General features: G+C 38.8%; 3 protein-coding genes across 10 annotated transcripts; all 3 read left to right on the top strand.

Moving 5' to 3' along the window:
* Positions 1–1,760: 1,760 nt before the first annotated feature.
* Positions 1,761–35,792, top strand: mical2a (microtubule associated monooxygenase, calponin and LIM domain containing 2a). 2 transcript variants are annotated; one of them, XM_051944778.1, is made up of 22 exons: positions 1,761–2,298; positions 10,594–10,950; positions 16,411–16,618; positions 17,714–17,830; positions 19,527–19,628; positions 21,199–21,354; positions 21,931–22,031; positions 22,545–22,802; positions 23,669–23,784; positions 23,923–24,049; positions 24,149–24,239; positions 25,034–25,181; positions 26,513–26,712; positions 27,215–27,318; positions 27,485–27,553; positions 27,639–27,773; positions 28,196–28,300; positions 29,579–29,827; positions 31,885–31,992; positions 33,543–33,723; positions 33,804–33,880; positions 33,969–35,792. In XM_051944778.1, exons 2-22 carry the CDS (start codon positions 10,696–10,698, stop codon positions 34,359–34,361), a joined length of 3,300 nt encoding a protein of 1,099 aa, XP_051800738.1. In that variant the 5' UTR covers positions 1,761–2,298; positions 10,594–10,695; the 3' UTR covers positions 34,362–35,792. The 2 variants fall into 2 exon arrangements, with proteins under 2 accessions (XP_051800738.1, XP_022072185.1); XM_022216493.2 differs by lacking the exon at positions 31,885–31,992.
* A 28,480-nt stretch (positions 35,793–64,272) lies between these two features.
* tead1b (TEA domain family member 1b) lies at positions 64,273–114,079 on the top strand. Of its 7 annotated transcripts, XM_022216486.2 has the most exons (15): positions 64,274–64,556; positions 65,005–65,153; positions 78,294–78,546; positions 97,162–97,226; positions 99,020–99,082; positions 99,173–99,235; positions 101,723–101,734; positions 102,651–102,782; positions 103,072–103,118; positions 103,232–103,293; positions 104,123–104,247; positions 105,632–105,805; positions 107,908–108,048; positions 108,156–108,308; positions 110,707–114,079. In XM_022216486.2, the coding sequence occupies exons 3-15, from the start codon at positions 78,390–78,392 to the stop codon at positions 110,818–110,820; spliced, it is 1,308 nt and encodes a 435-aa protein (XP_022072178.1). In that variant the 5' UTR covers positions 64,274–64,556; positions 65,005–65,153; positions 78,294–78,389; the 3' UTR covers positions 110,821–114,079. The 7 variants fall into 7 exon arrangements, with proteins under 7 accessions (XP_051795920.1, XP_022072178.1, XP_022072176.1 ...); XM_051939960.1 differs by having other exon boundaries at positions 64,273–64,556; positions 65,005–65,157; positions 99,020–99,235; XM_022216484.2 differs by having other exon boundaries at positions 99,020–99,235.
* A 2,572-nt stretch (positions 114,080–116,651) lies between these two features.
* rassf10b (Ras association domain family member 10b) lies at positions 116,652–118,611 on the top strand. Its single transcript, XM_022216492.2, has one exon. It carries the CDS (start codon positions 117,042–117,044, stop codon positions 118,362–118,364), a length of 1,323 nt encoding a protein of 440 aa, XP_022072184.1. The 5' UTR covers positions 116,652–117,041; the 3' UTR covers positions 118,365–118,611.
* Positions 118,612–144,179: the final 25,568 nt, after the last annotated feature.

Raw genomic sequence — 144,179 nt, 5'->3', positions numbered from 1 at the left:
ACACAGTGTCCAATATGTGAAACCTTTATTCAAGCTAAATGCAAAAACCAGAAATGTTTCACTTTTTTTTCCACAAGTACATCACATTAAACCAGGTCCAGATCAAAAACCACTACTCAGATGGGTCAGAACATCTGGACTAGATTGTGCCTGACAAACTTAAGTGTCTTTAAAACATTGTTTCAGATTTGTAAAACCTTTGTTATGTTTGCAAGATATGTAGGCAACAGACAAAGAAATTATTTTTTGTATTATAACAAACAGAATAAAAGTTTCACTGTTTTATTTTTATTATATACTCTGTTTTAAAAATTGCTGAAAGAAGTATTAATTTACACGTTGACTGTGAAAATAAAAACAAGCAAAACAACAACAACAAAGAAACCCCAAACAAATGCACATGCCAAAACTGTAAATAATGTCCACATCAAAAACCTGAATTTTTAAAAATAGTAATTTTTCTTTTTACAATGTGTGACCATAAAATTACACCATTTTGCTATATTTAAATGTTATAAAAATCTAATTATTGTACAGATATTTGCTGTTTTGGAACTTTTTTCTTTGCAGTTTTTGTACGTTTCTGTTTTTTTTTTTTTTTTTTACTATTTTTAGCAGCATGGCTGCCAAATTTTCACAGTGTTTATGATTTTTGCATGGACAAAAATGGGTTTTCTTTACCATACAAAGGATTTTCAATAACAAAAATTATGCGTCTTAGTCAGCCAGGCCGTTTATGATTTATTATCTCTCATAATTCACTTGCATGGTCACTTCTTTTACTACTTTAAATGACAGCATTTCATGTGACATATATGCACGAATAAATGTCGAAATAACACACAGGAACCACTTGGATCAATGTGTAATTGCGGGACTTTTTGTAACATTGTTGACAGGTATCATAGTTGACATTTTTACTGTTTTCAGGCCTAAAGTCAACATGGCTGCCTATAACCAAACACTACGTGGCATTTTTACAGAAAGATTCTTCTAAATATTATATATACAACTGAGTGAAATTGAAATGAAAATTTATTTATAAAGATATTGTAGTAAACCTGTTGACAATCCACACTTGACTCACACACTACTTTATATTAAATAACTCAGAAAGCCTTGGAGTCTTGCCAGTCTTTTCTTCAGGAGGAAATGACATCATGGGGAGCAGGTCATTTGGAATTAACACACTTTCTTCAGTGTTGTTTATGTATCTTGGAACTTAGTTGAAAGTGATTTCTCAGACACAGATGCAATTTGTTATTTTCCATATAAAATTTGATATATTGCCAAAAAAGAAATATCTGTCATGACTATCTGAACTTAATAAAAAGAACACAAACAAAACAATTTTTAAATAAACTCATTTTATTGTTGTTTAGCTAATTAGAAAGTGGTTGTTATTAAATTTGGACAGTTATTTAGTTGACATTTTAGTGACATCCAATCCTTTTATTACATAAGTAATTGTCTCCATAATAAATCATTAAGCAATTTGTAAAGACATGATCATAATGAATATGAAAAACACTAGTTTTTTTTTACTTTTAATAGAAATGTATGCAAGATATATCCCATGGACCTCGAAAGTCCCTCAATTATATATTGACTCTCATACTTTGGGTGAATTGATCCTTTAAACTAGCCTTTCCAGTACCTGTAGTGTCATAAAGTGGCCACAAGATGGCAGAATGTGCTTTCGCAGTAAATGTGGCTCCACATTGTGCGCATATTTTTGCAGACTTTGTTCAATGGTTTTGTGCATGTGCTGCGTAGATTAGAGTGTCTGCTGACACACTGTGAAATGTGGCCTAAACTGACTGGGGTCTGGGGAGGTTTGGCGCCTGGTAGTCTCATCCAAAAAAGAGGAATCACACCTAAAAAGCCGCACTATTGTATCAGGATTAAGACCTGGGATTTAATCTTAAAATCCTACTTGTGCTCACTGCTGTTGGTAACTTTTTAAAAGTGACATTTATTGATTTAGATCTGCAGTCCGGTCTCGTCTAAGCCGGTGTAGTTAGTAAATTCCTCCGCGCAGCTGTCAGTTTGAGGCAGGTGGAGGGATAAGTGGAGAACTGCGTCTTTGTCACGGCAAAGTCTGGATCTCGTGGATTAAACAGCAGCGACGGTAGCTGCTATGGGTTTGTCCCACTTCGGAGCACCGCCCTCAAACACTGGACTCAGCTGCAGGAGAAACTGCTGCTGTCACACTGACTGAGGACTCACTTCACACCGCAGTCCTCGTTTGACCCGAACACACACACTGGAAGGAAGAAGTTCAGACCGAGATATGAGGTGAGTCCTTTTGTTTTCTTACTCTTTGTAGTTCTGTTTCCTGTTCTGATCGTGGGTGCTTTGACCCTGAGACACCTGACAGGAGTTTGACGTGTTCCTGTTAGTAGAAACAAACGTGTCTCCACTGTGTGTGACCAGATCAAACTATGTTTAAAGTTCTGACAATGAATGACAAATCTGCTGTGATTCCATTGCTTTGGTTGGGATTTTTGGGAGTCGTTGGTGATTATCTGTTCTGTAAGCAAGGTGCCTCTGATGGTGTTTTCTGAACATGTGCCAACATTCAGCTGTTATCGTGACCCCCCTGGTTGAGCGCTGTCTCTGAGGAGTCAGACATCTGGGCTTGCCTCTACTCCCTGATAACAAAAGGTTATCTTGACTCGTCCAGCCCACATTTTTTTGTCATGTCAATTCCATAAATCACTTTCTGAGTAGCTGCTTTTGCCTCAAAGCCCTCAGAACTGGAATGACAGCTTTTTTCTTTACATGCAAATTCAAAGACAGTAAAGCGGAGCAGAAACAGGTAAAGTTGGGTTAAAGTCATTCTCCCATGGAGGTGTAAATCCCACCAGGTAGCTCTTTCTCTGGCTGGCTCTACCTGTGCAACACCTTTACTGTAAATGGGTCGCTGTGACATTAAACTGCATTTTAAAGAAAGGTGCGGCTCAGTGAGTGACAGACGCTGCCTGTTAATGTTTTCTAGAGCCACTTCCAGTCAATATCCAGCTGTTGATCAGTTCGCCTTGTGATAAACAGGCCCTTCCTGATGAGGCAGGAAAAGGCAAACACATGTAGATTAGCAAGGGGAAAAAGTCCTTCACCAGGACTAATCTGTTTGTCTTTCCTCTTCTGCGTTTCAACATCTTTCACGAGCACCCAGTCTGCTGTGATTCATGTGCCTTGCAAGACGATGCGTGATTCATTCAGCACATTTTTGTTGGGGTGGTCAGAAGAGTCGTACAAACAGCGGTAGTCCTCCTTCCCACTGCTGTATTAGCAATCATTTCCTGTGTGTTTTATGAGATACAGTCAAGTCTTCTCCGTCAAACTGTAGGAATTCAACGTTATTATCAAGCAGCTCTGCCAGTGGAGTCCAGTCCAGACTGTAATTTATACTGAAGCACATTAGGAACCTCAACATTCATTCTGCCCCTGCTGGAATTTCCCTCACATTTCGTCCATGTGCTGTAATGTAAAATACATGCTAAATGGTCTGCACTTATGTACCACTTTTCTACCTTGGCGGTACAATATGGAAAACACCAGTAAACAACAAATTGCACAATAAGCCTTTTAGCTTAGCTTCAAGGCTTATGTTCTAAACATGCTGGGTGATTACAGGTTTAAGTCTGATTCTTGTCCTTCTTCTTTCAACGCTGAAGTCACTGTGGAGCTGTGAGAATATACAAACATCTGGGAGATAACAGGGCGGCATGCCGGATACGTATGAACAAATGTAACCGGCGTGCTGGACTTTGTAGCAGCACAAATTCATTCAGATGACATTTACACACAAACATCCACATTTTTAAACCCGACTGCTGCTGCCGAGATGTCTGGAGGAAAAAGTGGGAGTGCGATAGGCTTCGGTAGCTTACAACTGCAAATTCCACTGCCAGCCTTTCATTTTTAGTTTGTAATTACCAGCTTTACTGGAGTTTAACTTAACAACAGTGTGTGGAGATGCAAACAGTACAGAAAGCTGCACAGGCCCCCCTCCCATTATGGAGCCAAATGAAGGCCTGTGTTTTGAGGATCCTCATGGAGAATCTGAATAAAATGATGTTCATTACCTTAACTTTTTGATATCTGGACTAAAAATCACAGGCCGTTGTATTTCAGTTTTTCACTGCTGTAAATCAGAGCTGCATTCGATTCAAGCTGCTTTTACAAGTGTTTCACAGCTCACTGTTGCATAAACAGGAGATCTCACTACTGCAATGATTGCTTCAATGTTTAAGCTCTGTTGCTGTAAAATTATTAGTCAATGGTTACGGATTCATGCATACAGCTAAAGATATGATTAATACTAGCAGATGGGAGGTATTGCTAAACAGTTTCGGTTGAGAAATGACAAAGATATACAGGACTGATCAAATAATTCAACGATTTACTGTTCTTGTGAATGAATTAATGAATCAGTTAGAAATGTGAGGATGTCCTGCTGTGAATGAAAACAATCCAAATGCGTTTCGCTCGGCCCGATAAACCGACTGAGAATGGAAGCTTGTGCTCATTATTGCCAGAGAGGCGTTGTAAACTTTCTCCTTCCTCTGTGCAATATGTTTCCTTCCTTGTTCCACGGCATTAAAACGGACACATGTGTCCGAGCACTGGCAGCACAAAACAGATAGGAACTCTCAGAGATGGGTGGGGCATGTTGTTCCTGGTGGCCTTCTCTATCATCAACCCAAATGTGTGCTGTGATGTTAAAACCAAACAAAGAGACACAAATGTAGTCAATCAGCTAAACTTCCTATTTATCTGGCAAGACTCAGCCTCTCTGCCACTTCAGTCAAAACAGGAAGTTATATTTTATATTTCTGTTTTGTTTAAAGCTGTGACGACACTGCAACATGGGGACATTTCACATCTAAGCCAACAGTTACGATGGAGCCACTAAAGGAGCTACAAAGGAGGCACTGCTGTAGTAAACTCGCTCCTGCAGGATATCATTAACAGGTTCCCTCTGGCAGAGGCAGGGTCACATTGGAAAGGGTTTCAAACTTATCTTAGCCATGCTTCACAATCACACAGGAGGAATTTTACAGAGGCAGCCCTCCTCCGAGCTTTGATGTGGACAGGAAACCAGACATACTCCGCAGGAAAAGCCTGGATATGAGGCGTCTCAGGGAGCATTTTGTTGCAGCAGCGCATCACTGTGATTGAATTTACTGCCAACACAGTTCTGGTGTTGCAGCTCGTTTCCTACCAGTCATTTTTACCGTGTTGTTCTGTGAGACCACTTAGTCTTTGTTGTTTTTGAGTAAATTCAGTGCACTGTTATCGAACTGAACTTTGTCCATTTTTGTATTTATGTGGAGGTAGTCGTGTTTACATGGTCTCTTGTTTACTTGTTCTTGATATCTTTTCAGGTCATGTGCTGTTTTCTGCTGCAACATGACACTTGTCTATTCTGAGCCTGGCTTTACTGATTGTTGGCTCATAGTATCTGCTGTTCCTGCTAGGCATTCATAGTGCTGTCTGAACCTTTACTGTGCCCCTCTGTGATGTGCATGAATGAAAGACACCCTCTGATCTTTGACCCTCAGTGCCAGTCAGACTGTCTTTCGTCTTGTGGTTTGTATTTACTACATTTTTCACGCTGCTGAGGATCCATGTTTGTGTGGTTATGAGTGTGTTTTTAACACTCTCCATGGTGATAAAAAATCGGCAGATGGATTTATTTTCACACGTGCAGTTATCCTGAATGTGAAGTGTTGGTGTCAGTAGCTGTGCAGGTGTAGCTCTGTGCTCAGTGTGTCCAGATAACTCATTCTCTAAGGGAACCATGTGGTGAACACGCCTCGTGGGTCAGGTGGGGCTGCAGACGGCAGCTGTGAAGCTTCGCCAGCCTGCTCCTGTTCGTGAAAATTAACAGTCTTCTCCTCTGAAGTTGACTGACATTTACTGTCAGGGTTTCTACCTTGCTCATGAGATCTTCTTTGTTTTGGCAATGCTGCCCGAACACGCAGCCAGATTTCAGAGGGCTTAGATAATACTATGGAGCTCTGGGGCCTGGTGAAGGGCAGAGCCCACAAGCTGAAGTCCACATGAGTGCAATGTTTTGTGAAGCACACTGCCTGCTTATCAGGCCTACAGAGGGTTCCTTCCTGGTTTTCTTCAGTCCATGCTGTAATTACAGTTGCTGGCTGGCTATGCTGCGCTACAGTATGTGCCTTTCTCAGCATTCCCAATGTTTTCCTTGTGTTGTCAGCTTCCTTTTGTACTTTGATGGCCTGCAGCTATGTGCTGTGCAGAAACAAATGAAGACACTGCGTCATCGGTTTGAAGCTCATTTCAGTGTCTTTATGGTTTTGCCAGTGCCAGACATTAAGTTTTTTTTTTTTAAAATTACGACTGTTTAATGCAAGTTGCTTTTGGCAAACACGTGGTCACAGTTTAATGGTTTTATAATGTGCGTGTGTAAAAGGGAAAACAGCGACAATATTCTAAAGGTCTTTATGGGGAGCAACAAAACCAGCAATGAACTGATCTTACTAGAGTTTTTCTTTGCTCTGAATGGGCATTTTGGAGAGGGTTGACTACTTAGTATGCATGATTAGACTATATACAATAAGGACAATATGTCTATTCCCTCATTTGACAGAAATCTATACATTTTTCTGTCATTTCTGACCATCTGATAAACCGAAGTTTCTGCTCTGCATGAATAAATGAAACTCCAATTAACAGAAGTAGTTGAAAAATGGTCTTTTTCTTGTTTGTCTTTTTTGTTCTGAGTTCTTATTATTTCAGCTCTTGTTTAAGCCTTTTTGGAAGCACCAAAAATTCCTCTGCGGAAGAAAAACCTCACTTTCTATACATTTTTGTCTGTATAGCCAAATCCGGATTTAGCTAAGTCTTTGACCTCAGTCTGTGCTGTTGTACTGAGTGGCATGTTCCATTATTACAATAAGCACAGTTACTGTGGTTTATTTTGTCTCTCATACACACTGTACTGTATGTATATATATATATATATATATATATACGTAGCTATGTTTGTGATTCATTTTAAAGATTTCCGTCTTTAGTAGGAACAAATGGACTTGAGGCTGATGCTGCAGACAGGGAGGGGAACTCCAAAAATACTATTCAACAATGTAAAAATGAATCTATATGAATTTAACCTGCGTGGCACAGAGGAATGTCGCTTTTTACTTTTGCCATCCAGGTGTAACAGGTGCATTTTTCACATTCCTTACATTCCTCCTTTATCATACTGGAAACTGATAGCTGGCTATGTCTCTCAAACACACATCAGTGCCTTTATTTATTATTCAGTACAGCCAGTTTCACTGTCCTCCTGTGGATCTGCTTTACACAAAGGACAGACACTTCTGTTGGGGAATCTGCTGCACTTTACTGTAATAATTTCACAAATAATGGTAAAATACATAAAGTATCAGTTGTTAGTAGAGCTTAAATTGAAAAGTCCAACTTACAAACCACAGAAACCTCCTCACAAAAAAGCTCCTCACAGAGAAATTAGCCTCTGCTCATGACGTTCTTAACTTAATCAAGTTCCTTTTCTGAATGGACAGAAACGTAAATTTTAAAAAGGCATTATATGCTTCAGCTGTGATGTATGATGTGTGAGTATATGTGCATGTGTATTCTTTCCGCTTCATCTGCCATTGGTTACATTTTTACAGCCGCTCTGTGGGTTCACTCCGTCTGCCCACAAGTGACTTTCCATTCTGTCAGCCTGTGATGGTGAAGTCATAGGACTCCGTCAGAGACAACGTAGTTTGAGTGTTGAGCATCGACTCGCCTATGAAGACAGTAACTAGTACCTTTTCATTAGTCCTCACAGACTCGTACAACAGATGGTTCCAATAATTGGGCCTGTTTTACAGCTTTACTTGGACTGAAATGTGAAAGCATAAGTGCGGTCAACATGCCTTTATTTGAACTTTCCACTAAAAAGGCACAGGGGCGGATGGAACAATGGCCAGAGTTTAGGATAAAGATATATCAACAAAAAATTGATATTTTTTTTAGTTAAATTTCTATTAAAGTCAACTGTCAGCACAGAGGCTTTATGGGAGAAGTTGTGCGGGCCCCAAACACTGGAGAATACATAGCAATTTTCCAATCACAGTCTCCTGCCATGCACGAAAGATTAAAGCACCTGCATCGCATATAATCTATCCTGCCGCAGTCATCGCTCGTCACTCATTGATAGTCAGAGTAAATTCCTTAAAAATCGGTGGTGGTGGTCCTGTGACTGGCTGCATGGTGGAGCCAGCAAGAGGGTGAGTGTTGAACTCATGCTGATGGAGCAGTTTGGAGCTCTTCTAGCCACGTGGCAAAGGAATGTCAGCCCCCAGAGGGAGGCTGGATGTTTGCTGGGAAGGCCTCGGGGGTCCACAGGGTCTACTGACAGGACAGGAGCTTTTAGAAGCTACAAAGGTTTGTAAAATAGGCTTAGAGCCACCTGACTGTACTGGCTGGTTGATGTTCCTCTCCCTGGCGAAACCTTCCCCTGAGATGTAAAACAACACCAGCATCAAAACAGGATGCAAACATGAGTCCAAACAGGATCTTGTGCAAATTAATATGCTAATTTTAGTCCGAGGACAACCGTGGTTGCTGTAGGAGCAAGATTCAAAGTGACCCCATATTCAAAACACAATGAAAAATCTTGTGACCAAAGACTGAATGACCTATGAGTATAGGGGATATTTTTTGCATACATTAGTGTTTATTATGTCCTTAACCTCTCTGTAATGAAGCCACCTGGGTGTGACAGTAATAGTAGATTACTGCAGGGGGGGTGTTCAAGTCCTTCACAGCTTGCCTGACCTTTTCCCCTAACCGTGCCCATCCCGCTCCGTGGGACATTAAAATATCAAAGGCAGACTTCTCCCAAAACTCACAGAAGCTGTGGTCTCCACCCAAGTGAGCACACACATACTTAATGCAGAAAATGTCCACATTTTGCTTTGATGTCGAGTTCTGGCACCGATTTACTGGTATGATTTCCAACATGCTTGATGGTTGATTGGAGCAAAGAGAGAACTACGGTGTATTTTTTTATTCTCTCAGTTCAGCTCTATTCTGACACAAGAGTGCGTTTTAGTAACACGCTGCAGGCACGGTACGAGGTGTGCTATTAAACATGCATACTTAATCACATCTATCAGTCTGTGTTAGTGGAGTTTGTATTGCAATTAGATTCAAAGCCTGCTGAACCCATTGTCTGGATTTCTGCTGGAATGAAAAATACCACAAGACAAAAACTTCTCCTGTCCACTCTTCCATGGTTAGTGCTGCACACCAGGAATGAAATGTGCTCAACAGAAACGAACAGTGGTTCACTGGATTTCTGCAACAGAAAAGGACACATTTTACCGTGTTGAATACAATACATATGGCAGAAATGTCAGATACACTACCTTTCAAATCTTGGGATGAAAACTCACACTTTTATTCATGTGCTAACTTAATTGCACAAGGGTTTTCTAATCATCAATTAGCCTTTCAACACCATTAGCTAACACAATGTAGCATTAGAACACAGGAGTGATGGTTGCTGGAAATGTTCCTCTGTACCCCTATGGAGATATTCCAGTAAAAATCAGCCGTTTCCCGCCAGAATAGTCATTTACCAATGTCTAGACTGTATTTCTGATTAATGTAATGTTATTTTCATTGAAAAAAATGCTTTTCTGTCAAAAAATATGGACATTTCTAAGTGACCCCAAGCTTTTGAGCAGTAGTGTATATAGAACTGCAGTATGGAAACTCAACTGTTTATACATAAAGACTTCACAGTATTATATGTGTGTAGACTGTATGTACCATTTAGTTACTGTATAATGTATATTGCTGATTGTCTGGAGCATTACGTTCACTGTTATCAGTAGTAAGATGACCTATATGTGGACAGCTTCATGATTGATGAAAATGTAAGATTCTCACAAGTCCACATCATCAGTATTTGGCTGAAGTCCACCCAGTTTTAGATAAGACCCAATATCTTGTTGCAGGACAGAATAATATTTCTTAATTAAATTTAATCTGTTTTGCTCTCTGTAAGGCTATCGCTCAACCTCCAAGCTGTTGAAAAGTATTTCTTTTTCTTTTTTCAAACCAATAAGTGCCATGTAGAACCACAAACGGCTCCATTTATAGGCTCCCATGGTTCTGCCTCTATAAAGCACAAGTAGTAAATACGCTCAGCAGCTGCCTGACATTGACAGATGGCCTCCTTCTACTATTTGTGCATGATTTTCTCTGTAGTACGTAACTCACAGCCTTGTCTGTACTTGTAACGTTATCTCATTGATGTGGGTATGAGCTAACTCTGTTTCTGACTTAGTCTTAGTGAAGAGTGGTACTGATTGTCCTCTAATGTAAAGCAATAAGTTATGGTAAGCCTGGAGTTATGCAGCAGATAAAATGCAGATGTTTCGTCAGCTTACCTTAAATTCAACATTCTGACCTAATAACATGTACAGTTTTGTCAAGCTAATAATAGAATCTGGAAAACCATGACTTACATAAAGCCTGTGAGCGACTCTGCTGCCACGAGATGACATCAGACTTTGTGTCTTGCCTCCTCAGACTGGGCATGACGGTGCGAGCCAAGCTGAGGGTGTAGCCACATCTGGCAGAGAGAGTGCAGAAGCGAGCAGGAGCCCCAGACCGTCGACTGCAGCAGGGAAGATGGGAGAGACAGAGGAGGACAATGTGGGGAAGCTGTTTGAGAACTTTTTCCAGGCCTCGACCTGTAAAGGAACGCTTCAGGCCTTCAACGTGCTCTGCAGGCGTCTGGACCTTGACCCTGCCGATCACAGCACCTTCTACAGCAGCCTGAAGGCCAAGGTCACCTCCTGGAAGGCCAAAGCGCTGTGGAGCAAGCTGGACAAGAGGATGTCGCATAAGGAGTACAAGAAAGGCCAAGCCTGTGTGGGCACCAAGGTGAGTGAATTTAACAGAAGGTTTTCCTATCATAGTCAAGCGGACTATGGATTTAAGAGCAAAGCAGCACATAAATTAAAGTACCTAGAAGTGGATATATATGCTTTGCCCACTACATGCATGTTAAATATGCATATTTTTGTTACTGCTGGTTGATTTCCAAAGTATACCGTCAATTCTTAGATTTATTTCCTGAAATGACCCAATAGCTGAGCGTTTCGGGCGTATAACACGTGTGGAAAATGTCCTCAGCTGCTGAGACCCCAGCTCAACTTCTGGCTGACCGGATCTTTGCTTCATTTCAATCCTCTGCTCTCTTCCTCCACATTTCCTGTCTCTGTTTCTACTGCACCTTTCCAATAACGGCAAAAATGCAGAAAAACATAATCTGCTAGAAAAATGATGTATTTCTTACTTTACAGTCCGGCACTGGTGTCTTTTCAATTTGGTTTGAAAGTCAGTCGTTTTTACTGCGATTTAGACAAAGGTAGTTCCTTTCTGTTCTGAACTCTGGAGTCAACTGTGTGACAGCCGCCCTTTTTGTATGGAAATAATACATGTCATCTTTTTCACATCTTTTTTTATTTGCTTGACAATACGCTTCAGCAAGCAGTTCTTAAACTTTGACTACTGGATTATCTTTGAGCAGCTACAAAAGGAGAGTTTTTGAAATAAAAAAGAGACTATCCTACCCTGAACCTCCCCATCTCAAGCATGTTTTTTCAAGTTGATTATCATTGTACTAAAACCTAACATTGTTTAGAAATACAATCAACATACTTAAAATGTGTATGATACTTTAACCCTCTGAACGCCAAGTAATTTTTTTATTTGTTCCTTTTGTGTTTTTGCTCAATGTAGGCATTTTTTCCACTGCAATATAAAATTCTGAACCCCTATTTAAACAACACAACCACGGCTAATAGAAAGGGATCAAAAATGTATTTTTACAAAATAGTCATGAGCTATAAGAAAAAAAGCAAACTTGAATTTATATGATTACTTTTTATAACTGAAAGAAAAAAAACAAACAAACTTGGAATAAACATGTACAACATTTAAATGGACTGGAAAAACTAACTTTTTATGGCCCTACATACGAGACATTTCACTACTTAAATGCATTTTTCCCCATACTTCACTCTTATCTGTTCTGTGTAAACACAGCCTGTAGTTCATTCCACTTCAGTCAAAAAGTTTCTGAATTCTTGTCTGTGTGACTGTTGGTCTCAGCAGAGTCACTGAAAGCTTCATGGTTGTGCAGATAAGCACAGACGTTTTGGCTTTTCACAGAATCTTGTTCTAGAAAATGATTTATTTTGGGCAAGTCTTTACAAGAGACATAGAGTAAAATGATTTTGTTGAAATATCACAATTTTAAGCTTGAATTTGCTTAATATTCCTTACACAATGTCACATCACATCATTCATTGCTTTTGGAAAGTTGAAAAACCTCAAGATGATTTCTTTATTTTTTCCAGTTTCTCGTTTAATTTTGGTGGGGTTTTTTTTTATTTTATTTTTATTTTGTAAACATGCCTTTCAAACCCAGCAGAAAGTTTTGGGGTTTTGAAAGTTGAAGTCTGAAATCATGGATGTTGCCTGAAAAGGTCAAAAACATCACAAGGTTTGAGTCACACATTATCAAAGTTGATGTTACATGATTTAGGAAGTATGTTTGTTCCTTTACTTCCTATTGTTCCTTTTTTATTTCAACTAGCTGACACAGTGACAGCCTGTTAAATACACCACAGAGTGTTGTGCTGAAGCAGTGTCTTGGACGTCACTTTAACCTCTACTTAACCAGACAGTAACACTCACTCCTTCACTTCAGCACCTCTCAGCAGATGGGACAGGCGATGTTTTGCACTGATTCTGTCATTCTCAGATGGATGGTCTGTAATAAAACTACTGAAACACCAGCATCCTGTATAGAACTCATAGTCAGATGTGACACCAAACCAAAAAATCACAAGAATGAAGCATGCAGAGCAGCACATGCTCACATAATGACATGAAACAGAATCATATTTAATTCAATTTAAAGCCACAGAAAAATAGCATGGCAGTCGTCACAGAAGCAAGAATTACTTCAAATCCGTGTGTAATCTGCATGCCATGTGAACTTAAGGACCTTTCTTGAAGAGCATCATGAAGAGATGCAACAGGGATGAAAGAGGTGTAACAGAGAGTGGGTATGGTGTCCTGTGTGAGTGGGGGCAGCAAAGGTGATGAGGGAAAGCAGGAAAACCTGGAGGAGTGTGATTACCTTTCAGCCATCACCTGCACCCAACCCGAGAGAGTGTTTTTATTGCACCGAGAAACAGACAGCATCTCTCAGCAACTACGATTATTTGGCCCCAGTTATACTGAAAGTGTGCTCTGCGCTTTATTGGCTTTTCCTAAAAGGCTGGAGCCAGGCCCAGGTTATTATTAAAATGTGTTTTAAATGCTTCAGTGTGAGCCCAGATTTTATAGTCTGTCTGATTTAGACCAACACCTAAATAGGAAATAAGAAGGTAAAACATTCAGAACAAAGTGTGACACTCTGACACCTCTGAGCCAAAGCTTTTAGTTCAGATTTTGTAATTCTGACAATCCACAGGGTTGAGTTGTAAAATAGAAGCGGTCCCAGAATAGTAAGCCAGATGTACAAATAATGGATCATGTGTATTACTGAAACTTGCTGTGAATTTATGAGTTTGCCTTTTTTTCTTCTAAAAGCCTGAGACTTAATGAGCTGCTTTCATGTGTGCAGTGTTTTAATTACTCACAGTGGAGGCCGTCTGCTTTTACTTGATTAATAATGTCTCTCCCCTGGAGAATCACAAGGTGATGACTTGTTTTTGTAACAGCTCAGCTCTTGGACAAAGACAGATGTGAAGTCACTCAGCACCTCCTCTTCATATTCGTGCTGCGGCAGCAACTTTTCAAAGGAAGTGATGTCATCTGTGTTTAATGCCCTGACAGCTGGCAGCAGCAACACGTAACCACAGGGAGCGTCTTCCTCATAAAGTTTTACTGTGTTCAACAAAGTTTATCTTTTTATATAATCCCTGCTGTTATATGATTTTGCAAGTCATTCTCAGTGCATTTTGTCAGATCTCTGTGTTATATGGAATGCTTTTAATCCTCAGAGCACCTCTTGTTTCAGTATTAATCAGTATTTTAATGTGTATTTGAGTGTTTGTTGAAGATGCATTGGGTTCATCCTTGAGATCGTCTTCTTTCCTGACTTTTTTGGTAGATCTCTGCATGCCTTGGCACATTACTATCACCTGTAGATCAGAGGAAAAGTGAGAAACCATTTGGAGGAATATGTTTAGCATCAGCTTTGAGTGGATACAAAGAACAAACAAGAGGCAACTTCCATTGTATTGCCTCGTTTCTGATACAAGATGATATTGTGGATACGCCTTCTTATATTGATAATTATCAGATTAACTCGCACACTATATGTTGCGACACTTTCATAAACACGACACACAAGTTACATCACTAAAATCTACAGTATTTTTAGACCAAACTGTTGCTGAAACAACAATCAGTTGCAGTCTTGTCATTTTTGTGTTTTATTGTGCTATTGTGGGTTTTCTAAAGAGCAGAATTATGTCAGTTAACAAGCAATCTGTTGCCAGCAATCTTAATGATAGATTAATAAATAGATGTGAGTATTTGCTCATTTTCTTTGCCGAAAATGATAGTCAACTTAACATTTTGGCTGGTTTTAGAGGTTTGTTGAACCAAAAAAAGCATAATGAGGGCATCAAATTGTACTGAAGGGGGTTGTGAGTGACGTTTTTCACTGTTTAATGGCTTCAGTTGTCCTAGTTTTTAAACCAAGATGCTTCTCACAGTACTTATGGGTCGTGCTGTTGAGACAAATAGGTGAGTTTGATCACACTCTGACTGATGGGCTTCGTTCATAAGGCAGGAGACAAATGCCCGGGCGAGGCCGAGGTGGGATGAGAAAGAGGTCACAGGTGGGAAGCAGAAAGGAAATGTGTGTCCTGACTCAGCAGATGAGGAGCAAGACCCCAGGAAAAATCTGCAAAAATACATTAGCAAATGGAAAACGGCTAAAACCAACAACATGTCTCTGCTCACAGTTGATAGAGAGATCAAAACCGTTTGGAAAATGATGCTGACATTGTGAGCACAGATCTGAGTAAACTGAGTTAGTGCTGTGTGCCTTTCATCTCTGATCTAACTGTGTAAAAAGCTGCTGATGAAAAAAAAAAAAAAGAAAAAACTTGGCCAGAAGGCATGCTTGTCCAGGCAATGCTTCCACCACCTGTGTGTGTTTCACACCTGAGAATACCTCATTCTGATAACCTCAGGCGAATCATGATGAAGTATTGTCTTTCTCTTCACCCGCATGCCGAAGAAAAACATCCTGGAACTCAGCATCACACTTGGAGGATGAGGTAACCAAATCTCAACCCTTTTGTGCAGAAGAAGAAGATGCCACTCTGGGTTTAATGTGGGATTTTTGTTGCTCTGTAAACAGAAAACAGTCTGATTGTCTCATGTTTGGTGCCCTGTTGAATTTTCATGTTATCCTGTTGATGAACACGCAGGGTGGCAGCAAGTTCGAGCTCTGTCTAATGCACACTGTAGCCACTCAGAGGTTAGATAAAGTGCCAGCTCTTTGTGTTAGATGAAATGGACAGAACAGATATTTTCAGCACTAATTTGCCCGAGGTTATCGAGACAGGAGACGGTCCACTTTGTTGAGCACAGCAGGAGTGACCTTCAAAAGTGGCTCATTTCTGGATTAAATGTCAAAAGAGTCCACACACACACACACACACACACACACACATCTCCTCTCTGCACAAATTGGCCTCTTAATATGTTCAAAAGGGAAAGAAAACCCGAGCTTGCCAGCACACATGCGTCACTTCTTTCATCTATCATTCAAGAGTATGATGTCATGTTTGAACCACACATTCTCAGACAGACGCTGAAACCTCAGTGAACTGACTTCATGCATTTTTGGGCGATGCTGGTTCCGTGATTAACGCCGTAGATATGTAAAGGTTCTAGAGGTGGTTTAGGCTGGTGGAAGTTGTTCGCAAACATCCCTCAGGGCAGTTTTCTGATAAATGCACCACTTTGGGCATGTCTAAACTCCCTTCCTCATGTTTTGCTAACAATCCTCACCACACACAAGCTAGGTGGCCGAGACAAGTCATCCAAAGACTGAATCACTGTCTATTCTGCCAAGTGGAACACTCGCTCTCTAAATGCTTCAATGGGGCAGTAAAGTGCTGCTGCCTGTCATGATATATGGAGATGTTATAAAGCTCCTGGGCAAGTTATAAACAAAGCAGATATGAGCTATTTTTCCTCTGCGGGAACTTCTCAGCCTTCTGTTATTAATATGACAAAGATGTTACCGCGATGCTTGTGCCTCGTGTGCGTAATGAGGTTAATTTGTCATTCTCTGTTATGTAGTGCCTCATCATCGGAGGAGGTCCCTGCGGCTTGCGGACTGCCATTGAACTGGCCTTGATGGGTGCCAAAGTGGTGGTGATCGAGAAGAGGGACTCTTTCTCCAGGAACAATGTGCTCCATCTTTGGCCCTACACAATTCATGACCTGCGGAGCCTCGGAGCCAAAAAGTTTTACGGCAAATTCTGTGCTGGGGCCATAGACCACATCAGTGAGTGTCTGACTTTATATGAAACAAAGCAGGGCATCGGATTTTGCTTTTCATTGACCTGTCATCACATCTCCAAAGCAGGATCTCCTCCAGTGTACCGTGTTTACTGAACTGTGAAACTATCTATTCTAAAAGTTTGGTCCTCCAATATTTTACCAAGTTTTTAATGCTACATTTCAGATTTAGATCTATTTAACATTTTAGATTATTTTTCTTTTGCTGCGTTTATTTTTGTGAAATTTGGCTGCTCTATACTATGCTGTCTCTTTAGAACTGATAAAATCCATCCATCTGTAAAATCTAGAGAGAACTTAGTGTCAAAATTATCAACAATATAATAACCATAATAATACTTTTATATATATATATAGCACCCTGAAGAACAGCATTCACAAAATGCTTTGACAATTAAAACATGCAAACACAAAGATAATCAAGCAAGACATAAGGAGACAAGGCAGAGCAGTCGAATACAGTAAATGGTAAAATTGATAACATAAATGAATAATCAGCTAGATTAGCATGCATATCAAAGGAACTAGGCAGTTTAAAAATTGACGAATAAGATTGAAGGTTGAAAGTTTGAAATTGAAAATTAAAAAATTAGAGAATTGAAGAATTAAAGATGACATCACACCAAAGAACTAGGCAGCAAAAATTAAAATACAACAAGAGAGAACATATGAACAAGGCATAATACAAAATAGAACACTAAAACTAAACAATATGGCTAGCATGATGCTGTCTTTCACCTTTCAATGAACTTGCGCAATATATGACTTTTTTGCTGCATATTTGCATAAATATGTATCACTGTTTAAGCATTTGCTGCACCTAAATGAGTCATTCATGGTTTTATTAATAATAGGGAAAACAGTGCAGGAAAAATGCTTTTTTCAATTTTCTGGAAAATTACTTTAGACCAAAAATCTAAATTACATGGTATATAGAGCCAAATTACAAAATATGACTCTATAATCGTTCCACCAGTAAGCAGGTTCTGTCAGCGTTGTCAGGATGATATAGCACAAAGCACTACATTTGTCATGGTTTTTCTTCTGTGTACAAACACTTATGTGTGTCTGTGTTTAACAGGCATCCAGCAGCTGCAGCTCATCCTGCTGAAGGTCGCTCTGATTGTTGCTGTGGAGTTTCACATCAATGTGGAGTTCGTCAAGCTGCTGGAACCTCCAGAGGATCAGGAAAATGAAGGTCTTTATCCACACGTTCTCTGTCCTTACATGTCCAAACAATAAATTTATAGTGCTATTATTTTCATCCGCTGACTGTTGATTTATTTTGTGCAAGACTTGGGGAGATGGAGAGATACAAACAGCTGGAAACTGTAGAGACTTTGAATAGCATGAGGTTGAGACATTTTACAGAGTATGACGCTTATAAAGATCACTCTCCTACTCTTCAGCGTCAGCTTTAGTCTTGTCATCCTGCAGTATTTAATTTCCTTGACAGCCACCAATAAACAAGAGACAAACATTGGCACTGATCTTGTTTTTATCATACTTCAACATGGTTGCCGAGGTCGAGCATTTTGCCTGATTGCCTTGTTGGTTTGCTTTCTCAGATGGATACCAGCTTAATATAGCTTCTTCTTATTGTAGTAATACGAGCAACTACACTGGAAAAAATGCCCCTCTCAAAACAAAAAAAAAACTTATTTCAAGAAACTTTACCTTGAAATAAGTGAAAATATCAGCCAATAGAACAAGTGAAAATGGCTTGGTAAGATTTCTTGAAATAAGGTATGATATTGAGATCTTAAACTTAGCGGGGAGAACTTATTTTAAGCTGTATTTTACCAGGATTGTCAAGCTTAGGTGTCTTAAAATAAGCCAGCTATAAAATATAGTTTTTATAGTAGTTTTTCACTCAAAAATCGATTTTTGCTTTCATGTAACCTCCTAATTTGAGATGTTTTAAACTTGTTTTGAGTTTTCTTGTAAAATACAACTCAAAACAAGATAATTTCAAGATTGTTTGACTTAAGACATTTATTTATTTTATGTATTTATTTTAGATTCATTGTCTTAAAACAAGTCCCTCCATCTCACTGAAATGTCACTTGTCATGTGAATTTATCTTAAATCAAGCGGAATGAGACATTTTGGCTAAAAATAAGACAAATAGACTTGGTAAGATTTTGAGTTTTTGCAGTGTAAACATAGTTCCCTTTGTTTTGAAGCGAAATTAAATTTAGGGCTCAGATAAGCTTTGATCACATCTCAGCGCATACGCTGCGCTGTAGATGACTGAACCTCTCGTCCCACGGTGGTCTATAAGCTGTGAGGAAGAAAATAGCGAGCACCCTGTTGTGTGGTCCCCTCAGCTTGGACAGCAATGCGCCGATAACAGCAAGAGCCTTGCCTAAATTTAGACTCAGACTTATCCCTCCTGTTCTGACGGACTTAGCGGTGCCCTTGACATCATGGAATGCATTTTCCACATGATGATATTACACAGCGCACTTCCCAGCGGTTACTGTGCTGGTTTCACACCTCTGCAGCGCCAGCACTGCTTCGTACAACTGTGTTTCATTTTGCATTGTACATTGTCATCTGTATAAAAACACACACTGATGCTCTGCAGCTGCTGTCTAACTTTCCTCTTGCATCCATAATTTTTAATGAATAGCCACATTTGTGCTCAGTTGTTGGCATCATAAAAAAAAATTGTCTCGCAGCAACCCAAAACAGCAACAGAGCTAAAGTAAACTTATTCATTTTCATCATTTGCTGCCTCTGTACTGACAAATTTGGAACTGCATAAACACAGAAGGTGATAAAGTGGTCCAACAAGGAGAGATGGTTTGATGTAGGCTGCTGAAGGGGGAATATCCCCAGGACTTGAATTGTGTTTTTTCGCCTTTTTCAGTTTTTGTCTGTACTTTCAGGAGTTGGGTGGAGAGCTGCAATCCGACCTGCTGATCACCCTGTGGCAAACTTTGAGTTTGACGTGGTGGTGGGGGCTGATGGACGCAGAAATACTCTGGAAGGTGAGAAGACGGCGAACAAAACAGCCGAACTATAGAGGTGCCTCAAGCACGTACTGTACTTTTAAACCAGACAGCAGGGCCAGATATACAGGAACGGGCTGCGATCCAACTTTGCTTTCCCTTTACACAAACTTAGAACCTGCTGCCACTCCCAATTTGTTTTAATAGTAAGCAGCAACCAAAGAAATGAAAACAGTCATAAGTTTCCAATTAAAATCAGCACAGACACAAAGAAATGCAGATATTTCATGTCAAGCTTTGAGTCACAGCTTTTGATCAGTGTATAGCCGATGCGTCCACGGCATCCCACAGGAGTATTTCTGGACTCTTACTGTGAACAACTTGTCCTGTGTTATCTCTTTTTTAAAGCTATAAATGAACCTCACCTTTTGTAATCTTGAAGCCATCGATCTCTCCCAAAGGGAAATTCTACACGTGAAGCTGCCAAAGCACCGGACATAAATAGATCAGCGCTGAGGCTTGGGGCACCAGCTGATACATTCACACTGGACCGGCTCCATCTCTCAAACTGTTTCGGTCTCTCTCCTTAAAAATGCTGTCATCTAACAACCAATTCGCATCACATGCTTATTCCTAAAAAGGACATTTCGAGCCAGAACAAGACGTTTAGCTCATTTCCCAATTATGAAGGAGCCAGGGGGAAATGATTTTCCCTGCAGTCAGCCTGCTTTTGTGCTACTTTTGTGACCTGTAACAGAGTTAAACACAGTCAGATCTGCACTCCGTTGATTGTTGCTGCATTTGGAAAGGAGCAATTAGGTGACAGATGAGTTTAAACAGTGACAGTACGGAGATGCACAGACTCAGGCCTTTACTTCTCCACTGTCATTGTCTCATGCATCACTTTGCTGTAAGCCACCAGTTCATTTATTCTCTCAGCCTTCATGAATTTGCAGCCTTTGAATAAGTGACATTTTTTTGTAAGGCCTTCATTTGCGTATTTCTAAAATAGTTTTCTAATCTACTAGTAAAATGACGAACCTCCTTCTGAAGTCTGCCTTAGGATTTTGGTTTTGTTAAAAGTTAACAGTTAAAGAACCCTTGATTTTTTTGTTCCTTTGTCCCTGATTCCTGTAAAAATAGCTGCAATTGACAGACATGAAGAGAGTTATTGGGCTTCTTCAGTATTTTGAAGATTTAATTAGATTCCTTGAGCATAATAGAGAATCTATTTTGAAGATTTGTTTTTGTTCGTATCCCATGAATAAATTAATGACATGAAATACCGTTGTATGGTGTGAAAGTGTCACACAAGTGGCCCTTTACTGCTTTTGGTCCTGAGGTTAATTCAGCAAAAAGCATTTAAGTCTGATGATTGATTAAATGATTTAGCTTCTACTTCATCTCACAATACGTGACTTTTGTTCCCTTCGCTATATAAAGGCTCACCTTGGTAAGCTGCCTCTTATCCTAAAAAAACTGCCTTGTAATTATGGTTTAAGGCTAGATTTCCTTTGGTTTTACGCAACAAGCCGATAGGACGGGTTTGCTTGGGAAGATTAGCGTCTGCATTTCATTGTCTCTCCCTCTGTGTCTCTGTTTCTCCCAGGTTTTAAAAGAAAGGAGTTCAGGGGTAAACTGGCGATCGCCATCACGGCCAACTTCATCAACAGGAACACCACTGCAGAGGCCAAAGTGGAGGAGATCAGCGGAGTGGCCTTCATCTTCAACCAGAAGTTCTTTCTGGACCTCAAAGAAGAGACAGGTGGGACAGAGGGGCCATTGAAAAAACATGGGTGTATTCTGCACAATATCAGTAAAGTTGTATTTTTGTCATCTCTGTCCGTTAATGTAATGAATTGGTTGATTTTCTCAACCACCTGCAATACAAAATAAGAAATTGACAAACAGATGGATCATGCTAAATGTCCACAACAACTTCACAGAAATTAGAAGCATTCACCACTGTGGGATGTACCATTGGTTCTTTTGTAAAAATTGAGGCCATATTCAAACCAGTTGTCTAATTATTGGCCTGGTGTGTTTTCAGTCCTGACATTCAGTATTTGTCTGACTACAGGTAATATGATTTTTTGATAATTCTCAATGAAATAAATGAATTTAAAATGTGCTGATTAAGTTCTGATGCAGTCCTGCCTACAGCACTATCCTACCAACACTTGAGAATAAACATGGAAATCATCAATAAACAAAGACATTTCAACAAAGTCTTGGATTGGAGTTTGTCGAAATTTAATAGCAAGATTTCCTTTTTTTCCCCCACAAATGCTGAAAAAACATCTCCACTGTTTCCTAATTGAAACCGTATCATTTCATGCAGGTATCGATCTGGAGAACATTGTGTACTACAAGGACAACACACATTACTTTGTCATGACTGCCAAGAAACAAAGCCTGCTGGACAAAGGAGTTGTCATTAATGTAAGCTGAATGTTTCAGGTTCAAGGATCCTTTGTTCACACTGGCTTGGTTTCTACTTTTTGCTTTCAATTTGTTTTTAAAAGTAAACAGTTAATTTTCAGTTTAGTTTATTTCTTTGTATCTTGGTAAAAAAGAGCTAACGTTATAACTAAACAGAACAGCCCTTCAGCTTACACCAAATCCTCTGAGTGTTTCTAATTTTAAGATTGTGACATACAGGTGTTTATGATTTGATATGTTGAATTAAGTGTAAGAAAAGTGGCTGCCAATAACTACATTAGTTAAGCATGCTAGCATCATAGTCGGCCTGATTTTTAATCTTGTTTTTTCTTCTTCCCTATTGTATCGTCAGAGATGTAGGCTGTGCTTCAGATATCTAGAATTAAAATGCTTAAATCAACCAAATATACTGAATATTCACTACATCAAGGCTTTCATTTCAGATCATACATAAATTAATCTCTTTTGTTTTACCACTGCTTTAATCTTCTCCTGTCTGCTTCTGTCCAACAGGATTACATTGACACTCAGATGCTGCTGAGCAGTGAAAATGTCAACCAGGAAGCTCTTCTGTGCTACGCCCGAGAGGCTGCTGACTTTGGCACCAACTACCAGCTTCCCACGCTGGATTTTGCCATGAACCACCTTGGGCAGCCAGATGTAGCAATGTTTGACTTCACAAGCATGTACGCCTCTGAGAATGCCGCCCTGGTCAGGGAGAGATTTGGACACCAGCTCCTGGTGGCGCTGGTTGGTGACAGTCTGCTGGAGGTAAGGAAGGGCGAGACTGATTAAGTAAAGTCACGTGAGCTGAGCTCAGGCGCTGACTGCCTGGGAAAAGGAGCTGTTACACAATCTGGCAGGTCATGACTTTAAAGCTTAAATTCCACTGGCCAGATGATGTCGTGGGAAGAGTCTGGGAGACGGGAGATGGCGTTCCTTTGCGGTAGTGGCAACTGTGACTGATGTTCCTGCTCCAGTCTGTTGGTTGCTTCACCTCCTCTCTGTGAATGATGATGATGGTGGTCCTGATGTGTGCAGTCACACAGACAGGCATTATCAGAAATGTGTGTCAAAAAACATTAGAAATCTGACTGTCAGATCTTTGGTATGTGGCTTTACAAAGGAATCCTAACTAAAAACATGTTTTCACAGACAAGTCTTGTCTGTCCTTTTCTCTTATTGATCCACATTTTTTTCTCTTCTTTTTCTTCAGTCCCTTAAATTTTGGTTTCTTTAGTATGCTTTGATATTTTTTTTAAAAAGGATATCTACACTCACAAAAATCCCATCACCTCAAATATCAAGTCACTGATGCTAGACTGTACAACTCAAACATTGCTTTTTTAATTCACTTTCCTCGAATCTCTGTAACACGATGCTTGTCTCAGTGTATGTATATTATGTAGTGTGTAACTATATTAGACCACATTTAGTTTTTATCAAAATCAGGCCACCATATGTAGACTCATATTCAGTGCTACAAACCAGCTTTTAACCTCATCACAACTTATTTTAGATGTAATTTCGATACTTTGAAGTAATAAAGAGTTGTTTTGTCTCCTCATGGACAGAACACTGAATCACGGTTATATATACAATTATATCTCCATATATTTTCATGTGTTTGTGTGCAGCCCTTCTGGCCAATGGGAACAGGTTGTGCCAGAGGCTTCCTGGCTGCCTTTGACACGGCCTGGATGGTGAAGAGCTGGGCTCAGGGTCGGACGGTTCTGGAGGTGCTGGCAGAGAGGTACGCACACATTATGTTTCAGAAATGAACAAGTGTGTGTTTGTATATTCATGGCAGTGAACGTTGCTCAGCATTGTGAGTTTAAACAGTCAGACTGAAGTTGTGTTGTCAGTTAAGAAGCTATTTGCGTTTCTACAGGGAGAGTATTTACCGACTCCTGCCACAAACAACACCTGAAAACATTGCCAAAAACTTTGATCAGTACACCATAGACCCTGGGACCCGATACCCAAACCTCAACTCCTCATGTGTCAGACCTCATCAGGTGAGAGGGAGTGATGAGAATGGATTCATTTTTAACAAATATTCACAACTTCAAGTATATTTTGATTATAATCATTCCTCCTCTTCCTTTCTGCTTCAGGTGCGTCACTTGTACATCAGTGGGGAGCTTCATACCTGCTCTCTGGAGCGTGCTGCTACCATACGGCGGCCTGTCAATCTCTCCAGGCGAGGCAAGTGTTACTCAAAGCATAGCTACTGCTGACTTTATAGCGACTGTGATCTTTACAGCAGTGCTTTGACTGATAGGGTTTCCTGTCTTCTGAAAGGATTCTAGTATGAATATTGTGGCTTGCACCCGTCCTTTCCTTTCCCATGTGTCTACCAGAAACAGTAAGTTACCAGAATTAGCTTCAGTTTAGGGAGTAAGTCATGATCTGAGGTTTGTTTTCACATGTGGGTTCACTGAGAGGAGGAAGCTTTGAAAGAAGAGCTGCCAGGCAGTGAAAGGAACAGTCAAACACACATATCTCCCTCTCCAAGTTCAGCATTACTCTACGTTCCTGTCTTTAAAATGACCCCGTATTTCAGCTGAAAAAGAAAATAATCGCTCACATAGTTTTGAAACCTACGTACGTACAGTATAAAGATGGAGTGAATGTGGCAAAAAGTAAACATTTGTCCATATTTGGAGGGAAAAATGTGATTATAGTTTAAAGTCTGTTTAAAGTTGAACGATATCTGTGATGTGGAGCTACTTGTCCTTGAGCTGTGTGTTTATCTAACTTCAGTCATTCACCAAGGACAGTGAGTCGGTGCGTGTCCAGACAGAAACATGTACATACCTCAGCACCCACTCCCACCTTTTCTATCCTGACCTTATTTAACAGCTCACTGTTTGTTTGTGCATAATTGTGCCATCATATCGTCTTCGGTTAAAACTTCTTGAGGGCCTGCGTGGCAGATTTTCCAAGGAATTTGATTGTTTTGATTAAAAAAGTCTGCCTTTTTTGCGTTTCTTCTGTAGAGTCAGAGATCAGACCAGCGAGGCTTCTCACCTGGTGCCAGAAACAGACGGAGGGCTACAGGAATGTGACCATCACAGATCTGACCTCTTCGTGGAAAAGTGGCATCGCTCTCTGTGCCCTAATCCACAGGTTCAAACCCCAGCTGATGTACGTAACACACATCAGATAATATCAGCACCAGCCTTATTGTAGAGCTGCATTTTCCATTTAAAATCAGCACGTTTACCAGAATCTCATGCATTCTCATGAACATACCTCCGCCTTCTTTCTTCTCTAGTTGGGAGAAGATTCATTTCTCATGGGTGTGTTAAATATGCAGGGCACGAAAGCGTCTCTTTGATCTGTGTGTGTTTTCTGCTTTGCTCTTCACCTCCTCCTTAATACTTTTAAAACACTTGGCCCTTTATAGAGTGCTGATAGATGAGGAAAAGACTTCTTACACAGCTGCTTCATACACAAAACTAGTGAAGGGTGCGAACGGATGACTGCAGCTGCGTGCATTTCCCTTGTTTTTATGGAGAGCGTTTCGCCAATAAGTTTATTAACTCAACTCAGCTGAAATAAATACGATGGGGATCCAACAAAAATTATTACTAACTTGTATTTAATTCAAATTAATGGCCTTTTCTGTTTAATGATCTGAAACTGTGGAGAAAAACAACCCATGCAGGACAAAGAACAAAACCTTCGTTTCCACTCTCAGGCTCAAACTGCTTTCCACAGCATGAATTCAGTGAGTGCAACTGTAGATTAGTGCATTTACAAATCTAATTATATCCTCTCACACTTTAATTATTGCCTTCATACCCCAGCACATGCCACTACAATTTCATGTGGTCCTGCAAGTTTCCAGGAACCACTGGCATTTTTCCCCTTTCGCTTCTCCATATGCAGGCCTGTCATCAGAGCAGACGTCAGAGAGGGGAGCAGGTTCATAGAAAAGAAAGAAAGAAAAAGCACTAAGCACTCACTGAATAACGCCAGTGTTTGTGTGTGCTGCTGCTAGGTTACTGCTGTCATCTTTACATTTCTTCTAATGGGTGTCTGCACACCGTCAACGTAGGTAGAGAATTAAACGCTGTCTTTTTTTGAACCATTAGAAGTAATTTTCTGCCATTTTCTGCTGAAATATGAGAAACAAGTTCTCCTTCAGGGTTGACTGAGTAAGATATAGTTCAGTGCAAAGTCATTCCACTGAAATGAAAGTACCAAAGTCTCTGTCAGGATGTAATAACCTGAAAGAATCTGTTACAAAACTTAGTCACATTCTTCAGGGTATCTTATTTCAAAATATAGGAGACACATACATTTTTTACTGCAAATTCTGCCTTTTAGAAACAGTAATAGTAACAAAAATCTCATACCTGCATTGCCAAATGATGTAAATATAGACTATAAGACTGTGACAACTTAACACGTTTTTTCCTTACTCTTTTACCATGACATACTTAATCTTGGTCTTTTCTTGTTACCTTCAGAGATTTCGACTCATTAAATGATGAGGACTTTGCCGCAAACCTCCAGCTGGCGTTTGACATCAGTGAACGGGAATTTGGAATCCGACCGTTCACATCTGCGAAGGAGCTGAGCGACGACGAGGAGCTGGATAAGATGAGAATGATTGCCTACCTGTCCAAATTCTACGAGCTCTTCCGTGGAACACCTTTACCTGCAGCAGGTGCTCCACTCGACTTCCCTCTGCTCTGTTTCGTCACTGAAACCTCTTTTGTCTTCTTCTTTGTGCAAACAGCAAAAAAAAAAATCGGAAAGCCTCGAGACAGAGAAGGTTTTAATTTTTTATTTTCTGTAAAATGTCACGTGTTGTTCAGTCCTGTTAATCTAGTGTAGTGGCATGAGAGGAATGTGTACCAGAGCCAGTGACAGCAGCAGTCTGAGAGTCTTCCAACATACAGCTGCCAACAGAAGCGCTATTTCACTTCTACCTGTAGTATGTTGGATCATTTAACCTCTGCCAACTTCTGTCACGAAGCCGAGTGATTCAGCTTTATTGTAAAAGTGGAACATTCCTCCACACAAATACAGTAACTCTCCTTTTTCCAGACCGCTCATATACTTTTCCTCATCTATAAGGGGAATAACACACTGATGTTATGTGACTTTTATGGCTGTACACAGTGGAAAATATGAACATCCTTATGTGATCATGTGTTTTACTGCAGGTTCCAGAGGAGTGGATGAAAACAATGAAGATTATCCATCTAAGGAAGTCAGGAGCAATAATAATGTGCTCAATCTTGCACTGCCCAGGAAACGGGTGCCAAAGGTAACTCCAGCTTGAAGTGTTTATATCTGAGGCATTGAATAGGACAAGTTTGTTTGTTTCTGGGTTGTTATTGTATTTCGGGGTCTAAATAATTTAATTTGAGTTATAAACCTTTCTTCTTGTACTGGTGCAGCTTTATTCTCATGCTTTCACTCTGTGTTTTCAGGATGAGAAGAAGTCAGACGGTACAGATCCCATTTACAAAAGGAGGCGAAAGTTCTGTTATTTGGAGGAGGTCTGTGAATACTCTGTTTGTCCCTGCAAAGTTGATCATTATGCGGGTCTTTTTGATATCTTACTCAGTTTTTGTCTGTCTTTAGGCCACCAATCTGTCCAGTAATGGCTCTGCAGTACGAGACGGGCGAGATCCCAAAGAAAATAAAGTGCGCTCAATGGCTACTCAGCTACTGGCCAAATTTGAAAATACACCCAACTACACTGTCCGCAAAACACAGGTAGGAAACACAGAACCAGTGTGTTAAGTGTGGATCAGTAGATTTAGTTTTATTAAGTTTTATTTTGCTGTTATATGACGGATATTTTTGGATCTAAGTACATTTATATAATAATAAACATTTTTAGAAGGCTATTTTCATTTAAAATAAAAGGAAAAGATCCATTTATTTATCTCCTTTCAGACAAATATATTTTACATCTTTTCTGAGGACAGAAAGGAAAGTTATAATAAATGTTTGCCCTTTTTCACAGATCATAAATATGTTTTAAGTTTCCCCAGTTCAGACAGTGGTTTGTGGTTTTAATCTGACGAAACTTTCCTTTAACTAATTCTGCAGTCTTCTCCTGTCTGCTATTTCTAGCATCTTTTCATCCTTTTCTGTTTCTGTGCCTCTTTTCCTAACTCTCTGCAAAACCTCAGTCAGACTGTGAGAAGTCCTTGCTGCTCCACATTGTTGACCTGAATGAGAGTCTGCCGGTTAAACTCAGGCCTCCAGTCCCGCCTAAACCTCCTCCTCTATCACAGGTAGCCGCAGGCATAAGAAGGAGTCCTTAAAACTATACCCTTTAAAATTTCATTAATAATGGAAGGTTGTTTACATGCTTATTCATCGTTTCAATCAATTTATTATTTTACATTCACTGACTTTAGATTCAGGTGTTCATTGTTAGAATAAGTGAAATTTTACACTTTGAAGCTATTAGTTGTTGTTTTTTGTGTGTGGTTTTGGCGTCCATTCTAGGCTTGCATCTTAAATCCAACATAATAGTTTGTTTTGATTTTTGCACCCTTTATAATATACTGTATATGTCTAGTAACAAAAAGCTTATTAAGAATGTGTTAGCGTTAATTACAGCGGATAGCGTCCAAAACAACTTTGTATACAGTTTGCATTTAGAGCAAGAAAATGATAAACCTACACAACTGGTGTTACGTCTGGTGCAACGGCAGCATAAACTCACCTTTTTTTTTAATCACTTCTACAGACTATTTTGACCAATCGCAGCCATCTTTGCACCATTGTCGAAATCTATTGCAATGATTGGTCGCCCCAGTCCTACCATCATCACCTGCTGTTACTATCATGTTATTCAAAAGCTGATCATCCAAACGGTTGCATACTGGCCGGTGCACTTCCTAAAGCCTCCCAGCAATACAACTGTCAAGTGTGAAGTAGATCGGATGAACAGACACACACACATCTAAAAACTTCTCAGTTTAGTACGATAATCTTACAAGCGAGACAAAAACACCCCTTTGTAAATTATTGCATTGCGGAAGTCAAAACACTAAATTCATGAGCTAAGAAAACTAAACCCATGAGACAAACAAAATGCAAACATCAGTGTCAAAAAAAGATCATTATTGATTAATTTTGGAGTCACTTTCATTCAGATTGAGCTGTTAGCTGTCGTCAAATGTCAGACTTATTGACTGCTGCAAGAAGAAACATTGTAAAAAGTGTTCCTGCTCACAGCTGCATTACTATTAGATCATTACATAACTCTGAGAAAACATAAGGCAGACAGACCCTGTAAAGGATTACATATTCAGGTTGAGTTTCATGCAGCGCCTGCATGTCTATGTCTGCCAAGAGGGCAGGAGATCACCCTGAAAACTAGTTATACTTTGAAAATGGTTGCCAGCACTGTGAAGAATTTGTACTTTATAGTTAATAGACTGAAACACCACCTGCATGATTCTGTAAACTATTCACAGTGTTTAAATGACTGAACAGAACTTCATTGTTTTATTGCTCGATGAGGAGGTTATAAGAGCTCACATGTGTATTGTCCCTTCCAGTTTGAAGTGAGTATCAGAAAAGCAGCAGAGCAATTAGTCCGCCTGCCTCCAAAGCCTCTGCCCAAACCCCAGCTGCAGCCCCAGCATCCGTTTTCTGTAGTGAACCTCAGACATGTTGATCAAACTGAGACGAAGCCTCAGCCTGACAGTGCAGAGCCCCCTGCTCCTCCTCACTCCTGCCAGTCAGCAATCCATTTCATGTCAAGAATCCTCCATCGCCTCAAGGAGGTGGATGAACACATCTCTGAGGTGAACACGATCTCCTCCTTTCTGTCTCTAACTTCTGTCTGTTTTCCTCTTTCTAAGCTATTGTGGTTGTTGCATGTTCTGATCCTCCGAAAGGCCCCAGAGTGAATGTCGACTACATATTATGTCCTGATTATACATTTAGTGTTGTGTAATGTGCAGTCAGATGGTGAAGTCAGCCCCTAATTGCCCAGCCTGACAAAAATGGCAAGAGCAGGCCTACGGAGCTGGCACGAGCTGAGACAGACACACAGGCAGATTACTGGCCTGCCCGGGTCCTTGTGGGACAGGTTGGCCAGGGCCGGGCTGCAGGCTCAGGCTTACGTCTGCAAATAAGCTTTTTGCTTTATTCAGATTTGCCGAGTGCCTGCCTGCGTTGGTTCAGTTCAGTACTGCGAAACTGGTCACTTTATCAAATTATTTAGGTATTCTGAGTTCGTTTTCTGAAGTTTCTTGATGTGAATTTTCTAAAAAATGCAGAGGACAGACAAAATAATGTAAATAGGCAATCAAGATAACTGTCAAGTACATCAGTATTGCAAGCACTGCCAGAAAGAGATGTTATTTTATTGTTTATATTGCATCAATAACATGCCTTTTAAGTGCATGTTAGTTAGTTTTAAATCTGTTCTCTTTAAGTGCACTTTAAAAGTGTATTTCATAGCAGAGATCTCCTGCTATTAGTCTTGTGAACTTATTGATGTCTCAAATGCCCATAGAAATGGCCCGTTAGCTGTGGTAGTTAGTCAAACCGTAGACAGTGCGGATTGACCTGCAGCCTGTTAGTCAACGCTCTGGTAATCAGCCACTGTCGATCTGTCTGTCTATTGGGCGACACTTAGCAAATTTGAATTTTGATTATTCAGATTTAGTGCATTTCTGCTTTTGCTCACCGATTAAGGACTGCGAATAGTGGAATTATTTAGCGCAGAACTGAAATCTTTTTGGTAAGAAAAATGGTGACGAGTGAGACGTTTTGGTTTCAAATGCACCTGTTTTGAAAAATCTCTTAAATTCCAAAGGACAGACAAAATTACGTAAGTGGTTGTTAAATGTCAACTGTCACTATTGCAAGCGCTCAAGTAAAAATAAGCGATTTTACAGTTTCTGTAACATCAGTAATGTATCTTTTGGTGTAAATTTTAGTTAATTTAAAAATGTTCCTCTTTTTGTGCAATAAAAAACAATATTTATCAACAGACATCTCCTACTACTATTCTTGTAAACATATTAATGTCTCACATCTCCATGGAAAGGACCCGTTAGCTGTGGGAGCTAGCTATCCCCTTGTTGCCAGTGCAGACTGACCCAGCGTAGCCCCTGTTAGCCAACCCACTCAGACAGGGTTGATTATCTCAGAATTCTATTTGAGCAACCGATTAATCTGTCTATGACTATTTTGAGCAGATCTGGACTTCCTGATTTTTCCTCCTTCAGTCACCTTCTGACTCCATACTAGCATTTAGACATGTCAGTCACATAGTTTTAACTCTCAAATAAAAGCAGGGTCAATAAAATGCTCCTCTAAGGTTTTATGTAATACTCTGTAATACACCTGTATTATCGGCATTCAGATTATGCAACTTTGTGCGTAGCATTACTCTAAACTGATCCTAATTTTAGTGATTATCCTTTTCATTAAGTGCTTTAAAATCTGATTTTGGTTAAACCGACATACTTGCCTCAGATTTCTCTGCCAGGACTGCGTGGCTGTCTCAGTTTTTCGTTCCAGTTCGATATGATTAACCACATCAGTCGGGTGTGAAATTAATGTAATAAGGCAGCTTTCTTTCCACACAGTGACGTTATTGTTCTCCTTTCCACAATGCACACTTAGCTGTCAAATCAGGCTTCTTATTGAGAAAGTAGAACAGAAAAGCTCTTTCATCATTTAACAGTGCAGTGCTTATTAAGTGGTTATTAGTCGAGCTAATTATGTCTGGGCTGCACACACACACATGGACGTCCACGTTTGTTGGTGTGTGAATGCGTCTCACTGTACTGAGGAGGCGAGACTGACGATGTCTTCTTTTGTTCCTCTGCTCCGTGTCATCCTGCAGAAAAAAGCTCAGACACAACAGGTTAGAGAGTTTCATGCAAAGAGTATTAAGGAAAAAGCTGTTCACCTTAGTGGGTTGTTCGAGACAGATGGTTCTGCTCTTCTCAAGGTGACTATCTGAAGCTTGGTCTGTGACCCCACACTGTGTTTTGCACTACCTGCCTCACAGTGTGTTTATTGCATGTGGAAACACGTCGTGTTTGGGATGACCAGAGCTGCATGCAGCCACTTTTCTCCCTTGTTCAATATTTTTGGCTTGTGTTTAACACCTAAGAAAAAAGTGTGATGATCATCTTATCTTCTACATCCCAAAGCCAGCACTCAGAAATCCTCCTGACAGAAAAAGGAGTAACAAAGTTCAAAAAGAGGCACCTTATGCTGAGATTTATTACACTGTTGTCCTGTATCTTCTTAATTATCACTGACAGCATTGTGCTTTGCATGAGAGCTTTGCTTTAACTGCTGTTTCGAGCCTGTGTGCTTTTAATTAGCAGCAGTCCTCACAGAGGAGCAGTGGGTGTTCTTGTGGTGGCACTTTGTGGGTTTCTTTGCTCCACCCATCCTAAACAGGCTGCTGCAGCTCAACAGCCAGATGTTGCAGCAGGACTTACACTAGTTTAATATGAAGGAGCTACTGCTGGTATACAATTGTGATCCATGAATTAATATTTGGATCAAATTTGATTCCTGGAAAACAGGTAGAAATCGTTTTAAACTTTGGGACAATTAAATCCATCTATGGGTTGCATTGTCTATCTATACCCCTCTTGATTCTCACGAGCATTGAGAGGAGGGCTAGAGTCTATCCCAGCTGATTTAGGATGAAGGCAGGAGACACCCTGGACAGGTCACTAGTCTACTGACCTAACCTGTGCATGTTTTTTTGGCTGTGGAAGACATGAAAACTCCACACAGAAAGATCCCAAGCCCAGGCCAGGACGTGAACCGGGGATCTTCTAGCTGCAAGGCAACAGTGCCGACCACGTGCAGCCCATGGACAAAAAAATTAAAGATAAAAAGTTAAAAAGTCGAGAGAGAAGAAAAATCTCTCTATATAAATATTAAATATTTACAAAAACCTTCTTACAAATGAGGTTTTTGAAGAACATTTTTGTCAGACAAATACTAGAAATACTGTACCTTTTTTAAAAGCTACTTTTTTGGCTTTATTTGAAAGGTTAAGTTGAGAGGCAGACAGAAAAGTTGGTAAGGAGACCTGCAGCAAAGGGCGGTGAGCTGGAATCGATCCTAGTCCACTGTGTCAGAAACCTAGCCCCTGATTAAGGGTTGTCCGTTCAAACAGTTGAGCTATCTGGGCACCAACTTTAACTTTTGACATCCAGCAATAATTTAACCCATAAGAACCCATGGTGACACCAGTGTAACAAGCACTTTGAGTGCCCCAGTCTCTTCCTTGTAAAGCTTTATGTCTGACCTTAACTCATTAAGTCCTTTAAGGAAAAATGGGTCTGGGTTCTTATGGGTTAAATTGTTTAATGTGCTGTACAGCTGTTTCAGTGGCTTGGTGTTTCTGTTAACATTCAGTTACATGGATTAAGTTAATAGTAAATAATCACTGAAATGGAAGCTTGCAATCAGCGGTTATATTAAGGTGTCCAATATTAGTGCTTGTCTTCAACGTATTTTTCTTGTTTTCAGGGCAGCTCAGTACGGAGGGTGTTTCTCCAGTCAGGTGATAAGTGTCACAGGTGTGAGAAGCGAGTTTATATGGTGGAGAGGGTCTGTGCTGAAGGCCTCTACTTCCACAGGGAGTGTTTTCGCTGTTCCACCTGCAGCTCTGCACTGAGACAGGGAGCTCAGGCCTTCCACTCTGAAGAGGGTACGTGTCTTCAAACGGATGAGCCACATATCAGGTACACAGTGCAAACATCAGCATTAACATCCGCTGTAATCTTTCAGGGAAACTGTACTGCAAGCTTCATTTTGATCAACGCAACAATGGGACCAACCTACGGAGGAATTTATCTTTCCGCTCAGTGAGTACTGTGCAGGCTTTTTAACCCGTTCTAACAATGATTATTACAAATCCCTAATTTTCACCTCCTGTCTCATCTTCTGTCTCAGAATCGCTCTGGAGTTCAGGAACAAAGTGGTGCTGATGCAGAAAGCTCCCAGACCAGCTGTCCGACTGACCTGCATAGTGAAGCTGCTGCAGGTAGCTTCAGCTCGTTCATAAGGAAAAAGCTGAGTGGACCTCTGAGTGTGGCTCGTGCCGTTTGTAACGCTCCCAGTTATCTGTCCCAGCGTGTGCGCAGTGCAGCACAGGCCTTCGTCGGCCACCTGAGGGACAACGCCCAGGACTATACGTTTCTGTATGAGCTACTGAGCATGAGCTTGCCCCTGCTGTTTGTTTTACAAGAGGTACTGCTGCAGATGTCCACAGAGGCTGACGGACCGAGCTCTTTCCAGCCTTTACTGCTCTGGCTGCAGGAGCATATCGGACACAGACTCATCTAGACTCTCAGCAGACCCCAACTGTTAATATTTAACCTGAAAATGACTCCAAATGCCATTAAATCTGTGGCTAACATCTGCATTAGCTGGAGTGTTTTCATCCTATTACCATGAGTAAATGTGCACAAGCACCTTCTAAATGTTTACTTAACTTTTATGATGACACTGTAGGCAGATCTGCTAATGTGCAGGATGTGCTCATGCACAGGCCAAAGAAGAGACACTGTAAGTTGCTTATGCAACTTTATGCAGTCTACTTGTCTGCCGAATATTTGTGCAGTGGGTTTTATGTGGAAACTGCAGTACTTCTTGTTTAGAATGAATTAAGCAAACTGGTTGCAAGTGATTAAAATGCAAAATACTACAACAGGCCTCAGTCAGTGCATTAAAGACTTAAGACTGCTGGAATGTCTAATCATCGTTGCTGTAGAATTTAACTTTATACAAGCCGTTTTGGAAAACTGATCCTGCAGTTAAATTCCTTAACTTGGGTTATGACTGACGAACTTGATGCACTTTATCTTTGAGAACTGCCTCGTCAATGTAGCAGCAAACTGTCACATTAGACAAAAGCCTGGTCTCATGTCAGCAGTGACACCAGGCTCGTTTTCTATGCAGATGTGCTTCTACCAGATGTTTGCAGGCCTGTTTTTTTTTTTTTTTTTGGTCAGGCATGCCAACAATTTCTTTATCATGATCTCTGTTTACTCTCATGAACTGTTTGTACTGACTGTGTTTTTTTAAATGCGTAACACCAAAGAATCTCTGATACTGTGGACTGTCCTAGATACTGCCGAGTATTTAGTTTTATTTTGCTGCCATCTACTGTTGACTCAGATAAAAAGCACGAAGGGAAAATGAGACACCAACCCTTCAGTCCTAATCTCTCCCTGAATACTGTTACGGACAATTGCATTTTAGACAGCTGAAATATTTTCAGATTTGCTGTGGACAATAGAAGCGGTGAGCGTGCTGTAGCGTGTCTGAATGTGCTTGCCACTCTTGCCTTAATTTTAAAGCATGTTGTTGGATGATCAACTGCAAACCTCTTTGACTAGAAGCCACTTGGTTGCTTATTATTCTAATGATGCCAAAGAAGCACTTTAGAGTATTTGTTTAAAACATATTTGATAATGATGTTTGCAAAAAAATGTTGTTTACGGCATGATAACAGTGTTCGTGTTATCAGCTCCCTAGTATTTCGTGATAGAATCTGCTGCATGTGACATGAGCTAAATGTGCTGTTACGGTGCAGTGCAGGGGGAAAACATCAGTGTTTTAAAATACCAAAGAACTGCTTTTATGATCACTAACTGGACTTTTTACAACATGTAAGTTGTACATCTGTACTGTGTGCCAGCATCAAAATATTCTCTTCATCGTGAATGCCAGTATTTTGTTCTGTTCTCATAAACATTTTCTACTTTTTGTGCATCAAGCTGTTTTTATTTACCGTGTTTTAGGTCACGTTTCTCTTTTCCTCTCGTTCAGCTGAAGACTTTTATGAAGCGTGTGAGGAAACCGGATGGTTGGGAGAAATGACATTTTGAAGGTGATCACCTGCATGGCCCACGTGGTTGTGTGTGATAATAGTGAGGTGGCTGCAGATACTGATATTAAATAACTGATGTAGAGTGTCTGATGTGACTCAACAGCATTTTCAGGGATGAAATAATATCTATTTTTTTCTTTGAAGTGACACTCAGGCTAAACTAAGCTCATGACTAATGAACCGCTTCAGTGTTTGTCACTGATTTTCTGCTGTTTTGGGAATGAAGTTGGACTAACTTGTGTGGTTGTGAAACTTCTGCCCACACACAGTATGAATAATGAAATGAAATGGTTATTCAATTAGATTATCAGACTAGTAACTGCTAAATGGGGGGGGGGTGAGAATACGATTCAGGCTTTTTTTTGTACTCAAGTGAAAGTGTTCATCTCTAAATGACATCTTTGCTATTCAGAATCACTTTTGTGTTAACCAATAGCAAAAATAATCTCACCTCAAGGTCCAGGTCAGAAGCTAAACTGTTATGGAGCTTTATTATTAAATCACAGAACATCACTTAGCAGATGTCTATTTCTCCTGTTTGTGCTAAAGGGTCAAAATATTATGGAGGTCAAGAATGAACTTTAAATTCAAAGCCAACATGCATAAGCAGTCTTAAAGTTCTTAAATGAAAATAATGATTTGCTCTAAGAGCTCTCTACTTAAAGGACCTTGACTTGAGATTCCACAGTTTATCCATGTTGTGCTGAAATATCAGAGTCTCATTGAGTTGAGGATTCAATTTAGGACGGGGATCACGTGAAAGTCTGTTCACAGGTGTTAGGGAATGTGAAAAGGTTGTCTTTTGTGGCTCCAGGGGGGCGAAAAAAAATCCCTTGAACGGTGACACTCGACTGAGTCAGAAGAGTACGAATTACAAAATGAAGAACAGTGAGTGTCTCGGTGTGGCGTTACAGAAGAAATGAGTTCAGAAGACCTCTGCAGTCGGCTGCAGGCTACAGTTGTATAACGCAGCTCAAAGTAGTCGGGGGTCCTGTGGTTTGGTTCACTGTCAAACCCATCTGTGACTGTTGGCTTGCGATGTCTGGATAAGTACTGTTGATGGTGAAATCAGCAAGTTTTCTGTAGAAACACAGACACCCAAACCCCAGTGTTCATTCACAGGGTGGAGAAAAGGAAAACAACAGACTGCTGACCTGTTTATTGTTACAGTAGAAAAAGTCAGAAGTTGGACGTTGTACCTAAAGATTTTGGTAATGGAAGCATGAAATTTTAAGACGGGTATTCTCTGAGTGAGTACAGTAACAGAGCATCATCACTGTGGGGTTTTTAAACTTCCTGGTGTTCCGGGTGTGATGATGCTGAGCAGAACTTCATTCTCAGTCGCACTTAATGCTTCCAAACTAAGCTTTGTTATACAGCCTTTTAGAGAAGTTTCATTTGTGTGTAAACGTTTGTAAAATAGCAGGACTAATACCTGCTAAATAAAACACGGTTGTGGCATTTCTCTGCTTTCTTTTAAACCAACTAGTATTAAAAAGTGCATCTGCAACATGTTAGAAGCTATTGAGGAATGCACGTAGAGCTATGAGGACAATTTTAGTTCTTAAAATGTCCTTGAATCTACAGCAGACGAGATTCTTTTGAAATGCCTATACCTCAGTTGCTTTGGAGACGATTAATTAGACTCGGAAAAAATGTCTCCACTTTGCTTTTGACGAATACCACTTGGACTTCTGCAATGAAAACACGGTTTACGGACCGTGCACATTCTGCTTTGTGAGTTTGGCTTGAGGACGTGTGTGCATGTTTTGAGTCGTTTTGACCTGTAATGTTTTGTAGAGAACTAATTTCAGCACGCAACAAAAGCACTGAAAACAAACTGACAGGCACTGATGCCCCTCAAATCACCCCAACCAAATACAATCCTGCTTTTAAGTTCCTATCAGATCTTAAAGGCTTATTTTATAACAATAAATGTGACAGAGGCTTGTTTTCCTACCATTTAATACATCATATGTACCGTTATGTATATGACAATGTGTCTTATATATAAAGATGTTTAGTTAATTCGGTTAAATCTGAGGACTCAAAGATAAAACAGTACTCCCCTCACCATCAGTCCAGTTACAAGTAAAAAAAAAAAAGAGCACAAAACCGAGATATGTTCAAATTTCTCCTTTTTTGTTTTCCATTTAGAGGCTTCCAGAGAAGAGAGACGCCACACACTCAGGACTGAGAATTACAGCTTTAATGTTACACATTGTTAATAATATAAATATTTTATAAATATGTACTTAATGCTGTCTTTAATGAACGTGTTTCTTGTGCTCTAGAGCAATTCCTGATTACTGTTTGTGCTGCAGTGTTGCTTTTTAACCATTAATAGTGTGTTGTGTATTGCGATGTTTTCTGGGAGCAATGAGCTATAGTAAAGGTAAAAGATGATATAATTATGGCAAACGCTATTAAAACTCAAGAATAGAGTCGAGACGTGTCTGAACTACATAATAATGAAGGTTCTAGTAATCGCTGATGTTGTGATGACATTGTGTGTGTCTGTGGAAGACACACACTGCTGGAAGATCGCAAAGAAAACGTATTTTTGGTGTAAAGACAGATCACAAGCTTTTTAGAAAGTGATAGCAGTCAAAACATAATGGTGTATCAGTAAGATGTTATAACTTTTAAACTAAATCAGAAACATAACAATACATAAAGGTTTAATATGCATGAAATCTATCACAAAATAATAGCGGTAAAATGTGCAGGGGAGTTGAAGCAAAAGTTTGAACATGTCTGGACGTGTTCTCTGTAAAGCATGACCTAGTGATAACCTAATGTCCTAGGAGTGATCTAGGAGTGAAATATGATAACCTGGCATCATGATCTGACTGATAGATTTAGAAAAATATAACAATGTCAAAAGAGTCACAGTATGAAAGACGGTGCACAGCTCAGTATCTGTGCTTTTTCTTGGGGTGTTAATCACTGCTAAGAACTACTCCTGGATTTTAGTCGACAATAAATCCTGCTGCCTGTCAATGCTGACTTCTCTTGGTGATTTTTTTTTGAAGATCTTTAACATTTGAAAACGGACAAGTCTTAGACTATGGGGATTAGTTTACACTTTCTGGCACCAAATATCGATACTTAATTAATATAATACAGCGCTCTAAACCCTGCCAGATTCCCCTGCCAGCTGCCATTTCTCCAGCATCACTACTTGATGATTCCACACAGCAGCGTTAATACCATGAATGAGGGAGACTTTAGCAGAAATTAACCAAAGAGGAGTTTGTACAGGTAGAATGGCGGACAGAAATGCTACCCTAAGGGACACTCCACCCATATTTAAATCAAAGCTGTGGACTCATCAGCTTTTCAACATTGAGGGAACAAACAAGCTCGACAAAGACTATACGATATGCAAAAACTGCCTCAAAAACATAAAGTACACAGGCAACACCATGAACATGCAAACCCACCTGCAACGCCACCATCCTGAACTCCTCGCCGAGAAAGCAGCTGGTGTGGCTAACGTTTGAAGTCTGCCTGCAGCCGTGAATACAGCGTTTAACGCAGAGCTTCATTTCTACACACTGGAACCAAGGTATGAAATACCAAGCAGAAAATATTTCACCGAAAAGCAGTTCCAGCTCTTTGTGTGATGGTACATACGGACATTAGTCGTAAGTTGCAGTTAGTGTGTTTGTAAAAGAGGCCTATGACAAGACTGTAGGCAGTTTTTGTTAAGTGGTTCATCCAAATCTGTGTCAAATCCATAGAAAAGTAAATAAATATATACTGAACTTTTTGCAGGCATTTTGTTTTCAGTTACAGATATCATGATGTATTGTTGTGTGACTATCTTGAAATATAGTATCGCATTATCATGATAGTATTGGTATGGTGAGCCATGTATCGCCTATTGTATCCTGTCGTATCGTATCGTGAGGTACCCTGTGATTCCCACCCCTAATGCAAACTCCACACAGCAAGATCCTGGGGAGGCAGGGACACAAACCAAAGATCTTCTAGTTGTGATGCTAACCAAGCCACTGTGCAGTCCCCAGAACAACACAATCCCTCTGAATTCATTAAAAGAACATCAAACCAAAATCAGAGTTTCTATACTGTACGTGGAAAACGTCCACAGTTAATCACTGAATCAGTTAATATATCCAGAGGTACAGTCTGTTTCAGTGCACAGATACTGAGCTACACATGTCTGTGTTGCACCTTGTATAACTGTAACAAATGCTGGTTAATAAAGCACATAACAAACAAGAACTTCTCTGCCTCCTCTTTAGTCTAACTCAAAAGCAAAATACTCTTTTATGTTATGTTGAAAACAGTTCAGGAATGCGCGTACAGTTTGAAGGGCTAAGCCTCCATTAACTTAAAAAAAATAAAAGAAAGCTCAGTGAAAAAGTTCCTTTTGCAATAAGTGGACAATTGAACTAAAGAAGTCCTTGATGCTGAAAGGTCTGTTCATATCTATTAAAGTCTTTTTCGCTAAAAAGTAAGAATTTCAAGAATGAAAGAAAAATCTTTTTTTGTAAAATAATAAAAGGATAAATTTGAATGACTTGTCTGGATTTTAGGTTGTATCTTTGAACATTGTTTCATTAACCGGTAATTAAAGGGCAAAAATTAATTACACAATTATTCAAATATACTCTGAGCCTGTCCTATTACAAACAAGAGGAAAGTCACTGACAAGAGGTTTGATTTTGTTTTTTGACAGAGGAGTGTGATGAGTTGTAGCATTGCAGCTACAGCACCAAAAGATATTTTTTTGTGCCAAATATTTAAGGAATTTGAAGGTTCACTGATAGTCAGAGAACATTACTGTTTATGAATAACCGGAAAATAAAGAAACTATCTCAAAGATGGAGCGAAATACATCATCTAGATCAGTCTTTTCCACCTTCATTCAGAGCCTCCAGAAATCAGTCAGAAATTACAAATGAATAAAAATGCAATAACATTCATCTTCTGTATCTTTTTGTAATTAGTTGATAAAGCATGAAAAAACATGATGAAGGTTTGGAAAAAGAGATTCTTTTGGACCAGAAAAAAATCTGAATGCACAAAAATTAGATTTCTTTTCTGAAGTTGAATCTTAAAGATCACCTTGAACATGTTTTAAAGGCATAAAAATGCATGATTTATTTTTGTCTACCTCAAGTGCTCTTACTTCCCCTTTTGTGACAAATTAAAAGGAATACTTAAACAGTCCTTTTAAAAGTCCACATATCACTGCTTCACCAAAAAGTCATTTCAAAGTTTCCACATCACATCACAACCTGGTTTAAATGTCACAAAATCCTTTTTGAATGTAGCGTTACAGAACTTAGACTTTAGAGGAGCTTCATTTAACAACCATCACCTTTAAAAAACACATTTTTTAAAAGGAGTTGCTTGTTCAGGACAATTCTGATGATTGTTGCAGCTTTTTAATTTAAAAAAAATTCAACGATGACATTTGTACACCTGTTCCAGACACATTTTAAAACAAAAGGTGAGATGATTTTTTTGTGGCTTTTTACACAGCAGAAGATAAAATCAGACATCCTCGCTCTGTGTGTGTTCAGTTTTGGCTGCTTTCACTTTGATACTAAAATCCACATTGTGAGCGACAGCAGCAGCTGCCTGATTTTAAGAGCAGATAAAGTGATTGGTCTGTTGGACCGTCTTTGTTCATCTGAGTGTAAACAACACGTTCAAACATGAAGCCTGAATGTGTGATGCTTTAGTGTCCGTAATTTCTTTAAAAAAAAAAAAAGATTTTGAAGAGGTCAGTTACACATTTAAAGCTTTGAATTTCAGCTATGCAGTTATTGAAAGATCACAAGTGATGTAAAAGCAGGTTTATCTTTCTTTCTTTCTTTCTTTCTTTCTTTCTTTCTTTCTTTCTTCATATTTCACAATAGTACATTTAGTACTTGAAGGCTCAAATGTTTTCCTCAGAAATTTATCACAGATTCAAAACAAAGTCAAACAAAAGCAAAATTAAGAGCCAAAATACATGAAGTATTTCAGGAGATGTCTTTCATGTCTGCTGCCCCCAGGTGGGCAAACATGCCAGTCAGTGCTGACCTCAGTGAGTTTGGACATTTAAAGGAATACCTCAGTGGTTATTGTTGATGCTCTGGGCATGATATTTGAAAGAGTTCTGTGGATTAAAATTGCATTATTAATATTTTAATTGAATTTGAGAGATACTTTCAATGAAAAATTGACACTCTCATTTTTAATTCCAGATAAAATGGCCCTGTTTTGAGACACAGAACCTTTTTCATGTTAAAAAAACCCCAATGCTTTAATTTTACTAAAACGGTGTGTGAAGCCGTATTGTGAAGAGTTGTTTTATATAACACAGTCCAGCAGAGGCAGGAATCACTGCACTTTGGGGTTTTTTTGTGCATCTCCAAAGAGTGCAATTTGTTTCCTGACCCTTCTTAACTTTTCTCATTTCTTAAAGAAAGAAAAATTAAATTACATTTCCTTAAATGCATAAAGAGGTGAACAGAAAACAAGTTATACAGTAACAATGATTAGCATTCAAGCAACAGAGCAATCAGAGCCTGAAATTGCATTGAAATTACAGAAGCTGTGAAAGCAGATGAAAAAAAAAATAGAACAGCTGGGACGAGATGAATCTAAAAATATAATGTCATTATTTTAGCACTTTCACGCAAATCGTCCTTTTAAACAGTCAAACACAATTCTCCAAACAGAGGAGACACACAGGCCAGACCGACAGTCGGAGTAAATAAATATTAGAACGTTTACTTTTCCTCTGAGGTGAAAATCTTCCTCTTTTCAACTCAAAGGAGAGGAAACAGCTGCCATTTTAGTGGATTTTGCCCATATTTTCAATACGTTTCCAATCAATTGTGAAGGAGGCATTTTCAGTTAACATCCAAACATAATCAATTAAATGAGAATAAACCCTTGCTGCTATATACAAAAAGATAAAAACTGTAACGATGCTACATAACACTTAACTGATAATCAACCTCTCTGCTTCATATTGAGAAATGTAAGAAATGGACTAAAGGCGACCAGTGTGATTCCAATCTGACAGTCTCTGATAGATTTAAAGCCCTGCTGGACACGTGAGGGAAGCAGAGTCTGTTGTCTTTAGTGTGACGACGAGGCTCCTCTCTGTCTGCATCCAGCTCCTGTGTCAGCCTGTTGGACGAAACAGAAACAACATAGGAAATGTTTTCTTCCTAAACATCTTTCTGTCATAATCACAGGGCTGTGAAAATGCTCAGTGTGTGTGAGATGTTCAAGCTAACACAGAAACACCTCACAAATCACTGCAAGACTGTAAATACAACTGAAAGGCCAACCTCTCAGACATACATCTTAATTTAGACAAGATTGATTTTACGAGGCTCCAGCACACCGGACTCGTGTTTTTGACCTCAGTTTCTATTATTAGTTTTTTGAGTATCTCTCAAAGCCACAGGGGGGAAGCTTCAGGCCAAATTTTGGAACATTTATCCTTCATGTTTCAGTCAGGCATCAAGTACAACAAGGATGCTTGAGCGTTTGCATCATTATTTGCAGGAAGTAGAATTTTTAAAACTGGAAATTTGCAGCCCTTTCCAGGTTATACCCCTCGAGCTTGAGAAAATAAACTTTACTTGGGTTATTTCTCTCGGGGTCATGTTATGTCCCCCTGTCATATATTCTGCAGCACCCACTCCTGCAGAGGCCTTTTAGTGTTTGCAACGTGTGTTTGATAGAGTCCAGGAACAACTTTGTCATCTGCAGCTTGTTTTAAATGCAGACAAGACAAAATGTATGTTCTTTAACATTTCAAAAACTGCGAGATCACCACTGTCTGGAAAAATCTTAACAAGAAATGGTCAACAAATAGAGTTGGTGTCTACTTTTAAATATCTAGGATTTTTTAATTGACGACCATTTTTGTCTTTTAACCCTCCTGTCGTCCTCATTTACGACCGCCGAAAAATATTGTTTCTTTGTCTAGAAAAAAATCCAAAAATACAGCAAAAAAATTCACCAATTTTCTGAAAATTTGCAAAACCTTCAGGAAGAAAAGTCCAATAATTTGTTCAAAGTTTCCTATAAAAATTGTATTTAAAAAAAAAAAATCCCCCAAATTTGGCAAGAACATTCTTGTAAATATTTTCAAAAATGAGTAAAAATCTTCCCAAAAAATCCTAAAAATATCTAAAGTGATTACATACATATCAGTAAAACTTCTAATATTTTCTTTAAGAACATTCACATAAAAATCAACCAAAATCCAGCGAATTTCGCTGGATTTTGGTTGATTTTTATGTGAATGTTCTCAAAGAAACATTTTTAACATTTTTTTTCCACCAAAAAATGTTTATAAGATTTCCCAAAAATGCTGAAAATTTAGACTTTAAACCGGATCAATTTAGACCCGCAGGACAACACAAGGGTTAAGTAGCACATTCAGGAAAAAACAAACCAAAAAAAAAAACAACTAACAGAAACTGGTGGAAGCGACCTATTTGCCTGTTTTTGACGATGGAGATGTGTTATATGAAGGCTAGCAGAAGCTAGCTGTCTCAGCATGCTGGATAGTATCACAGAGCACTGAGATTCATTGTCAAATATGGTCCCCTTACTCACCATTGTGTGCCCTATTCTAAAGTTAACTGGACATCTTTAAGCGCCCAACATCTCAGTCATTGGTGTTTATTTACAGAACCATTCTGAAAATTGTTCCTTCCTATTTGTCTTGTCTTTTAACAGGGAAACATGGAAGTCACAATCTCCAATCTATGGATATTCTGCAATTTGTCGTCCTCAAAGTACGATCCGAACTGCGCAAGAGAACATGTAGGATTTCTGCACCTAATGCTTGGAATAAATTACAGTCTCAACTTCAATTTCAAGCCCTTGTTGCACTGAATGAGTTTAAAGTTCTGGTGAAATCATTACAGCCTACCTTGTCTCTGTGCAAGCAGTATATGCCAGCAAGTTCTAATGCTGCTGATTTTATCTGTTGTTTTTTTATTGTGACTATGCTGCTGCCCTCCTAGCTAGGTCTTCCTTGTACAGGAGATCTCTGATTTCAATGGGACTAACCTGGTTGAATAAATGCTACATAAAAAATGTATAGTTTAAGTAAATTTTAACATTCTCTAAGGCTGTGTGTGCATATTCTTCTTAATTATTAAAATCTTTTAGTTTACAGAAGATACAAAACTTGACAAATGAAACCAGCTTGAAAGCATGAAAGGAAAACTGATCATTTAAAATGTTGAAGTTTTAATCAACTTTGTTCACTAATTTGGTGCTACAAGACTGAAGGTTAATGGAAAAGTGCAGCACATGACATTAAATAATGGATGTAATCAGAAGTGATTGTCTTTTTTGCTCCAAAGCTGCATTTGGAAATCCTTTTTCATCCAGTATTTCAAGTCTCATACCTCCTTTTTTGTGTTTTTTCGCATCAGTGCAAATATTCCACAAAGGCATTCGGTGATCATCATTAGCAGTGTACAATTTATTAACGGAAGAAAAATTTTGCTGAAGATCCTTGAGCAAAATGTATGCTACTTAAGCGGTGCTTGGAGAATAACACAAACATTTGACTGCATTTTTAAAGCTCAATCAGGAAGCACAAACATTACAGCCTTCAGCAAAACCAAAATCCTTCAAATTGTTGCTTTTATTTGAAAGAAAAAATTCCATCAACCTGCTCAAATTGAGCCTCTTTGGGATTTGCCCATTAATGTGAAATATGCTGCGAAGATGGGTGTAATGTTAGATATTACCCCAGTTTGTTAGTTGTAGGTATAAATATTTTTGAGTAATCATTTTGTTATATGTATAGTATATTATAAGATAGATCGATCGATCGATCGATCGATCGATCGATCGATAGATAGATAGATAGATAGATAGATAGATAGATAGATAGATAGATAGATAGATAGATAGATAGATAGATAGATAGATAGATAGATAGAAAGAAAAAAGTCTGCCAACATTCTGGAGATATCTTCAGTGGCATCAGTTACTCAAAACATACTTGAGATCCTCACCAGTGACATTCAGATTTTCATTTTCGACATAGTGACAGATTTTATGTAATTGTAATATACTGCATTTCAAATACTTTCACTTAGTGTGTTCATTCAGTCTTTCAAAAACACAAAAACTAAACCAAACAGTATTTATTTTTGGCTGACAAGTCTCTTCAGTTAGCCTAGCCGCGCTAGACAACCCACGGCAACGAATTTAATTCTCTGCCAGGGTGGGTCTAGTTACCCTCCATAAGGCTCGAGGCTGGATGCTCCTAAAACTGGCCGGACCAATCACCATGAAGTGTAGAGTCAGAAGGCGGGCGTAACGAAGTGACGACAGAGGCGCGACGATTCTGACAGAAACAACCCGCACACAATAAACAGTTATCTTTCGACTCGGCTTTGGCCACAGCCCTTAAAGATTTGAAGCTAAAATTCAACTTGAAAGATAAACAAAGGACGGCACTGAAGTGTTTCATTGAGAAGAAAGACGTATTTGGACTTATGCCGACGGGATATGGCAAATCCTTAATATACCAGTTGGCTCCACTGGTTGGGAAGCTAATGGGACTTAGCCACAATCCGCCGGTGCTCTAGGAACTACAGCCTATTCGTTGCGTTGATTGGTTGTATACCTACCCAATTGCTGCAGAGGGATTTGATAGACAATCTTTTAGCCCGCCTCCCTCCCTGTCGAGCTTCCCTAGACCCTTGTGCCGTCAGAAACATGGGTCTAGCGTGGCTAGGCTACTCTTCAGTGTCACATGGAGGTCGGGGATGGTGCCTGGGGACACTTGGGTGGTGTTTTACACTATGCTACCTCCATGGGAAACTTAATTCCAGGTTGCTGGAAAGGAGGCTCCAAATGATCACTAACCCTCAGTTTCAGGTGGAGAATGTAGATTCTGTCCTGGATAAGGAGCTCTTTGCCCTTGTGGCTTTGCTGAGATGCTCATGAAAATTCGACCAGCCAGTCCACCCATTTGAAGGCCTTGGAGAATCATGTGGGAAGCACTGGAGGGTACCAGGGTCGATCTTGCGAATCACACAGTTCGTGTACAACCAAAGTGAGAGATGAGTTTCTATTGTCTATCCAACACATTTCCAGTAGGTGCTGGGCTTCACCAAGGTTGCTCCCATCTCTGCCTTTTCTTTTTCTTTTTCTTACAGATGATGTGATTCTGTTGGCTTCATCAGACCATGACCTTCAGAGCACACTGGGGAGGTTTGCAGCTGAATGTAAAGGAATTCTCTGAAGGAAAGTGATGGATTGTTCTTTCTAGGTTGGGGATTAGTTGTTGTTCCGAGTGAAGGAGTTTAAATATCTCGGAATCTTGTGATGGTAAAATGAGATGGATAGTCAGATTGGTGCAGCATCTGCAGTAATATGGATGTTGTGCCAGACTGAAGAGGGAGCATTCCAACCCTCACCTGTGGTCATGAGCTCTGTGTGGTCTAATAAAGGTGCCATTCTTTGGAGGTTTTCCAGCCACATCCAACTGGAAGTAGACCCAGGGGTAGACCCAGAACTCTCTGGAGGGGTTATGTAGCTCATCCTATACGTGAATGTCTTGCGATTACATTGAGAGAAATGGAAGGCACTCCATTGGATGGATGGATGGATGGATGGATGGATGGATGGATGGATGGATGGATGGATGGATGGATGGATGGATGGATGCCACTTTCATTATAAGAAGTAGAGATAGAGTTCAGCTTTTACTCCAAGGATATTTTGATTTCTTAAACTATTCCAGGCAAACCTGCATGTGAAAAGCAGATCAGATGAGCTGATAGGAGGAGTGAGCTCTGGAGTGAAGGGCTATGAGGGATTGTAGTTGCAAAAGCACTGCTCTTCCTCTGCTAGAGAAGACGCAAATGAGCATATGCCCATCAGCCTTGACACAAATCTGTAAATCCATCTCTCCAGACCTCTTTGTTTATATCTGGCCTTTCTGATTAGCCAAACAAACATGTCATTATTAGTTTTATCTCAGTGTTCCTATAACCCTGACATCCAACTTATAAGCAGATGTGCAGTACATCAAGTGCATTTCACCGAGGGGGGACAGATGTATCATTCAGAGAAATGGGAGGGAGTACTTGTATATGAAAACAGTGGTAGAGAGAGAGAGCCTCTTCTTCTTTGTAACATTTTAGTTTTAGAACATTAATTCAAGCAGGGGAATATGTGTGTACTAGCTGTAACAAAAATACAGCGATGCAACATACAGAATGTGCAGATTATGTGTCTGTTTGCACAACACAGTGTTACAAATGAAGACCTCGGTGTAAACTTTCTTTAAACAGACAGCTACAAATTTGGGAATGTTTCTTTTTACACTTCTTTGAAGGATTAGTAGTTTGAGAGGAATACCACTCTGAGTTGAGCGTAAAAGTAATTGTTTCCTCTGTTGACTGAAGTGATTTCACTCACAGCCCTGCCTGTTTTGCATTTTCCTGATTGCTCCCCAGTTACTTTTCATGGCTCAGTAGGTTATTTAAGACAATATCTCACTCATTTCCTCTATCTGGTAAGTTCCCTTGTTGTCAGCCCAATTTTCCCAACTGATTTCCAGCCTTTTAATCCTGTTACTTGCCTGTTAGTGATGTGCTACTGACACTCGTCAGCCTTTGCGAGTCTTCTCCTGTGGTCCTCCAGCAGCCACCATCCGCTAGTTTTCAGCCAAACTCATCAGCTGTCCTCAGCATTCACGTCTCCAGTCCGGCCTCCTCTGTTTTCTGCTGACCTTCACCTGCAGAGGGTTCAGTTTGCTTCAGATGAACTGGAGCTCCAGCTGGATATGTTTGATCAAGTCTGAACCCAAATATGTTCCAAGTCAGGCTCTTGCTGGCTGAATAATGACCTGTTCATATATTAGAAAAATGAATTTAAAAATGCACTACAAGAGAAGTTGAGAAAGGCGCAACATGCACAAAAACCAGTAAGGTCCCATGTAGGATCAGCTGCTTTTACTGCCAGCTGTTAAAAATAAAAGCCCAGTAGTTTCCCTGTTATTTCTTATTGTGGTGTTGATTCAGAATCTGCAACATTGGACAAATTGATTTCTGATTATGTGTGAGTTGAACTATAAACAAAAAAAATCCCATTTCTGAGCACACATGAACAAAAAACATGATAATGCAGAAGTCAGCTGGTGATATTTTGTGAGCCATGTCACAATAATACAACGCTGTCGTAGTCTTGGGTTTTGTCCTGTTTATTTCCTGCTTTATTTTGTAAAGATCCCTGTCCTAGTGTGTCGCCTGTGTTTTTGCTTCCTCCCTTTGTCTGGGTTTCCCTCGTTTTTGACTGCCCTGATAAGTTTCACCTGTGTCTTGTCTCCCCAGTCAGTTCTAAGTGTTTGCACGGTCTTGTCTTTCCATCTGTATTGTCAGGTTGCCCTCCCATTGCTTTCTCTTCTGTTCTCTGGCCTGACTGGGTTTAGTTTTCTTTTGGATTACCTTCTTTATTTTTTGATTTATTCTTCCCTGGGTCACCAGCTGCCTTTTGTTCATTCATCTGTACCACCCCAGTAAGTTCCTTCACTAAACTTTGTCTGGTCTTTTTCACTGCCTGCCTGCTGTGTCTTTGTCTGGACTTGGGTCTTTTCCTGATAAACGCTAACAAAAGCAAAAGGGGAACAGAGTTTTGGAGTATGGCTCTAATTATTTTCGTCAGATTTCTACTCAGCCATAATCAGAGATTAATCTACTTGTCAGATCTTGCAGCAATAACAGTGAAAATTTCAGGCTTTTATTTCTAATAGTTCCTCAGATCTTGTTTAAACATAGTCTCAGCTTTTACTAAAACTTCAACTTTCAATACAACTTTTAGCAAAAAAAATGATTTTTTTTTTTAAAAAGAAAGAAAAAACCTCTAAAAGTATGTGATGTATCTCTAATATTTTCAGGCAAATCAGAGATGGTCAAGCAGAAATAGTTTTTAAAATGTGATGATTTGCGATAGAATGATCCAGTAAATCAGCTACATTAGAAAATTGCTGTCCAGTCAGAGCAAAGACTGTCGGCTCAACATAATGCAGCATCACAACAACAGATTCATGAGCTGCCAGCTACTTTGTATCCTAAAACGTGAATCCACTGTCACATTGATTTTTCTAAGAAATCTGTGCTTTGTATGTTTAAATAGTCTCAACGATGAATCACACAAATGGACAGCCTCTTCAAGAAGGCCTTCATGTAGACCTGTTGAGTAATTCATTAAAAAATAAAAGCTCTTTTATGCCTTTTGAGAGCTTCACACATTTGCTCACCTTCCAACCTGAACTCACACACTTTGACAGTAACTCCTGAACTTTAAAGGAAGCAGTCTGATGATTCTCAGCTTGTTTCCTGCCTTACTTGTGCCAGGTAAATGATCAGACCACCTTTAGGAGTTTGCTGACTTGTGTGGAACATGTTCTTTCTATATTCACTCCACATCCTTGGATTTCTTTTATTACAGTGTTGTTGTTTTCAGACTCATTTGAGGTAAATGATCCGATCACAGCCTTATCTGGAGTCATAAAAAGCTTTTCACAACTTTTTTCCATACTCTTGTAGTAGAAAGTTGCTCCCCAACACCTGTAAACAAACTCTGATGTGTCAAATCAATGAATTTCCGCTTTAAGTCAGAAAGGAACTTACCTTCCCCCAACTCTCCCAAGTGCCTTATAATATTAAGCCTGTAAATCATCTGCCTTATTGTCCCTGTGTCTTCATTTGGGACAGTTCTTCAAAGTCAGTTGTCATTTATATTTATGTGGCTCTGGAAGTCCGTATGTTAAACAGATGGCTAACTGGGATACACAGACTGACTTATGAGCAATACTCCAGAGGGTATTATGCCTAAATGTGTTGCTGATGTTAAAGTATAATAGACTGGCTTTTGGAGTCAGGAAATCAGCAAACCAGAATCCATTTAATCAGGATATTTATACACAGTTCAGCTGTGTTGCACGCTCATGTATGTGTTTAACAAAAGCAGCAGATGGTCCTGTCTATCAGTCAGTGCTGGAATAGTGATGTTGGACGTTTGAGTATTGTAACATGAAGTTCATATACTATTCATGAATATTTTCATTTCTACCTTGACCCCACTATAATTGATTAGAAAAGCTAACTTCTCTAATTTCTGGTTTTGTAGTTACTATAGTAACTAGGTAAAACATGAGCACCTGGACATGTAGATTTTACTTCCCCTCAGATTCTTCCTCCCTCTCCTCTCCTCTCTGAGTTGGACCATAAGCTCTCTTAAGATTTCTCTCCATGCTGTGACTTTCTGTGCCTCATTCCAGATATTCTAGATCTGAAGCTTTGTCCTCCATACTTTCATCATCTCTTCAAGTCTCTCGCTCATGTGCATGCTGTCTCTTCCTCCCTCTGTGTGTTGCTTTCTTCTATTCTGTGTGTGAAAGGTGTGTTTCAGTTTTGCGTCTTGTAGTCTGTCCCCGCTCTAGGTCTTCTTGCAGTAAATCCAGCAGCTCAGGACCTTTCTGTTTGGTGGCAGCTGACAGATTCTTTACATATTCTTTCATAAGTCTTCATATGTATTGTTAACATTTTAACATGTCGATATTATGTCTTGTTTTTGTTTTTTTAAAGCTAGAACACACATCATGGGTAAAATAAGCACTAAATCTCAACAACGTGGATTCAAACGGCTCGGGTTTCATATGAGCAAATTGGTAACTCATATTTTCAACTTGTGTTATGTGCTGTACATTGTGTTTTACTCACTGTATGTACTTACTGTTGCACTCTCTTTGAATATGGAGGTGTACTTGTGGTATTGAGGTTTAAACAAACCCTGACATTTTCTTTTTCACTGTTCCACACCCTTCAGTCACTGCAGGGATCGTTTTGTGTGACAGCTCTACTTTAAGATATTATCATTTAAGGCCATAATTAGGAGATTATTGACAAGAAGAAATTACTTGGAACTCACATCTTTGTAATTACAGTGTGCTGCTATAGACTTTATTGTTGATTCAATAATAAAATGCTGCTCATGGCTGGTTCATTGCATCATACTGCTCTTAGTTTTGGATTGCTACTATAAATGTAGCCCTGGATTTCTTGCCAGCCTTATCCTCTGACATTTAAGCCAGAGAGTAGTGACAATGCATTTCAATAGCCCATTGTTCTGAACCACTATCATCAGTAAAGCCCGGGACCTGGATACCGTGTTTTTCACCAAAAAGCAGAAAATGATCACCCATAATCAAACATCACACACCAAGATGTCTTGAACAGGAGCATTTCTAGCCATTAGATATAATTACACTCCTGTATCTGCCTTTATATACCACTGTATTCATATCAAATAAGCCCCTCCGCACATACTAAGACCACAGTCCTGCCTGTCCTTTATATAGGACAACAGTCATTCTGGCAGCAGTTAAGAAAAACACCTTCAGAAAGGTGCACTTGGCAAAGCTGACACTGGGGCTGAGTGGTTTATGCCTATTAAAGGTTTGGGAACTCGTATGTGTTTGTTATCGATTTGGGCTAAGGCCTCAGAACAGGAGAATCTATCAAATGTTATTTGTGTTCTCCTCTATTATCACTACTTTTCTACATTTGAGCATGCACAATTGTGGTTGGTAGATTTTTTATTTTTTTTTTAAATTACACCCATTTCTCTGATGAAATTGAGAGCCACAAAATGCATTTGCAATCCCCCGCCTTTGCCCGAGTCAGCTGGGATAGACTCCAGCACCCCCCACACCCTAGTGAGGATGAAGCGGTGTATAGAGAATGGATGGATGGACTTCACATTTGGTTTGCATTCTGAATTGCAGACACTGATCTGCAATTCAGAGTCACAGGTGGAAGATCTGTATGAAGCTTCCCAGTTTTAGAATTTATCAGTGGAGCAATATCCATATTTGAAGCATTGTCAATTGTAATGGCTTAAAATTTGTGTTCTACTCATATCAGAATCACCTTTACTGCCCCTGCACAGGAACACATAAAAGGAATTTGACTAATTTTTTTTCTTTCTCTGAATAAACATCAAAATCTTCACTAAATGTAGTACAAGTCTGAACAGATATGGACATAAACTGCAACTTGGGTGTTTGGTGGAAGCATAAAACTGCAAGATGGTAATTCTAGTTGTATCACACTGTAGGTCCAACATTTTTATTTATTTATTTTTTTGCCAGATGGCAGAAATTTGATGACGCACTGATTGCTTTTGAGCGGGAGGATGTAAAGCTCTGCTCTGAAAACATGCATCTGTGTGATATCACAAAATCCTCTGCCTCAGATACAATCTGAGTGCACATCTGGTCATAATCACATTTTAAACATTGGTTATGCAACAATCTGTCTTTAAAGTCTGTGTCCTCCTGGCAGGACCTTTGAAACGAGCTGCCACGGAGATAAAGAGATTTGCAGGCAACAAGCAGGTATGCAAACTGTTTAATAGTGATAAAAAACACCCAAACGGCTGCAGCAGCATATCAGAGCCGAAAAAGCATTAGTGAGGATTTTGTGAGAATTTAATTCCATCAACGGACACATTTCTCAATTACTCCCCTGTTAAACCTTTACATACTGCAGTGCGTATTTGTACATTATGTATGATATGAAATTTATGTTATTTTTATTTTCTGCATGCCTTTAAAAGTATGTTGTTTTCTGGTGCGCATTTCTCCTAAACTGCTGTATAATGTTTGTGTGTGAGGTTTTATGCATATAAACATTTCAGCGATGATAAACTATTGATTATTCCATCCACAAAGCATTTCTGAAGTGAAAGGACTCTGCTGTGAGCTAATGAGTTTGCGTATGAAGTGCAGTAGCAGCAGCTGTGGTAGCAACGGTTAGTTAAATCTGCTGGTTTGTACATATCAGGATAAACTGCTTGAGATGCCTGAGGTGCAGAGCAGCAGCACCAGCAGCACGGTTCTGCAAAAGAGCAGCAACAACACAGGGAGCTTAAATAGATCATCATAGTACAAACGCTGCTCTTAATATATTGCATGTTGTCGTTAATGGACTATGATAAAGAAGTGTAGCAGCTACAAGAGCAGTCTCAGTGGGAACATTGACTAAAGGGACTTTGTATTTCACATTGCAAAAGGGAATTCCAAACTAATATTTATGAAATTATATGTTATATCAAAAAAATGTTGGTACAATACCTTATACCTTTATGCATTTTTTCTGAGTTTTGATAAAGAAATGGATTCTTTATTTGTTTATTGTTCTGTAATTAAAAAAAAGAACTATTGAAAAAAATATATATGTTGCTTTTACTTTTATAAAGTCAGTCTGTAGTGATGTAGTACTGAAAATTACTACACTGACCAAATTCCTCATGTACATTTCTGCACCATACACAATGCAACAGCAATTTTCTTTCATTTGGAACAATTGATTTTCATGTACAGACCTACCGGCTGTTTTATGGAGTCCCGCCTAATGACCAGAGTGGTGGGAAACGTGTTATGCTTTCCAGATATTTATGAAATCTTCCTATAATAAAACAGATGATCACTTTGCTGACATGCTTTGTTTATTCCATTTGAGCTCACTTCAGCTGCGCTTTTTTTTTCTTTTTTTCAAATTTGTCTATAACTGTGAAGGAATGGTCATTTGTCTGTTTAGGATCTGTTTGTATGCTTTGATCCTATTTTTATAAACTGGTCCAGGTACATTATAGGTTACCATGGTGACCAAACTGAAGCTGCATGATGAGACCAGGCAAAAGTTTGTGCACTCCAAAATCTTGTTAGGAAAACTTAAATTAGTGATATAGTCAGTAATTTTAACTTCCACAGGCAGCCTCCTTTTGATCAGATCACCATGGTAACCTGAGCTATGTGACTTTCAGATTGGGGAATAATTAGTTTTAATCCTAGAAGGAAGGTCATTTTGTCACTGGAGCTATGTGTGAAGTACAGACCCATAAAACAGGTATACCGATAGTGTAACTTCGCAACAATGTTTTGATTATTCTATTTACGTTATATGGGCTTCTTCTGCTTATGGTCAGATGACTGTACAGGTGATGTTTTACAGTGTTATTGCTTTTGCATCAATGTAGGATACATGCAGAGAACTACAAATAGGCCTAATAAATGTGCTTCAAGGTTAGTGCTCACTCAGGCACCAGTAGGGTCAATATTAAAGGACCCTAACATAAGGGACCAGAAACAGGATGTTGCATCATCATAGAAACCCTTTCCCCCATTGCATTTTATTGGAAATGATTTATTGCAAATGTCCAAATCTTTACAATGTTGACTTATCTTCTGTAATTCTAAATTCAAACACTTCTGTTGGAAGTCCTTTCAATTCTGTTCAGTTTTGGCAGTCGGCATATGTACAAAAAATATGTATTTATTACAAATTAAACCCCAAATCAAAACTAGAACTTGTTCATAATAGTTTTAAAATGTCTTGGGCCATTGTAGTAGAATATTCATATTACAGATAAAATACCTGTACTGATATTTGCCTAAGTTAAAAATTATCTGAATGGGAAATTGAGTAGATACAATTAGTGGAACAACTTCAGGTTGTTGTATGTGGCACACTGAAACCACTTCAGATACAGATTCAGATTCAGACTCCTTTACTGACATTCAGTAATTAACATCAGAGATGCTATCACAGGACGAAACTACGATGCAGCACACGAATAAAACCACAGAGTAAAGGATGTGTGAAATGAAGGTTAGAAGCAGATGTCATGAATGGTATCTACACAATAAATAAGGATATTACACAATCTATATTGGCACAGTAAATAAAGGATATTTCTCATTTGGAAATGCTACAAGAATTTACAGAATGTTGCAATAACTGTAAGTCTCTATATAACTGTAATAACTATTGATCTCTACATACGGATACACAGTAAGTAATGGATATTACACTTATGAAGATGCTACCAGATGCTACAATATATACAGTAGCACAGTTCTATTCTAACATATTGTGTTTGGCTGTCTTATGGCGGTTTGGTAAAAGCTGTCCTTGAATCTGCCTGTTTTGTACCTCAGGCTACGGTACCATCTACCTGAGGGCAGGAGGAAAAACAATTTGTTGAAGTGGTGTGAGGTGGTCCTGATTATCCTTCTTGCCCTGGACAGGCGGCGCTGTTCGGCCGGTTTACCAGTGGTTGGCAGCGTGGCCCCAGTGATCTTCTCTGCTGCCCTCACAACCCTCTCCAGTGCCTTCCTGTCAGAGAGGCTGCTGCTTTTGTCCCACAGAGAGATGATACTGGTTAGTACACTCTCGATTGTTCCTCTGGAGAGGCTGGTGAGGACAGCTGGGCTCAGATGGGCAGGCGCTGGTTGGCTTCTTAAACCAGAGAGGATGTGCGCAAAGTCCAGGTCAGGCTGTCGGGGACATGAACCCCCAGGAATTTTGATTGCTGCACAATCTCCACAGCAGTGTCCTTGATGTAAATGGGTGTGTGGGGTGGCCGTTTCTTCCTGAAGTCATTCACCAGCTCCTTGGCTTTCTCCACGTTCAGGATCAGACTATTGTTGTTGCACCGGTCAGTGAAGAGTCTCACCTCCTCTGTAGTCTGTGTCGTCCTCGTTGTGGATGAGCCCTACCACTGTTGTATCATCGGCATATTGGATGATGGTGTTTTTTGGCTGAACTTTGCACAACAGTCATGTGTCATGATGGTGAAGAGAAGGGCACTCAGCACACACCCTTGTGGAGAACCTGTTCCTATCGTTGAGCTGTTGTTCCTTCCACGCAAAACTGAGGCCTGTTTGTCAAAAAGTCCAATATCCAGTTTTGCAGGGGCGTGTTTAGTCTCAGTAGGCCCAGCTTGTTGATCAGAAGCTGTGGGATTGTGATTTTAAAAGCAGAGCTAAAATCGACCAACAGCATCCAGAGCCATGCATTTTTGCACTCCAGATTTTCCATGGACAGGTGGAGAGGAGTTGATAAGGTGTCCTCAGCGGAGCAGTTCTTACGGTATGCGAACTGGTGAGGGTCGAATGTAGGAGGTAGACTAGAGGTGATGTGCTCTTTTATTAGTCTTTCAAAACACTTCAGGATTATGGGAGTGAGGGCTACAGGGCAGTAATCATTAAGAGTGGTGATGGAGGGTTTTTTGGGTACTGGGATGATGGCTGACATTTTCAAGCAGGAAGTTCACAACTGTTTGACTCAGGGAGGTGTTGAATATGTCTGTCAGGACCTGTGCCAGTTGTTCTGCACATCCCTTGAGTACGCAGTCAGGTACGTAGTCCGGACCTGCAGCCTTCCATGGGTTTATTTTTTTTCAGGGTCCGACAGACATAAGCTGGATCAACAGACAGAACCACCTCCTTTGCTGCTGGAGTTTTATTTAGTGCTTCATAATGTCCAAAGTAGTTATTGACTTCATTCAGGAAGTCAATGTTGTTATCATAGCTTGCAGGGGTGATCTTGTAGTCTGCAACAGATTTGATCCATTGTCACAGTCTCCTGGTGTCCCTGTGATCCTGAAACTCTGTCTGATTGTTTGTATCTGTGGGTCCTTTTTGCCAGTCTGATGGCCCTATAGATACTGTAATATGTGTAAACCTCTTTGAAAACCTGCAATTGTCTTCATTAGAAATTCTATGGAAAATTTCAGAGAAGATTCTGACACTTATTCATATTTCTATTTCATTTTTCTTGTTAAAACCTTCACCTGTAGACAGTTTTTTTAAATAGAATCAAATGTTTGCTTGTCCAAATATGTCAACAATGCCTGCTATGTCCATGCAACATATACATTTTTCACATGACTATGGAAAAAATGCAAACAAATGCAAGCACTGAAACACAAATATATTGTATGAAATAATCAGAAGCTATGCTGGTTGAGATGTGGGCTGCCCCACTCCTATTCATTTAACCAGTAAGTGGCCCTCACTAGTCCTTCTCTTATCTCTGAATAAAGTGAATCAGTGTGGCTGGCTGAGCAGTCAAAGCGGAGAGCCAGGAAAGCACCTGGCCTTACACGGCTATCTGATTAGAGGAGGTTGCAGGCCAGGCTAAACCAGACCAGGCCAGGCAATGGCAGCAGCAGGGCAGATCTGGAGTAAAATGAACTAAACCAGGCTAATTCTATTGTACAGCGGCCTCCCTCAGAGGGAGCAGGTTCAAATCAAAGCAATGCCATAGCACAGACAAACCTTATCAAGCCAGGAGACATAAATAAGAATGGCGGTGGAGAAACTATAGCTTCACTGGTTCAGAACAGCTGATTGTTGTTCTCTGAAGCATGCATTTAATGATTAAGCTGTTATTATCTACCGTGTCCTGAAGCCTTCAAATTGGCTTATGAATAAGAGTCCTCTGACATATTTTATCTCGGCTGAAAAGAGCGTGAACGTAGCGACACAGTAGAGCGGAGGCATTAGTGAAAGTGTTCTGTACACACACAAATAAAGATGCCAAAAGGGTTTGTAGCGTGTTTTGTTGTAATTTTTTTAGGAAAAGATGACTAGAAGGTGAAAAACAAGACAGAACGCATAGACTGCAAATGTACTTCAGGTATGACACAGAGATGCAGAGCAATTCATGCCCATGACAGCAAAAATGTGTAAAAGGGTGAAACATAAAGGCTTTCTTGATGGAATAAGCGAGAATTAAATCAGTGCAACCCACAGGATGTAGCCGTCATTTAAACACCATTAGCAACATGCTAAGTCATCTGTATGACTCACATGTTCCGCTGGGATAGTACATTTAAATGTCCTTATTGTTCAATGTACGGTCCTCTTTGCTTTAGTTGTCATCCTTGGGTGCTGACTTGAAAGTAGCAATTAAATGCAAGTAAACAAAAATCAGGAATTTCTCTTGCTAGAGAATGTAGCCAAATTCACCACTTTCACTCCAAAAGCTAGAAACATACAACAGCAAACAACAACACGGTGCTGCTGTTTTTAACACTGTGTTCGAAACCACTAGTCAGATGGAGCCTTTCTGTGTGGAGTTCATGTTCTCCTTGTAGGTTTTTCCAGGGGCTCTGGCTTTCTCCCACAGTCCAAAGACATACCTTATGAGTTCATTGGTGATTCTAAATTGGTCATATGTCACTGAATTTAGAAAATAGCACTCAAGTGCAGACACAGAGGCAGGCAGGTTGTGGCAAAAAAAGACATTTTTGTCAAACTAAAGTTATTTAACAAGGAGGTGTTGAGTAAATACAAGACAGTTGTAGAATCAATGGAAAATTAAAAGGTCCAACACAGGAAAAAAAATAATAATAATCTGGAGGAAAAAAGAATCCAAAACTCAAATCAGGCAAAAGGTGTGTGCACAGAGGAGAAGCAAACAGAGTAGAAAAACCACAAATAACCACAAACCACAATGTACAAACCACAAATAGACGAGTAGACTCAGACAGGTGAACATGAGATGGACAAACAGACATTTAATTCACAAGACAAAACAGTTGGAAATGGGAGACGGGACGAACTGAGAAAAGACGGGAAGATGGAGAAAGACTAAATATGCAGAGTGAACTGATTTGGGAGATGAGACACAGGTGAAAATAATTAGGGAAATCACAGAGGAGTTAAACAGAGACAAAAGGAGGAAGTAAAACAACTGGAGTCCTTACAAAATAAAACCAAAAAATAACTAAACAAAGCTCAAGTCCATGACATTGTAATGGTGAGTATAAGCATTCATGCTCACTTTCCTGTTTCTGTGTTCGTTTTGCAAATGACCTGTCCTACAAACGGTCTGCCTCCTGTGACCCTCCACAGGCTGAAGTGGATATCGCTAACGCATGCACAGATGGACATCCTGTATACGACAGGCGGCCACTTTTCAACAAAACTCCATCCTAAGTCATGATCTGGTGCGTTGTGGTTATTTATAGGGAGGAACACTTCCTTACTGACAAACAAGTCAATACTGAAAGACCTGAAAACAACAACCTGTTGTGCAGACAGACAGTGCTGTTATGACACTGTTATTCCTGAATGCTTGTGAGATTGTTCATGACACCATCAACCTCCTTAGTTCATCTTTGTCCAGTTTAGGGGGAATGTTTCTTTGTAGGCAAAGTGTTCACAAGACTGTAAAGCATATGTGCAATGTGTAGGTCTGAGCAAGTAAACTTGTTAAATATCATTGTGTTATTTTAAATGATGGTTTAATTATTTTTAATTGGCGGTTGTTGTTGTTGGAGAAGATGCGTTATGAAATGATCAAGGAACCAGCAGAATATTAATGTGGGTCATGTTTACCTGATTCTTAGATCCTGTTTCAAGGGGCTCTTGTGTCAAAATGTAGTTTTAAGGGTTTCTTTATTTCTATTTTGTACTCGTATTTCGTACATTCCTAAATTGATTTTTTTTAAAAATCTAATTACTTAGATAAATCAAACACCAAGTATTATTATTGTAGAAAAAAGACCCACTGGGCAGAGTGGAAGGACTATGATTTACTTGAGTTATAGATCCATAAAATCCAGCGTCATTCATTTTAAGATGTGTTCAACTGGCCCAAAAGGAAAACAACGGTATTATTTGATGTCACCATCATCAGACCCATACCTGCATGCAAATATGTTTGCAGGAGTTTAAAAGAACAGCTAGATGTCTAGTGAAAATGATTGGATTAACAATTAAATGTAGGCCTCTACACCTAGTAATGCGCTGCTGGATACCTCAATTTCCTTCAGGATTAATAAGTATATTTTGATTTGATTTGAATTTGATTTAAATGCCTTGGAATAAATATGACACAGCTAAGGGTTTTGCTTTTTAAGAGCTGAAGTAAAAAGCTGACAGAGGTGTGTTGTATGCTCACAGTAGTGAGGAGCCTCCACAGCTGCCTCTAATAAATGGACCAATACATTGGACATGTGGCTCTCCCTTTCTCTCCCACATTCACTCGTTCATTCCCCCCTGACACGTTCATCTGTCTTGTCTCATTTGCCACCTGTACAGCGTGCTCATGCGACCACACCCTGTTACACAACAGCCGAGTGGCGGTGCATGAATAGTGTCGGTGAACAGTGGGCTCGCCGGATGAGCCATTTGTTTGGGAGTAAACAAACAGTGGCTTTTCTCCGTCGCCACATGCAGGGATGATGAAATGCAGTAAGTGCACACCGAACACGCAGATAAGAACATCAGGAATTCATATATCTATAATTTAATTGTAATCATTTGGCTCAGTAACCTACAAAATGCCATTTCTGCTGAGTGCACTGACTTCTCATATGAGAGCCCTTTCTGATTTTCAATGCATGTTACCAGATCTCTCAGCATACACTAAGATAATGTTGAAACTGATGCAAACACTGTCAGCTCAGAGAGTCGCATACTGCTGCATTTATCTGTGGAAAAAAAAAAAAGCGGGATGTCTCACTGAAGACATCCCAAATACAGCTGCTTTTTGATGATTAATAGTCTGTCACAGGTTGCTGTTTAAGGCGATAACAGCTGCTTTGAACAAACTATTCCAGGTGTGATGTGTGAAGGGCAGAAGATTATGAAAAAAATACAACTTATGACTGAAAGACAATGAAATGGGGAAAAAAAGAAGAAATAAAGCCATTTTTAAACCGTGCACCTCCCCGTTTCTCTCTCAGCTGGACGTGCACAGACAGATGTTAAAAGGTGTTGATGGATGTCCTCTGAGGGGCAGTCGTTCATCTTCATAGATCCCTTTCTTTTGAACGATTGGTGTCAAAACACTGGCTCCTAATGGATGACTTGTTCAGACAGGAGCACAGTTGTGTCTGACTGTGTTTCGCCGTCAGTAATTGTGTCTGGTCAACTCTTCCTCCATGAAAATGCATTGTATGTGTTTATATTTTGAGCACACTGCAGGTTTGGAAAAGGTGTTAGGAATGTAGAAATGCAGGCATCTGACCTGAATTGGTGCCTTGTAGCAATCAAACTGGATTATTCATGTGTGGAAATATAAGAAGACTATGTCAAGTAAAACCAAGCCAGCAACATTTCATGTAAGGATAGCAGATATAGAAGATTGAATGAAATAAAAATACATAAAGGGGTGCATTTCTAAGAATTAAGAGGTGTCAATATCACTGTAAAAGCTGCAGAGAGGGGTTTATTTTAACTGTATAGAACTTCACAAACTGTCTCTCACCCAATCTGCAAGAAGGCCTGCATTTAACCCCCTCTCTCCTATTTGAATTTGTTCAGTCAGCTGCTGCTTTGAAGTCCTGTGGGAAATACTACAGCTATGCACTGGAACTGAAAATCACACATTCGGTATATTTTTGCTCTTGTTTTTAGCAATCTTCTTACAGAATACAAAGAGATTTAATGATCAAGCACACACCATCTGCAGGAAATCAGATAGTTATGCTGTGTCCATGAAATATAGAGGTAATATACAAGTTAGTGTTTGACTCAAATATTTTAGTTTTTTGCATTCAAGTAATAATTACGTTGAGGATCAGTGAATCTGGTTTTACTGTACCTTATATTCAAGTTAAGAGTCTTTTTTTTTTTTTTACCAGACAAATAACAATGTCCCTTGTAAGTCCCTTATTCAGAGTAATTAAAATTAATGCATACATTTTTGTAGCTCCATAGAAGCTAATTAATTTGCACCAGTGCAGCAATAGTCCTTGTGAGGCAGATTCAAGAATATTTTTCCAAACACTCCCTTTACTGCCTCAGATACAAATGCATCAGTGGTATGCAATTATTTAAAACAATAGCCACCATGTGAAAAAAGTATGAAATTACTGTTGCTAGATAGATTGTATGACTATTCAGACTTTCTTTCTTTCTAAAAGCAACAACTGCAGCAACTTTCTTCACAACATCAGCTATTTTTCATAGAAGAAAATCACCAGTGGTGCCTGACAGAGAGGAGCAGGACATTCAGTTAACTGCATGGCATCGTTCTGAATGGGCCGCAATCAAAATTTTGTTTAGGGCCACCAAAATCCTGAGATGGTCCTTGCTTTTTCCACCACAAGTCAGTAGAATTTCAATTTACATGTAATAGAGCAGGTTTTTTTTTTTTAAATGTGTAACTTGAAAGTTTTTGTTACAGGTATGGGGTTGAACAATTAATGTTATCAGAATTGCAATATGGGAAATCACAACATCCAAATCACCTTTTCGTGTTTTTAAAAACTCAAAAAGGTCAACATGTCACAACATATCATTTTACATGAAGCATTGCAGTGCTACCGAGATGCACAGGCCTATAGGGTAAACCAGGGTAAGATGGCCCTCTGAGAACTATGTCTTTATTTCCTTTAATAAAATATATATGTCCAAGGTTTTTCTTGGATAAAAGGCAAGGTAAAGCAAGATAACTTTATTTGTATAGCACAGTTCCTACAAAAGGCAATTCAAGGAGCTTTATAATGGCAAAGAAATACATTCAGAAAAATGAAAGGTAGACATGTGTGGGTTTTCTCCAGGTACTCCGACTATGTCCCACAGTCCAAAAACATGCTGAGGTTAATTGGTAACTCTAAATTATCTGTAGGTGTGAATGTGAGAGTGCTGCTTGTCTGTATGTGTGACCTTGCAATAGACTGGTGGCCTGTCCAGGGTGTCCCCTGCCTTTACTTTAAGTCAGCTGGGATAGACTCCAGCCCCCCGTGACCCTAATGAGGACTAGGTGGTGTATAGATAATGGATGGATGGATATATATTGGTAGAGTTACAGTTATACACTGATATCTCAGAATCTTACAGTTACATATTTTGAAAAATGAAGTTGGAAAGGAAAGGCAAAACTAACCATTCCCACTAGAATCATGACTCACAACATTGATTTATTATTATTATTATTACTACTACTATTTATTTTTTCCTTTTTTAAATTATTACTACTACTACTACCTTTTTCTTTTTTATTTATTTTTTTATTATTTACTACGACTACTACAACCTTTTTTAACTATTACTACTACTACTACTACTACTACTACGATTATAATAATTAATATTCTTTTTACTATTACTACAACTACTACTTCTTATTATTGTCATTATTATTACTATTATCATCATCATCATTATTGTTTTTATCATTACTACTACTACTACTACTACTGTTGTTGTTGTTGTTGTTGTTATTCTTATTGTTGTTATTATTATTATTATTATTATTATCCATATTTACCGACCAATGTAAAGGAAATCCCAGAATCCTACAGGTGTATGTGTGATGGTAAAAGCAGCATGTGGATCCAGCTGTGGCAGATATTTTATTGCTGGTCTCACAGGGGGGGACTCCAGTTGGCTCTTTTGCTCTGTGATAAGCGGAGCTGTAAAGTCTGAGCTTCTTGTTGTCCCTGAAGGCATCAGCTCCCGGGATGTTCACTGCCCTCCCTGTCCCCTCCACCACCACCACCTCCTCCTCCGCCGCCGCCGCTGCCGCCTGCTGCTGCTGCCTGCTGCCCGGGCTGGCTGCTGGCTGCTGGGCTCGGGATGACGCCACCTCTCGCTCCGCCCCGGCGCAAACTCGCTCCCTGCGTTCATTTCATTCCTCTTCTCATTCCGAGCATTCTTCGCATCTCTGTCAGTGCGCGAAGCGATTCACCTACACCTTCCTGGCTGGCCCAGAAAACACCAGAATAACTTGACATAGTATTCAAAATACCCAGTAACATCACATTACAAAAAGAAAGGGGCACTTTTTATATGAGATATCAATAACGAGGTAAGTTCATGGTAGTTACAGGTATTCAAACTGGCGGTAGACTTCTGTTCCTGGGGTTAGTTGGCGTCTTTTTTTTAAAGGGGGCTCAGTGTATTAAATGTTATTTTAGCGTTTGTCCCATTTCGTGAAGTAACGTTTGGTCGTTTGTTTCCTCGGCGGAGATAGATGGCCGCTGTTGCAACAGGGTGCTCACTTTGAACACTCTCTGTTGGAGCCTTATGGCTTTGACACGGCGGCGAAAATCTTTGACATTTTTCACATTTTTTGAAAAGAAGCCTGTTCATACGCCCCTAGGAAAAGCCTCAGACGCCGTTTGCCCCCCGTGTCAGATCCCCAGAAAGTCTTAGCGGGATTCGGCATGAACTAAAAAAATATAAAAGCAGGAATAACATTTTTTTTTCTTTGGACAAGATGACGGTTGAAATCGTTGCTGTTTTCCTCTCCGTAGTTGGCCCAGCCGGGAGTTGTTGGAGGTTTCACCGGAGCATTTTCGGACCACCTCGGAGAAAACACAAGTGGGGAGACTTGTTGCTTCAACGCGCTTGACGGTGCTTTTTTAAAAATAAAAAAAACAGAAAATCGCCATCGAAGTTCTGTGTAAGTACGTTGTTTTTGTTGTTTTGTTTGTGACTTGTGTGAGCGGACCGCGGTGCTGCTTCTTCCATGTTGTTACTGTAAGTGAACCGGAGGGAAAGGTTAGCCCAAACTCCTTTTATTGTTTCATGTTAATGTCCACATTAAAGCTCCTCTGTGTCGCTTCTACGACTAATTTACACCCAAAAAACACCACTTGGACCAAAAGTAGCAGGTTAAATTGCTTTTTTGTTGCCTCTTGACTTATTTTAGGGGGTTGAAATAGCATTAAAAACAGCCCAAGTCTCGTTTATGAGGAAAATTAGCTTAAACTGATGTTTGCGACTCGCTCATTTTTAAACCAGATTACGTTACTGTAAGTGTATTTCAAGGGCAGCATGTAGGTTTGTTTAAATTTCGAGTTGCTTTGTGGAGTTTATGGAGATTTTATTCGGGCTTTCCTTCATTGTTGTCCCTTTTCCTTCCTCTACTTTGGGAAATGCCTGCTCAGCTAAAAGTGAAATATCCCAACTGCAGGCCAGCTGTGTGTCACAAAGTTTCACTCCTTACAATGATTTCATCCACATAACTTTTCTGTGGACTCTTGTGGGAAAAACATGGCTATCATGCAAAGGGAGGGATGAGAATAAGGCCAAAGCTTTCATTAGCTGCAGTAAAGTTAGCTTAAAAGTGGGTGTAAACCGTGTAGGGCTGAAAGATCTCCCCTTTTGTGCCACACTTTGGTTTGTGTCCACTTTGTGACACTTCACTGAATGTTTGCTGCTTTAAATAGTCGCATTTGCTTTGCACAAACAAGACATCAGGTTGTAGTTTACACAGCTCTGATCTGCTCGTAGGATTGAATCAAAGTGACTTTACACTTTGTAAATTTTGATGTGAGTTACAAACTAAATCTTTCTTTCTCTTGTGAGCTCTCTAGTTGTGCTTTTTAGTACCTCTGTCAGCCATCTAGTCAGACTGATCTTGACTTCTTTCAGTGGTTCATGACTATCAAACGACAACAAAAAATAATTCTACATAAGTGTCACTTTTGTACTTTCATAAGCTTAGCAGAAGCAGTGGCACAAATGAGCAGATGGGTGGGAAAAAAAGCTTTAAAAATCTGTCCTTGACCAAAATTCACTTTCCATCACTACTGCGACTACAAGTTTTTGGATGCAGCACCTGCAGCTTCCCACCTCTTTTTGTGTCTAATGTGAAATCAGCTGGTTATAGCAAGGGCACATGTTCTCCGTTTTCGTAATGTGAAACATGCATTTTCTCACGCCTTAACATTTAGTGTAACTTTGTAGAGACCAAAGAGACAAAAAGACGTTGTATTTTTTAATCAAATTAATATGAATGCATTGCTATCATTTCCTGGAAACAGTCTGAATGCAGTCAGGCGTAACCCCAGACATGTCACAGAGTAAATCTGCTTGCTTGGAAGGAAAAAAAAATCAGGAGTAGAAATAGATGCTTTGTTTTCAGCTTATGCAACCAGTGGACCTGTTGGACGGGAGCCTGCATAACATTTGTGCAAGAATAGGATGTTGTCTTTGTTTGACCGAATGAGACTTTACCTCTGAAACTAGGAGTTTTCAAATTCTGTCCGATTTGAAGCATAAGATAAAACATATTTACCCGAAGAGACAATAACATATGCAGATCCACGGCTGTGGTGACAGTGAGCATGTATTGTTTTTAGTGCATTAAGATTAGTCAAGTTTTACAAATCATTTAGAATTTGTCATGAGCAAAAAAACAAACTGAAACAAAACACAACTACATAAATAAAAGTTTAAAATGTACGTCTACGAAATACTGTGTTCGTCATACTGCATTATGACATACAGTTGTGAAATTTTAGCACAGACTGATAAATACCTGAAAGAAAGGTTTGTGCTGTCGTGGATATGTTGCATTATTGTTCCGTTTTTGTTCCTTTATGCCGCCTTGTTGAGGTCAGAGGGTAGGACTACAGAGAGTGTAGTCTATCTGTTGTGAAGTGTGGACAGAATAATGTGCTTTTGTGAAGCACAGAGTGGATTGTGTTACTTCTTGGAGCAAAGTGAGACTCTCCCTTTCTTCTCTCGACCTTCAGAGAACTGCATTTTGGCCAAGAATTTGTCAAATGTCTCTACGCATTCTGTGCTTCATGAGGAAACACGACAAATATCAGTTCTTTCTTTTGTTGTCACATAGCAAAGATGTCATTTCGCCTGTTTGTGACGGGGTCCTGTGAGCCTGGCATCACGCATATACACATCTAAGTCTCCTATGTGAAGCCTTTACATGTAGTATTGACAGAATACAGCATAGTTCCTTAAGATATTTGGAAATATACTCGAGATATAACTGCCGTTAGTTACCTGGATGGTGCTAAAGATAAAGACTCTTTTTAATCAAAAACCAACTCTACCTTTAACCACTAATATTATAACTAGCTTAAATTTTAGAATACCCTCCATTGCTGACTGCTTTGATTAGTAGCACATGAAGAGATGCAGTCTGTCCTAATTGGCCACTGATGGAAGTGCCTGTTCATTCTACGCCATAATGCAGTCATGGATTGAACTTCATCTCATTTACAAATAGCTTTTTAATTCTGTGACTATCAGTTTGAAGCCAGTTATTTTATTGGTCCTGCTGGACTTCTAATTTCATTGAGAAGGTTTAGATTGCCTTCATGCACTAGTCTTAAAATTTAAATAGTCACAGAAATTTGAGATAAAACCTAACGGGCTAATTAGAGGGTTTGACATAATGTCAGGCTGGCAATGTCTCTGTGTGCTAGAGTGTAACTATGTAACTTTTAGCAGTCGTTTGTGTTTTTTTTTATGTGGCCACAGACGAAGAGTCATGATAAGCAGAGTCAAAAGGAAAAAATGCATATTTCTCTGTCTTGGTTTTATGTTTAATTTGATTAGTTGTTATCTTTTTGTCATGTTTTCATGGCTTGGATTTTATGAACTACCGTCAGCAGTTAAAAGCTTTTCCAGTTCTCAGCTTTTTCATTGTTTTTGGACAGTATTCCATACCTTACCTGTATAAACAGGAAATTAATCTGCACCCAGAGGTGCAACAAGGCATGTTTTGTATTTGTTGCTAATTCCTCATGGGATTGGGAACACATTAGGTGTTCTACATTTTTAATTGAAATGACAATACACAGTATTATATTTTGTTATGAAAATTCTGGGCTAGAAAAAAAGAGATCTGCGATCTGTAATTGAATCTCGACACAGAGTCATTAATTGTGTAATTAGATGTGATGTGTGGCAGGGGTTGAATCACATCAAAACATCAGTGTTCTCCGTGGTCAAAGCATGCTTTAAAAAGAGGACACTCCTGCAGGCTTCCAGACTGTGTGTGCCCTGAGGTAAACCCTGGTCTAGAAAGGGAATTTTAGAGTATGCGCTGCTGCTCAGCAGTTTGAGCAGGGCCCACTGAGGCCAGCGGAGAGTGCCACCAAAAAGGAAAAGCTGGCTCAAAGCCACTGACGTCATCTAAGCAAATCTGCTTCAGTACTGCAGCCATAAAATGACTGCCAGCTACCGAATGCACTTTGGCCCTGTCAACCACCTTAGTTAGTGCAACACAGTTTTTTCCCTCCTTGTGCATACTTATGGAAGGCTGTGTTTAAGTCCACTTCCATTTTGCTCGAGTAGCAACAGACGTTGCCTTTCCATTCAAAAGGAACGAGTCATGTTTGAGCCTCCCTAGTTTTAAATAAAGCAGCAAATGATTGAGGTTGTCTAACCCTTTGAAGTCGTACCACTTTAATATTACAGCCTTATAATGTTAACCATATGGCAATCTCAATCTTTTGTTCTGGAAAAAAGGCATTTAGACAGCATAATGTCTTAACCACTCATGATTGATGTGTAGTGCCTTAGAAGTATTTAGACCCTGGGACATGTACTTTTCCTCCTATTCTAATTTGAAAAAAGACAAATAAATGAGCTGCCTCATGGACACAGGCAAAAAGCAATATATATTCCATGAATCATTTGATGAGTCATTTTCTGAAACCACTATAAACATTTTAGGCACTTAACCACAATGAATCAGGAAATCAACAACTTCCTTTCTTAGTGCTGACCATAGTAGTGGTAGTGGTGTTCAGCTTCTCACTAGTGAAAGGAAACCCTTGGAGCAAAGGCACACAGTCACTTCATTTACTGAAACCGTGTATAATTTGTGGCTTGTATTCAAATGTGGGTTATTTAGTCTCTCTGGCACCGTATTCCCGTGTCACTGCTTGTAATAAATTCCCACAAGACCTTTCATCAATGGTCGCTGTATTGTTATCGTGGCTGACACAGATCAGGCAGGCTCTCTCTGCCCTGAAGGTGCCCTGGATTCAGTGAAGGCACTGATAGACTGGAGGGTAAGCTCCCAACATTAATATGCAGGCTGTGCCCGGTAAATTAGTTTGGAATCCGAGCCAGGACACTGCAATGGAGAGCTGTGTTGTCCAAACTTTTTTTTTTCTTTCTCTGTTTAGCCTTTTGAATAGGTCCAAATAGTGGACATTTTCAGCAAGGAGCTGTAGGTTTCTAATTACATCATCAACACGGGTTAGCGGTTTTGTTAACAAACAATACATCTTTCATTATTCCATTAGAGCATATGTAGCCTTAAAAGGATAAAGATGGCAATAGTCTAAATTTTGAGCACACAGAAAGCATGAAAAGAACAAAACCGATATGTATTAGTGCATCTCTTCTGCTTTCTCTTGTGGCTCTCAGCCCGAGGCTCATTGATTCCTGCTGAAGACGTGACTCTCAAAACCGGTCGCAGTTGTAATAATTGCACGCGGAAATAAAGGAACATGTCACCTAATGCAACAGTGTGGCTCACTAACAACAAAGGAGCTACATCAGGTGTTTTGTTTTTTTTTTGTCACATGAAGGTGACTGACTTTAAAAGTAGCCAGTTGTTGGCTCCTGATGTACAAAGTATGAAAGACTCCACAGAGCATTTTAGTATAGTGTCTTCATTTGATGACTGCTTAAATTCCCCAAAACAGTTCCAATTATAGAAGACTATACAAGATAGCTTTACTGTTTTTGTTTGTTTTCATTCAATGAATAACAAGAGGTGATGAAATAATGTTTAAAAAAAGTCACCAGATTGAAAGAAGTATAACTAAGGAATGTGGTTAAATACTTTCGCAAAACATTTGTATTTAATCCACAGTTTGCTGCCCGATTATTGTGATTACACTAAATACCACAGTGTAGTAAAGTGTATTCTGTGTAGTGAATACAGCAGCTTTACTACAAGTAAGCTTAAATAGACAGTTAACCTTTATATTGCTAATCATCTAAATAGTCCCTTTAGGATGAATTATGATGCTTATTATGTGTCATGACTTCATATCTGCTGTCTACACAAGATTAGCTTTCTCAACAATATTGTAGCTTTTAAAGTGAAACATATCCGTTTTATGTCCAGTCTGTCCCGTACGTACAAATAAACAGATAAAGGAATTCTTTGCACATGGAAATATGCAAGTATACGTTCAAACAAAACCTAAATGCCTTTACTTGTTTAGTATCATGTCTGTATTACTAATGGTAATACCTTTGAAATGTTTGTGTGTAAAGATGCATTTAATGACTCCTCATTCAGCCCATTATGAAATCATGTCATACATACTTGGAAAGTCGTATAAAATAACAAAGAAGTCACATTTGATTTTGTTCATTTCACCTGGCTGATCAACAAATGGAAAGACTCTTCGGACACTCTTTTTGACAGACGAGTCCGATGTGATATGTAGCAGTTTCCAAGAAAGAAGAGAAAAGAGATCAAATGAAAGCAGCAGAGTAACAAGAACGGAAGAAGTAAATCGGGGGGTAAATGACAGCTGAAGAACCAGAAAAAAAAGAGATGAAAGTCAGTGTGAATTGGCAGCGCCAAATGCAAATGGTGGCCTTCATGCTCATCACTGTGATTTGTTTTTTCGTGCCCGTCCGCACGCGTCCTGAATGAGCCAGCAGCCAGCCCTCGGCCTGCTCTGCTCTCATAACTGTCAGGAGATCCTTTATCTGACGGACCTTTATTTACAGCTTTAATTTCCTGAGCTTTATGTGTTCCGCTCACACTCCACACCACTGTGACATGGGCGTATGCTGTCTGGAATGCACTGCAAATTTTTGATAGGCAAATGTCCTCCGAGCTTTCATTACATTTCATGTTTGAATGGTAAATTGTATTTTTTTATATATATATATATATATATATATATATATTTTGGTATTACTGGCAGAACAGGGATGTATCCTCAGATAGAGAGATATTGTCTCCTGGATTTATAGTCAATTTTCCCTCTATTATAGAAGTGGAAGACCTTTAGCTATGCCTCTTTTCTGAGCTCCTGACACGTCTGATGTTGTCCAGATCATGTTGTTGTTGTTACCTGTTTCTCAGTCTCAGGCAGGTAGAGAGAGCTGCTTTGACAGAACCTGTAAATCAATCTCGAACAAAGATTGATCCCACAGTGGCCTGATGGTTGCTGGGTAGTGGGATGTGGGCCTCAGATTTGAGAGAGATGATATCAGACAGATTCACGGCACTTAAGCCTGCCAGTTCAAAGAGGCATGAAATAAACACTAGGCCATTGCCAATAACAGAAGCAGCATAAGTAAGCTTTCTAGCCTCACCGGGACCTTTGGAAATTGGTATTGCAAGCCTATATTTATTCATTTATTTGTACTTCAAACCCGTAGATGTATTCATGAAACCTACAGGAAAGACCAAACAGAATCAATAGTTCAGCCTGGAATGTCTGCATAGTTTAATTACATACTGTGTTCTGCTTTCAAATGTTTTCAATGTGACTACGTAAATTAAAATTTTCCCATCCAATCATTCCATTTTCTTTTCTTAAATTGCAGAAATTGCAGTAGGTTGAGTGTTTGCTCTGAAAATGTTTTTTTTTTAAAAGGCTTGGACTCTTGTTAATTGCTGCACCTGTTTAATTAATTGTAATTCAGTTTAGACAGTGGCTGCGTGCCTCAACTTTACTTTGAGTGGTAAAACTAAATAAATTTCCATTGATTTTTTTTGGGGTAAGTTTTATTTTTGCGTGTTCTGCATCTCAAGGTCCTCAAAGACCTGCTTTCAAAAACTCCATTCCACAAACACGCTTTTCTCGTCGTAATTAATTTAAAAAAAAAATGTTTTAAATGACAGAAAGTGGAATTGGAGTAACGCCTGTCATTCCAAGTGTTCATAGTTGGTTACATGTTACCCAAAATGGAATAATTTTGACATTGCTGTTATAATTATGCAAAGGCCAGGCTATGTCTTTACAACACGTTAAAAATGTTGAGTTTTGAAATCACATGGTAATTATAGTTTTACACACTGTGGCCTTAGCTACTGTGGGCCATTATGGGGTGCACAAAAGTCATTCACAGAATCATTATTGCACCCTCTGAGATAACAGCACAAAAGAACTCCACATGGAAAATTACATTTGAGACCTCTCATCTGCTATTTCATTACCTTGCTCTGTCTGATGGGTGAAATGGGTTCTCTTAATTTAAGGAGCTGGATTCCAGCTTGGTGAGTGGTTTATGTAATCTCGCAGTAAGTGTAATTTCCCATAATTCCATGTCACACCTACTACTCTGCTTAGCTACCACATTCACTTATTGCATTGCGGGCCATCTTTACCCCGCATCTCACAAATAAGACCATTTCTATGGTGTACACCCTGCAAAGACAGAAGTATGCAATTATCTGTGAGCCACAAGTGTTTCTATGGGTGACATTCATACCTTCTTTTGACAGATGTAATTAGTCTGCAGATTCTAAGGCACTAAGAGACCGTCTTCTTTGACAGCTGCTATTTCATTCACATGTTTCACACAGCAAAAGCATCTAATTGATGTGGCTCCTTTGCATCCAGTTGATGCAGCGAAACTCATCTTTTGGAGCGATGACTTATATTCAGTATTATTTCAGTGTGCAGAGGACAAGTCTCTCTCTCTCTCTCTCTCTCTCTCTCTCTCTCTCTCTCTCTCTTTATATATATATTTACATATACATATATTTATAGATGGGTTTCTTTTGACCCATGCTGCTTCTGAATAACTGCTACTGCTACCATGAATGCAAACTTACACTGAATTATCTGATACCGAATTATATGGGTCATATTTTGAACACTTTATATCAACAGGAGCTGAATGAACAAAATGAATGAATGAACAGGTGAGAAATAAGTCTTGGACAGATCTATATTCCAGTATAATGGAGTTCTAATAGTGTAGTGAAAGCCTAATGTGCAGTGTATAGCTTTAATTTAGGTCATATTGTTTAGATAATTCACAGCAGGTGTACAGATTCAACATATCAATATATTTGCTTAGAATTGATCAATCATTACCTGTTGTCAAAATGAAAACAATCCATAAGTTTTCAAAACTATATGGTGCATTTAATGACAATGAAAACATTTCATTGTGGCCCAGTGGTACATTGATGCTAAAGACTTATGTGTTGTTAAACCAAACATTCACTCATTTGTTCATTCATTCATTTGAACATAATTTAATATTAATACATGTAGCTTTACATTACCCTTTGAAGGGCCCCATAAAGTTTCCACTATCATCCTGCAGATATTTTAGAATTATATAATGTTTGTTGATTGTTAACAAGCATTGCTTAAATCCTTTAATAAATTATTCATGGATGCTAAATTGTTGCATTAGCCTGCACCCATGCTTTATTCATGTTCATATAAATTATTAGTTCGCCTCCTCTCCAAACATCTGTCATCTACAGCCACCAAGCTAAAGTGGAAATAAGTTTTTTTTTCTCTTTCTAAATAATGACATTGTTAACACTTTATGGTATTCTGGTGGAGTAAAAGAAAAGACCGAGGTGAAGATAGAGTACAACCCTAGTGAGGGCCTTCTTATAATAGAGATCTCAAAGGGACTTGCTTTTAAAATAGAGGTGAAATATTGAAATAAAAACAATGACAAATTCCAAGATAAGAAATATTATTCAGATCACAAACGATTGGCATCTCAAGGATTTGTGCTGTTTTTTATTGAAAAAAAGTAAAGGGCTTGTTTGTGAAAGCAGTTTTTCTAAAATTACTAGCAATCAGTCTATGTGGAAGTGTACATTGAGCCTATGTCAGTAGTTCAGGATGACTTCAAGGAAGGTTAGTTAGTTTTTATCCAGAATATATCAGCGATTATTTCTGAACCTTTGTGGCCTGTAGGTGTAACTTTTATAGGTTCTTTTTGCCATTTGTTTAATCTTCAAAGAATATAGGATGGAAGTTGAAAGTCACTGTTGCCAGGTTCGTTGTGTTATTAGTGGAGTCATTTCTATTAGAACAGAAGTATTAATGTATGTTTGCATAGTGAGAGCAGCTTTGGATTTTCACCAGTTGCATTACTTTAGTTCTTATTTGGGTTATTTGAAACTGATCTGCAAGTAGGAGTGAGCCTGTTAATCGATACAGCAATGTATCCAGCTGTTCTTTTATTTTTATGTTACTGAAAGCTGTCTCTTAGTGGCATTGTGTTATTAACTAGAAGGGTGATGGGGTTCTGCATTTTACTGACATTTTTGTTCCCAAGTACTGTTTGGATTGTTTGGCTTAGTATGACTTTTGCTCTTTCCTCCACATAATTCAACTTTAATATGTTCATGCTTTTTGCCAGTTCAGGGTGCTCATATACACTTCAGAAGTAGGACGCAGGGAGTTTTTTTTTTTCTTTAGTTCACTGATATCATGACGAGTGCCACAGGAAGAGTACTGAAGTGGTATAGCTGATTTCCAACCTATTTTGTTGTTTTACTTGAAAAAGTAATAACATTTCTCAATTAAAGGAACAAGCTATCGATTGTTGATGCAGTACCTTGGAAGCAAAGTTGTAAAGCTAAATAAAAGCAGAGGTAAAGGTAGAAATGAGCTGTTGAATCTCTACTTTTTGCAGTACTTGAGGAGTACATTTTTTAGATATTTTTTTACTTTCCATCTCTGTTGACGGATCTGTTTACACATTTTGTAAACAACAGTTTCCATAAGCAATAGTTACATTATTGTTGATGTAGTACTTCAAAAGTGTTTTTGTGTTGCAATGTTTGGAGAAAAGAAAATGCAGAGGACTGTGTCAGAATTAACCTGACGCAACAGATAAAGTCACAAAGTCACACGTTTGCTTAAAGTATGAGTGCTTATGGAAAAACAGATATTTAATAGACTCTTAGAAGGATTCACAAACCGTATCTGGCAAGTTACTGATGAAACAGCATTATTATGAAGCTACTGACTTATTGTGAAGCTGCAATGTTTGTTTTTACTTGCCTTGTGTTTTATTTGAAAAAGTTTTTGCTTGAAAAAAGTTGTAAAGAATGATTTGTTAGTCCAGACATTGTAAGGGTTTAGTAAACTTAAGTATCACAAAATCAGCGCTTGGACGTAAAGAGGACACAGGCAAGTATTCTCTTCAGAATTATGTTTTTGAGATAACCATTGAATCTGGATGTGATTATGAGCATAGTTCATCATTTGGTTGGGATGAGAGGAGCACATCTAGAGAGAGTCCCAGCCTTTTAGTGGTTGAAATGGGAATGTTTCCCCTCCCTCATCAGTTTGTGAGTTAGTTCTGCAGTGTCAGCAGTCGGCACACAAAAACGGAATTCAGTAAAAGCTCTCTCTGCTCACTGGGAGTTTTTTTTTCCCCAACAGCTTGCTCCCATCCCCCCTTTCCCCCTCATGAACTGACATGCTGGAAGAAACATATGCTACTATTCCCACTTCCTGACAGCTTGTGCTGCTTGAATAGGATCTTGCTCAGGGAGGAAGCAGTTGTCTGGAAAGAGTGGAGAGATTAAGTACAGAAAGAAACCTCAGTGGCTTGTTAATAAATTAAGTATAGCATGAAAGTCTTTTTAAGGGTAAAGGCAGTAAGAGTTTGACAAAGATGGACAAATGCGGTCTGTTTTTGTGTTTGATCTTGAGCTACTTTAGTAAAAAGCCGCTCTAAAGTACAGCAGATTTATTATTGAAAGGTAGTCTGACTTTAATTGTATGTGATCAAAATGGAGGACAGTGCACCTTCATTTTAAACCAAATGTGTTCCAATATCCCCTCATACATTGTACTCCGTTATTGTGGATACTGGATTCATCCGGTCACCATGATTTGATGCACATAAAAATGCTCGATTTAGCTCACAGGCCAATGTACAATCATCTGCTTGTATGTTTAGGTAGAAATATAGACATGAGGCCGAAAATAACCTTTTAGTTTGTATAGTGTGACTGAAGTGGAGACACTTGTGACATGGACCACTGCATTGATCTGAAAAATGCAAGTCTGCTTCATGCAATGTGTCAGTTTAATTCCTCTTCACCTGTTGGTCAAATGAGAACTATTCCAACTCATTGATCCCACAAGGACTTGTGACCTTCAGTATTCGTCTCTATGACTTGGTCAGAGGACTTGCTCTTCTGAGGATTCAATTCTTCCATGCTTTTTTGTGTCATGTCCACGCTGTGCTTTAGCAGAAGTTTTTTTTTATGCTGAATTTTGTTTACGCAGTTATCTTGTTTTGACATGCCTGTTTGTGTAAGCCGTGTTTGACTTGATTGCTGCAAGACTTTCTAAGTGTTAACGCTTCTGGAACGGGCAGATTCTAGGAGATGATTCTATTTTTTTACAGTATAATAATACTTGTTCCCTTGCAAAGCCTTAATTTATAGTTACCACAACTGTGCTGGCATGGATGTGTACAAACAGAACTGCATGCTCGATTGCTGGTTTTGTCTGTTTTTGGACGTTATCCACTTCTTAAGCCACACAATCTACCATACAAATCTTACAAGCATAAAGTCAACATCTACATGACGTACGATCTCTATTTTCGCTTCCACCCTCAACATAGAACCTGTGAAGTCAAGTCTGATTTTTTTTCTTATTCAGCCATGTTATTAAATTCTTTCAAAGTCTCTTTCTGGTTCAAACTAGGCTGCTGATGCCAGTATGTGCAGCATGTTTTCCATTCATAAAGACCGCACAGTCTATACTGACTATTACACTGTTGCAGATGCACAATCTGCTGGAGAAATGATTAGTCACATCTGTGCATTCATGATCTTGCAGTGTGTAATAGTAATTTCCATATTACGTGTGACAGTATGTGTTACGGGTTTTATGTTATGCCATGCTCTCTCCGCTTAGTGATATAGTCCTCAGTTTATTAGCTGCAGATTCACCCAGAATTTGTTGGTCTTGTCAGTGGCTGCTGGTGAGATGAGACTTTCTCTTTTTCTGTGTGAGCAGCTTGGCTCTGGCCTCTCTGCGATGCTCGAGTGTCTGGTTTCTTTATGCCGTCACAGTGTGCGATGACTGTGGCTGACTGGTGACGTGGGTGCTACAGATTAGTAGCCACAATGCCTTTTTTAAAACTTCTTTCATTTATACCGCATAGACTTGTTGAATATGAACAATTTTTGAAGAAATGTCTCTCCTTACAATGAAAATTATACACACAACTAAAAGCTGCCAACTGCGAGCTCAGTCTTTCTGTTGGACACTGTAGGTTTTCAGATCTTTGCTAAAGGATACCTCAACAGCAGTGGTAATAAGGACTGTCAGTGCTTTTTTGCTCCAGGATTTAAACTTTACACACTGACTTCTCATGCAATACTTGTTATATCTTATTGCTATATATCAAAATACAAAAATTTACTTCACTATTTAACTCTTAAGAGTATGCTCTAAACATATTATACATAAAGGTCCAGTGAACTACCTGGTGATAGGTTTTTATGGACTCACCTTATCTTTAAGGCATGACATACATGTCCCTTAATAGTCTGAAGCATTTATCTGACACCTAAATAAGATTTTAATGTAACCATCTGCTCTGTGTCATGTCATTTTATACGAAGGACGCGCATGGGAGAAGATGTTCAGTTGTTTAAAGCCATGACATCCATTGTAAATCAAGTCAACAACATTCTTGGCTATGTCCAAGCTTGTTTGGCTGCTTCTACTCCATATTGTGCTCTCAACTAACAGTGTGTACTGTGTTGTATTCTTGGAAGCAGATCTCTGCTCTCTTTGTTGTGGTAGTGACGACTGGGTTTTGTTTGTTTATTTGGGAATTCCAGGTCTCTCCCTAGTCTGCTCCAGGCTTTAGCTTGGAGAGCCCAACCGCCACGATTGATCCCAGCAGCTGGAGCGGCAGCGAGAGCCCTGCCGAGGACATGGAGAGGATGAGCGACTCGGCAGACAAGCCCGTAGACAATGATGCCGAGGGGGTGTGGAGCCCTGACATTGAACAGAGCTTCCAGGAGGCCCTGGCCATCTATCCTCCCTGTGGGCGCAGAAAGATCATACTCTCTGATGAGGGAAAGATGTATGGTGAGTACAGTTTTATGTGCAAGTGTGTGTACCGTACCTGTGTGTATGCATGCTTTCTCATGGCTCACAGCGTATCTCATTTCAACAATTCGCACTGAGAAACGAAGAGGAGAAAAAAATGGCAAGTTGTGTCCTTAAAGGCAGTTGAATCTGGGTAATTTTGGGGCTCCAGGACATAACTGCACTTGCCTAAGAAACAGAACAGCACGTAACTCTCGCTAAGACCACAACCTGTTGAGTGTTTGTATGGATTCATTTAATGTTTAACGGCACACGTAAATCGATAAGGGTATTTTCCAAAATGTGGAACTGTTCCTTTAAAAACGAGAACGTGCATCAATGCATGTCTGTGCAGAGTAATGTAATATTATGGGACTGTTATGTTGACCATACAGCCACCACTCTGGTGCACAGAAGTGCAAGTTTATAAGTAAAGCAGCATGAACTATTAGTCAGTAGCAGATGGTACTGTGGCTGCCACCAGCTGTGCCCCTCTCCTCCCTCCACTTCCCCCCATTCCTGGCTGGGTGATGTCATGGAAAGAGGGAATATTTTCTCTCTGTGGTGTTGGACCGTCTCACAGCCTGTCAGTGTCAAGTGAAAGCAGAAAGCCCCTCAGAGCATTCGCTTGCAGCTGTCATGTGACCCCTCCGGCCAAACAAAATGTAAATTCTAGGAGTTGCAGTGAAACCCCTCAGTTGCCACTACAAAGATGTGGGCTCAGACAACAGGACGCTCCCCAATGTCTCTTCCTCCAATTTCCCCATGGCCATACAGAGCAAGGCTGCCAGAGAAGCTGCCCCTCTGCTGAGGATTAAAGCATGAAAATTTGTTTTTTCTAGAGTTATAAATGAGCAATGCTAAGTGCAGGGCTCCCACTCAGTGGGTATTCTCAATATGTTACAAAGGTTCAGCTTTCTGGTAAATTTTAAGATTAAAAATTAAGTCAGTTTTTAAAGTATATTGTTTTTGATAAGTATAGACTAAATGCAGTGTAACTCATACTGTACTTGTTAATTTAAAATCAAATTAGATAGAAAAACAGATGCTCAGAAAAATTATTGTAACTGGGAGGGATTGAACACAAACTGCGGCGAAAGGCAACCCGCTGAAATCTACCTCATGAAAATGGCTTTTTGATAGATAGCAAAAGAAATAATTCACAAGCTAAGACATGTTCTTCAAGTTCTTATTCTCTTAACTCTATAAATACTGTTACTTAAGATGGATTAAAGAGTAACAAACCAGAAGAAAAGTTTTGTTTTTGTGGTGTTGAGTCTGCCTTAAAAATCTGCTGAAGAGACAACTGTCGAGTTGAATAGAGGTTCATCTGGCCAGATGTGCTTCGTATCTGGTTACGAATGTCTCACTAGTAGCAGGGTTTTTGGGCTGTGTCCTTGTCTTACTGAATGAGAATGTCAGACACAGTAGTGAAATGATTTTCATACAAACTGAAATTGCGACGAATGATAATACATAGTTGGATGTTGTAGGGTTGTGGCAGAAAACAAAGCTAGAGTAAATGCCTGTGTTCTGATGTTGAAAAGAAAAGTTTTTCCAGATTAAAGCCACAATTGCATTTGCAGTACTGTTTCTTAACATATCAGAGTTTGGTGGGACTGTAACAGACTGCTATCAGACTTATGTATGGGTGCTGCTTCTAGGGACAGTGCTTGTTGTTCAGCCCTGCAACTGTTCCTGCATTTCAGTGCCAATCCCATCATGCCATGAACTGTGACAATTCCCCAAACCCAGGAAGGTGCCATGGGTCTGTCTTAAAGACAAAAAGGAACCATGTGTTAATTTGAATAGATTGAGGCAGTTTCTGATTAGGCTAAATGGTTCAGTGTATATGAAACCGGAGATGAAACATTAAAATGAGCTTTGGAAAGTTATGTAGTTCCCATATTCATGAACAGTCACACATTGTAGGGCACTTAATCGTTGAGCAGTAACAATACTGATATGCTGTGGCATCAGGACAATGCTGATGTCTCCCTTCACTCAGAGTTTTGTTGCTGTAGATGTTTTCTAGCTGTACACTATGAATCATAGCTAGTAAGGCCATAGATGTAGGGAACATCCAGATTGTTCAGCTCTGTGTTAAAAATGACAATGAAGTCAGTGATTTGAATCGCATGAACTTGAAATTACACTGTATTCCTTGTTTCCTGTATTCTTCTGACATAGTTGTGAGCAAATGTCACACAATACTTTCTCATGTTGTTTGTGGCTTTTGTCTGTTTCCAAGTGATAATATTCCACAATACAGCCAGGATGTTCAATTTGTTCTTTTTTTTCTTTACCCTTTTGGCATATTCTGGTTCCAGACCTGTGAATGTGTCGGGTATTGCAGGTTTTTCAAAAATTTTGAGTGTTCGGGTCACATAGTTCAGGGCACACTAACAAGATATGCATTGAGTGGAAATAAAATGTTAAAATGCTTCGTTCTCCTCTAAAAGCATCAGCTGCTTATTACATGAAGCTGATAGATTAACAGTATTATTTTTGCAGTCATGTTGATGCTTCATGTGCATTATTTTTGCAACAAATAAAACAGTACCAGCATATGTGTACATTAATTACATCATGAGAAGTGAAAAATAGTCTAACTATAATATAATAGTTTAGCTATGAAAGTATTTAAATTAAAATGTAGAACAATTATTATCATGAACAGCCACTAAAAGTTGAGTAACTTAAGAAAACTGCAGCAGTTCCAAAGTTCAAAGATGGCAGGCATCAGGAGTGATATCCACAGACTAGCCAGCATAACAGGTTAATAAGCACTACTCCGTCTGCTGCCTCACTGATATATTAATGAATCTGGTGAGCCTTGAAGCTCCCAGTTGGCTCTATAGAGTATGCTCTATAGGTTACAATGTATATGAAGTGTCAGACAATGCGTCTGAGGCCCCATCCACACGAAGACAAAACGCTTACCGGTAACAGTTTCAAAAACGATCGCCATAAAGACGAAGGCGTCTCAGAAAATGTGTGCGTCTACATGAATGCACTCGATATGCATGGAATGTAGAATTATATACGGATGTAATCTTGATTCCTGTACAGAAATGCCCATGTGGTTTGTCCTGCTCTATTCAAATAGTTTTATTATTCTTATAACAGAGAAGACTTGAAAGTTTTTTTTTTTCCCATTTTCACCGTACTCGTTTTCAGATTGTAAAAAATCTGTAGGAAATATTTAATTGCAAAAGGAATTCTGTTGTGAAAGATATTCATGCTTCTAAAAAATTTAGCATTTGAACACTGGGTGTCTTAGATTAAGAAATTTGAGCCATGATGTATAAAGATTTGGTTTTCACTGTATAATTGTATATGCTTGCACATGCTCTTCCACTTGTTTTATCTTTTACACATATGCTGAAACATATAGTGAACATCCAAAATGTTTACTTTATTCAGTATGTATTTGCTTATGTAATTTGCCCATGACAGGATGTGTATCATACAATTTTTTCAGATTTTTTAAAATGTCAATGTCAGACCATAACCATTGATTAAAAATGTAGATATTACAGAGTCATACAATACATTTTACAAGAAAATCACTACTCTTTTCTTAAAACCATGTTCAGACCACACATTCATTTGTGGACGTCAGTCCTCTTTTAGATTCAACACAACAAAAAATAAGAGCACATTGTACAGACAACATTTTAAAAAACAGTATAAATGGACTAATTTCTGCAATGTTTGGAAGTTTTTAAGTATAATTCTGCAAATTGTTGTTCCGTCATCACATTCAGATGCTAATACTGCCAGAGCAGATAACCAGTAATAATGTGACCTGTTGATCTGGCTGCCAGATCAACAGGTCACACATCAAGCAGATCCCATGCTCTGGTTTCCACACTTCATTGTAATACTTCTTAGAAATGTTATCATAAAAGCATCATATTGGTCTTGTAGAAAACATCCACACCTGGCAGCTCTGCACAGACTGAGAACAATGAAAGTTTCTAAGATTTGAAATTTTCAGACTGATAAAAATATAAATGGGATCATTAACCAACATCTTTTCCTGCCCCTGCTGTTCATACCCAAAGCTATACCTATGGGAGAACTAATACAAATCTTACATTTATTGTTCACCTTGGGGTGCAGGATTTATTATGTATTGGTAGAGGAAAGAATAAAGCTGTCAAATGTATAAAGGGAGCTTTACTATTTAGAGACCTCCATTGGAAAAATTTATATGAAACCCAAACTTGTATAAATGCAGTGTTAATGCGATTTCTGTGTTGAATGTCTCAAATTCTCATTTATGTAATATTCCTTGTAAACGCTGCACCTCTTTTGGAATGCCTTTAGAGATAAGTGACCAATGAAATGGTCTGTGCTTCAACAAGGGATTGATTTGCTTTAAACATCCAGTGATTTGTGAGAAAGGTGCAACTAACCAAAGTGAGACTGATATAGCACTGCTACCCATATCCATAGAATGTAGAGCAGACATAGACAAACACCACAGAAAACTTCTCATGGCATCTGAGATGAAAGCTGGCTACAAGGAGGCAGGTATTTTGTAGTTGAGAGACCCTGGGGATGGCATACTGTTCCATACACAGAGCTCATCACAAGAGGAGCCGCCCTGAGTGCCCTTAAGCCCTTTGTTATCCTGGGGTAGAGTGCAGTTAATTAGCAGCAGTCTCTATAGCAACTGTGTTGCGGTACAAAACAATTTCTAATTTCTGCTTCTTAGCTTATTGTGGTGTTTACCTGAAGTGTTGCGAATGTGCTGAGACCGGCGTTGGCTGGCGGTGTGCCCATTCTCTAAGGCTAATTGCGGCTGCATTGGAAGATACTACATCTGCATAGACTGTATCACCGGCACTTGCCATGGCCCCTGAGTTTACTTTGGAGAATATTTTAAAAAGTAAAGGGAAATAGAGGGCATTGGCCCCTCGCCAAAGGCCTGAGACTCTACACTTGCATAATTCACCTGCTGTGCTAGACTGCATTCATTTATCCCAGAAATAGAGTTGATAAATGAAACAACACGCTTCACTCAAATTGTATGTTTATTCATTGAGTTATGTATTTGCTCTACCCAGCAAGCTAAATGACATTGGTGAATTTTTCTCAGTTACTGTTGAAAAAAGGGAAGAACTGAATTTTATTCCATCTACTGACAAATAAATATGCTAATACATACTCTACTTGTAAGTAGTACTACATCCATACAGGTCTTTGTGTTTGCTATTGAGGAAGCAAGGCTATTATTTGTTTATATATTGCTTAATAATAATAATCAGCTTAAGAGACTTTTGATGGATTTGATGGAGAAAGTCAGCTACATGAAAATTGAAACTATATTTTATGCCTCTGTTGTTGCATTTAACTGCTTTTGACAACAGTAGTAGAGCAGTAAACACACCATTCATTGTACAAATTTATATATATAAAAAAACACATTCAACAAATGACCAAAATCCACATATGTTGTAATATTCTTATTGTAGATGGGCTGCTGCACGCTATGCCTCCATCTGCATGTGTCTTTTGATGTAAAGCTTTTCCTATTACCATTCTACTGTTTGCTCTGCCATCTCGTCAGTGATCCAGCCCAGACCCCTCCTGTGGGAACTAAGTGGCACTTGGTTTGCAGAGATGCCAAGGATGAGTTAGATATAATGAGCAGACCTGGCTTGCCCCCGATGGCCCAGCACTGTGCTCCTCTGGGGCTCGTCTCATCGGACCGAGTATGCTCAGAGACAGAGCGAGCGGACCTGATCCTCCCTGCTGGGCGGATAATGAGGAATTCTGGGATCAGCTCAGGCTCCCTGAGTCACCTGCATTCACTCAGAATGGAGTGTGAGGAACTTCATTGCAGGAGAGGCATCACACACCTCCAGAATAATCCCTCATTTGTTCCCTTGCCATTGTCAGTGTAAGACTACCGTGTTTTCACACACATGGTAGTGAAAAAAGTCCAATTATGTTATGTCTTTCTCAAAAGGAGTAACTGTTGAAAGTGTAAATAGTATTGATGCAGGTATGATGAGGGAAGGAAGAAGTCATTTTGAATTTAAAGAAGATTCAAGATTTTAATGATGGGTTGTGACAAACTGGTTATTTATTCATCATGGATCACTGTGGAGTTCTGTACTTTCAGCCCAGCACAGTGACAGGAAGCAAACATGCACCTATCTCTGATGCTTCAACAAGCACGAATCTCCCTGGTTTTGTGGCTTCTCTTTCGTAGAGAGAAAAGAAACACGTTAAACATAGCTCTACTCGACAGGTTTTTCTATTACGGATGGAAGTTTTTGTTTTCATTGATGTTAATTTAATATTGATGTAACTAGCTAATCTAGAAAGAGAAGAAAGGGTTAGTCAGAGAGACTATGAGTGGGAAAAGATGTTTTGAGTAATGTAAATCCACATGATTCTGCCTTTTTTATGTGCATGGACACAGCAGACTTCAAGAGATTAGCCAGTGAAGGCAGTTTCATATGATTGACCTGTATGGGTTGAAAGCCTGCCATTAGAGAGTGTTGTAACTGAGGCATGAAAAGTCTATCACTTTGACATCTTGTCTCTCCTACAGTGTGAAATACTCTTTAATTTGGACTGCTGCATTATACAGTTCTCAAAGGCACACAGAATAGTTGACTTGTGTAATTCACGTCTGTTTTGTGTGATCTTTCTATGTGTCTTTCAACAAGCCTTTTTGTGTTAGTCCATCTGCACATGTTGTTTTGCGCTGTGAATGAGATGCACACATGGGTCTAGTATGCCCAGTAGACACAGTGAGAGTCTTTAGACAACAGCTGAGAGGAAAATCCAGATAACAGATGATTGAGGTTTAGATTTATTTCACTTTTTTCACTTTGCTTTCCTACATATGTTTAGCTTACAATTCATTACTGTTTCTGTGGCTCTGAGATTGTGCAATTAATGAGACCCGGCCCAAAAATGGATCTACGTTTAGAACTCCCCTGTTGCTGAGCAGCAGAATTGATTCTGAAGTGCATATTATTTTGTTGCAGTCTGTTCAGGGGGCAGATTTCAGCTCTAACTCATGTCCATGTTGTGGTGACCAAGCGTAGCATGTTGTGACTTGTGTGAGATTCCAGTCTCCTGCCTACAGACTCATGTTGTCAGGGGTCCATGTCTAACAGGGCTGCTTTCCACACACAGTGGTAGTAGAGGAAATCAAGGTGTAAGCAGCACTGACGCTGACCAAACAGTGAGGAGATGTTACGGGGAAAGGGTTTGATGCAAAAAGAGTTGACAGAAATTCTGTTTTGTTTTGCATGTTGGATCAGCTGCATTAATATTGATCAAATGCACCTCAAATTAAATACAACAGTATTTGAAAAAAGCAGTAGAGGACAAGTTTATATGCTGAGAGTTGATAGAGTGCCTCACCCCAATTGAGGATAATGTTTTTGCAGTCATCCTAAGTTTGTTGCTGAATGCATTTTTATTACATTTAGTTGTGCAGAAATTCATTCTCAGTAGATTGTAGATTTTTAGTGCATGCATTTCCAGATCTGCATTGGCAAGAAGCTAAAAAAAAACTGATCCATGAGACTCAGTTTGAGATTTTGTGACTGTCTGTGTGGAAGTGTTTGCACTAAATGGTTAGCTAGCAGGCTGTGGCTCTGTGCCTGCCTGAATCAGGAGTACACGGGGTGTGTCCCTGCTCTGAGGTCTGTGTGAGGCCCTCTGAGCCAGGCTTCTGGTTTCAGGTTGCATGTTCCCAATTGGCTGCTTTTGTTTGACTAAAACACAGTGAGACTCCGGGCTTCTTAAAGATGCAGTGTCACTTTTTGTGCTCTCTTCAAGAAAAATCATCTGTTTCATGCTGATTACATCATATCCCATTGATGAAACACTTTTATTCTGATGGGATCATCTCATTCTGATGGGACCATTTTGTATAATCAACATATGAATGGAATCTGAATGCCACTGTGATGCTCTCATCCAGAGCACATGGACTACACTCCAGTGCTAACACAGACTGTCATCTCTTTCTTTGCTGTTAGTGGAATGGAGACAGGTCTCTCAGTACTGAACAGCATTCCTAGAAATGAAAGAAAACGGGGCCGTAAAATTATCATGCCTAAAGCTGAGCGTGTTTATTATGTTGTGACAATCTGGATGATTTCCATTTGGTACCTTGCCTTACTCCAAACATGGAATAAAATCTAACTTTCACTCATGTTCCTCCAACTTGTGCTCATGATTACAAAATAGCGTGAGACATAAGAGCCCATTATGGCCGCAAAGTTTGACTTTTCATTTATACATATTGGTCACAGCCAACATGCCTTCCTTTGTACTCAGATGCTGAATTGATCCTGAGAGATTGAAAATATTGATTTGACTCAGTGTCTTACTTTGCTGTGGAGGAGGGGGGCCAGTGCACCTTCCTGACTGTTACTGCCATGTTCACACATTGGGCTTGCCACACAGCCAGTTCCTCGGGAGACTCATAATTACAGCCGTCCTTTCAGATTAGTCCAGCAGCCTGTCCAACTGTGGCTTCGCTCCCTGGTCATTTATTTCATCCCTTTCCCTCTCCTGAGAGGCAGACCTCAACACAATGACCAGTCCAGCCTCTACAATAATGTATGTGATGATAAACACAGTGGCTCCTAATTGATAGAGTGATTCAGACAAGGGCTGGCTGTGCAAATTGGTCCCCTGTGAGTATATTGCACAGAGTTGGGACTAGCAGGTTTCAGCTCTGGCCTTGTTTGAGGGGCGTAGAGCGGCAAGAGAGGAAATAGAATGGACTGGACCTGCTGAGTGATAAAGAGACTGTCTTTATGTCTGAATACAGGCACAGTTCAGCAGAGGTTGGCTGCTGTAATCCCCTCAGTGTCTCCAGGAAGGCTCAGGTTAGTGACCTGCTGCTTTGTGATGTCTTGTAAGATTTTGAGAGAACACCTCACCTTTAATCCCCCATTGCTCAGCTAACACATTAGCTCAACCGCTCCTGACCCAGCCCCTGCAATAAAGCCTTTTATCTAGCTCAATAAGGTCATTTGAAGTTAAGTATTGATTTCTTTTGGTGTCCAGAGAAAAATGGATTTTTAAAGAGCTGTTAATTACGGCTGCACACTGCATTATAAAGAGAAGTTAATTTTCGTAACTGGATTTTATTTTTGGAATCGTAAATTTACTTTAAAGTCCAAACACCTGTAATGTTTCAATTCAGATATAAAAAGCCTTAACCTAAAGACTAGAAATTCCGAAAAGTTTTCAATCTAGGCTGAAGAGGAAAACAGTACAATGGAAATAAATCTCGCATGTTTTTTGTGATGTACATGAAGAATTTTGCTTAAATGTCCACTGAAGAGACAAGAAATCTGTGTGGAGCAATGCAGAGACCTTTGACTTCCTCAAATTATTACATGAAATAACACTTAAATATGCATCTTGCCTGGAGCTCTTTGCTTATATCTTTCCTTCATGCTCTCGTGTTTTGCTGTGGTTTTATGGAACCGATTGGAGAATTATTGCCACCAATAGTTTATATCAGTGTGCATGACTCCTGATAGCTGCTCACAATAACAATGGTGGATATAAATTGTGCCTTTGTTAGATTTTTTTGGACAACTTTGAAGAAATTTATTACGAATTTACACTGCATTTAAATAGAAGCAGACGGTGAATCAATTGGCCACTACGACAGCGGATTGGAATTATGCTCTGTTTAGCTGCTGTGTATTACAGCACAGATATGAAATGATACAATTAGAAACACACTCTATGTAGCAGAAAAAACACTGTATATGTCTGTTTTCTTAACCAGTTCAAAAGGCATCAGGCTTCTGTGGGAATAAAAGCACACATGACAAAGGAAGAAAAACCTTCAGCAGTGCTTCAATGTATAACAAATGTCCTAATCAAAAATACAAAATAGATTTACATAAAAGGGAAAGCCCTCTCAGTGTTTTGCCTCTATCCATCTTCAGTTCAGAATTTCTCAGACTTTGAAGTAAATGAACTGCTCTTAATTGTAGGCTTACTTGTTTTTACGTCCCTGCTTTTCTTGTCTAAATGAGGACTGAATAGAGTTGTTTCCTGTGGATATGGGAGGAACACCCATGTGCATGTGAGGCCAGAACTAGAAGAGCCTCTGAGAGTTTTATGAGACATTAAAAGACTGCAGTGTGTAAATTAGAGCATGCTAAGAGATTGCCATAATAATCACCTTCCACTGAATCAAGAAAGTGTAAAATTCTAACAAGTTATAAGCCAAAGTCAAATAAAAATACATCACACATACTACAACAATCCAGAGTTAAATTTATGTGTGTACAGTATACTGTCTGGTTATTATATCCATATAAGTAGTGACTGAAACAAACACATACATCCAGAGTCAGTTTATGAGAAGATAAAAGTGAAAGCTTTCCATTTTAGCATGCAGGCATTGTGATGATTTGTGTGTGAGAGAGAGATGGAGAGTGTGAGTGTAGGAGTGGGAGGGATTTCTTTTGTGTCTCACAGAATAGCAGTAGTGTTTGTGATCATTGTGGCGTCACGGATGCAACGTCTAGCCTTGAAGTCTTTCTTATGGGCCCACACTTCCAGTGTGAGGACCAAACAATATAGGAAGTTAAAGCACTTGTAACCAGCAGCTGGTGGACTGGAGTCAGATGTTATGAGCAGCAGACATTAGCTTCTGTCCTCCACTAGAGATTGCAGTAATGAAGGAGCTTGGATACTCAAGAGCACTGGCCTAGATTATTAACAAACGGACAAAACACACTTGTAAATACTGGCGCTACACCTTCCTTCAGAAACACCTGTAGGGCCTGCTGACTTTTTATACTTAGCTGTATTTCTTTAAGCTTATGTAACTGATGTATTGTGTTCTTACTATATCTGTTGTGCGCAATTTATTGTTGGGAAATTATTCATTACACAGGTTGTTAGCATGGTCTTTGACCTCTCAACCAGGGATAACATAATGCTAAATGGATAGCGTGCTGCTTTTCCTGCAAAAAGGGCACTGTCAATTTTTCTTTGAAGCCACAAGTCACAGATTCTGCTTCACTTGGCAAGCTGCGGTTTTCCATTGATATTTCAAGTAAAAGGCTTCCTTACCCTGCCTTCTATTCCCAAAACCTGGGACGAATGCCTTCATATTGTTGGTTTAGTCTATTGTGATGCTAATGTCTGCCTGAGACCCTTGAGTCATCTATCACGGATGACAGGAAAGCCAGGGCCATTGTGTTGGCCCACTGCACTGACACACACACATACACAGAGAAACAAGCACAACCGAGCAGTGGTCTACTTAAGTAATCCAGTGCAAAGGCTCGTTACAACAAACTAAATCAAATGCTTAGTAAAATTGAAAAATAATCTTGCAGAAAGATTTCTTAGGTTAGGAACTATGAACAGTTTAAGACTTAAGCAATTGTTCTTAACTGCCCATCACAGAGTTCTTGTTGATGTAATCAGATATCTTGTTTTGGTCGACCACTGGTCCAAAACCCCAAATAGTCAGTTTACAGTGATCTGAAACAGAGAGGAACAGATCGTCCTCGCACTGGAGAAACTGACACCATTTCTTGCTTTAATGACTATGAAAACTGTACAGCTTTTTTGATTCATGGTTTAATTATGTAGTCTCTAAGTAACAGTGGAAACTGGTGTAACTTGTGAATGTCACTTAACAAATCGTAAGTTTGGAGAGATCAAGGTAACATTTCCACATTGCTGGCTCAAAAACCGTTAATGTACAATTGTATAAAGAAGAGAGAAGCAATGCATTTTTATTTTTATTACACTGTTGACTTTCTTTCTCTCTCATCTGACTGATTAAATATTTTATCAGTATATTTGTTGCTCACTTTAGAATGAGTATTGTTTGCTATTCAGGCATGTATCATTGAACTACAATTAATATGACTGACTATTTTCATAATCGTACAATCTTTTCATTGAAAATGCCCAGCAGAATTTTTCAGTGAGCTCAAAGTTGATGCCAACCATCAGTTTAAAAAATAAATAAATAAAAAATTGTCTTTACGGTTACTGCTGTTACAAAGAAAAGCTGCATGTTCTTACGTTCAAGATGCCATCAAATGTTTTCGTGTGAGAAGAGTGTTTAAATGTTACTTGGTTGTCGTAATAGATGGCATTAATGAATCATTTCTGTTGATTAACTGATCAGTTATGCATTCCTTGTAGCTGTCTCAATATTGAAAGAACATTTGATAAGTCTGTTTACAGTTTGTAACATCTTAAACTATAATCTCCTGTTCTCATTATTGAAAATGTTGATATTTTTTAACTTGTAGTACCAATTTTCTCACTGTTTAATGAAACCGTAAGACGTGTTCATTAAAATGTGGAGCATGTTAATGAAATGTTAATGATAATCTTCGGTTTGTGCTGGACAGTGTCACATTGTTGCTCTCTGCCTGTCAGGCCCTGCACAAAGAAAGTCGAGTGGTTGAAGCCACACACATGTAGGCAATCTGCCGACTGATTCTTGGCCAGGCCGGCGCTGTCTCATGGCAGAGTGCTGGGCCAGATGTGACTGTGGTTGTGCCTGCATTAGAAGAAAAAAAAAAAACACTGTTACAGGAAATGGAAGCTTTTAAAAAGAGGAAAGGGGAAAAAAACTCAATCAGAGCAGTAAACTATTGTTCTTGCCACTCCAACCAGTTAAATAGTTTAATATGCCATTACTTAAATTAGCTCCAGCATTTATGTTACACAGGTTCATAAAGGGCTTTGGCATTGAATTCAATGACAAGACTTTGTGTTTACGTACCAGTGGAAATTAAACACAGCTTTATTTATGATTACCAGTGTACATTTATCATGAATATCTAGACCAGAGATGATAAAACAAGCCCTGAAAAATTAATTTAAGGTATGAATATGACTGGTAGCGCTCTTTTATTTAATTCTATATCAGTTTTCTTTTTATACAGATAAGAAGTAGTTGGTTAGAGTGGACTGATCAACCACTTCAGAATAAAACTAGACACTTAAACACATTTTTCAGAAGTGTTATTAAAATTGAAAGTTTTTCTCATTCAGTATCTGATGACTGTAAAATCATCTTAAAAATCTTTGATTTATTACAGCATAAGATTTTTAAAAATCTATCAGATACATTGCAGACATATTTAGTCACAATCTCTCACACCTACATATTTAATATGGATATATTAATATGTCACCCAAATGATTAATTGAGAAAATAACCAGCCACTTAACTGATTATGAAAACATTTGTTAGATATAGAAAAAATCCTGTGTATTCTTTGGAACATTTTATTGTCTGGTGGTGTATTTTTCCATCTTTTGTTATTAAAACCTGGTTTAAGATTACATGTATTTCTCTTCAACATTAAACAGTAATAACCAAATGAATATCAATCAACATTTAAGTCTAGCAAACCTTTTTTATGTATTGTTTACTCATATTTTGTTAGTTCAATACCCAAAAACTAATTTAACCAACTGTAACCGGTGCACAGAAGTATGACATATTTTCTTTAAACTAGTGACAAAAGCTCAGATTAAAGAACAAATGAAAAGTTCTCTCATGTAAATAACTAATATTTGGCAAAAAAAAGTATGCTCTTGCAACACAGCATAACTTACTGTAGGTTTTAGGGTCTTTAGATATATATGGTGCAGTGACAATAGAGCTCGATTGAGCTAAAGAGCAGTCTGGACAATTTTAAGAAATCTTACAGAATGTAGTCCACTGTAGGAATGGCAGGTTTTACCATTTTCTTCACTGGCAGAAACCTTAATAAACCAGAATGCGATGTAAGCATAACATAAAAAGTACAATAAAAACTACAGCTCTCTCTTACTGGAAAATCTCTGTTCCATGTAGCTTTCATTTCTACTGCAAAGGCTCTTACCATCAACAGCATGATGGAGAAAATATCTGTAAAAAAATAAACAATGTAACAAGAAGCCCTGTAGTAGCTCTAATGGCTTTTACATTTGAAGTGACTAATGCTTGAACATAGTTGCTTCAGAATCCAAGGGTATAAATGCATTTTACACATAACTACACCAAAGCACACCTTTATCTGTAGAGAAGATAATTACAGTCTTTTTATATGTGGTTTTGACTTGAGTTGGTAGTGAAAAGGGAAAGAATTTTTCTTGTACTTTAGGGTAGCTGCGTGAACCGATTCCACATATGTCCAGAAGTCGGTTTCTTTACCGCGACGGGTATCTTTTTGTGTCTGTATGTGGCCTTGAATTGTGAATGGTAGCCGAAATAAAACCATAAAAATGTAGAAAGAACGTCTGAGATTATTGTGATTGAAGGGAAGTTTTAGAAAGAGGTCACGGTGTTGTAACTGTGATGGTTGACAAATATGGCAAGTTGTTTATGATCCGATGTTACATTTAACTCTATCTACATCACATACTTTGGTGAAAAATGATCAACCGCTTAGTCCTTCATGTGATGAATGTCACAATTGTAACATCCGCCAAAAGACTAATTAGAACCAAAACGTCTTCCTCATTTCCAACATCTCACTTGTTAAGATTTATGTCTTTTCTTTGTCTTATGTGATAGTCAGTTCAGCTGTTTTCTTACATTTTAATTGTTCAGGAAAATAATAATCAGCCTCACTGAGAAGGACTTCATTTTTTATGTGCAACCCACATTTTTTCCATTTTTTCCCACGTCGTAGAAGAAGAGGCAGAATTGAAGCTATGCAATGTGCAAATTATACCATATAAGCAGTGACACGTATGTCTTACTGTGTGGTTTTATGGTTTTAGTTCAGTTCTTCAAATGTGCATTTAGATAGTGGTGGTCTTGTGCGAAGTAATCTTTGGGTGTGGTATCACTGAGGTTGGTCCACCGTGGACCGTGACAATACACTCCATTGTTATTCACAACAGAGGGAGCCTGTCCCAGGTTTCTTGGAGAACGGATGCTGAGGGCCAAATTGGATTTCTGACTGAATGAGGAATGAGCTACTTGGGGATGGTCTGGAGAAAGTTGAGACACCATCTCTTTGTGGGGCTGCTGCTGGAGTGCCATTCATATGTGGCGGATCCTCCATAGTCATTGAGATTCAGAGAGAGAGCTCACTCTGGCCAGGTGGAGGGATCCTCCAGCAGCTGAACAGAACAAATCTGCTCAGGGTAACACTTTAAATATTTTATCCTTGTCCCGCTGCTTTGAGTGACGGGAATACCCCATGAAGAGTTAATTTTCTCAGCCCTCTCCAGGCTTTCCTACAAAGACTTTACTTAACCCTCAGGGACAGACTTATACAAGTAATAATAAGAAAACATTTTAAACAGACGTCCAAGCAAAACTCGTCAGCTCTGCCTTGATGTTTATTTCCAATAAACTTTTTATGTCGTAACAGTGATATACTGCATCTCAGCTCATATATTAATTATTAGACAGATAGATTGGTCCTGAAAGTATAGCCTTTAAATGAATATACATACGGTAGTGTAAAGCATTGTGGTCACATAATGTGTCACTTTAAGTTAAGGTTTGGGTGACAAAATTACAGATAATTTAAATTAAGTTTATTCTATGAAATGCAATAAAATTTTATGAAATTGCGTTCAAGGAGGCATATGTAATTGTAATCGAATGCAATTTTTTTGGTCTCATTCAGTGAATATCTCTTCAGTCTGCTAACTATCTGTTCTAACACTGAAAAACATCCCGTGATCAGTCAATCAAACTTTAGTAATATAGAACTTCACATACAATTAAAATATAACATAAAGTGCTTTACAACATTTAGAAACATTAAAAGCAAGAAAACCCATCCTTCCCACCCTACATATACACACACACAACCACAAACATGCACGCACACACACTCACCACTGATGGTAGGGAGATTGTAGTAATGATTGTAGTATGCAGCCCTGCTCTGTAAATGGGTCACAAACAAAATGATTTGGACCAATCCACACAATCCACACTGTTCCAACACCTTTAATGCACATCAGACCGTTTGTCGAATTTGTCGAATTTTATGAAATCTTTACAGTAGCATTGTCAGAGATATTTTTAGATGACCAACTGTTCATGATTCATTGTCTGTATTATAAATAACAGAACTGACTCCATCTTCTAATCTACCAATAAATAAATGAATCAGTGATTTGCTATAATGACAAGAGCACAAGTTGACTTAAGTGAAATTAAAAATGAAATTGACACGAGGATTTCAGTTAAACATTCATCGCAAAGCAAATCCAGCAAACGTGAACTGTGAGGACAAATCTAAGGTACAACTGCAAATTGTAAAATCTGCATAAAATCTTCCTGAACTAGGCCAACTTTCCACGTAATACATAAATTTATGGGTGTTTTTTGTATGTTTGTTTGTTTTTTTGAGGGGGGGTCGGTTTTGGTGGTTTTGTGTGTGTACAATAATTTCTTTGTTAGTTCATGGAAAATTTGGCACCTCATGAATTTCATTTGTGGAAAAGCAGAGCTGTGTCTAAAACATTTTGAGTCCTTAATGTGGACGGTCACATTTTTTTTCAGCAATTGTTATTTTGCAGCACAAACACAGGCAAGAATAAAAGAATGCTGGCTAGCCAGGACCCACTGAGCTTTTTTTTTTTTTTCCAGCCTGGTGAAAAGAATGAATTATTCAACAGTAAGCAAGCTTTCAGCTGGCCATTTGTGTGCTTTGATCTAGGAATCAGGAGTTTGCATGAATGCCTGTATTGTCATGTTGTGTTTCCACAGTGTGTGAATTATTGAAAATAGTGCAGGTCCCTGCTTCATCTGGTAAAGTTTACACTGCAGGCACTCTGGACAGGCATGTTGGAATTGTAGATCCCCAGATGTTGTTTATTTGTAGTGTGATGTCACATGACTGCTTTCACTCAGGCTGGCCTCGCCGAAATGTTGAGTGTGAAAAGAGCTTCAGGGTCAAACTACAAACTGCAGCTCAATGTCAAGCCCCACCTCTCCCTCTCTGCTGCACAACATAATATGTAGGTGTGGCACACGGCCAGGTGTTGCAAGTATCAAAGAGCTCATGTTGCTGAAGGGTGTATATGCTGTTCTTATTTAAACTCACAGAGCTTTAATGAAAGCTAAGACTTGACCTTTTACTGTAAAGCTCAAGAGGCTATGAAATGCTTTATCAGCTTGGAAAATCCCCCTTTCACAGGCAAATTTTAATATTATTCCTATGAATAAAATCAACTAATTAACTAAGAATTAAGTAGTTCCATTGTGAACCTTTCTTGCATCCATTGACCTTTAGCTTAAAAAAAGATGCTATGAAGGACATCTTTTGATGTGGTAAACAATTCCATTAACTCATTAGTCTAAAAATGTAACAACATAGATTTGGAGCAACTTTTATTATCAGTTTTCGGTGGTTGCTTTTTAGGAAACAGCGGATAAAATAAATCATATCCATTTTGGCCTCTGAGAGCTTTATGACATTTTCTAAATAACTAAATGATTACTAGATAAAATAGTCATTGGTTGCAGCCCTAGTATATGGACATAATGTGTCTCGGGGGTTGTGATTCATCCTACCTTACACAGACCAATAATGTCTCTCATTTAGCATCTCACCTGAAGGTTACTTTTTATTTATTGCCTCACAAGTTGAGCCTTGAAACTAACCACTTCATGCTGCCATCGTAAAAACAACAGTCAGATAGCGAAACATCTTTTTCTGTTCTCCAGGCATTCGGTCCATCCACCGTGTCTGCTATCCACATTCACACCAATGAGATTTATTCCTTCACTCTATCACATTCTGTGATCCCTGATGTGTTGCCACGGATAGAAAATGCCTTTCCGTCTGATTCCCTAAGATACAGCTTATTAACACGAGGGTGGTACTTTGTGGTCCCATTGTGTCATAACAATAGTCAGGCCTTTAATTGATAATGAAGTAAAGGTGGAAAAATCTTTTATTCTAACGAGAGTTTAGTGAATTTCATGGAGGAGTAAAGCAGATCCATGGCATTGGTTGGCTACAGCTGGACACATAATTAGAGTGCCTCCTTACCTATAATTTGTGTAATAGTTTTGGTTGGCGGCATGTTATTACCATATGAAAGGGCTAAGCAGGGGTCATGTGCATTGCTGCAGCAATTAGAGCAGAGCTGAGGGCAGAAGAATGTTAGGGGCCGTTGTTAATTGGAAATCTCTACAAAGCTATGCTTTAATTATAATTTAGTCAGAGCTGCACTGTTTTAAACCCAATATATTCAGTTACCATTATTTCTGTAATAGTATGAACAGCCCGGTCTGTTTCCTTTCAGAGCATTGGGCTTTGAAGAGAATGAGATTGAATTAGATTAATTTTAAAGGCTGTGCTGCTGCTGTGAGGTTTTTTTCCACACTAATGTCACATGGTGTTGTCACTGGGAAACTGAATCTGGTTTGTACATACCTCCTGATTAGTATGCATTCAAAAATATGGTTAGAGCTCTTGTTTATTTTCTAGTGTACAATTCCAGGACTAGGAGAAAAGCTACACAAGATTTTAGTCATTCAAAATGTATATTTTCCAGAAGTCCAAAGGTTGTATTTACAAGGGTATTGTATTTATATATTTTTGTTCATTTTTATTGAATATATTTTTCTTCATTTTCCTATTCCCACAGGTCGAAATGAGCTGATAGCCAGATACATAAAGCTTCGGACAGGGAAGACGAGGACCCGGAAGCAGGTGAGACAAGAGAGGAGACGTCTCTGTTGCATGAGTGTCAGAAAGCTGTCAGATTTGAATGTAGACTGCTGCCTTTGTTTCAGTTTGGGAGAAACAAAGCAAGACAGAGAATATGACAATCCTAAGCTGTCGAGGGGACTTCAGAGGCTGACAAGTCCCCTGTCACTGCTGTGCTGCCCTTGATTATGACATTCCCAAAATTGTCACTCCTTCTTGCACTTATAAGGACCCATGGAAGTGTAGTTTTAGTAAGTTTGTGCACAGAGAGAGAGAGAGAAAAGCAGTTCTTTAATTTGAAATGCTTTTACGTACAATATGTCAGCCTTTTATTTAAAATGCAGCCTTTTCTACAATAAAGAAGCTGCATACAGTAAATATAAGAGCATTGCTTTCATGTGAAGTCCTACCACTGTAGCTTAACAGAGAAACCGTGTTCTTTATGACTAAATCATTGTGGTTGTGCACTTGGCCAGAGTGGTAGCCTTCATTAATAGGAAGGTGAAAGCCTTAATACATTGGTACCGTCCGTTGAAGAGTAATGCAGAGTAGAGCTCAGGTTTCAGAATCAAACTGTGCTGTATTATGTCACACAAATGTAACGTGATAATGCAGAATTCAAGGCACTGAATCTTTACTTGGTATGTATGACACATAAGAAATGCTGTGCAAGAATAAATGAAAGGATACAGTCATTTTTTTGTGTTCAGATGACCAGATATTGAAAAGCTCTTATGGTGCTTCAGTAACACTGTGATGTCCACTGATCTTCCCTCTAAACGGGAAATTCCCTGTATGACCACTGACTTGAATGACAGTGATAAACAAGCCAGTGTCTACAGTGACATTCGATCACCGTGTGTGAATTGATCAGTCTGGAGCAGAAAGGCCGTGTGGTTTGCCTCTCTGTGACTCTTTTTTTGTCAGCACAGAATCAAACAGAGAGAGAGAGAGTTCTTCACCCGCGGCTACACAGACTAACACATCTGTTCCTGTTGTTGGTTGTCATGTACTGTGTGTAACTGATTAACTGATTAGGTAATTGAGACCAAATAACAGCAATTTTGATCTTTAATTCACTAGTTCAAGCTTCTTGTTTTTCTTCTATGATAGCAAGCTCAATACATGTGGACAAAACAAGCTGAATTGGAGCCGCAACAGTTATTCATTTCAGGGTAAATTAATTGGATTTAAATTAAATCCTCTCTAAGGATGTTTGGCATTCATGCATTTCGAATAATGTAAATATTTTGCTGCAGAGAGACCACTCAATGATGCTTCTGTTAAATCACTGAATTCCTGTGTAGAGCACTCACCTTGGGTGTGTTTAACGTGAATAGTGCCAGAGGAGAATGTAAATCCGTCTCTCAAAGCTGTCATCAACACACATTACTCCTCTTTCTAACTGCTGAATGTTTCATCTGAGAATATAAAATAATTTTTAACTGTATAACCATCAGAGGTAAACTTGGCCGGCGAAATGCCTTGCTCAGCTCCCGTAAGGATTCTAGACAAGCCAATTTTCATTCAGCACACAGCAGATCACATCTGTGTGCTCTTAATGTGTGCTAAAGGGGCCTGCATCCTCCTTAATCAGTTCACTTAAGTGACGACAACACACAGCATAACGCTTTATTGGCTGTTAGCTTGGTGAGCGGTTTGGAGATGCTTCTGTTATGCACCTTATCTCCCTGAAGTGTTTTTAAACAAAGAAATGTGTAATCCACTTTGTACTTTCTTTTTTTTTTTTTGGATTTTCCTGTTTTTTATTTTCCCTTTTCTCTTTTTTAATGGAGGTGTCTAGTCACATACAGGTCTTAGCAAGAAAGAAAGTTCGAGAAATCCAAGCTGCCATTAAGGTACGTCTGGCTTTGCCCAGTTGCAGGGGGCTTTTCATTGCCATGGTTACAGGCTCTTCCTTTGTTTTCCTCCCCTCCCCTACCCCGCAGGTGTCTAGTCACATTCAGGTTCTTGCCAGAAGGAAATCTCGTGAGTTTCATTCCAAGCTAAAGGTATGCGCTTTTCTGCTTTTGGGCTTGTTGGTTGCTGTGCGTCTTAACTTCCTGTTTCCTGTGGTGACAGAGTGAATGCTTGTTGCTCTGATTCCCTCAAACCCAAATCATCTGCTGACTGTACTGTGTTTTCTAACCTCCCTTCTCCTTCTCGGTCTTCTCTCGTCCAAACTGACATGCTGTCACTGTTCTGTCTACATCTGCGTTCATTCACTTTTCATTACTTTGCTTTGTCAGCAGCTGCACATCATACTCAAGACCTTTTGTAAAGAATTAAAAATATGCTTTTCATTTCAGTTAATATCAATTATCACATAGATTAATTTATTTTTACAAGAGCCTGACCAATACAACATTTTGAATAAAAAGCTGGTATATTGGCAAATATCCATAAAATGCATAAATGCAAAAAAAATGTTGCAACTCTTATTTAAAAAAAAAAAAAAAAAACTTTGACCAAGGTACGGTATGGGCATAGCTTGACATTTTTCAGCTAAACAAGATAAGGCTCTATAGTCATGCTAGCGGCTGTGCTTTAAGCTAAATGCTAACATTAGCATGCTATCACACACGCAATGACAATCACTATCTCAGTTTAGCCTGTTAGCATGCTAACATTTGCTAATTAGCAGAAAGTACAGTTGAGGTTGATGTGATTTTGTAGGTATTTGGACATAGAAACAAAGTACTGAAGAAACTAGAACTCCAGTGAGATGGGGACATTAGACTGATAGTGAGTGCATCATTAATGTTTGTATCATATTTCATCACATTCAAATTCGATAGTTATTTGGATATTTTACTTTAAACTGAAAAATTAAAGCTGACTATGACTCTAAATAAAGTCAGTAGGATTCAGCTTTGATTATGTCTGTTCAAAATTTCATAGTAGGCTATTAAAAATTTGTTGAGATATTTCCATCTGGATCAAAGTGGTGGACAGATCGAACCATGCTGCTAGCATGACTGAAAATTAAATCTCGTCAAAGTCAAATTGTAGGTCAAGAATATATTTTGCATTTCTCGTTTATTGTTGGCTGACGTATGCACCAGTACAGTTCATCATACCACAGCGAATGTATCGACCCTGTTCTTACACTGGTCAGGCTCTTATTTTTAATCTATGTGTATTTGTAATGATTGAGCAAAACCAAAATCAAAGTGTGCACATGTCAGGAAGCATGCTGGCATTGGCTGTGGTTGAGTGGCTGAGAGCTGAAGGTCCGAAAAAAATCAGTCTGCTTACATCTCTTACTAAGCAGACTTCGTATAAAAAAGGGGGGCATGGCAAGGGGGGTCTGTGTTTAAAAATGAAGAGATTACACCTCTGCCTCCTTCGACAATGTAACTCAACTTTTCCCCGCTGTCAAAGACTCGGTGGTGCACATTCAGAGCGGAGAATGGCCGTGAAGCTGGCTGTTTCTGAAATGCCCCCTCTGCTTTCTTGTTCTCCCTTCAATCTGTTGATAACTCAAGGCTCACACAATGCCATGGCTGTCAGTCGCTTTCCTTCCTCCCAGTTCAGATGTCATCATTTCACAGCGTTCTTGTCAGTTATTTCAGAAATAGTGAAATCTGTTAAAATCACTGAAGAAAGCTTTTCAGAAGGGCAGATTAAAATGGGAGAGGAGCATTGTGAAAGAAGTAATCTTGAATAATACTGACCTGTAATTTAAGGTATTTTACGAAGTAATGCTTGTATATCAAAGGACACTCCACCCATGTGCTATTTTCTTCTTTTCTTAGGGAGCCGACTATACGTTTTGACTTTCACACTTTGCTCCACTCCCAGCATTCAACACAAATTAATGACCCCTCATTAATCCATGTGTGTGTGTGTGTGTGTGTGTGTGTGTGTGTGTGTGTGTGTGTGTGTGTGTGTGTGTGTGTGTGTGTGTGTGTGTGTGTGTGTGTGTGTGTGTGTGTGTGTGTGTGTGTGTGTGTTGTGTATGTATGCTGAGAGACAGAGTCAGACAGGCAGCTAGCCACATGAATGCCTGGTCTTTCAGGGGCACAGGCGGCTGTCTGAAGAAAAATAGACAGCTTTTGTATGAATCCCTGTCTTTGCTCATTTAAAGCAAATTAGAGTTCAGTGGCAAAGAGAAATACAAGTGTGCTCTTCATTTTGGGGGGCATCAAAACCTGCTGTTTGTGGTCTCGTCCATGGCCTTTTAGTAAAATTATAGTCATTACATTACTGTTCTGTTGTTTTCTCTCGAGTGATGAACACTGATCAGATTGTGAGAATTAGAGAGAGCAAGACTTTCACCACCGAGACCAAGGATAATTTGTAAATACTAATGTCCTAATCCTAAAAAGTGTTCATTACACATCTGTGCATGTTGTACGGTGTTAAGAAGACTAGACATTCTCAAATTTAAGTTGAATGAATTGATGTTTGGAGCTGTAATGACGAGTTTTTTCATGCATAGCTCCAACTTGAATAAATAAAGCAATTTAATTGAAACCCTTTTTGTTTGCATTTAGGTTACAAGTATGGTGAGTATTTATTTTCTATTTGTGATGCTGTCTGCTTTAATTAGGGCCTGCAGCGTCCTTCAGCTGCTAGTTTTGCATTTGTGCTCCTGCCATAGTGACACAATAGCTGCTACACATTTTGTTTCTCCGTTTACTGGTGTGTCTGTTGTGTCGTCACACTGTGAGCATACCGTAGCTTGACTCTGCTCCACCAGTATCTACTGCCAGCATGCTTACCTGTAGCTTCTGTGAGTCTGCATGGGTTTGCTAGTATGTATGGGTTGACCACGTATGCACTCTGCTGCTGTATTTATGACTTTGAATAACTTTACAATTACTTACAAAAAGACTATGTCCACACTATAACTTTTTAAGTGGTATTTCTGCAATTTAATCTTTAAATTGTTGAATTTAAGTCATGGCGTTTAGAAAAAATTTAGATATATCCTAAGAATTTAAAAATGTTTTGGTAAAAGTTTAAATAAAAAGAAACTCACTGGAGTTGTAAAAGACCAAGTGGGACTTGTGTCCTTCAGTTTCACTTGAGAAATTCTTTGGGATGTGTAGATGTGATGGGTTTTGACGTACAGACTAATGCAACCTTGATAGAAGTACTTCTGAATGAAAATGCTTCAGAATGAATTAAGTATTTTAGTCATAGATTAGTCGACAGGCAAACTTTCATTTAAGTGCATACCAGTGCTTGCCATGGTATATTGGAATTCAGTTTCCATTGTTTAGCACATACCTTAAAAAAAGACTACACTTAGCATAGCGGTGCCGATACTGCTTCTTTTAACCTGCTTGCTGTTTACTGTTGTGAGAGAGGTCAGTAGTGCTTTCAGCGTGTTGTTTAGACCGATTGTTGCTACCTCTGCAATATGCCCCTCCTTTCCCATCTGTGTGAGTGCTAAGCCTTTTGTGACTGCTATTAAAGGACCAAGCCGTGAAGGACAAAGCCCTCCAGAGCATGGCCTCCATGTCCTCGGCTCAGATAGTCTCTGCCACAGCTATTCACAACAAGCTCGGTCTGCCAGGCATCCCTCGCCCAGCCTTCCCTGGAGCAGGGGTAAGAGCCTCCCCGGCACCCCACTATTGATCCATCCTGTCCAGCTTCACCCAGGGCAGCAATAGGGCCAACCGCACCAACACGTGGGCCAAATCACATTACACACCACAGCTTTGCACAACTGCCCCTATCAGATAAGCACATGATCAAAAGGAGTGGTAGTCAAGATAACTCCATCCACTGAACACAGAGCTAAGAACCATGTTGATCTTGTCGCTAACAGCTGCTCAGAATTGGATGTTCTTTGTTGTTTGTTCTTTGTTGTGTATTTATACATCTAATTCTGCAGTTATGGCAGGGTATGATATCGACTGGACAACCAGGATCCTCACAAGAGTAAGTATCATCCTTTAAATAAAATTATGTATGAAAAAGAGTCTCTTCAAGCAGAAATTCTGTATTTTTACATGGAATTATTTTGTTCCTGACCGTGTCCTTTTCTGTTCCAGTATTAAGCCTTTCACCCAGCAACCCTATCCCATCCAGCCAGCAGTCACAACAGCCATTTCAAGTGAGAATTTACCTTACTACAGAAAATGTAATGCTCAAAAATGGAACATCACTCTTGTATTCTTGAAACAACTCTTTGAAAAGCAACTTTTTGTACATCTTAACCCAAACTTCTGTGCCCAACAACTTGTACAGTGTAGTAAATGAACTAACGGTAGTGCACTCTGTCCCTCTTCTTATCTTTTTCAATTCATTCGAAACATTTTAGAACCTCCTTAGTTGTTGCGCTAAGTTTAAAGGAAGAGAAGTAACAACTGCTGCTTTCTTGCTGTAGTATGCATGAGCCTGTAGAAGGAGGTGTGCTTAGAGATAGCAGTTTCAGGTGGGTTTTGATACTTTGAACCTACATTTCCCCCTCATCGAGCTCCTTATCTACGGTGTTGCTTCAGAAGGGAGGGATCAAAGATGTCAGACCAAGATTAGTTTCAGCAACTCTAGTTTTTATCTGTGTTTTTATTTACGTTTTGCTCAGATATTATAAACCAAAGTAGAACAACCAGTTACACTGCAGACAATCCCGTAAAGCTTCATTTCTGGCTGTATTCTGTACTTTTTACCAACTTGTTCATGAGTATTATAAGTGCACAGACCAACAATTTGCTCTTAAAATTTTGGTGACTTTGTATATGAATAAATCATTTGTTTTGGTGTATAATTTATAAATTATTCAGCATTTTTATTTTAAATTAAGGGTTACGCAACCAGTTACTATATTCAGGCCAACATCAGCAACATTGGTTTTATTTGTAAGTGTTTCAAAATGAACTTTCTGTACTGTAAAACAGCCCACGGTGAGGGTAAATCTTTTTATTGTTCTGCTGTTATTGCAGGTTACGAGCCCACAGCAGCTCCAGGACCCACGGCACCGGCATGGCAGGGCCGCTCCATCGGTACATCGAAACTCCGACTGGTAGAGTTCTCTGCCTTCCTAGAGCAGCAGAGAGACCCAGACTCAGTAAGCAGAGCATGATACCGAAGCATGAAATATCACTATCTCATTCTGTTCATTCCCACCTCTTATCGTCCAATCCTTTCCTCTATGAATACACTGGGACATTTTCCCAGGCAGAGAGTCAGCTGAGAGGAGGCCAAAACAAGCTGAGAGGGGCGAAATCTGGCCTGCAGCGACACACGGCATGAAAACCTGCAGAAATAATGAATGACTGTATATTAATCAGCTCCTTAAAAGGCATGCGAAATCTATATTTACACCGCAAAGTTCAGGAAGACAAATCACAGACTCGTAGTGTGAGCCGACTCCTTTCTTGTTTGGTTTAGCAGCTGAATGTTTGTCTACATTTTCCCGTGCGCTATTGGGATTGATATCGCATGACAACATCAGTTAGTCTTACATGCAGCCTAATGCTTGAAATTGTTGCGTTTGCCCTGAAGGCGACACGCTGGAGAGGCTGCTCTGTGAGTTTTAAACCAAAGTGCAGCGCCACATGACAGCGATTCATACGGCCACAGCGAGGCCAAGAAACCTTTGAAAGTAAAATGTTATTCCCTGATTTGCTTCTCTTTATCTGCATATGGCTATGCACCACAGCTCTGAGGTTTCCCAGACCACAATTTTTATCCACTTTGCAAACCCAAACCCAAATATTCTCTGCTGAAGGATACAGAAGCAGAGCTAATGTAAATGTTATTTTAAACAAAGCGCTCACCTTTCATTCTGTGTTGTCAATTTAATCTGATTTTGGTTGTCTTTGTTGCAGAAATATTGCTTTTTATTTGAGCAGTGACTGAATTAAGTTCGTGTCCTATTAGCTTGTGAGAAAATGAATTATTTAACTGTGTGGTTTTTCCTAATTTAAGGCTTGAGATGGATCCATCTTGGTTGTAATTTGTAGTATCCCAACTTACATTGATAGAATTTGGGTGCAGCGGCCTCCCAGCTTTGTTTAATACAAATGAGGGGATCAGGTTGTTTTTGGTTTTAGTGGAGCAGAATGTTATTGGCTAATTTGTACATCATAAAATTGAAAAGTAGCTGAAAACCATTCTGACGGACAAATAAAAAGCAACGTTGCAGAGTGTTATTTCTCATCATCAGAATGCACTGTTACCAATCTAATCCTGGCTACCGCTCGCTTATTATGATGGTTATTTGTCAGAATTGGCTTATTTTGCTTCAGTAAATCCTTCTGTACTGGTGACTTTTTGGATATTGATAGTAAATTCTGTTACTGATTTTTTTTTCTATCATTTTATGTGCCCTACCACTAAAATTAAAATCAGACTTGTAAATTATTCTGAGACAAATGATTCAAATTGAAATACATGCAACTTTAAATATTTCAAATGTGTTTCTAATACTATTTGTTTCCCTCTTTCAGTACAACAAGCATCTATTTGTACATATCGGGCAGACAAATCATTCCTACAGCGACGCCCTGCTGGAGTCTGTGGACATTCGTCAGATTTATGATAAATTCCCAGAAAAGAAAGGAGGACTGAAGGAGCTCTACGGAAAAGGCCCCCAGAATTCCTTCTTCCTTATAAAATTCTGGGTGAGTTTAATTCATCAGCCACGTTTATAAGTATAGAGAATTCCTGCTTTGCAGCTTGATTATGTTTTACATGTATTAGTCTCAATTTCGTTGTCACCTTTTGTGAAATATTTGATGGCAGAATCCTGTTCAGTAGCAGTGTGTTCAGGTTCCTGTTTAGTGATTGGGTGTAATCAGTCTACACAGAGAAGATTGCTCTCTTAATGTTTGCAGAATGCACTCAGCTATATTTGGACTTGCATAGCAGGAGAGCTTTTGATCAAAGCACTCGCTAATTCAGTGTAATATCTCCAAACAATGGAGTGACCTGGTTGCACTCCTAATGGCTGTTTAAACATTGCATGTATTTTCTCCCTGATGCAAAATGCTAACTAGCGGCAGCCAACAAAGTAGGACCGTATGCACTTGGACCAAGTCCCTTAAAAATTCCTTTTGAAGTGACCGGCAAATCTGAATTTCAAATGAAAGACAGAATCTGCACAATAATGAATGTATAACTGCTTTGCTTAATGAAGGAGGAAAATGTTGTAGAAGGATGTCTCCTCTTTTTGTGTCCATAATGAACAGGATGTTCAGGGCACAGAGAGGCTGCCCTCCAGGAGCAGGCCCGTTCAACCTTGTAAATCAGTCATTTAACGTAACTTCATTTAATCCTCTTTAGAGTCTTGTTTCCAATATGGGCACATTATCATGCTTATTCAGATGTGGCCGAGATCTTCTCATTTGGTATGCGATGCACACAGATAATCTCAGCAGCTCTGTGATCAGACAGACGTGTTTCAGTCCTGTACGACATACTAACTTTAGACAGCATTTTAACAGTATACTGATTTTCCAGGTAGTATTAAAGAAATCAACAGTTTTATACTCATGAGAAATAATACAATACCTGCGCAGTGACATTTGGTAATGCTGGTTACATCTAAAGAGGCTACAGTTCTTATTTTTATAATGTAGCCTCAAGTTATAGTCTAGAAACAATGTTTGTTTTGGTGTCAAACCTAAAGAAAATATTCCCCCATATCAGTAGCTTCCCACAGCTTTATTTAGCCAAAACCATGCAGCTTACAGACACACCTGGTGACCATAGTGGATCATTTATTAGCTAAGAAGCCAGAGATTCACCCAGCAGTTGGTAGAGACTAAAAATGGAAATAAAACAGTGAACCTTAAGCACATGTTCAAGGTTAAGAATTTAAAAAATATAGCACGTTAAACAAAGAGACACCAAATCTATGCTATGCTTGAATTTGATTATTTAATTCCAATTAGCTTTTGCTTTATTCCTCTGTCAACAGCTCTTCTGTTCCCTTTGTGTGTCATTGTAAGAAACTAGTGTTCATCAAACACATTTTTATTGTTTTTTTGTTTTATTAGTATCCTTTATTCTGTTGCTTTTCCAGTTTCAAGGCCAAACATACTCGAGCCTTATCTGCCTTACAACCACCTTACCCCTGAGTCCCATATTTCAGCTGATGTTAGTTAATTACAGATATATTAATGTTTAAAGCCAGGTGATAGCAACAGATTACTGTGCAGAAATGCCAGACTTCAGGTCTTTTAGGAACACTGTCACTGATATGCAGTTTTTCCATTACAGACATTTTACAGGTAAAAATGTTCCACTTCATAAAACCATACCTGTAATTTTGTATCGTAGCAACGTTATGTGTCAGACTGTTGGTTAGATAAGAGAATGATAGAATGGCTTTGTTGCAGACAGTTTTTCCAAGTGTTTGTTTTTTGTGTTCCTTAGCAATATTTCATGAGTTGGCTGTAACCCAAACCAAGACCAAGATTCAAGCTTGTTGTTACTTGCTATGCTTTCCTGAATATAGGTTGCAATGCCCAAATGTAGGTCCTCAGTTAATGTACCTTAAATGTTAATGACCTCTTAAATGGCTTTCTGTGCACGTTTGCAAGGATCACTTTGCTTGTATGAAATATGAACGACTTTTTGGGTGTCCTTTTACCACATGTATTCTAAGAAGTATTTGATTCCAGGAAGCAAAGTTTTAATAAACTTTTTTTATATAATTTTTCTTAAAAAACACCACCCTGAATACAAATGTATGTTCTGTCGCTCTTCTTCTCTGCCCCAGGCCGACTTAAACTGCAACATTCAGGATGATACTGGATCTTTCTACGGAGTCACCAGTCAGTATGAGAGTTCAGAGAACATGACTATAACGTGTTCAACAAAGGTCTGCTCCTTTGGAAAGCAGGTGGTCGAGAAAGTGGAGGTATGAACTCATTTTCCCTTCACAGAGATCCGAGCAATCTGAGATCTAAATTGCTCATTGCTTTTTATCTTCTTAAAAATGTTGGGTTTTTTTCCCTCTCTCCTCAGACTGAGTATGCACGGTTTGAGAACGGACGCTTTGTCTACAGGATAAGCCGGTCTCCCATGTGTGAATACATGATCAACTTTATCCATAAGCTAAAACACCTGCCAGAGAAATATATGATGAACAGTGTGCTGGAGAACTTCACTATCTTATTGGTAATCACCTGACTGACCTGAGTGGGCGACGTCCCTCTGCGGGGATTCTCATTCTTCTTCTCCTTGCTGTCAGGATGTGTTGGTGGCTCCAGGTGGCTTTAAAAAAACAAAAAAAAGGGGGGGTTTGACAAGGCCTTGAGATGAGTTCCTCTCATTGGTCTCACATTCCTCTCATTCCACAGGGGATGAAACACAGTGTGAGGAGCCTCATTATCTGCAGGGGAAAGGGAGGATAAGAGAGGGCAGGAACCCCTGTTATTAGCCATCACATGGGGTCTTAAAGTGTCATTCACCACCACTGAGAAACTAAGAAATAAAAAGACAGACACAGATCCATACGTGGGAGTGTGCACGCAAAATAGCAAAGAGAACGCCATTTCCTTAAAGAATCGCTGGGCTGATGGTCTTTAAATCCATTTTTCCTCTTCTTAAGGTGAAGACGTGTTTCCTGAAAGCAGGAACTAATATGATTTTAAAACTGGTCAAAGATTAAGAAGTACCTACCAGCCCCTTGTTAAAGGCTATGCTCGTGAGTTTATCAAAACTAATAATTATTTATTTTTCGCTTTCCTTACTGTTTTCCTCCACTTCCTAATGAATAGAAATAACACTTTACTGATGTTAGCAGTTTTCATATTTTTATTTATGGTAGGCATTAGGGATGTCTGATATTGGCTTTTTTTGCCAATAACCAAGATGCCAACTCTCAATTTCCAATTCCAATGTCAACCGTACCGATATATGTGAACTTGGAAATAATTCCAAACCGCAGACATATTGTTGTTCAGCAACAGCGAGCTTGTTACTGCAGCCACACGACTTGTTTACACGCTTCACGATGCACTTTGATCATTTCCGTGCCGGTAAATGCTGACAAAATCCAGGCGTTGTTTTCTCGGTTTTCATGATAGGCAAAAAACAAACAAACAAAAAAACGATAACGATATTGACTGAAATTACATTTTTATGCCAATATCGGGCTGATAATACCAGTGGGCCAATATTCTCTGACATCCCTAGTAGGTATGTTGTTTGTCACAAGCTTGTTCATGATAAATGGCCGTGATATTTGCTAAGACGCAAATCTTCACAAAACGTTGGATTTGCTGCTCATTTGTACTCATTGGCTTATACAGCAGCTAAATTATTCAACTTCCAAATTTTTAAAATAATTTCATAAAGTAAGGCAGCTCGCTCTTAACCTTCAGGAACTTTATCCAAATTCAAACTTATAATCAAATATTTCAGCAAAATAACTTTATTCTGTTTGTGTCATTTAAAAAAAATCCAGAACAAACAGATAAATAAAAAAAACAAAAAAAAACAATTTATTTGCTCCTTGATGCAACCCTGAAGCCGTCAGTGACTCAGCTGTGACCAACATGAGAAAATCACAGAGCAGATAGGAGACAAAATGTGGAAAACTAATTTAAATAATAAAATATCAATTACATGTGGAGCTGCGTATTTTTTTCCAGTATTGATAACACCTTGGGGCACTTGGAAAAAGATTGCAAATGTTGGATCCAGGTTTGTAAAATGTAAGAAAAATAGACAATTTTGTTTTTTCTCCTCTTTTTATGACTTATGGTATTGTAGCTTTATATATATCACACAAAAGACATCTTTGAGTTTTGTTTCTAGCCGTGGTTGTGCTGCATTCCATAGAGTTTATATTTCTAGTGGAAAATAAACCCACTGTGAGTGGGTGACAGGAGCAGAAAAGGGGCAGAAAGTGCTCGTGGTTCAGAGGGCTAAGTAAGACCTTTACCTTCTAAGAACAGTCAATACTGGGAACTAAACTAAGGTTACGCACAGAAGACATGCAGACTTTGTTTACCTGAGAATGTGGTAATGATAAAAACCAAACATGTGCTGACACTTGACAGTCCACACAATCTTTCAGTCCAGGCGTGCACACAGTTTTAAATATTATGAGGTGGAAATGGAGCCCCGATAGTTAAACATAGTTCCTTAGCCATTTTCACACAGTGTTTGTTCTTGTATTCTATAGCATATTTCCATTTATCATTCCCGTGATCAATTCAAGCATTCTCATTCATATTCAAGGCACAATTGTGTTTTTTAATTTATGATCTTTTCATTTATCTTCTATCGTGAGGCTCTGCGTAAAGCCCGTTTGAATAACGGCACCAAAATTGTAATTGATTTTCCTCGTACTGTTTAATAATGATGATTAACACGTATGACATTAATGACACGGATGCTCTAGTATGTAAACGAATAATTAGCACATTTATGCATCCATTCATGGCTAACAGCAGGAGTGGAAACGAGGCTTGTGCACTCACGTGATTGAGATTTAGAAAACAGAAATGTGCCAGACAGAGGACACAGCGCTGCACTGCTAGAAAGTGACCGTGTTTTTCTCTTCCAGGTGGTGACGAATAGGGACACCCAGGAGACGTTGCTATGTATGGCGTGCGTGTTTGAAGTTTCGAACAGTGAGCACGGCGCCCAGCATCACATCTACAGACTGGTAAAGGAATGATCAGCTCCAGACCCCCCCACCCACCCACCCCTTCCCCTCTTCTTTTAATAGACTTACCAACCTCAAAACAAGTGGCAGTGCCTCTACAAGAAAGTCATACCTGCAATGCTCTTTGGTCAAGATATCGGGTGAAGTCAGTTGTTATAAATCTGTTTTAATATAAGTGTTTGTTATTTGACTGCAGCTGTGAATTGCGGTACAGTTGTTTTTATGTTTAAATATGGGAATTCTCATTTTAAATACGTTGAGTTGGTCTCCGTTGGGTATAAATGTGGCCGTTCTTAAAGAATTTACTAGATTCATTTGATAAATGGAAATATGTGTGCTGTCTTCTTCTGCTTTGTTATGTAGACTTAAAAAAAAAAAGATTCGGGCCTTTTCTGTCAGTGGCCTGATGTGGTCTGTGTAATATGTTTTGAGGGTGTTTTGTATGTCTGTACTTCATAATTTGTGAGCGTACATACTGTAGATATACAGACACACACCCACAGCCAATAGACTTTCCAAAGAAACAAAACTAACGACACTACACATATATATACATATATATGTATATGTGTATATATTAGCCGAAAGCAAATTGTTGTGAATATTGCAGAACTGCTATTTCTTAAAAAAACAAAACTCAGCTTTCAGTAGTTCATTTATCCCAGTTTGAAGCACTCCAAGTCTTAGACACCAACAACAGAATGAATGCACTGTGAAAATACTACAAATGTTTTTTTTTCCTGCATCTGCTCCATAAATGTAGGAAGTCTTACCGCCTGCTAAGCATTTCTGTGCTGCAAACAAGTGACAAGAGAATTTTTCGGTTTTAGACAGGTGAAAGTACTGCTAAAATTACTCCAATTGGACTCTCATCTGGTCCAAAAGCACTTTGTTCCCCTTCCTGTGCTTGCCTTAGTGATGCTTACTTTTGTTCTGTTAGATCTGTGGTTTTAGAACGTTTGAAATTATTGTGACACTACAAATCTCTCGGAGACGGCGTGCCTGTTCAGCATGCCGTGGCTTTGCCCCCCTCTGAAAGACTCGGAATATCTTTCCCCTCTGGGATCGCGGTGTAATAACTCCAAGCCAGAGTGTTGCTGCCTTCATGGTCACGCTACGTTCACATGTTTCTGTGCCCTGCACCGATCCCGAGCCTTAAGCATATTGAAGCTGTATGTCAAGTCCAAAAGATGCCACTAAAACTGTGATCTCTGTGTGGGAAGACTCTTTATGTGTTTGCATTGTGTAAAAACAAAAAAAAATCACAATACAATCTGCCAAAGTGTAAGTGTACAGTGCCTTAGAATATACTCTAACATTACCCTTCGCTTTGTTTTAAGTCTAAAATCAGTTTTGTGGATGAAACAGGCAAAAATAACTTACCCATGTATTACTTGGTATATCTTCTCATCTGAGAAATTATGTTTCCTCAAATTGGTACACTCCAAGAATTACAGTTTCTGTTGATGTTGTTGACAGGCAGTACACTTATGTTAAATTAAGTTTGCAAATTCAAGCTCGGGAACAGGTTATTTTTTTTCTCCAACGCTGTAATATGTTCCTAAAATATCAGTCTTTTTCTAAGAGTGTACTATAAACACAGACTGACTGCCTTTCCTGTTGCAGAAGACCAAAAAAAAAATACAGAGATACAGTCAATCTTTTGTCATGTCCTGCATGGTAGCAAAAAAAGTGCCTTTGGTTTAAAAATTCCAGTTTCAAAAAGATCAAACAGAAATTTAAAATTAAATGTTGCTAGACCAAATAAAGCGAGACATGAGTGAAACCAATCACCACATTGCCTTTCAAAGGGCTGTAATGACAGCAGGGGGAAAGATAGTTACTGGTTAAATAAATAAAAGATATATTCATTTTTATTACAGTGTAAATTGATTTTGCAAATTATGTATTTGAAGAAAAACTATTTCTTTGCTTGAGGTCAAAGACTTTAAAAGACGGGGTGTGATACCGTACAGCCGCTGACTGCATACAGGAGGTCAACTCAAAAACACTGAAGCTGTCTGCTTCATGCACTTGCAGGTTCAAGTGTTTTTTAAAAATAAGTTTTTGGAAACATTGTGATTTCCTCTTCCCATGTGATCAAAACCGCAGAAACCAGACTTTAACAATGTTACTTTTAATAACGCAGCTCTCATGTTGACGAAGCAGGGACTGACACAAGCTTTTATCATTCATTGAACACTTGCAAAAGAAAGTTTATTTAATAGTAATTCTTCAGTACAAACTCTAAAATCAATTTATGTGGTTAAATCTGGAATTGCTTCCAAAATCTGTTTGAGAAACTAAATTAATTCTGTGAGCGTGGACGAGGGCATCGAGGCTAATACTTCCACTTTAAGGACCATAATTACTCAAATATCTACTGTTTCTTCGAAAGAATTAGAATCATGTGAAGTATTTTAATCAAAGACACTCTAAATAAATTGCAGACAAGGTCTCTGGTGGATGCAGATAAAGTTCAATCATTCAGTATTTTGCCACAGTCCTGTGGACACCGTGGAGTTGTAATAGGGTTTTTTTTCTTATGTTTACCTTGTGTATCTGTTCACATTTATTGATTACATAGTGAGATGTTCCTGTTTTCTTATCGTACCTGTATTACTTGGTTGTGTGATGACATTGTCTGTATATTACAAGCCCAATAAGATGGTAATGATGTTACTGCTGCACTGCTGGTACATTTAGACATTTTAACACAAAAAAAAACAGCAGGACTGACGCTTTTGATGGCTCGAATGTCTGGTGGACCATTTGAATAGAAAAACAAACGCACGCAGAGAAACGGCTAAGTCGAGGAATCATGCTATGAACATATCAGCAGTTTAGCTCTTATTTGTAATTTTATGAAGAGTAGGTACTGGTACCTTTCTGTTTATGACCATTTCAGATGGCGGCTTTAAAGTGATTCTTGACATAGCTCCACATAGCTGTCATTCACACATTTGGGTTTTGTGTGCAGATTTTTCTTTCTTTCTTTTCTCTTTTATTTTGTAAAAAGGTGCTTTGTATAAAATTATATCTTAGCTTTTCTTGGTACCCATGTGTGATATCTTTTCATATCCATGACAGTAAAGAGTTGGAGCAAAGGAGAGAAAAGAAGCTCTGCTATGTTTCTGTGTTCTGCATATGGTCTTGTCTTTGCTCCGTAACATTATGATGCCTTCTTGACTATAGTAGATATTTTGTAGCTTTCTAGATACTTTGTATGTATGCAATATTGAAGTTAAATAAATCCGAAAAATATTGCCTCCTTTTGGTTGTCACTCAAGTAATTTCCTGCTGTATTTTAAACTTTTTGGCTGTAAAAGCCTCAGATCAACAGTAGATGGAGCTGTATTTTTAACTCCCCGTTTCACAGGTGAGGGAACATAATTGATCATATATCACTGTAGTAGCAGAACTAGTCACTAGAGGGAGATGTTGTTTAATTAAAGGCATCATGGTTTCCTTATTAAGTTGAAGTACCAATAAACTCCACTCACGGGCAACTTTACATACAATCTAATACAGCAGCTCCACTATAAATTCTACACTTTCAGTTATTGCTGACATCAAAATGAGATTCTTCCATTTCATATTTGCTATTAATGCGTTGGCGATGGTGTACTGGACTTAAGTATTTCTAATATTTTGTCCACCCCATTAACATACAAGAAGAGGGCCAAATATTTGAAATACTTTTAAAAGTAATGCAGTCCAGGACATTTAGCAACCACTTGCTATGACCTCAATAATAAAATCGTCACCTTTGTGATAACATCAACAATGTGGAATAAAAGTAGCATAGATAGCTGTTGGTGCCATGGGGTTCCACCATTCAGAGCACTCCATTTACCAAGCTGTCATTCCACTACACTGCATCCCAAACCAAAGGGGAAATATGTGGAATACACATATTTGGTGAGTTTCTTTCATTATTCTTTTGTGCCATCGTGACATGATTCACTTTTATGTCATAGCTACCATGTTTTACTAGTGTGAATATGTCTGCATTACATTTCACGACCAAATAAAAGTGCATATTGAATACACATGTTGTGCAATCATATTTAGTATTAGAGCAGAAACTTTTGGTAGTCAAAATATTTTCCAAAATGCACAACTAGTGACAACAATTGACTTATCTGAAATACAGATATTTCTGGATTTGTGTTTTAGTGACTAAAATTGGAAGTATTAGTGCAGTTTTCCTCTTTAGTTTGCACATAGTCCTCAAACAGCTGTCGTTGGCTCTGGGGATGAAATCAGCAGATTCTCTTGGTTTTGATTTTTGTGGTAAAAGTTCTGTTCTAATCGGATTTCACACAGATTCAAAACTGAGACAGTTTCATCTGGGTGAGGTAGAGTCCACAAAATGCTTGTGGTGAAAACCAGAAGTCTTCCTGCAGGGTGTCTGATAAACTGCTAAACAGAGAGAATGGGCCAAGAAAAAAACTGAGCAGCTAAGAAGTGTTGAGCACCACCATGTGGTCATTTATAAACCCCTTTATATGTTCAGAACCACCTCAAACTTTAATTTCAAAGCCATCTTTCTTGCATATATACCTATAGGTGAGCCACATATCTTACCTTTTCGTGGCACAACATGAACATGATGCCTTTTATTGGCCAGAATTCAAGGATCATGAGTTTGACTTCACTAATTTTGTAATTTTTTCTTGTTTGAAGCTAAAACAGTCACATATTTGAAGTATTTTCCAAATGTCTGCATGACTGTCTGTCAATGTCTACACTGAGAAAATATCATTAAAATGAAATAACAAATTTAGACAATGCACGTCATCGGAGGTATGAGTGATCCTAGCCATGAGTGCTTTCTAATTTCCTGTAGCTCTGTGATGTGATGTGGTTAAAAAGGGGCTCCACCAACAACTAGATACAAACTATCACATCTCTCATACAACAAATTTAGGTAAAATTAGTTCATTACAAAGCGTTTTGTATTAACAAACCACCGGTGTGAAGCACTGACAGCACAACAAAGCCAGAGATAAACGCTGCCTTTCTGACATTTCTTGAAGGTTAAAGAAAAGAACAGTTTGTCCTCTTGGTTTGTAATCAAAGCAGAAGATTCATTTACACTCATCTGTGGCCTCTCACTCATATCAACAAAACTGACCCTGAATATTCAGATTTCCAAGCCCAAAGTATAACGCAGTCAAAGGGGAAGACAGAACTGAACTCTTAGATTGTGCTTATTTGTCTTTCTATCACACAGTTTACAGAATAACATGTGCCTGCATCTAATAAGAACCTGAGTAGATCCAGAAGTAGTCGCTGGTTGGAAATACTCTCTCTGCTCTGAGGAAGTGGCAAATTGACATTTACAAAAACTAAATTTGATCTGAAAAAATCAGAATGAGAGAAAGCTACATGATCTGTGTTAAGCTATATGACGTCATGTTTTGAACTTGAGGAGAATGAAGAGGAATCTGGAGAAAAATACTATGAAATCCTGCTGTTAGATTCCAGATAAGTGGTCAGATAAAGCACAGATGCACTGTGCATATAGTCAATGGTAAATTACTTCTAAAAAACTTTAAAAGCCAGAAACTATTCTGAGCCTGAGGTTTTATGTTTCCAGCTCCTCTATGTTTAGTTCACTGTAATGATTTTAACTTATTTTTCTCTATATTATTCAATGGCATTTATTATGCTTTATTACATTTAACTGTGGTATTGATTTGCTTCTCCTTTATAAAATACTTTGCAACATTGGTTGAAGCTACTTATTTTATATTTTTATATTTTCTCCTCATGTATATTCTGCTGCCATTTGAAGCAATACTACTCAGATATATTAGAATATTTTTAATCCAAGACTTTCTTACGCATAACCACGGATGCAATGAGCCTCGAAACACAATAAACTTCTATGGATGTCACAGAAAACAGAAGCTGGTGATCAATCCTGAAGTCATCAGGGCTCCACAAACATCACAATATGGAGTCCTGGCGGTCACGTGATCAGAGCAGAGGCGTTCAAAAAGACGCACTGAGTGTTCCCTGACTTGGCCTCAGTGCACCAGAGGACACATGGAGCCTCCAGCTGCAGCTTAGACGCATCTGGGACGCAGCGCGCATGACCACACTGGAGATGAGCAGGGACACAGCTGCGCGTTTCTTCTCCACACATGCGGATATAAATCTGTTTATATCATGACTTTTTACTAATTTTATTTACAAGAAGTACTGTTTAGCAGAAATCTGCGATGGAGTCTGAAGAGAATAAGATCTCAGTGTGGGTTTGCCGAGAAGAAAAGCTGGTCCTGGGCTTGTCGAAGCGCACAACCTGCGCTGATGTTGTCAAAGTGCTTCTGGAGGACCGAAACTCTCAGCACGGCCTCTCCACGGCGCAGTCCTACTGCATCGTGGAGAAATGGAGAGGCTTCGAGAGGATTTTACCAAACAAAACCAAGCTCTTACGGCTTTGGGTCGCTTGGGGAGAGGAGAAGAAAAACGTGAAGTTCGTGTTGGTGAAGAGCGAAGCGTCTCTGGCGAACCACGGAGCCCGGAGCGCAGAGGCGCGTGTGGTGCTCAGCAAACAAAGCCCCTGTGTCACCAAAGGCACCGCACGGTCTGCCATGGGCGGCATCTCACCGGAGAAACAGCGCAGGGTCGTCAGGAAAGCTTTCCGAAAGTTGGAGAAGATTAACAGAAAGAGGGCGCAGGCGGCGCACAGAGACGCGTCCTGCGCGGAGAAGATGGAAACTTTGGTCCATCTCGTGGTTTCTCAGGATCACACGATCCGCCAGCAGATCCAGAGGATTAAAGAGCTCGACTCAGAGATCGAGAGGTGCGAGTCAAAGGTGCACTTTGACAGAATTAAAATGCACGGGGTCAACTATGTGCAGAACACATATCTGGTGGACGCAGCTGCAGCTTCCAGCCAAGAGGGACCGCAGCTGTGTTCACCCGAGACTTTAGCCAAGCTAGAGGAGCATGTCCGGCAGTGTGGGGAGATGGTTCAACTACAGGAGGAGCTGAGGGAGCAGGAGGCCCTGATAGACATGATCACGGTGCAGATCCAGGAGGAGCTGAACCACCGCTGGATGCAGCGCAGGAAAAAAGAGCTGCAGGGCAAAGACTCGGAGGCCTCAGCGGCCCTGCCCAACCAGGAGGCAGAGACAGCATCCCAAAATGAGCTGCTTTTGGAAGAAGAGCGGATCAAAACGCAGCTAGATGCGAGTTCATACATCGGTCTGCGCCTCAACACGGATTTAGAGGCTATTAGGAGCGATTTAGAGCTGACCCAGCAGATTTGCGGGGCGAGAGAGAAGGAGATCAGGGATTTGCAGGAGAAAGTCAACACTTTGGACATGGAGGAAGGGACGGGCGGGGAGGAGGGATGCAAAGAGGAGGCAGGCGATAAGATGGGGATGATGAGCACTTTGGAGAGGAGAGGTGGGTGGGTGGAGCAGGCCAGAGGACTGTCAAAGGCTCACAGTGTGAACGACGACGACTCAGACACTGGTTTAAGTTCTCTGCACAGTCAGGACTCAGACAGCATGCCTGTGTGGGAGTCACTGGTTTAGTGTTCATGGAAGGTGGTGGATTAATCAATTCAAAAAGAAAATTCACTTCTGCAGACTCAGGGATTCTAAATACTCCAGCATAAACATGGGTGATGGAGGTTATGTATTCGTTGTATGGCATCATAATAATCCCTATATAGTCTTATTTTTTATAATACCATTCTGAAACTGGTTTACACTTTGGCACAGTAAGTGTTCATTTTTACCAAGTTGTTTGATGTAAAAAATAAAAAGAGTTGTTTTTAAAGCTTTGCTGCATTTGGTTCTCTTTTCTTTTCACAATGACCCAGATAGAACAAAATGGCATATATTAAACCCTTTGAACAGATGTCCTGAGATGAAGCGTGTCAAAATCTGTGTGTGTTCAAATGCCATTTCCACAACCTCTGCTTTCACACACACCTCAGACAGCAGGGGAACACAGTCAAAACACAAAGTCAGAGGTTTGGAGGATTATCCTGCAGATGTTGAACTTCATCATCTCAAGTTTCACAGACCCAGACACCAAGAGATAGAAAAAAAGGTCTTTTCTGTGAATCATAAAGTCATAACAATATCTGAAGTCAAAACAGAGACACAAAGCTCAAATAAAAAGTCTCTACATCCTGGTGACTCACTGAGCAACGATGACCTTCCTCTCTCAGATAATAAGCACAGACACTTTGCACTCAGATATGAACGGTACGAGTGTTTAGTCTTAAACTGGCTGCTTTTAAATCTGAACAACATCAGTGTTGAAATTTGCTATCAAAGTCTTGAGTCAGCAGCACAGAGAATCCACGTTTTATCTGCCAACTGCTAAAAGTCAGAGAGAGGCTCGGACATTTGCTTTGCCAAATGAAAACAGGCCACAGTTCAAGCAGCTAAATGTCTTTGAGGAATCCCTGCAGAGGAAAACCTTTTTTTAAATGTCAGCTCACATGTTTGGAGGTTTTGGTCAGATCATGAGAGATTTTCTAACTTCAAAGCTGTCTAAAAAGTTTTCTGTTTAAAAAGGAGAAACAAAGTACTTTGGTGGAAGAACCAACATTTTCAATTTAAAGAAAGAAGGGTCAATCTATAACTGAGGGACATTTTAAGTCCATGGGACATATATTGTATACATTTTTATTAAAAGTTTAAAAAAAAGTTATATTTTTTATGTTCATTGTGATCATGTCTTTACAAATTCCATAGTTACTTCTGCCAAGGAGGTTATGTGACACCCGGCGTTTGTGTGTCCATCTGTCCATCTGTCTGTCTGTCTGTTAGCAAGATAACTCAAAAACGCCTGGGCAGATTCAGATGAAATTTTGAGGGGATGTAGACTATGGTAAGAGGAAGAGCTGATTTAATTTTGGTGGCAATCCGGAAAGGATCCTGGGTTCTGGATCACTTTGAATTTTTTAGTATGTTTAAGTACGTGGTCCAAAAGATGACAAAAAAACATCATAGGTTAGTATGTCGTCCAACAAATTGGAACAAGGTGTACAGATAGCTCAACTGGTTAAGAAGGTGATTTATAAACAGACCTGTATCAGAAATACAGGTTTGATTCCAGCTCATGATCCTTTACTGCATGGGTTTCCTGTTTTCCTCTCTATCCTTGGCAGAGGTCTGCACTCTCTGAGTGCTTTTCTAGTTTAGTATGTTGTCCAAAATGTGACTAAAACATCATAGTTTAGGATGGCGTGCAAAATATGGAAAAAAGGCAATAGTTTAGTATGCCGTCCAAAATGTCACAAAAAACTAATACTTTAGTATGTCAACCAAAATGTGACCAAAACATCATCATTACCTCTGCCAAGGAGTTTATGTGACACCCAGCGTTTGTATGTCCATCTGTCCGTCTGTCTGTCTGTTTGTTAGCAAGATAACTCAAAAACGCCTGGGCAGATTCAGATGAAATTTTCAGGGGATGTAGACTATTGTAAGAGGAAGAGCTGATTTAATTTTGGTGGCAATCAGGAAAGGATCCTGGATTCTGGATCACTTTGAATTTTTTAGTATGTGGTTTAGTACGTGGTCCAAAAGATGACAAAAACATCATAGGTTAGTATGTCGTCCAACAAATTGGAGCAAGGTGTCCAGATAGCTCAACTGGTTAAGAAGGTGCTTTGTAAACAGAACTGTGTCAGAGATGCAGATCAAATTCCAGCTCATGATCATTTACTGCATGGGTTTCCTGTTTTCCTCTCTCCCTGTTGATTTTAGAATGCAATAAAATTGTTCATGAAAATATGTCTTATGTTTCCATGAAAATACAATACAATACTTCAATTTCTAAATTGTACATAAATGTATGTGAATACAATGTTCCATGGGAATGTCAATATCCTTGGCAGAGGTCTGTGGTCTCTGAGTCATAGTTTGGTATGTTGTCCAAAATGTAACTGAAACGTCATAGTTTAGTGTGTTGTCCAAAATGAGAGAAAAAACGTCACAGTTTAGTGTGTCGTCCAAAATGTGACAAAAACGTCATAGTTTAGTATGTCATGCAAAATGTGACAAAAACGTCATAGTTTAGTGTGTCGTCCAAAAATGACAAAAACGTCATAGTTTAGTGAGTCGTCCAAAATGTGACAAAAACGTCATAGTTTAGTATGTCATGCAAAATGTGACAAAAACGTCATAGTTTAGTGAGTCGTCCAAAATGTGACAAAAACGTCATAGTTTAGTATGTCATGCAAAATGTGACGAAAATGTCATAGTTTAGTATGTTGTCCAAAATGTGACAAAAACGTCATAGTTTAGTTTGTCACCAAAAAAATGACAAAAATGTCATAGTTTAGTTTGTCGCCAAAAAAATGACAAAAATGTCATAGTTTAGTTTGTCGCCAAAAAAATGACAAAAATGTCATAGTTTAGTATGTCATGCAAAATGTGACAAAAACGTCATAGTTTAGTATGTTGTCCAAAATGCGACATAATCGTCATAGTTTACTATGTGGTCTAAAATGTGAGAAAAACATCAGAGTTTAGTATGTCATCCAAAATTTCAGTAAAATGTCATATTTTCGTATGTTGTCCAAAATGTGACAAAAACTTCTTAGTTTAGTATGTCATCCAAAATGTCACCAAAAAGGTCATAGTTTAGTATGTCTTCCAAAATGTTCTAAATCGTACATAAATGTATGTGAATACAGTGTTCCACGGGAATGTCAATATCCTTGGCTTAGGTCTGCGCTCTCTGAGTGCTTTTCTAGTTTAGTATGTCGTCCAAAAAGTGAAATAAAATTTCATAGTTTAGTATGTTGTCCAAAATGTCACAAAAACGTCATAGTTTCATATGTCATCCAAAATGTGACCAAAAACGTCATAGTTCAGTATGTTGTCAAAAAAATGACAACATCATAGTTTAGTGTGTTGTCCAAAATGTGGAAAAAAAAGTCATGCTTTAGTGTGTTGTCCAAAATGTGGAAAAAAAAGTCATGCTTTAGTGTGTTGTCCAAAATGTGGAAAAAAAAGTCATGCTTTAGTGTGTTGTCCAAAATGTGGAAAAAAAATGTCATGCTTTAGTGTGTTGTCCAAAATGTGGAAAAATATGTCATGCTTTAGTGTGTTGTCCAAAATATGGAAAAAACCGTCATGTTTTAGCATGTTGTCCAAAATGTGGAAAAAATGTCATTGTTTAGTATGTCGTCCGAAAATGGACAAAAAATTTAATTATTTGTCTGAAAATGGGCAAAAACATCACCGTTTAGTATGTCACCCGAAAATGGACAAAAAACGTAATACTTTAGTATGCCATCTGAAAATGGGAAAAAAATTGTCATAGTTACCTCCGCCAAGGAGGTTATGTGACACCCGGCGTTCGTGTGTGTGTCTGTCTGTCTGTCTGTCTGTTAGCAAGATAACTCAAAAACGCCTGGGCAGATTCAGATGAAATTTTGAGGGGATGTAGACTATGGTAAGAGGAAGAGCTGATTTAATTTTGGTGGCAATCCAGAAAGGATCCTGGATTCTGGATCACTTTGAATTTTTTAGTATTGTAGCGGCCGTGGGGGCCGCTATGACTGTGTTCCGGATAGGGGGGCCGCCAGGCATCATGGGGGGAATTATGTGTTCTTTGGGAATTGTTTTATGGGGTTGTTTGTTTGTTCCAGACGTTCTTTAATTACTGGTTGCATTTAGTTAGTTCAGTTCTGCGTTCTGAGTTCGTTTGTGTGTTTGTTGTTTTCATGTGTACTGTAGCTCAGGGGGGTTACGGGAGGAGTGACATTGGCCTGCGAGCCAGTACGTTGTGAGTTCTGGAGTGCTTATTGTGGTAGAGACAATAAAGCCTGGTGTGTTAAATTCAAGATCTCTCATCATTCCTGCCTTAAGTCGCCGCTCAGTGCTACAGTATGTTTTAGTATGTGGTCCAAAATATGACAAAAATATCATAGGTTAGTATGTCGTCCAACAAAGTGGCGCAAGGTGTACAGATAGCTCAACTGGTTAAGAAGGTGATTCATAAACAGAACTGTGTCAGAGACACAGGTTTGATTCCAGTTCATGATCCTTTACTGCATGTTTTCCTCTCTATCCTTGGCAGAGGTCTGCACTCTCTGAGTGCTTTTCTAGTTTATTATGGAAACAATCACTTATTAGTAAGAATGACTGGATATCACTAAAATGTCAACTAAATAACCGTACGAATTTAATAACCACCTTCTAATTAGCTAAACAATAATAAATTAGCTTATTTAAAAATTGTTTTGATTGTGTTCTTTTTTTGTTAAGGTAAGATAATCATGACAGATATATTTTATATTTATTATATCAAAATTTGTATGGAACACAACAAATTGTGTCTGTGTCTGAGAAATCGCTTTCAACTAAGTTCCCCATTACAAAAACAACTCTCAGGGAAGTGTGTTAATTCCAGATCACATGACCTGCTCCACATGATGTCATTTTCTCCTGAAGAAAAGACCGGCAAGACTTCAAGGCTTTCTGAGTTATTTGAAATAAAGACGTGGATTTATCGCATGTCAACAGGTTTACTGCAATATCTTTATAAATAACTTTTAATTTTACTCAATTGTATATTTAATATTTAGAATAATCTTTCTCTAAAAATATCATGTTGTCAGAGGCGGATCCAGATTAAGTTTAGTGGGGGGGACAAGGGGGTACAACAGATATTTTTTTTTGGGGGGGGGGGCACCGAAAAGTTGTAAGAAAAAATGAAAGCTGCAACCGAACTCTCACTTTTACAAAGTATTTTTCATGTTTGTTTGTTTTTTTGGCTCTTTAACCCAATAGGAAAGCTTTTCATTTTGGACTGTTAACATTAAAATTATGATGGACTGGGTTCCTTGTTTATGTGAATTTCAACATCATCAGCTGCAACATCTGCCTGTTATGTAAAACTAGTAAGCTCAACGACAGTATCCTGAGGGCAATTAAGTGACAAATATTGCGAGTTAGATAATGAAATATTTTCAAGAAATTCATTTAAACAAGAATATTAAACATTTAAAAAATACAAAGCATTTAATTAAATTATTAAACCTTTAAAAAGACAAAACATTTAATTAAAAAATTAAATGTTTTACTCGAAAATGAAATCTTAAAGACAGTAAAGCTTTAAATAGGAATTACACAGAAAATACAATGAACCATTTAAAAAGAAAATTAAACATTCAAAGGTGGTAAAACATTTAAAAATAAATACCTTAAAGATTTAATCTAAAAATGAAACATTGGGAACGGAAAGGAAACTTTTCAAACAAGCTGATAAAACATTTGAAAAAAAAAACAATTAAACATTAAAAAGACAAAATATTTCAAAATTAAATCAGACATTAGAAAAGAATAAAAGGTGAGAAAAGAGCAAAACTAAACATTTAAGAAGAATCAAACTAAAGACAAAACATTTGAAAAGACACCAGTTAGACTTTCGAACATCAAATTAAACAGAAGAGGCAATAAAATGATGAAAAAGAGCAAAAACAAAATAAACAGATTTAGTATTCGAGTGAGTAGCTCAGGGGGTAAGAAGCAATACTATCAAGCAGAAGGTAGTAGGTTCAAGACCCATCATTGGCCTTTTTCTTTTTGTCTAAGTTTTTCAGAAAATTTAAGATGGGTCTGGTCTTGAACCAGCAACCTGCAGCTCCATAGGCAAATCCTTAACTCACTGAGCTACAGATCAGACAAAAAACAAAAGCAGAATTTCGTCGTCCCCTTGTCATCGTAGTTTCTAAGTGACCACATGGATGGAGCCAAGGCGGAGTCTGGGTGGAGTCAGGGCAGATCAAACACAACATTTTTATATTTTAGTAACATTGTAGTATTTTTGTTTTCTTCTTTTGGTCAGTTTCTGTCTCTTGAAGAACCTCAAACAGAGGTCCAGTGGTTTCCTTCTGAAGCTTTGAGGATTATTGATGCTACATAAAAACAAAAACAAAGGAGTCACGCTTCCTCCGAGCCGTGGACGAGAGGCTACGTAACCTCCATGGCCACTGTGTTCTCTGATAGACTGTTCAGTGCTGTCTTGTCTAGGAGGACAGTTCAGATAATGATTATGATTATTAGTGAGACATTTGGAGCAGATATTCATTTGTAGTAAATGGAAATATTTAAAATCTTGAAGTTAAACTTAGAAGAACACAAACTCTAACAGAAAACTTTGTTGATACGTTTTTGTTTTGTTTCCAGATGTTAAGTTAAAGGAGTTTTTTTTGTGACATATAACCAATCAAATCACTCCAGAAGACAGAGCAACCACAGGTAGATAAAGGTTCAGAGCCGAAGTAGCACCATTTTTAAATGCATTTATTACCGTAAATCAGTAAAAACTAAAATACTGATAATCAGTAAATCAGCCAGCCCACAATTACTACAATTTTATAATGTATGTCTCTTTCTTTTGACTTATTTGTACAATATACAATGTGTATGATGGTGTTTTTATGAACAAAGGCTTTACAATGATGTTTTCTCAGAGACATACTATGCTACTCTGTTTGTTCTGGCCCTGGGCCACTGCAGTCCTCCTCTGTTGTTTTCTGGATTGTACTCAGCTGCATGCCTTCATCCACCTGGCCTCCGTTGACTCGTCCCTCCTGCCGTCTCTGGAGCTGAAGATGAACTGGATCAGACCAAAGTACCGTCCAATCACGATGCCAGCTGCCTCTCAAAAGGCTCCTTCATCTGGTGGCACTTCTTCTGAGGGAAGCTGAGCTTCAGCAGAACTTTGGAGATGTGTTCCAGCGGTTGGTGGATGTGAGGGGAGATAGAGAGAGACCTTTGAACTGTTCAGAAAGGAAAACAGGGAACCCATTGGTAGTTTTAGTTTAGGGTGCTACTGCGGTGTGTTTTTGGGTTTTAAGAGGTGAACAGGAAGAGGTTTTTTCATATTGATGATCTTTTACTTTGTTCCTGGTTGGAATGCCCAACAATGTCAACGTGAAGTTCACTTTTAGTTCTGTTTATTTATTTTTATTTTACTAACACCCATTTGCTTTTAACCCCTTCACATGCTGTGTTGTTATAAACTTACTCTTTCAAATAAATACTCGTCTAACTGTCTGGAAACCAGCGTTTGGACTGTTTTTGTGTTGCTCCTCACCTACTTCAGACAGCCGGGACAGAACAACGTTTTGTGGACTAAAGGCTATACTATGATGTTTTTAGAACAACCTGCTATACTATAGGCTTTTTTAAATTGAAATATTCCTATGACTTTTTTTGTTTTAGTTTTTTTTTTTGTTTTTTTCCTTTAGCAACATATGAGAATTTGAACAGTTTTAAAAATGACTATACTTTACTGGTGCAATGAACTATTATTCTATGGCATTTTTTAGACCACATATTAAGATGTTTTCTTGAATAACATACTATTTTGACAATATACTGCACTATGACATTTTTTAAACCACATATCATACATGACAATTTTTGGCAACATCCTATCATTTTGCACTTTTTGAACCACATAATTTCTTTTGGATGGTTATCTGCATTATTTAATATCAAACAAGAATTCCTGGTGCTGAATGCTAACTGAAAAAATAATGTTTATGCAATATCTACAGATTGACCATAATATTCATTATAGTTCAGAAGAGCACTAACTGATGTTTAGAAGCATATTTGCAGTAAAAGGGAAAATCTTGTCTTCAGTATTGATTGGCTGTGACGTGATATTTAACTAATTAGACAGTGCTGTGGGCTGGGCATTACTGGAGACTATAGTCAAAGAGGAAGCTGCACCAGAGCAAATTAATTTCATAAAAGATAATTGCAAAAATTCCTAATATCAGATCCAATAAGAGGCCAAGGCCAATAATTAACCCCTCGTACTGACATAATGTTAATTAACTGAAGGGCCCTTGTAGGGACTCTGCATTCTTCAGTTGTCATTATGTAAATGATATTAAAAGGATGCTGTGGCATGACAGACTGGCTCTGATACTGATCTTAGTGGATCAGACCTCAGTCATAATGAGACTCGACTCACTGGAATGGAGGCTGCAGCTGTGAACCTGCCATTGGCTGTTTATTAAGCATGGTTTTCTCCTCCCCTTCTGCTATCTAAATGTTACTGTGGTCTCCTTTATTACGGGAAATAACAACAACCACATCCAGGCAGCAAACTTCCACACTGAAAATTCCAAATTTTGCCCAGTATTTGAACCGTGCAATGAAACAGCGTCTCTGTGTGCAAATGCTTCAAAGACACAATTCTGTCATAAACATTTTGAGGAAACACATTCGCTGCATCCTTCACATTCTGTGCTGCATGATAGTCTGACTATGTGAGATTTTAACTGATCTGCTCCATGCCATTTTAAACAAACAGCGCTTACTGCATTCACATCCATTCAGTCATCAGCAGGCCTTCAACTGAATCAGAGTAGAACCGTCCTCTGCAGACACTGAAAACCAGCGTCCATCTGGAGGTAAGAAAAGCAACATGATACTGCTGCTGATTCCTGGGTTCCTCTACTGTCAGAAAAAAATCTGGGTTCAGCATCGGAGAATAAAAGCAAACATTAGAACCAGTATCAAGTTACTAACATGTGTTGCTTTATAATTGAATACACAGTGACACATAAGACAGCACAAAAGTATACATTACTCCCTGTGTCCCCAGAGTTGTACAGCCACTTAAGTGTACTGAAATGCTGAAAAGCAAAGGGAGAATAAAAGATGAACTAAATGTTTTTCAGCATTTAGAGTGACTGACAGACAGCAGCAAAGAAAATGTTACAAAACTCTCATATGTGTGAATATGTGAGCATCATTTGGGGTAAAGTCTGTGTTCCCAGTGTTACGCAGTGATGTGGAGTTAGCATTTAGTAGCGACAAAGAAGTCAGCAATTAGGAGAATAGTGGCCTTCTGCACATATTAACTAGGAAGTATCCAACAAAAACTTTCTGATGCCTTCAATAAAAGATAAAACAATAAAAAAAGTCGCTGTTTAGCAGAACAATTAGTCTAGACAAGAAAATGATCGATGGAAATGATGCATGTCGTAAGTATGAGTCAACAGCCTCATAGTTGTAATTCGTCTCCCTACCAGAAGGGGGCAATTAGTTGCTGCTTGCTTTTGTTTAAACTACAAAAAAACCCTCTTGGTTAGGTTTAGCCACCTAAACTGCTTTTTTTGTAAAGTTTAGAAAAAGATGATGATATGAGTTAAAATACACCAGTGCAAAAGCTTCAGTCTACTATGGCGTATTTTTTCAAAGAAAACTGCTCTATAATGTTTTTCACAGCCGACTTAACATTATTTCATCATATGGCATGTTTTTACCACATGTTGAAAAAATCGCATTTTTTCGACATACGATATACTATGGCATTTTTTTGTTGACAAAATTCATGATAATTTTTTTTTTCAAAGAAAACTGCTCTATAGTGTTTTTCACAGCCAACTTAACATTATTTCATCATATGGCATGTTTTTACCACATGTTGAAAAAATCGCATTTTTTTTGACATAGTATACTATGACTTTTTTTTTGACAAAATTTATGATAATTTTTTTTTCTAAGAAAACTGCTCTATAGTGTTTTTCACGGCCTACTTTACATTATTTCATCATATGGCATGTTTTTACCACATGTTGGAAAAAAAATCGCATTCTCAACCTTTTTTCAGTGATGTACCCCGTGTGTACTATTTTTTCATTCAAGTACCCCCCAACCAAGGCAAAGCATTTTTGGCTGACAAAAACAGACAGATATAAAATACAGCACTACGTCATCAGTTTCTGATATATTAAATTTTATATCAATGGAAAAAAAATGCTAATTTGTCGTGGTCTTTCTTCAACTACTTGGAGAAAAAGAACTAAAAACTTGTTGAAAATAAATAATTGATTCAACTGTAAATAAAGATTTCTACACAGAAATAATCATAAACGTAAAGTGTCCTCTTACACACGTAGACAAAATTATTGCTATCCCTCTGTTAATGAAAGAAAAACCCACAATGGTCACAGAAATAATTTGAATCTGACAAAAGTTTAAAAAAAAAAATCTGAAAATTAACCAGTGAAAATCAGACATTGCTTTTGAACCGTGGTTCAACAGAATTTCAAAAAATAAACTCTTTCGTCTAAATTCTTCCACAAACTGTGTTTATGGTAATAAAATGGAATGGCCTACTTGATATGAAATTCAGTTTATGAACTTCCATTTGTATTTTGTTGAAGAATTATTGAATAAATATATTTTATAAAGAATTTTTGAATTGTTGCTAGTTTTTAAATTATTTTTTAAAAATCTCATGTACCCCCTGGCATGCTTTCAAGTACCCCCAGGGGTACTCGTACCCCCATTTGAGAACCGCTGCTGTAGTACATTTGAAAACAAAATGTGCAAAACATTGGAAATGCAACAATAAAATATTTTAAAAATAAAATATTTGCAAAAACAGCACAAATATTATAAAGGGCAAGAATAAAACAGTTTGCTGTATTCAAGTGACACAAGTTTAGCTAGCAACGGGCCACAATGACAAAGACTTCGGTGGAGGTTAATGACCTGTCGGAGCACACAAAACAAAGTTAATGGAAGCAGCAGCTTAGCGTGCAGCTTTATTTTCAGGCTGTGATGAAATCCGTCAATCCAAGTCCAAAAAAGTCTGTCCATTCGTTAGAAAACACCAAATACTGCATGTGGCTCTCTGTACAAATGGGTTTTTAAAGGATGTTTTGAAGGCACTAACTGCTAAAAATTGTGAATGATTTAAGTTTGCATGTATTCTTAGTGCTAGGACTCTGGACTGCTCCTTAATTTTGTTGCTTTGAACACATGGTAACTCCTCTCTTCACATATGTAAATTATGGCAGCTGGTCAGCAAGAGTTCAGAGAGAGTTTAGTTTTTAAAAAACCCGATTCATTATCAAGGGGACAAAAATAGGATTCCAAACAGGGAGGAGGACATGTGCCTCCCAATCCCAAAGGAAAAGGATGAACTCTTTATCAGTGGATCACAACATTACATATGACTAATTCTGCTACTAAAATGTAATTCTACCTACTGTAAGACCATCTCTGAGGCCCCCTTTGAGTGAAAACCTGACAAAATATCCTCATTTTCCCAGAGTGTCCTGACTGTCAAGGTCTGAAACTGAAACTGGTCTGGACAAAACAGAAATACAAGAACACGCACGCACACAATCCACCTTAAGTGTCTTTGTCCTTTAAATTTAGGGCAACATCATTGTCAGACAAGAGGAAGTACCGTGTTACATGCTGTGTGAATGGCAGCCTTCCTGCCTCCCGACACACTCCTCTGTGCTCGCCTCTCCCTTATGGCTCTCCTTTCATTCACCGCTTTGTTACACTGAGGAACATAAATTAGCATGACCTGATAGAAAAAGACTCTTTTTCTCACCAGCGAGGGCGTAATAGTGCATACAGTACTCTCAGGGGAAAACAGGAGCGCATTCCTTTTCTTTTGTTTCACAGATGTAGAGTGTTTCCCACATCGCTGAATGCAGTTGCATGAAATGTCAAGTTCTGATTATGTTGAGTGTCTGCAGAACTCTGGAGCCGTCTGAGAGGAAAATCAGGAATCTGAAGTGTCCTTCTCTAGAGCTTATTGCTGATCTGGCCTTATTAAAAGAGACAAAAGCTTGCGAGGAATGTCAGCCCTGCATCTGAATATATTTCTCTGCACTCAGAGCGTCATGCAGCCTTTTTGTCTCTGATAACACAAGGTTCTGTGTTTTATTACAACTTCTTGACATGTACATAAACATGCACAGCTGACATCCCTGCGTTCGCTAACAAACCGTACCAGACTCAAAGAAAGAAAATGTGACTGTCTTTGTTCTGGGGTCGTCACAGAGTTCACAGGTCACATTATGGGAGGTTAAAGTTAGTGAAGCATCGCTGCCATCTGACTCTTTCTGCTGGGGGTCGTAGAGGTGAACAGTGGGGAAGAAGGAGCCGATAGAGAAAGCACACTTTGAGCAACAGGACTCTCAGGCTCTTCATGGCCGGAGCAGAGGGTTTGAATGTGGAGAGACGCGAGCAACAGGGAACGGAGGTCTCTGAACCGCCACTAAATCATTATGTCATTTGAGTTAAGTCAATAAAGAGCTGTGAGAAGCTCTCCATGCATCAACTCTGGCCAAATGACTGCCTGAAGAAAATCCCCTTCAGAGGAGAATTTCACATGTCAGCAGGTGTTTTGTTTACATAAAAGCTGATGATTCAATTCAAACCTCATTTGGGAAACACTCCTCAGACCTTACGTATGTTATCTCACAGCAGGTCCAAATGAAAGGAAGCCCTGCAAATGTTACAGGTCAACAAATTGTAGATCAGCCTTATATAAAAGAACTGATCAGATCAGAACACATGCGAAAATTGTGTTTTTATGCAATAAGAGTAAAGCAGCCACAGCTTTGGGCTTATAGTGCCCGTAAAGTTTACATATTATATGTGGGAGTTGATTCTCAGCCATTTTTTCAGTATTGTCACAGAGTTATTATAATTTATGTTGCAAAAATGCATGCAAAACCCCCTAAAACATATGCATGCTTTCAGTTGCAATATGAGACTTTTTATATAATGACTGGGGTTAATAAACAGTGGATTGATCCCTTAATAAATGAATGCAATAGATTCTTTTTTTTTTTCAATCAGCACAACATTTGACTATTGCTTTCCGTACTTCAAACAAAATAATAGATTTTTTTTTTTGGGTGGGGACACATGTTTGTTGGAGGGATGTATCTACTGCCATTTATCTTAAAATGCAAAATAACATAACTGATTCCTTTCTGTCTCGATGTCTTTGTTGTAAGTCACTTCTCTACTGGTGTCTTCTCTGCATCTCTACTGTTACTATCAAATAAAAGGCACAATTTCTAAAAAGGGAGGCAGGTAAATTCATCAGTCCACAAACCAACAAACTCCCGGAGAGCGAAATGCTAAAAACATGAACCTGATTACAAATGATGTAACACCAGACAACAGAAAAACTGGGTGAGGTAAAGTCACTGCAGGGACTGTCTCCAACTTTAACATTAAAACGATCTGTTGAGATGTACACACTTCAAAAGCAAGCCAAGCAAACCACCACATACTACCAATTTTGCAAAGGCTACTTTGAATTTATGTTCACTTATTCTTTTCTTGTAACTATTTTTCTCTATTAAGGGTAAATGAGACATTTTGCCTGAATTATTTGTGTTGTAATATTGTTTTGTGGATAATTTATTTATTCACCGAATTACTGATGAACAACCAGAAAGAACCCTGATGAAGGCAAGATTGTCATAACAGCTGAAAAACAAGGAAAATTTAACAGTATACCCAAAGAAACCGGAGCAAATTTGCATGTACTGTTTCACGTGAAGTACTTCCAGCTTTTAAAATTCCCTCGGATGTTTTCGGCACAGAGATCTCTCTGACATGGTGAAATCTGTCAACACTACTTTAAAATACATGAAACTGTTGAATAGAAGAGAAATCACCTTGTCAAATTAATTACTTTGAAATATATGATTTTTTCTGTCGTCAAAGGAAATTCCTGGCATTCAAGGAAGGGAAAAAAACGGAACTTCTCTTAATGGCATGAACCTGCCAGCATTCCCTAATCCCTGGAATGTGTCACTTTGTGTTCCTGGCAGCCTTTGTTCGGCCTCAGACAGTGATCTGCCGTGAAGTCACTAATGAAGGTATTGACTTGAGACCCAGGACTTGAGTCCCAGCGCTGAGGTGTGAGCTGCTCAGAGAGCACTTGGCCTGCTGCTAACAGACTGGAGCCGCTCATTAGGGCCCATTGTGCTGGTGGCAGGTGTGTTAATCCTGTCAGGCTGGGTGGTGACCCGGAGACCTCGCCGCTGGGATACTGTACCGTTCCTCTCCGAGCCGCTCAAGGCCTGTCACCTCCTGTAGGAGCAGACGTAGCCCAGATCTGTCACCAAGTGGCTCATTACCCTCCAATAACCCTCTGAATCACAACTAATAATCCAGAACACAGAAAGTGTAAGACAGGACCGTGCTACTCTCTGCTTACCAAACCTTTGTAAACCTTAAACATTGCCGGTGTCGCAGGAGGTTTTTGGAATAATTTGTGAAAATCACTGGAGGCACATAGATCAATAAGCCATCATGATTCATCCCTCAAGCACACACACATTGTCTCATCTGCCACAGTGGACACACAGTCTTCAAACAGAGAACACGGACCAATGCAAAATATGAAACCTCTGATGTCTGTTTTTTTATCATTTTATCACAAATTTACAAGGGAACGAATAAAGCCACAGACAGACCAGCTCATGATTTAAAAGGCCAACAGTTCAATGATTTAATATATTATAAGATTACCAGTGCTACGTTACATTATGTTACATTACCAGTGTGATTTATTCTCTAAGCTTTATAGAACTGACATAGACTGAATACTGATGTGAACAGTGTCTGGTAAACTTAAATTCACATCAGTTACAGTAAATTCAAAGAGGCGGATATTTCTGATTTTCCTCATCAGCCCTGCAGTATATTATGAGCTAACTGATATAATCCAAGCCATCCAATGGAGCATTTCTTTGGTTTGCAGGTTAAAAACCATGTGGTGACCCATCAACAGGGGCATCAGTTCTGATGGTCATGGTTCGAGTCCAGCTAAAGGCAATTTACTGCATGCCGTTCCCCACTCTTCTACCTACGTTTCCTGTCTCTCTCTCACTGTCCCATCTAATAAAAATGTCAAAATGCCCAAAAAATAATACTTAAAAAAATGTCTACATGTTGAGGTTGCACTCTTTTGTCACTGTTCAGATGTTTTCCTAGAAATAGAAAATCCAGTTTTGAAGTGACAAAACCACTTCTGTTTGCAAAAGAACAACTGAAGCTCAGAATTACATTGTGTTTAGTTCTGCACAATGGGACAATATTAGGAACATATTTACGCATATATGCATGTTATTGAATACGGCCAATATGCAATAACGCAAAGATGATGTGACTTACGCTAAAATTTCGCGAATACACTCATTTTGAATTTTAAGTGTATTAGCTGGACAGTTAGTGCATCGCCACAGATATCAACACTGAAGTCGTTTATAAAATTGTTGCTATGATGTTTCACTCTAAATCTAAAATGCAACACTCCTGATGATGCCAATAATCATTAAAAAAAAGTTGGGGATCAGTGGGCATCATGATTCTTCCTGAAGTGACCATGAATGTTACAAAAAGTTTCTTGGTATTCTGGACCAAAGTGGTGGACTGACCTGCGGACGTTCAAAAGCAACACAGCAAGTGTTCAAGTAGAATTCAGCTCTCATTTGCTCCCAGTTGGCTAAACTCTTTTCAGGAAACTCTCTGTGGCTGTCTGCCTGTCTTCTCTTAGTGGCACATTTTAATTTAAGAGCTGATATCTAGACATTTTTCATGTTCTTTTTTGATTATCAAAATCAAAGGTACTTAATGGCCTCTTTTCTCGTTATATTTCTAACCTTTGAGTATCTCATGTCTCTTCTGAAGATGTACATTTATTAGCGTCCTTTACTGATTATATTTGAGTTTTTATTTTCTTTGAACTGTTTTCTATTTTGTGCAACAATGATTTCGTCTCTTTGTTTTTTAAACACCATGTTGTGCTTGTATCGTCTTTTAATGTCTGGTGATTTTATGACTTGTAAAGCACTATGTAACCTGGATTTGAAAAGTTCCTCAGAAATGTTTGGTGTTGGACAAATATAAAACTAGTACCTGAACACAGGTGGAACTAGTACTGAAAAATGAAAGTACATTATCAAGGAAGACAAAATATTTTTGCTTTTTTCTCATTATTTTAGATGTTCTATAGCAGATGTAGATCAAAACCAACATTTGTGGGGCGACTGTGCATCAGTCGGATTACAGTAAAGGCAATTTCTGAATATAATTCCTGTCAAGTCCCACTTTTTTATGAACAAAACTGTCTGTTGTACTTGAGAAAATGAAACCTTAATTCACACTGCTGTTCCCATAAAATAAACCAGTTGAGGAGCTCATCGGGCTGCAATAAAATGTGAAATATGTGAACACATGAGTCCACCACTTCATCCATCCATCCATCCATTCTCTATACACCGCTTTGTCCTCACTAAGGTCGCAGGAGTCTATTTCAGCTGACTAGGGCGAAGGCAGGGGACACCCTGGACAGGTCGCCAGTCCGTCGCAGGGCTACATATACAGACAAACAATCACACTCACATTCACACCTACGGACAATTTAGAGTGATTAATTAACCTCAGTATATATTTGGACTGTGGGAGGAAGCCGGAGTGCCCGGAGAAAACCCACGCATGCACAGGGAGAACATGCAAACTCCATGCAGAAAGATCCCAGGCCCAGGCCGGGATTTGAACTGGGGATCTTCTTGCTGCATGGCTAAAGTGCTAACCAGTAATCCGCTGTCCACCACTTCACTTCATTCAAATTGTTCATGTGAATTTTTTATCACATGTCTGTGTTATGTTACAATATTAAATCTGTGGTCACCTCAGACAACAGCCACCGTTAAATGGTGGTTGTATTTTACATATTTATTTTCAAGACTCAGTAAGGAATTGACAAACTTGAGCCTTCTGGAGCTTTAAACTCCTACCATTAGTTATAAACTCCTTTAAAAACACAAAATAAAATAAATGTATGTCTTAATTCTTCACACATTTTGAGTATTTATTCTGATAATGTCAAAGAACTGCTTGTATAACTTAAACAAAAACAAAAAAATTGGTTGCAAGCACATTTTAAAAGCAGCAATAAAATGAACCAAGTTTGTTGTTTTTCAAAAACATTCTAGAATCTTTAAAGAGGTGAAATTCTGTGAAACTCTTCAGTTCGATGAGGACTTCTTGGGAGAAAGATCACAGCATTTAGTGAAGAGATCGGACAACTACCACGATGTTCTCCTGTGTCGGAAAACGCAGAAAGGTTAGTATCTGATTCTCTGTTGTTATTATTATTATTGTTATTCACTGTTCATTTGATTTCATGGATTGAGATGATTTCCACAGAAATGTGACAATCTTCATGTGTTTGTTGATATTTTTCTGTTTATCAGTTAGGTATGTGTCTGTGACATTTCCTCACAAGTGATTTTCTATCTGTTTAACAGGAAAAAGTTAATAATCAGGATGTCCCTGAGTGTCCAACCACCACAGGCTCAAGTCCTGCTGAGGCAAAACCCAAAAAGACCTGGTGGTTTGGCAGATGGCTCTGTCATGTTAAGGTACATTTTACTCATTATTTCTTCTACAATTTACTGTTATTTTCCACATTTCTCTGTTTTGTTAGTTCAGATAATGGCTAAAATCATAGAAAAAATATATGTATATTTTCATGTTATTTTTTGAATGGTTCAGTATCCTATAATTTTTTTCAAACTTGATCAAAATATCTGGTGTTTTTGCTGCCAGATTTTGCCATTTTTTAGGTTTAACAAAGCTAAATATGTCAAATAATAACCAGTGAACAAACAATGTAGTATGTTGTCTGTCTCGGCTCTCTTTAACAGTTATTTTTTTGTATTTGTATCCAGCAGCAAACCAGCAATCGAGTGATTCCACTCAATGAAGACACGGACGAGATGTATGAAATTCTTTCTCTTTCTGTTCCCTTTTGAATTAATTGAACACATTATATTGGTGTTATTTCCATTTTGTTCACTCCATGCAGTACAATTATAGCTGTGTTTCCTTTTATCAACAGTGTTGACACCGGCTGCAAGGATGTGTCACTGAAAATCCCGGTCTTTGAGACGGCCGTAGCAGAAAGGTATGAAATTCTTTTACTGTCTGTTGCTGTTTGAAACTGATCATTTCAGGTGGCTGTTTTTCCACCATCTCAGATTTTGTTCAGAGTTGATTTAATTGTCAGTTTAAACTAAGTTCTGTGAAATATGTTGACTAACATAACAGCTTACTAGCACTAGAAAATGTATTATTTTCTGTCTAAAAGACGACCTAGCTGACTCTAGGTGAAGCTAATTAATAGAATATTTTTGAGGACAGAATATTTCACAGATGTTAGTTTTGGGTCCCAAATAACAAATAAGTAAATTTTGAATAAAATGTGAGAGTTCAGCAAAATGTTTCCTGAATTCTGACTGATCTGACACAGACTGACAGTGAACATATTAAAGATTTACTTTTACTTGATCAAAGCAGCAAAGGTCCAGTCATATTTGCAGGATCATGAAGTCAACTAAAATCTGTGTTTCCCTTTATTACCAGCGTCAACATAAAGGACCAGGAGGTTTCACCCGCCACCACCACTGCAGGGACGACGGCGGTGATGACTGAGAAGAAGAAGGAACCATGGTGGCGCCGGTTTTGTCGTGTTTCCTTCAAGTATGTTTCACATGGCTAAATGTTGCAAGTATTATCACTGAACATCTGTTAAAGTAACATGTGGAGTCTGAATGTGGGAACGGGAATGTGGGAAGCGAGGGGAACTGAGAAATTACAAAAATAATGAGCTAAAATATTATGTATAATATTCAAAATATTAATAAAAAATGTTCTATATAATTACTAAAAAACTATCAAAAAGATATATATATATATATATATATATATATATATATATATATATATATATAAATCAAAATATTAGTATAAAATATTGTATATAATTATCAAACTATTTACCAAAAATATCAAATATAAAAATCTGAATATTAATATAAATTTTTACATATAATAATCTCAACATCAATGTAAAAGTGTATATATAAAAATCTAAATAGTTTTCTAAAATTTTCTATATAATAAGCTAAATATTAATCCAAAATTGTATAAATAAAATGTAAACTGATTTAATACAAAATTTTAAAAAACTGTTAAATTGAAAAATCCACCATAAAAACATCAAATTCTCACAATTTAATTTCACAGAATATTAAATTGCTGTTATCAACATTTTTCTGTCATTGTATGAAAACAATGTCAGCAACTTAACATGTTTCCTCTTTCTAACATGTTTTTTATTCTCTCTTTTTTCCTAGGTAGTGTCAATAGCTCTGTGTCTGTCTGTCTCTGTCTGAGTGTCCGTGTGTCCGTCCGAGTGTCACGGAAAAGTGTCCGAGTGTTTGTGTCTCTCTGTGTGTGTCTCTGTGTCTCTCTCTCTCTCTCTCTCTCTCTCTCTCTCTCTCTCTCTCCCTCTCTCCCTCTCTCTCCCTCTCTCTCTCTCTCCCTCTCTCCCTCTATCCCTCTCTCCCCGGCCGGCCAGCAGCAGATGGGTCCCCCCACATGAGTCTGGTTCTGCTCAAGGTTTTTTCTTCCCTGTTAAAAGGGTTCTTTCCTTGCCACTGTCGCCTTCAGGCTTGCTCTGTGGGGGTTCAGGCCATAGGGGTTCTCTCAAGCTTTTTGACACAATCTGAACTGCAATTGGCACTATGTAAATAAAATTGCATTAAACTGAACTGAATGTACTTTTGATCGTTTCTTGAATAAGTGTATAAAAATTTGACATCAAGATGTGTTCATGTATTCATGAAACTTGACTGACAACTTCTATTCTGTGTCACAAACAAGAACAGGTGAAATACAAGAGTGTGTCATTTGTTCATACACACCTGAACTACAAAAAGAGAGTTGGAACAGGATGTGTTGTCATCATCTGACTTTATTTTTCTGACCATTTTCTGGATATTTTACAAGAAAACTGATTGTTCAGTTGTTGATGTTTATGCATGCCATTTTCTGTAGTTTCTTTTTGTTTGCCTTTCAGCTTGCATCATATAACTGTCAGTGCTCACAATAGTGACCTCTCACTTCTGTTTGTTGCTCTGAGTTATTTTCTGTTTCTTCCTGTGTGACCCAACAATCTGCATCTTGCAGCCACATCACACTTCATCTCAGAGGCTGAGGTCAATGTGTGCCCATTATATATGACTTTTTGCTGTAAAATGCTCCATGTAAATACGGCGGTACGAGGATAGACGGACCAGGCTTTGGTGGCATTGCTTTACCAATAAGAAGTAGTTCAAATGAAAGTATTTGAATGCATGTGGTGCATTTAGCCTCACTATGTGGAGAGCTTTTTGCAGGAAAAGTGTGAAATGTAACCACAGAGGTGAATATGTGTGTACGAGTTGTACACTATGAATGCCCTCCATCGACCCCAAGCTCCTCCTGCTGACTGTGATGCAGTTTATTATTGTGTTGCTTCATTCACAAGCAACCTCTGAATGCAAATTGAGCATAAATGTAGTTCGGAAGGCAGTTTAGCTGCACAGGAACATCATTTCTTTGACATTTTTGATGAAATCTTTGTGATGTGAATTGAATTATTGTTGCCAATAGTGATGATATTTCCTAATCAGAGCTGAAAATCTGATTAGGAAACATCAGGGAGGATGGTAGAAGAACAAAATATTGTAGTTCTTATGAGGACTTATTGATGAGGAGGTCAATACTAGAACTGCACCCATGAAGCCGAGGCTCTTGAGCTTCCAGGAGTTGGAAGCTGCGCTCCAGAACTTGGCAAACTAACAAGTTCCATTCCCAACACACATATGCCCAGATACGTCACTTCAGACTGTAGTGCAAATGTGAAGACAGAAAGGACATAACAGGAGCATTCTTTTAAAGGAGCAGAGGAGGTTAATGATAGCTTGACTAACAAAACTGCGTGATGGAGCAGTTAATACTACCAGAGAAGCTGCATACGCCAGTCAGAACCGCTCTGAATGATGACTCATGGCACTTTGGCACTTACTAAAGGTTTTTCCTTACGTCTGAATTCTCGCTTGTGTTGTACGTCGCTTTGGACAAAAGCGTCTGCTAAATGAAATTGTAGAATTGTAGAACTTTGGGCTTGGCAGTAAACAAATGCTACATTTTTACAAAAATATGCTGCATTTCTGACAAAGGCATATGAGGGAATGAACTACCTTGCCGGAGTACTGTGCTCTCTGAGTGCTTTTCTAGTTTTGGGGGTGGCATGGCTCAGTGGATAGAGTGGCTGGAATGCTGCCGGTTCGAGCCTCGGCCTGTCGACCTCATGTCAAGGTGTCCCCGAGCAAGACACCAACCCCCTAATTGCTCCTGGTGGGTCGTGGTTAGCGCCTTGCATGGCAGCTTCTGCCATCAGTGTGTGAATGGGTGAATGTGACGTATCATGTAAAGCGTTTTGGATTAAAGCGCTATACATAATACAACCATTTATTTATTTACCATTTTTCAAAACTGTATGTATGCAAACAACCAAAATCTAAAAAAAAAAAATGAAACAGTTTCAGTAGCGACCTCTATACTTACAGGGATGGCAACAGAAAATTCTGATTTCATCTGAAAATTATTGACTTGGACGGACCCCCCCTTTCTGCATAAAATGAGAAAACTATAACCAATATAAATGGAGTTGTGAGTGAGTTTTTATTTGACGCCCGGCCTGACGTCATCAGTTCGCGCATTCACACACACACTAGAAGCACGAGCTGATGCGGAGCGCGGCGCCAGTGTTGCCAACTTAGCGACTTTTTCGCTAAATCTAGCGACTTTCCAAAGTGTCCTAGCGACTTTTTTATGTCAAAAGCGACTAGCCACAAATCTAGCAACTTTTTCTGCCGTTTTGGAGACTGACAGGAAAACTTGGATCATTCTGCAGTTACTGTTTTCAACGAGCAGCAGGTGCTGCAGCGAGCTTCTCCCTCTCCCATAGCACAGGCTGTCAATCCAGTCCCAGTGTCTGATTAGAGGACACATCCCTCTGTGGCCAGACGGCAGGTGAATCGCGCATATTTTTGCATATTTCACAACTATTCACTTGAGTTTTGTTAACATCGGCGACAATAAAGTACCTAACCCCCCCTAAAATTTTCTCAACGGATTTAGACGATTCACAGAAATGTTCAAATTTGAAATTAAATCGGCGTAAATCCGCGGATCCACGGAAAATTGCCATCCATCGCATTACAGCACAATTCCTCAAATTTGACACATTTTTGTGTCTCTTCAGTACAACAAACAACAAATTGTATTGATAAAAAGTATGAAAACATGGTTAGCAACTTGCTAAATGCTCAGATATAAAGGATATCTAGAACATATCTACAGTATTGAAACACTATGTGATGCATATGCTGTTAAAAACAGCCTTGGTGGGATAATTGTATCTGAACATTTCTGAACATGCAGAAAGATCCCAGGCCAAAGCTGGGATTTGAAACGGGGATCTTCTTGCTGTAAGGCGAAAGCGCTAACCACTTCTGCACTGTGCAGCCCTACAGAGCAAGTATGAGGCTTTTATTTTTCTGGAAGTAAAAAGGAAATATTGCTTATCCATAGTTTGCTAACTTAACTTAAGCTGCACTTTCACCATATTCTAACTGATAGATCTTTTTTTATATATTAAAATAGCTGCACTTCTTTGTATATTTGGTTGTTTCTTATGTTGATGCTGTTTCATTGCAATTATATTTTAACAATATCACTTTAAATAAAGACAATTTAAGAAAAAAAACTGGCTCTGAAATACTCAATGAACTGATGCATCATCTAGTGGTAAACTGAATAAAGATTCGAATTTAATTATGCACACATGCACACGCACGCACACGCACACACACACACACACACACACACACACACACACACACACTGGTGTAACTATTTGTTTGGTTGAACAACCAGAAAGCACATCTGATTTTAAGACCATTCAGGCTTCATAAAAAAACTAAATCTGTGGAATATTGAGATTTTTACAGCATTATTTCTATATAAATGTCAGGTTGTATAGAGCTGTACCTGTAGATAAAAAGGAAAAACATACCTACACAGTCATTAAGAAATTATTAGACCACCCCTGTTTTCTTGCCTGGTACTACTAAAGGTACATTTGTTTGGACAAGTATAATGATAGCAACAAAAATCTGTCATAAGACTTTAAATAATGTTTTTCAGGATTTAACAGAATCAAACAGACCTGACAAGAGTTCAACATCTTCAGCTGGTCTGTGGCAAAAGGTACCACATCTAAATGTGAGGAAAGGATAGCTTTAAATGTTTTACAAGAAAGCATAATGACACAGTTACCTCCTTCAATAGCACACAGCCATTCTTTTATCATCTACAAAAGAAGATTTCATGGGTGTGCTTGGCATATCGGTTACAGGAAAACTCGAAGACGTCTGGGTGTTTTTGACTTTCACTGAATTATCTTCCATAAAACTGAATGGATTCTGCTTGAGGCAAAAAAAAAAAAAAATCACAAGATCTTTTCTGCAGAACAATTGCAGCAGCTACCCTCCTCCTTATCGCCTAATGGGAAAGTTTGGACAATGGGAATGGATTATGTTGCAGCACTTTTGTGGGTCACACAGCAAGGATGGAGCCAGCTTCTGCTATGGGCAAGATTTAACAAACAGGAAAAGAAAATGTTCTTGTAGTCCTAACTCTATGATTGAAGTCACAGAAGGACTCTCCGCAAAAAGTCGTGCAACATGTAGAAAACCTTTATTTTCTCTGCAGAATTGTTTATATGTCAGAGCAGGAAAATACATAATAATGACTGAGCTGCATTCAGAAAAGTCACATGTGACTGAACAGGTTAAGTATGATCAAGATTTTTTAAATAATGGACATCAGTTCAGCACAAAAATAATTGTTTTCAATTCCTTGACATCTCAATAAACTATTACATCCTAAATGTAATTGGGTCGATGTATATTTGAAGGACTTTTGAAGACCATGGGATATATCTTGCATGCATTTTCATTAGAAATAATAAAAAAAAAACTAATGTTTTTCATGTTCATTACGATCTCGTCTTTATGAAATCCATAATTATTCATTATGGAAACAATCACTTATTAATAAAAAAATGACTGCATATCACTAAAATGTCAACTAAATAACCGCCTGAATTTAATAACAACCACCTTCTAATTAGCTAAACAACAATAAAATGAGCTTACTCAAGAGTTGTTTTGATTGTGTTGTTTTTATTAAGTTGAGATAATCATGACAGATGTTTCTTTTTTGGCAATATATGAAATTTTATATGTAAAATAACAAATTGTATCTGTGTCTGAGAAATCATTTTCACCTCTCAAGGAAATGTGTTAATTCCAGATCACATGACCTGCTCCACATGATGTCATTTCCTCCCAAAGAAAAGACGGGAAAGACTCCAAGGCTTTCTTAGTTATTTAATATAAAGTAGTGTGTGAGTCAAGTGTGGATTTATTGCATGTCAACAGGTTTACTACAATATCTTTAGAAATGACTTTCAATTTTACTCAATTGTATAAATAATATTGAGAAGAATCTTTCTGTAAAAACGCCATGTGGTGTTTGGTTATAGGCGGCCATGTTGATTTTAGGCCTGAAAACAGCAAAAATGTCAACTATGTTACAAAATGCTCACAATTATATTTTGACCCAATTATTGTATTACTTGTTTGGGTTTCACATAGCGTTACAATAATTAATTCATTGTATGAGTCATTTTTTTGGGGAGAAAAAGTCCAAATACCGATTCCAGGTTATTAAAATGTATCCATTTCTGGTTTCTTTCCATCTCTGTGACAGTAAACCGAATATCTTGAGATTGTGAAAAAAAGCATGACATTTCAGGACTTTTTTTTGAACTTTGGAAGACACTAATGAACATTTTTCACCATTTGTAATATTTTGTGCACGAAATAACAAATAACAATCACCATAGTTTTAAGTAACACTCTGATTCACTCCTGTTGATCTGATGCATTTAAAGTTTGCATCCAATTTTACACCTGATATTAATAAACATGGCTTTGATGTGTCCTTATGTGTCCATGCAACACTGGATAAATGTTGAGAGAATCAAAGCTCACAGACACACACAGTAAAACAGCCCTCTGACTTCAGTGGTTATGGACTGAAATTTTCTGAATTTGTGCACACAGCAAACTACTACAAGAAGCAGCAGTTATTATAGTTATTATGCTGTGATTTTCTCCACAGAGGGTTTGGCCCTGAATAACAGGCAGACTGATCAGCAGCTGTCAGGAGTCTACAGCAGGGTTCATACATACAAAACTACTCTCCGTCTTTGGAGAGGACGACTGAAAGCTCTTTAACTGCAGTGGGGTCACATCTAAATTGTAAACTACATGTCTGAGAGGCTGGGGGCCTCCTTTCCTTTATCGCTGCGTATAATGAACACATGTACACTTTCTTAGCCTCTACTCGTAACAATGAAGCCCAGCTGCTCTTGGATGAACTGGCTGAGACACAGAGGACACAGACTTATCGCTCAGAATTAATTCAGTCAGTCGGTCTCAAGTGTGCCAGTTTTGATCTCAGCAGTTTTAAAATTTAAATTAATGAGACACCTGCATGTTGGGAAATGTCTTTTATTGCTCATTATAATGTAAGTTTATCTACATG

Source organism: Acanthochromis polyacanthus, chromosome 2 (genome assembly GCF_021347895.1).
Source record: "Acanthochromis polyacanthus isolate Apoly-LR-REF ecotype Palm Island chromosome 2, KAUST_Apoly_ChrSc, whole genome shotgun sequence".
Lineage (NCBI taxonomy): Eukaryota > Metazoa > Chordata > Actinopteri > Pomacentridae > Acanthochromis > Acanthochromis polyacanthus.
The sequence above is the reverse complement of the archived record's forward strand: the minus strand, read 5'-3'. Positions and strand labels throughout refer to the sequence as shown.

Bases quoted from the DNA above. Each gene is read 5' to 3' on its own strand.
- tead1b (XM_051939960.1), top strand. From the start codon at position 78,390: ATGGAGAGGATGAGCGACTCGGCAGACAAGCCCGTAGACAATGATGCC. The intron at 103,294-104,122 runs GTGAGAATTTAC...CTGTTATTGCAG, and splicing joins AGTCACAACAGCCATTTCAA to GTTACGAGCCCACAGCAGCT. The intron at 108,309-110,706 runs GTAATCACCTGA...TTTCTCTTCCAG, and splicing joins AGAACTTCACTATCTTATTG to GTGGTGACGAATAGGGACAC.
- mical2a (XM_051944778.1), top strand. From the start codon at position 10,696: ATGGGAGAGACAGAGGAGGACAATGTGGGGAAGCTGTTTGAGAACTTT. The intron at 17,831-19,526 runs GTCTTTATCCAC...CTGTACTTTCAG, and splicing joins AGAGGATCAGGAAAATGAAG to GAGTTGGGTGGAGAGCTGCA. The intron at 21,355-21,930 runs GTGGGACAGAGG...CATTTCATGCAG, and splicing joins GGACCTCAAAGAAGAGACAG to GTATCGATCTGGAGAACATT.
- rassf10b (XM_022216492.2), top strand. From the start codon at position 117,042: ATGGAGTCTGAAGAGAATAAGATCTCAGTGTGGGTTTGCCGAGAAGAA.